General features: G+C 36.6%; 1 protein-coding gene across 2 annotated transcripts; it reads left to right on the forward strand.

Annotated features, from left to right (window-relative positions):
• Positions 1 to 43,096: 43,096 nt before the first annotated feature.
• Positions 43,097 to 117,241, forward strand: ZPLD1 (zona pellucida like domain containing 1). Of its 2 annotated transcripts, none has more exons than XM_072722292.1 (12): positions 43,097 to 43,164; positions 43,498 to 43,660; positions 73,598 to 73,711; positions 89,056 to 89,276; positions 92,313 to 92,494; positions 93,948 to 94,020; positions 98,019 to 98,116; positions 99,470 to 99,550; positions 108,000 to 108,171; positions 109,534 to 109,642; positions 116,012 to 116,041; positions 116,454 to 117,241. In XM_072722292.1, exons 3-12 carry the CDS (start codon positions 73,606 to 73,608, stop codon positions 116,627 to 116,629), a joined length of 1,248 nt encoding a protein of 415 aa, XP_072578393.1. In that variant the 5' UTR covers positions 43,097 to 43,164; positions 43,498 to 43,660; positions 73,598 to 73,605; the 3' UTR covers positions 116,630 to 117,241. The 2 variants fall into 2 exon arrangements, with proteins under 2 accessions (XP_072578393.1, XP_025845777.1); XM_025989992.2 differs by lacking the exons at positions 43,097 to 43,164; positions 43,498 to 43,660 and adding exons at positions 53,140 to 53,287; positions 73,466 to 73,516.
• Positions 117,242 to 144,179: the final 26,938 nt, after the last annotated feature.

The following is a 144,179-nucleotide window of genomic DNA, read 5'->3' on the forward strand; positions in this document are numbered from 1 at the left end:
ATCCATTTCTTCTACATTATACTGTTAACTGGAGTACAGTTTTTCATAGTAGTCTTTTATGATCCTTTTTATTTTTGTGCCATCAGTTGTAATGTCTCCTCTTTCACTTCTGATTTTATTTTAATCTTCTCCTTTTTTCTTAGGCCAGCTTGTCAATTTTGTATTTATTTTCAAAAGACCAACTCTTCATTTTGTCAAATTTTTCTGTGGTTTTTGATTCTCTATTCCATTTATTTCTGCTCAAATCTTTGTTATTCTTTTCCTTCTGATAATCTTGGGCTTAGTTTGTTCTTTGTTATGGTTCCTTGAGGTAGTTAATCTGTTTATTTGAGATCTTTCTTCTTATTTAATGTAGACATTTGTCACTATAATCTTCCTTTTTAGTATTGCTTTTACTGCCTCACATAAGTTCTGGTAAGTTATGTTTTTGTTTCCATTTGTCTCAATATGTTTCCTAATTTCTATTTTGACTTCCTCTTTTACCTGTGAGTTGTTTAATATCATGTTGTTTAAGTTCCACAAATGTGTAAATTTTCCAGTTTTTCTTCTGCTATTGATTTTTAGTTTCATTCCACTGTGACTGGAAAAGATATTTGGTGTGATTTCAATCTCCTTAAATGTGTTAAAGACTTGTTTTGTGACCTAACATGTGATCTCTCCTGGAGCATGTTCTGTGTGTACTTGAGAAGAATAAGAATTCTTCTGCTGTTTGCTGGAACTTTCTGTATGTCATTCATTCATTTATTCATTCTTTTATGCATTTAGTCAACAAAATGTATCAAGTACTTTCTAACAGTTGCAGACACTGTTCTAGATGTTTGAAAGATGTCAGCAAACAAAACAAAGATCCCTGCCTTCATGGAACTCACTTTCTAGTTGGAGGAGACCTAAAATAAGCAATGAACATGAAAAGTAAGTAAAGCACAGTATTCTGAATGTGATAAATGTGTTGACTCTTGACTCGCTACCAGAAAAATCTGTTGATTAAGGAAAATAAAGTTTACTTGATCTACTGTAGTAAGGGAGAGCACTAGCTTGACACAATTTTGATAGTGTCTCACAAGTGGCATAGCTATAAAGGATGTTTATCATGTCTGGGGCCTGGAATCAAGCCATTTAGGATGTGTCTTTCAAGGTGGAAAATCCACTGGGATTGGACACAGTTTGTAATACAACAGGATCAGTGGAAGGATCCTTGAAAAGTAAACTCTTTTCTGGTAAGTGTGAACAGTCTATTGTCTGATAGGAGAGATAATTGCTCAGATGAGTACTGTCTGGTTTAGTTAGTTTGCACTTCCTGAAGCAAAGAGTGAAACTATTTATTGGATGAGAGCCTTATCTTCTGGGGCAAAAATGTCCTGTGTCATGTTCATATTGGGGCTTCAGGTCTTAGTTCTGATGGGTAAGCTCTGGGAATACAGATGGTGTTAATTCCCAAATACTGTGGAAGAAAGAAAATAGAGAACATCAGATAAGGTGATTGAGTTGCCAGGGAGGGGGCAAATTATAGCACTAAACTGAGTGGTCACCATTGGCCTTGCAGTGAAGGTGAGATATGCATAAGGACTTGTAGATGGTGAGAGAGTTAGCGAAGTTGGATGTCTGGTTTATTTGTCTACTTTCTTGTATTTCTCTAGATTTAGCCTGGGCTGAGGTTTAATATGAGTTCTATATTTTATAGTGGTCAAAAGATTCTACTTTGTCTTTGCTTTATGCCAAATATTTCTAATGGAAAATATGTTTTGGGTTTGAGTTTTCTGTAAACTCTCTCAGTATGTGGCTTTATTCCAGTTGAAGGCAGCCGGTTTAAATGTAGGTAAATAAGAAGCTCAAGGAAGGATGAGGTATTACATTTAAACATTTTTTTGAAATTATTTTCTCCTTTCATTTGTCTTTTAATTAACTGAGGTGTGCTTTAAATCTGCAAAGGAGACATCTTTTCTCTTTCTAACCTGTCTTAATTTCTGTCCGCTGACAATGTTCATTAAAATAACCAAAGGATAATTTCTGCTTTTGTTTAACAAAACACCATTTTTTTCTTTGTTTTCATAACTTTCTTAGAAACTAGTTTCAACTTTTGCTTTTTAAAAGATATTATTTCATGCTGTAGATAATTTTTCTTCTTTTTCAATCTTAAAATCTTGGTGACCACTTAGCAGGAAGATTTGCATTGTCCCTCAACCAGTATCGTGGGAAAATCTACCTTGAAATGGATCTACTTAATTTTATAATAGCTAATGTAAGCCAGGTGGATACTTTTTTGTTCTTTCCATAAGCCATGATATTCAATAAGGAAATAATTGAGAATGAATTATTCTCATTTATAATCCAGCAAAAGAGTTTTTTTTTTGAGTTTTTCTTTCCTTTTTACAATGAAAAGTAGTTGTCAAAGCAAAGCTAAAAACCAACACGCTGCAGTCCAGTGTTAGATTTATCTTTGAGCCATAAATGGACTTTTCTCTATTGAATAGATTACTGAAACATAGATGCACTCTTTCTATTAACCATATGTTATTAAGGCACACTGTGTAACACTGGGATTCCAAATGAAAGAGACAACACATATGTTAAATCATATCAGATGTGGGCTGAAGAAGAGAACTTATGATTTTATTCTTCCCGTGGGTATAACTATATAAATTCATTCAAATTCAACAGAATCTTATTTGTCTCCCAATAGAATATGAGTTAAAATTAGAGAAGGTACTGATCTACTAATTTGCACTGCTGAGCACACAGTGGGTAGTCATTAAATATTTGTCGAGTGATTAATTGACCTCTATTCTTGCAGTTGGAGAAACTGCAAGATGAGTGATACATCATTCTGATTTTGTCCTTGGCTCTGTTACATGAGTTTATGCCCCTTAGTTTTCCATCACCATGTAGCTTCCACCCTAATGTATCCTTGTGAGCCTGGGCTCGAGATCAGAAGTGAAGAAAATTTCATTCTAACATGGAAACATGCATTTCAGATCTTTTTCAATTCTCCTTAACTACTAGCTCTATGTTTTATTGATATTATTAAGTCTTTAGGTTTGTACTTTATATTACCTAGTAAAATTTTACCTAAATCTTTTTTTCCTTTTGCCACCATCTGTGTTATATTTGTGTTAGTTCTAAGTAACCACCATTGATTGGAATCTTTATAAGCTTTACAATAGCTCTATCATTACTTGCATTTTCTGTATAAGGAAGCTGGGGATTAAAGATGGAAAGGAGATTGTCTAGTTTCATAAACATAGATATTATTTTTTTCAAACACAAAAACTTGACCTGAGTTGACACTGCTAAGTTCATCCACTTACTAACCATATTGACTGCAAGCTCCTCAGGGACAGTGAGACTTTTCATCTGACTGGGGGACTAAGATATCATTGGAGGACCGCTCTTTATTTCATTCCTCTTTGGAGGCTTAACCTAATTTCTCCTTTTTTAATCAGAAGACATATCTTCCATTAGAAAAACAGTATCAATTAGCTTGAATAATGAGGGTCTCTGAATATCCTCAAGATCTATACAACCCACAGCTAGCAAAGAACCAGAATCCTTAGTGCCTCCTAAGAGATTGTGTGCTGGGGTTGAGTACCTACACAGCTAAGCTATACTACTAAGCTTGTGGCCAAAAATCAGAATAATCTAAATCTCTCACATGCTTCTCATGGTGATGAGATCTTACTAATCCTCAGAGACTTTCTCTAAAGGAAAAAGCAACCCGGACATTATCTCAGTCAACACCCATTGGCAAAATGATTGAGTAGAATCCATGACCTATTGCTAGCTGATTCTATGTAAGCCTTTTGCAGCAGAGGCTGAAGGGAAAAAATTCATCAAGGTTATCTTAAGAAATAAAGGCCTATAATTTTGATGCTTGTGTATGCTACCAAAAAGGGAGCTATTACAAAATTCCATATAATTCAAACTATTTATTAGTTTTAAATAAAATCTATCATCTTACAAATTCCTTGGCCAATTATTTCAACAAGTAAAATGGTTGCCATGCATCATGGAAAATAAGATTAATGCTTTTACAAGTCACATTTCCCATATTCACTTGTGTTCTATGTTTCCACGGATTTCCTTGTTCAACCTAATTTACCCTTGTGCCCATGGGGCAATTCTAATGTACATTGCTTTGAGAAGCCATCATAAACTTCTCTTGACATTAAAATCACTTATAAAAATATGATTGTTATATATTCAAGTTCAGTAAGGCTGTTAAGTTTGAGCCCAGTAATTACTTCTGCTAGACTTCCTACTGGGAATTTTATAGTGAGAGGTGTTTACTAAAAAATAAACAAAAAAATATTTTTATGTCAGAAACAGATTTTTTGCTTGTCATCTTTAAGTGACAATAAATAATAGCTATGTGGGCAGAAATAACATTACTCATTTGCCTTTAAGAAATCCAATAATTGGGGGATCCCTGGGTGGCTCAGCGGTTAAGCGTCTGCCTTCGGCCCTGGTAGTGATTCTGGAGTCCTGGGATTGAATCCCACATTGGGCTCCCCACAGGAGCCTGCTTCTCCCTCTGCCTGTGTCTCTGCCTCTCTTTCTCTCTCTCTCTCTCTCTCTCTGTGTCTCTCATGAATAAATAAATAAAATCTTAAAAAAAAAAAGAAATCCAATCATTGCCAATTGTGTCCACCCTTATTGCAAATTGGTCCTCGAGGTCCGTGAATTTCAGGTCATCTTGGCCACCCAGGGAAAAATGATAAAGTAAGGGAATTTGCCTTGGCAAAGATTTTTTTCTCTCTCTAGCTTGCAGCAGGGCTTCTGCTTTCATTACTCCTTTAAGCTCCTTTATTCGATTATTGTCTTTACACTTTAGTGTGAATTAAGTTCTTATATATCTTTCCTGGTATATTTTCATTTTGATTCTCTTCTCTGAATGTGTTATTAGATACTTTACCTACAGTTACAGGAAATATAGGATTCTGATCTAGTTTCTGTTATGTAGACTGAATATATTTTAGTATGCATTTCTAAATTTCTCTAATTTCTTTAGAAGGAATGTATAGTATTAGCTGCAGTTTCTTTCCTAATATCCTTTTCTCATTCCAGATTACACTATGACTAAATGCATATTTATTTGCTTTAAAGTAAAAGAATATAGCACTTTCCTATAGATCATCACTGCAATAATTGTTTTCCTTCTCTCTCTTCACATTTCACCTTAAAATAAATAAGCTTTGCTTTTTCTAAACTTTACTTGGTCTCCTTTGGATACATTTTCACAAATCTATTATTTTAAACAATTTTTGGGTGACACATCATATATTCGAAAGAAAAAATAGCCTCTGTTAGCAGGTGAACTTGAATAATCTCTTGATGGTCAATAGCACATTAGTAGTAATGATAAAACCCATAATATTTTTAATGAAAGGATATAATATATCAAAGATAAATATCAGTATAGACAAAAATAAAGACACCATCGGACAAAGACAAATTTAACTTGGAAAAAAAGCACTGAATTTTAAATGTTTTTCCTTCTTCTCAAATGATGATTAACATGGCATTATTGGTTATGAAGGCTCAGCAATTTGGAAAAAAACTGTTCTTCTTTCTCAGTGCTTTAATTAGAAGAGGCAAATAAGATAAGCACTCCATTGAAATACAATGCAGTTCTCTTCCTTCCGAAATAGCTTCTGTGGTGGTGCCCACTTTGATTTCATCACAGTCTTTCAGGCTCCACCCTCAAGCATGGTTTTGTTGCTCTGATCATTAATATTGACATAAAACTGTCAATACACAAAATAACTTCTATAAATAGGATTAATGTATTGTCAAAAATTATAGAAGATAAAATGCTACATATAATGGGAGTCTTCAATTTACCCAGCCTTTCTCTGCTTTTCTCTCCAGTTTCTCTCTCTCTCTCTCTCTCTCTCTCTCTCACACACACACACACACACACACACACAGTGTCATATCAAGGACACCCTGAGACTATAGTAAAGCTCTAAGTTCAATTTAAGTTGGAAGGTGATAGCCAGAGTTTACCAAGAAGAGGCTTTGGAGACTTAGTAAATGCTCCTGAAAGGGAAGGGACAATACTTAACATGCCATAGCTCTACAGCAAACTTTTGAGAATGTATTCATGCCTTATCCATACTATATGGATGCCTTTTATTGAGAATCACTGAAGCCCTGAAGCTCTGTTTATTTTCAAGGGCTGCCTTTGGGTTTTTTCCTCCCAACTTGCTTGAACACACAGTTCCAGTATTCTCAGTTTATGTAGTATATTCCTCACTGTATCTGCACACACTTTCTCTATGTAGTCGTCACACCCTTCATGTTTACTTACATCTCAATCCTTTGGTCTCTGCTTGCCTAGATTCTCCACTGGTGAACTCACTGGAACTTACCATTTATGGGGTTCAGATCTATTATTTACCCCATTTCCTCAGGTTGCTCAAACCCTAGATATCATGCCTACCTTCCCAGAGAGGCCATATCCTGGTTCCTTGATAAACATGTAATTAGGAAAGAATTTAAGAAGCTCCATTCTATCTATTCGAGTTTGGCTGGGACTTTGCTATGACTCACCCTCCTTATCTTTCGACTGGGGATACAGTCAGCAAACCATCCTTTCTAGGAGACTCATCTGGAACATTTGTCCCTTTTCTGATTACTGGAACTTTCACATTGCTCTTACATCACAGTTCGCTCTGACAGAGAATAGGTCTGTTACACCTGATTTCCTGAATCCAGGATCACTTTTGGTGTTTCCATTTATAATACTGGGCTTCTGTATGATTGCCATTTTATGTTTTACACTAAAATCTTGCATCTTCCCCAAATATCCTATTAAGACTGGGACTTTACTTCCTTCCTAGAGATGGAGGCCAGCTTTTAACATCCAGCAACCGATCCTGATGCCTATTGTTAATGTGGGTTTTAGAGTATCACTACCACCTGGATTCTCTCATTGCTGTTTTTCACCCACCTCTTGGCACATTTCATACTCCTTAGAAATCGAAGGCTTATTAATTACCCAACTGTGCTTGAGATTGCATGATCCCTCGGCCACTGTCTCTTGCCTTCCCAGATTCTGCCATTGTCAAAGCTTGTTCCCATGCCTGCTTAGTTCTGTGGGTTATGTGTCAATGTCCATTACCACCATTTCTCACTTGACTGTTTTATTGTGAGTAAACAACTGTACCATGTCAATTAGGCCTTAGATATGAGAACATACATCTTACTTCATATGTTGAAACACTGATCATATTTCATAGCAATTTGAATTACTACTGATATAGAGACAATCTTTTTTTTTGAAATTTATCAGAGAATAAAATCATCGAGAAAGCTCACTTTGCTCTTCTTTACTGATGCTGTTTTGTCGTCTTCTTAGTCCATACATCAGTGCTTTTGCCAAGTCACCCATCTCTGATAATGCCTACTGTCTGAGAATCAATGGCTACCATTCTTCATTAAAGTCAGAGATGTCCAGTTATTTGGTAGACAAGGTCCTGTACTCTTCCTGGAATGAAATTTGATTCATAAGGATCCTTAGCCTTCATTCAAAACAGTAGAACTAGATACTTGGTTTGTTTCTGTATCTTGGCAGTTGTAGATGAATGGATAAAGATGTGGTGTGTGTGTGTGCATATATATGATGGAGTATTGTTCAGCCACAAAAAAGATTTTGGCATTTGTGACAACATGGACAGACCTAAACAGTATTATGGGTTCTTTTTAAAAGATTTTATGTATTTATTCATGAGATACACACAGAGAGAGAGGCAGAGACATAGGCAGAGGGAGAAGCAGGCTCTTCGCAGGAGCCCAGTGTGGGACTAGATGCGGCACTTGATCCAGGATCCCGGGATCACGACCTGAGCTGAAGGCAGCCGCCCAACCCCTGAGCTACCCAGGTGTCCCGAGAGTATTATGTAAATGAAATAAGCCAGATATAAAAAGACATACTATGTGATTTCACTTATATGTGGAATCTAAAAAACAAAACAAACAAAAAACCAGACTCAGTCCTATAAATACAGAGAATAAACTGATGTTTATCAAATGAGAAGGAGTTAGGAGATGAGCAAAATTGGTGAAGGGGAATAAGAGATACAGGTTCCCAGGTATAGAATGAATAGGTCATGAGAATAAAAGGTATAGCACTGGGAATACAGTCAATGGCACTGTAGTAGCATGTGGTGACAGAAAGTAGCTATACTGGTGATGAGCACAGCATAACATGGAGACTCACCAAATCACTATGGTGTACACCTGGAGCTAATATTACATTGTGTGTCAACTGTACTCAAAATAAACAAAACAAAACAGATAAATAAAACAGGAGAATTGTCCATCTTCCTGAACATCATCTCAGACTCTCTTATTACTAAATTGTCATTAAGACACCTTAAATCCAGGCCTGTAGTCTTACATTTTTAGCTGTGTTGCCACATAAGTTGGTGGAAAGATATCCCAAAAAAGAAAACTTTCTAGAGGAATACAGCAATCTCCTATTCCAGAAGCCCTGAGAATATGCTGGAAGAAGGGATTGGGATATCAACCTACTGAGTGCTTCATTCTTTTGTACAAAAAATATTATTTTTTACAATTTCAAGAAATTTATGAAAATTACTTCCAGTACATGTATTAGATTGACAAAGTCTGCAATATGTTTCAATTAGCCCAAATTATCATATCATATATGTTATATATACATATATAATAATTATATTTATTTGCATTATTTATTTACAATATCACATGTAAATCTCAATATTACAGAAGGATAAAAATAGGAAAATTTGTAAAACCTGATATTATTGAAATCTGGTACCTGAAAATATAAAAATATATCTTAAGATGAGATAGAAGCAAACTCATATTAGAATTAATATGGAATTAGAAGCTTGGTCCTCTGCTTACAGTAGCTATGCATATACTGCCTCCATAATGGGTTCTAAGTTCTGGTTGGATTTTATAAAACTGAGCATTTTGGGGACTCATGTGTTGATAAACCCTAGATATATCTGGAAATTATGTTCTATTATGAACTATTTCTACTCTCTGCTACATTATACCTACTACTGGTTATCTTCTAAAAGCACATTCAGGAAAATGTGATCTTAGTTAATTTTTGTCTAAATTAGGTGACTGTTGAGGAAATATGTAATGAATTCATCTATCATATACTTAGCATAATGAACTAAAGTTACAGAGTTTACAAATTTATCAATATATTAGGAGTAATGAAATTAATTGTATAGAATTTGTCAATATTGATATATTAGGAGTTGTGAAATTAAAAATATTTAATGATGGCTGCCATTTGTCAAGTGTTTAGCCTGTATTAGCTGTTTTATCTGTATAAACTCAGTTCATCCCTGAACCATACTTTGAGGCAGATAATCATTTTACAGTTGATGAAACCAAGATTTAGAGAGATTAAACGTCATGACCAGAACACAGAGATGAGGAGGAAAGGACCTGGGACTTTGCCAGACTTGTATTTTAACATCATTTTCCACAGTATTTGCATCATTACCTCCAACACCCCAGACAGAGAACCAAGGAATAAGGCTCATGACCACTTACTAACATTGAGGACACACACATCAACATTTCAGTGTGGAAATATGCAAACAAAGTCCAATCAGCGAAAGTGACTTGTGATTCCATGCCAATATCAAGTGGGTGAAATGAGAGTGTTTGAAGCTACATAAAGGTCCGAGGCCAATGACACTCTACACTAGATCTCATAAGAGTTCAACTCCAGACCAACACGTCAGCTGAGAAGAGCACAGTTCACATGGAACTGCTCAGTTAGAAGCCATACGGACTATATCCTTACCAGTCATTGGGAGAGAACAGAGTGGGAAGCACAGGAGTGGATCCATTTGTCGGATCACCACACCCCCCACCCCAGGGGAGTCTAAGATAAAGACCAGTAAATGGAGGAAACACAATAACTTCTAATGTCTTCACCATTATCAAGGCCATTAAAGAGATGTAAAAAGCACAACAACTAACCACATTCATAAATAGTGAACTAGCCTTGAAGAAGGCAGTAAGAACTCAGTCTCATAAGTAACTAGATGTACGTTAATTTAATTTTATTGGAAGGAGAAGTAGAGAAATATAAAACATTAATCACCATCTCAGGAGTGATTTATTTTGCATATATGCCTGCAGAGAGAAGGAGAGCTGCTTGCTTTTGGTAGCCTTCCAGCTCCTGCTTCCTTCTTGATCATCAGGGGGCTGCATTCATACATCTTCCATATGTCAATAGTAGATTAGCCCTGATGTGGCCATCCTCTGCTTTCGTGTGTGCAGCCAGGACCCACGGACTTTCCTGGGCAGATGGTGGTTAATTTTGGTATTTGTGATAAAACTTTATCACAGACAGTATGATACAAGGACTGTGCCAGATGATCAAGTTATTATTTCTCCCCTATTGTATATGAATGTTCCCCTTTCTTATTTTCTTTCCTCCTCCAGCTTTCATGAGATATAAGTGACATATAACATTGCATCAACTTAAGGTGTGCAATCTGGTGACTTGCTTACATATATATTGGGAGATGTTTACCACAATAAGGTTAGTTAACATATCCATCGCTCCACATAGTTACCTTTTTTTTGTTTGTTTGTTTGTATGGTAAGAACTTTCCAGTTCCAGTTCCATTTAAGATCTGTTTTAAGATCTATTAGCAACTTTTGAGTATATCATACAGTACTGTTAACTATAGTCACTATAGTCACGTCATATCCCCAGAACTTATTCATCTTGTAACTGGAAGTTTGTACCCTTTGACTACCTTTTTTCTCCCACCCTCAACCCCCTCAACCACCAAATCTAACTTTTGTTTCTATGAATTTGATTTTATAAGTGTGTGTGTGTTTTAGGTTTCACATATAAGTGAAATCATCCAGTAGTTGTTTTTATCTTTATATAATACTAAGTTCACCCATTCTTTTGCAAATAGCAAGAGTTTCCTCTTTTTTATTGTTGAATAATATTATATATGATTGTATATGAAATACATATGAATTATATATATCTCACATATATATGAATTATATATATCATATATATGAATCATATATAATATATGAATATATATATAATTCATCCACTGATGTACATTTAGATTGATTTCATATCATGAATATTATGACTAATGCTGCAATGAACATGAGGGTGCACATATCTTTTTGAAATAATAATTTAGGGACACCTGCGTGGCTCAGCAGTTGATGATCTGTCTTTGGCCCAGGGCGTGATCTCGGAGTTGCGGGTCCTACATCGGGCTCCCCCTGCATGGAGCCTGCTTCTCCCTCCGGCTGTCTCTGCCTCGCTCTGTGTCTCTCATAAATAAATAAATAAATCTTTTAAAAAATAATTTAATTTCTTTTGCATATATACCTAGAAATGGGATTGCTGGGTCATATGATACTTTTTTTTTTTAAATCTATACATACTCTTTCCCATAGTGGCTACAGAGGGGTTCCCCTTTCTTTACAGCCTTGCCAGCACTTGTTATCTCTTGTCTTTTTGGTAACTGTCATTTTAACAGATGTGAGGTGATATCTCATTGTGGTTTGATTTGCATTTCTTTCTTTGATGATTAGTGATATTGAGCAGCTTTTTCATGTATCTGTTGGCCATTTGTGTATCTTCTTCAGAATAATGTTTTTTCAAGTCCTTTGTGAATGGGCCTTTTTTAAAGAAAATGTGGCTTTCATCAGAAATGTGACTTTCTGAATTTGCTGACTGATACAAATCAGTATGTACCTTGTATCCCAGTTGAGGCAATCACATTCCCATTAAGATTGGTTGAGAAGTTCATCTAATATATTGATAAGATATAACTTTCATAGCTGGATTTTTAGTCTATGTGAGCTTATCTGTGTCAAGATTTTTAGAAAAATAAGAAAACCTTAAAACTAACTCAAGCTACCCAGGAAATAAGTTTTACCTATGCAAAGAGCACCATGTCTTGAGAACCCACTAACAAAATCCAACATACCAAACCTGAGACCAAGAGGGCTGTGGAGAGAACAATACAGCTGATAGAAGGCTACTGGTTTGACTTTTTCTTTTATCAGAAAATATCCAACTGTAAAACTTAATTTATAGGAAAAAGATTTTATAAAGGGCTAGTATAAGGTAATTGGCTATTTGTAGAATTGTTTGGCCATAATTTTCAAAATGACCAACTCTAAAATACAATTTCTTGTTGTAGCCTCGCTGAAACTCATGTTTCTGACAGAAAATCGTAAATTACATGTATTCCGTAATGCATATTTTTAAGATTGTACAAATGAGAACCTGGTCTCTTAAAATTTATCAGGAGATTATAACATTTATAACTATTTTATTACTGCTCACGACCTTGTTGCAACTTTCATTAGGTACATCCTCGAGGGAATTTCCTCCTGAAAAACTTCAGAGAAGGTTATTCTTCGGTGGGTTCTGTGCTTTAGAAGAGGTCAAAAGCGATTCTGAACTAAACAATTATTAGCTTGAGGATCAGAAAGGAACCATATAACCTATACTGATGGGTCTGGTGTTTTTTGTATAGTTTATAAAATAGTTCTGAAAAAAATTTCCAAAATTAATTCTAATCAAGGCTTAAGTGAAAACCTTCATTAGAATAAGTAGTTAGTTCTCAAATATATGAGCTGTTTTGAAGGACAGTGCTCACTGAGAACCGTGTTTCAGCGTGTTTCTTAAAAATTCACTTGCTTAAAAGTCATTCAGCTTAGCAGAAGACCAGAAGCAAGGCACTGAACTGAGAGTATCTAATTTTAACTTTCAAACTTTCCTAGCCTAGAATTAGCCATCTCTTGCTCAAGGATGGAGTCTATCTCCTGGATTAATTTATATCACCCAGGAGGCAAGTATTAGAAAGCAACATCTTTCATGCTTATGGTTGCTAAACCACAACCCAAATTAAAAGTAGTATTATCAGTGTGCCAAAAATGATGCAGGATGGGTAATCACTATGTGACGGTAAACCTTATCTTCTATAAAACACTTTTTACTTACCAGGAAAGGATGTAAGGTTTATTCTTTATTGAAAATAAGCGAGAAAAATATTGCTATTTCCAAACTAAAGGTAGAGATTGAAACACTTTAATAATACTTTAAAAAATGTTTACCCATTAAAAAATTCTAAAGTGCTTTTTAAATAGCAATAGAGTTAGAATACCCTAAACCACATGAATTGAAGGGTAACAATAGCATCAAATAACAGATAAAAAGCAGTATGTGTGTGGATAAGCTAATGCCTGCTTTGTAGAAAATCTAGAAATGCTCAGATTCTTCACTCAAATGTGTTGGGTTTCTTAAAGACGATGTTTCATACGGCCTCTGGGAACCAATGCTCTTGGTCACACTGTGGTACTTGCTGTGGGTGCCCTGTTCAGCTCTGGTTTATCACGGAGGAGCTTCCCTGTGTCCCAATACATAGCATCAGGACTAGTGTATTGTCTGTGGTGCCCATCATGTCTTAGAGAGATTTGCTGATGCTGATGGTGCTCACACCTCAAACTTGTTCACGGACATTCAATTTGGGAGAAGATTCACTTTTTATTCCTCCTTTTAGAATACCCCATTATAAGACTGGAGTAAGAGCCCAAGGATAAAACCGAGAAGCAATTTGAGAAGATAATTGCAGTTTGCAGCATCACCTCACTATTCTCTTCCTAGCCCAGTTAGCCTTGCACCAGATTTGTGGGCCCTGCTCTCACTTTTCCAATGATCAGTCACTTTTCACCCCCAAAAGTACTTCTCTGTCCCCTAGGCAAATAACTCTTGACTGTTAAGTGCCACCAGTTTTCCAGAGCAGACTTGCCTGGTCCTATAGTGGGTAAAACTTACTCCGTACATGATAAGAGCCCCGATTTAGGGTTTCTGTTAATGAGCTTGCTGTTTACTTACCAGGGCTTTATAACATTGAAGTTGTTGCTATCTCTTATGAATTTTGCTCTAACCACTTAAGGATACAAGTCAGAAAAATTATAATAAAAACCATACTAACTCTGATAATACCAAACTGCTAACGTTTATTAAGTCCTACTATATGCCATACATTGTTCTACTCTGTGTTTTACATTGATTAACTCATAATTGATTAACTTGATTAACTCAGTTAATCTTATAATAACCCTTTAGGATAGGTGTAATTATTTCTCTCATTTTACTGCGAGCACCCTGGGCATATAGAAGTTAAGTAACTTGCCAGAGGTCATGCTGACTGGATTCAGAGCCTCAGCATCTGATGACTCACAAGTGAAATGTTGCCTTTGTAACATATTGTTGTCTATTCCTGATTTCAAAAACAATTAAATGGAATTAAGGAATATTTCTTTGACTTCCAATGGTAAGCCCCACCAAAGGAAGACCAACCTGTTTTTTTTCTCCATGGTATCTCTGGCACCTAGTCTGTGCCTACTACAAAATAGGTGAATTGACAATCTAAAAAAACTCATAATTGCTTTTTTCTTATGTGACCTTTATTTTTTTTCTTGTCTTTCCAAATTCTATGCTTATTTTAACTGCATTAAAGAATTAATGAACAGCATCTGGATTAGAGTAATTCAGAACTCCTCATCAATAATTGACACAACTCTGTTGCCTTTAATTGCCTTTAAGAAGAATTGGGACTGGTTTGGTTTAAGAGAGTGACTTACAGGATATCATCAATAAAACTTCTCAGAGATGTTTAATGAAGACTGTATTGAAATAGGGAGTCCATATATAGGTGGATGAGTGACGCTCCTGTGAGGTCCTTTACTGTATACATTTTTATTAATTATTCCTGGCAACAAAAATAATTAAAAAATAATCCCTGGTTCTATGTGTTTTAGCTGATATTCTCGGTAGACCAATACAAGTTATATGTGTTCTGTGCGCTGACTTACAAAACTAGCAAATGAGTAAATACATATATGGAAGCCATGTGAGTATGTGGCTTCTAAATCAAACCATGGCCATGTGGTAGGGACTGCATTTTAGTTTAGTTTTGGTCTTTGTAGTTGTTGAAAGTTGATTTGATTGTTAACCCTATAATTTTTCACATTTTCATATATTTGACCATCTTCAGCTTCTTGGTTCTGAGACATCATGCTAAGCATATTCATTAAAGGAATAATCAAATAGCTTTGTTTTACACCTTGCTTTCTTTTAAACTCTTTGATAGCATCCAGGAATTTAAGAACATCCATTCATAAATTATTCTTATGATTGGACCTTGATCAATTCATTTAAACTTCGTATGCCCTCTTCTCCACCTGCAAATGAAAGGATAGTCTTGACCTGCTTTTCAGAGGAGCCAATAAAAAATGATAGAGCCTTACTTACAGAGTACTTTAAAAATGTGCAATTGCTCTAGATATAGAAAAAAATCACACAAATTAAAAAAAAATGTTTGAAAACAGCTACATGACAAATCTCGAATGCAAACAGGGACTTACTAATGCTGAATAAGGCAGAAGAACATATCTTTGCCCATCAGTTTTACTAGTTTAAGTAGAGCCTATTTAATTATAAAAATCTATTTAATCAGTGACAGAGTCATTTCATTTTAGTGAGTGTCTAATTGTAGGGGAGCTCTGCAGCACAATGATGACCTCCTTCTGTTGTGCTCGGCTCAAGACCACCTTTAATGAAATGTGACAGTGGAGCAGCTCCCTAGACTAAAACACTTTAATAAATAAAGAGGTAGTTAGATGAATTTACCAGCTGGGGCAGGGGGGAAGGAACAAATAGAGCTGTAAATCCTATAAGAATAGTTTTATCGTTTTAAAAACTTTTATGGATTATTTAAAATGTGCTTCTCTACAGTAGTTTATAACATTTCATTTTGTTTAATAGCATTTGCTTTGATGGTATCATTATCATAGTTAGCAAGTTGCTCAAGTATCTACCTTACGGTATCTTCCTCGTAATGTGAAGGATAATTGTACCTATGTGAATGTGTTTTCCTCTTCTGTCCCTAGAAAGAGTCCATAATAGTCAGAACCTGAAGTTTCATTTGTAGTAAAATTTATATTTCATAGTCCCTTATTAACTTACATTTTGGGCTTATTTACTAATAGTTTTATTTTGCACATTTCGCCCATTTTAACTGTTCTCTCACAAAATTTAATAATCATGTTCAGTTTTGGCAGGAGAGCAAGAGGAAGGTAAATTTTCCGATTTTTGCTTTTTTTTGGGGGGGGGTAGATCCATAAGCATTGTGAGAGAAAATTAAAAAAGATTTCAGTCTTTACATACACCACAATATTGGGGAAACCTCTGTTATTACCTCATACCCTTGTCCTCCTTCTCTGATTCAGAGGGCATAAATTGGGGGACCCTCCTCCTCTCTCTTGCTTTGCATGGTCCCCTGGGCCTAATGTGCATTTATCCTTTCCTAGGTTGATTTGAGAGTGAACAAAACTGTCATTACAGCACATGTCAAGCAGGAGCTCAGAACCAGTTGTGTAATGTTTTGTTTTTCCTGTAGTTTGTTTTTGCTCATGTATGTTTTGGTGTGTGCATATGACAGTGTGGGAGGATGTGCGTGGGGGCGGGGAGGGGACGAGAGAGAGATAGAGAGATGAGAGAGAGAATGTTTGTCTACTGTCGTAATACCATAATCACAAATGGGTAAAATATCCTTCATCAATTCTCTGATAGTAACCACAGGAAAATGGTATTGTGTCCGTGGAAAGAATATGGACTTTGCAGTAAGAAACACCAAGGTTTAAGCTCTGGATTTACAGATAATTAGCTTTTATTTGTTTTTCAAGTCATTAAGCCCATCTGAATCTGTTTTCTCATCCATAAAATGGGAATAATAATATAAACCTCATAGGGTTATTGTAAGTATTAAGTAAAGTATGGAATATTTTGTTTTCAACAAGTGTGTGTTCTCATCTACTCCTTAATACTCCACTGAGGTGCCTTAGCATGAAGCACAGAACTGTGATAAACACTTGAGGCACAACTATCAAAATATGAATAATAAAAGAGGAGTAAATCAATTACACTGAACAAATGCCTAACATTGTTTACTGTGACTAATTGCAGTACTCAGCCTTCAGATTCTTGATGGACAAGGTGACAAGATAAACACAGTAGGTTATAGGATTGCCAGTATTTGAGAAAAGGAAATAAGACTCACCAACTTTTTTCTGTATTAGTGTTTTTAATATGAAATATTAATGACCTCTACTCTTATTCTCTATCTCAGATTTCATTAAAATTTTAATTAAAAGTTAATTACAAACTCGATAGAGAGGAGGGAGCATCATTGAAGGAGTGGATATTTCTTTACAACAGGTATGGTCACCTCTTTCTTAGCAGATAAAGAGATTATTTTATTGTAGAAATGATGGGAAAAGAAAAGCTGACTAAATGAAGCACCAGGAGGTAAGGTATTTTCTTTCAGTTCTGTGAATTCAGGAGGACAGACTGGTGTTTTCCTGACTCAGTTTCTTCATTAGGGACTGCACCTAATGAAGGTGACAGTTTTCCTGACAGTTTGTAGAGCTGTTTCAATGCCAAGGCTGTGTCAAGGCAACCCCCACCATCCACAGCACACACACACACACACACACACACACACACACACCCCTCTTCCCAAAACCCATTGTCCTCATCTGTCAACAAGTCCTTCTCACTTGAAAGAAGTGTGAAGGGAGCCCTGGGTGGCGCAGCAGATTGGCGCCTGCCTTTGGCCCAGGGCGTGATCCTGGAGACCATGGATTGAATCTCACGTTGGGCTCCCGGTGCATGGAGCCTGCTTCTCCCTCTGCCTATGTATCTGCCTCTCTCTCTCTGTGTGACTACCATAAAAAAAAAAAAATAAAATAGTTAAAAAAAAAAAGTGTGAAGACTTGATATTTTGAAGCACTCACTCACCTGCAGTTGGTACTATAATGACTTTTAGTATAAAGGAAAGGTGTGATATTTCTAAATTCCTGACAGATACTAATCTTTTGGATTTGCCAATGAGAAATTTGAATTCTTGGAAATTCTACAAATCATGAAGTGATCCTTAAAGTATTTTCAACATTCTTCACAGTCTTTATATAATCAAATTATTACAAATGCAAATAAAATAAATTTAGTAGCATTTTTAAAGAAAATTTTTATTTATTCATTTGAGACAGAGAGAGAGCATGAGTAAGGGCTGGTGGCAGGGGATGGGCAGAAGGAGAGGGAGAAGAAGATTCCCTGCTGAGCCAGGAGCTCAATGTGAGACCTGATGTGGGACTGGATCCCAGCACCTGGAGACCATGACCTGAGCTAAAGGCAGATGCTTAACCACCTAAGCCACCCAGGGACCCTGAATTTAGTAGCATTTATAAAGCGCTGTAGCCATCGTACATATTCAAAGATGGGTAAACACCAGTGAAGAATATTGCTTGTATTCAAATAAGGTAACATTCTGAATCCGAGCAAAATGAACATCACTCACTACATAGCATCATCTGCCAAAATTGGCAACATAAGGATTTAGTTTGCTTCTCTATTTCTTAGATTATTCATAAGATTTGTTTAAATTATACTATGCACATAAATTGATTAGTATTTACTTAACCTGCAGGCATGACTCACTGTTAGTAGCTCCCAGGGGGCTATGAAAGCACACTTATACCATGGTGATGGCCATGAACAATACTGTGGAGTAGGTCAGGAACTTCTCTCCTGTTGCTGTGTGGGTCTCAAAAGGTCAACTTCAACTTTGGAGTCTCCTGTCACTGTTTCCTGCTCCTGCTTTCCACTTGATTAGTAGATTCTTTTGAACCAGTTGTGTTTCTACACAGATTGTAACATTTTGATTCTTACAAGACAATTACCATAATTTTTCCAGTTTTCCCCATTTCTCAATGGATTTTTTTCCTGATTTCAAAGAAACATGTAAATTATCCCAGACATGCTGGGAAGCAATTCCTTATGGAAACACTGAAAGATAGCTCTTCTTTTTAGGACAGTGGTTCTCAATCTTGGTGACACTGCAAATTATTTAGATGTCATTTTTTAAAACCTGCACATGGGACCCCAGGAAGTTCATAGGGTATATATTTTTAGATACAGGCTATTCCGTTTTGTAGCTAGGTTTAAAAACTTCTCCCTTAGGAACTACTCAAAGGGTTACTCTCCATTCTATAATTCTATGAATACCCTTCTAAGTATTTCTCATTATTTCATTGTAGGGGAATTTATTTTTGTATTCTCTGAAATCATTTGTCAAATTCCTGAGAGAGGATATATTTACTGTTGGAAACTTATTTTTGATCAGCAATTTCAGAACCTAAGAGGTTGTGTCTTCCTAGATATTTTAAAAATGTGCTGGATAAAATTTTGTCTAAAAAATAGTGTGTAAGCCTCAAATCCAGAAGCTGGACTTCAGAGGTAAATAGGCACAAAACAGATAAATTGAAACCATTGCATTTAAGAGCTTAGTATGTTGTTAGGACCTTTATTATTACATCTTGGCACTTACAAGTATTGAATTAGTCATATTATTTTTAGTTGTCAAAGAAATACAACTGTTTAAAAATAAAGTTATATAACAAACTGAGGGTTGCTGGGGAATGGGGGGATGGGGTAACTGGGTGATGGACATTAAGGAGGGCACGTGATGTAATGAGTACTGGGTGTTATACACAACCGATGAACCACTCAACTCTACCTCTGAAACTAATAATACACTATATGTTAATTAAATTGGTTTAAATAAAATAGAATTAAATAGAAAAAAGAATTGTTTATAATGAAAACAAAACCTACCTACTATCCCAGTCTCCTTCTCCAGAAGTATCCATTTTTAATTCTTTCAGCTGCTTGTCCCAGTTGTCATCTTAGCATTTGTAACTAATATGATTATGCTGTTATTTCTTGATGAATGATTTTTTGACATCTTCTATTTATTTTCTGCCATGAGAGCAAGGATTTAGCCATCCACTCCACCCCATAATTTCCTCCATCCTTTCATTAAATTACATTATTATTTTTCAGTCCTCTACTGGCTACTTTTCTAATTTTAATTTATGTATTTGCATCATTTCTCTTGTACATTAACTGTAAGCCGTATCTCCACACTTTATAAGACAAGGGTATTAGCACCCATGCCCTTCTCTCCTGCTCTCCCTCATCTTACAACTGCTGTCATTTTTACTTTTACATAATCAAGGTTGATGGAAACATATTCCATTTTATAATATACATATTTTCTGTATTTTGCCTGTAGATTAGTTTTAAATTTTGATAGCTACTATACATTTTCACATTATTCTGACCATATGAAAATAGTAAATTGAAAAATCCATTAGGCTTTTGTACATTGAAATGCCCTGCTCCTATTTCTTCACTGTTTTCTTTTGTATCCTGTCATTGTCTAAGAAATATTATTTATATTACATATTCTTTCTTGACCTCCTTTCTCAGAGACCATGATCTTTAGCCACTAGCTGGTGTTCTTGCTCTAACAATCTAGACTGGCTCTTGACTCACAGCTATAATCTGGGACTTCCTTCTAGGTTAAGAGTCATTTTCTCAAATTTGAAAGCATTGATGTACCACTTTCTAGCATCTAATACTGATGATAAGTCCACTTGTTATTTTCCTTCATTTAGAGGTAAATTTTAATCCCCCTGGGAAGCTCTTTGAATTTCCTGTCTTTGGCACTCCAGAATTTCACAATGAAGTGTCTAGAATATTGGTGTTTTTCCATTCATTATGTTGAGTCCTTAGTCTACTGTTTGAATCCTGAGATCTTTCCTTTGATTCTGAGAAATTCTCACTTATTTTCCCTTGATGATTTTCTTATCTCTGTCTACTCTGGTCTGATCATCTGAACTCTAGTTGGTTAGAGATTGGACCTTTTGAAGGACACACTGATTCACTCTATATCTTTTATATATTCTCTCATTTTCCATCTTCTTTTTTTTTTTAGTTTTCTGGTAATGTTTTGAGATTTTTATTTCTCAATGATTTTTATTAACTTTTAAGAAGATGTTATCTTTTCGAATTTCAAGAGATATTGCTGGATTTCCTCCTGCTACAGCATGTCTTTTACCTATCATCCTTATTTAATGTATATTGATTTATTTCAGAGGACATTTTTTCCATTATTTTAATGTTCTCTTCTATCCTCTAAATTATGTCCAATTTCTTTGGAATAGTATTTTTCTGTTTAACATTAGTTTCATGTGGCACACTTGCCTCAAAGATCTTTTTATACTTTCCTGTCAATTTATATTTTAAACTAAAACCATAAAAAGCACATCAGAGTTCAGTTGGAGCTTTTAGTAAGTTTACTTTAGAGCAACTGGGCAGGTATGCAATTATTACAACTGTTAAAAAAAAAAAAGTCAGAATTTGAGACCTTATTTTCTGGTGCTTGGGAAATTCTTTAGAGAAGAGACCTAATTTTTTGGTCCAAGCCACAGATATCTTGGTGCCAGATGATAATAGAAAGAGGTGAGAGCCTGACTCTTAAGTAACATTCCTATTTTTACCCCCATGTCTTATCTTCGTCTTGGCATTTAGAAACCCCAACCTCCACCTTAGCCATATCTCTTCCCAAGCTTACTTTTCTGAGCAGTTGCTTCTTTTCTCTGCACCATCATTTTGTTGCACTACCTCCCCTTTGTGATTCCTTCCTTATTGTGGACAGTCCATACCCAGAAGTGCCCATATGGCTCAGGCAGGTAGTTAAGTAAATGAAGAAGCCTGGTCCTTCAGAAATAACAATGCAGCTGGTATCCCCTGGGATTGCCACTATTCAGTTTCAGTTATTATATTTTATTCCCTTATAACTAATTTAGTAAATGTTTCAGGGGTAAAAATGATCAACACATATGGTTGGCCTGTCATTTTGATTCAGAAGTTCTCCTACGTACTGAATTCTAAAAGAAATTCTTATTTTTGGTGAGGGGATTTAGATCATATTACCTTCCATCAGACTTCTCCGAGCTACCTTAAATGAACATGGTTCTGGGTTAAACCATGTCCTTGCCATGCCCAGGTGACCTCAAGCCATATCAAAAAGGAAATATTGTATTTCTTATTCTAAAAATTTCAACATGAGAAGCCCTGAATGATCTAAAAGGCAATAATTCTACCTTGATTTTTATAGTACCATGGCAGCATGCTTCACTTTTTTTTTTTTTCTCATTTGGACCCTAGGTATAAATTTAGGGCTCAATATTGAGGCATAACTCAGGGAAAATGATTGTGCATGGGTATAGGTTAATGTGGTTCATTTCTATAGCTTTCTGGTTCTATATCTTGATCCAAAGATAGGATTGAGTTTAATGTATAACCTATGAATCAGATGGATGACATATTCTCAGATGGTCACTTTTAATATCATTTCTCTTGCCAGGCCTTTAGGTAATGCAACAAAATTTAATGATTATATTCTGAGATGAGATCTTGAGTGTCATAGTTTTCTGATGCTGATTGAAGGAAGAATTATTGAGGATTATTTGCATTATGTGATGAGATGGGGTAGATAGCATACTGGATATTGAAAAAATGTAAATGTGTTTTAGACTTGAAGGCTTCTAAAGGGATGTTTGTAAAAAAGGCCAAAGGGTCATTTAATTTGTCACACCCTCCTTGTTATATAGGCGAGTTTATCGGTTTCCAGAGTTAATTCTGAAGGATGGCAGAGTATGTCAACCCACAATATGATTCTAGCAGTTCAGGACACACCACTTCCAAAATATTTTTGCTTTGGTATGTTAATTATTTTTAGCTGCAGAGTTTTGGAAATCAGCACATGCAGAAAGAGGCTGTCTCTCAACCCCATTTATCTGTGTAAAGACAGATCCACTAAAGGAAACTCAGTTGTTACTAATCCCCCCCATGGAGTTATATCATTCAGTTATATAATGATATATCTTTATATCATCCAGTTATATATCATCATTGACTCATCACAGGATAGGAGACTGGAAGTCATGTCACCCAGACAAACTTTGTCACAAACTCACCCAGACAAACTTTGTCACAAACTCAGAACTATTCTTCTAAGGGCTCATTTATTTTTCTTAAAAATTATTTGTTCCTCCAGAGGTCTTTATCCCCTGGCCCCTTTCGCTATTAGGATGGTGCATAAGCCTGAATTCTAAGCTCCTTCAAAGAGTTACCCATTTTTTCCCTAGAGATCTCCTATTGATACATAAGGTATACATGCTAATAAACCTCTGGTTGTTTCTCTCTTGTTAATCTGTCTTTTGTTATAAGGGACCCAGTGAGAACTTCAAAGGGTAGTAGGAAAGTTACTTTTCCTCCCCTACAATACCAAGTCATAACCTGATGGAAGGGGAAGTTGGGTCTCCAAAGACTTCCCTACTCCTTCCCAAATAAACATGCAATCTATATTAAAGTCATGTGCTTTTCTCAGAAAGATAATTTTAAAACTTAGCAATAAACATGCAAAATGAAAACAATGGGATTTCTATATTAAGTAGCTTCAAAGCAGGCCCCCAACTTCTTTCCCCAATCTGATTTTTTACTCTTGAGTTCCTCCTATTTAGAAAATACAATAGTAATTAAAAATTAAAATTCTTAAGTCAGTGAAGTCTGGCTTGCTCAGATATTTAGAGCAAACAAGTTTTTAAGGTGTTTGCAATACCCTAATAATTCAACATGATACAGTTGTGTCCATTAAGCCTGTCAGCTTCCCCCCTTGAGAAGGAAAACATCAAATCAAAGCTCAACAAACATAAAATGCATGGTTTGCTGCACAGCAGATATAGATCTCTAAACGATTGAAAAAGTTGTTATCTTCTAAATTATTGCTGAAATGGGCAGTGGTGCACACCACAACCTGTCTTTTCCTTGCCACACACTGCTTAACTGGTCACTCATAGACATGTGTCCAGATCAATATCCCAACATGTAAGAAAGTATTAGAATGTTGCAAAGTGAAGCAATTTAGAGGTACATTTAAGCTGCTGAAATTGAAAAACACCTCACATAATATACCTGTAACCCCAGTAATATCTTAGATTCCCAAATAAAAATGTGAGAAAGAGAACCCATGTCCTTTATAAGTTACAGACTAACTCAATTTTTAGTCTCTTTGAGAAACTATCCAGGAGGGGAAGAATCCATCTAACATATACTTCTCTTTTGGTTTACTGATGTATCTTGACTTCCTTAACTCCTGTTACACAAGTGGAAGACTGACCTTCCGCTGGTTCTTTGGTGAAAGAAGCTTATGGAGTCTATTTTCTGAACTTAAATCCTGCAACTAAATACATTAGACTTGCAGAAAGTTTTATGGAGTACTTCAAAGGCTTCTGGAGGACTAGACTGTAAAGGTATATTCTATTGACTTAACTTGGCCCCAAATTGCCCTTTCTGAGAAGTAAGGAGAAGAAAGTTAATACGCAGGTACCAAGGGATGTGTACCTTTTCTCTCTCTCTCTCTCTCTCTTTTTTTTTTTTTTTGAAGATTTTATTTATTTGTTTGAGAGAGAGAGGGAGAGGGAGAGAGCACCAGTGGGGGCAGGGAGAGGGAGCAGCAGACTCCCCCACTGAGCAGAGAGCCCTACTTGGGGTTGATCGCAAGCCCTTGAGATCATGACCTGAGCCAAAGGCAGACACTTAGCTGACTGAACCACCCAGGTGCCCTGAGAAGCATAGCTTTCAAAATCTGTTTGGGTCCTGTGAGATTACACATTCCCCAATGGCCACAACACCGCCTTCTATCTGGCACTCCTTTCTTGGTGCGCCTCCTTTGGACAGGTGGAAGTGTGTGTTTGCTCCATTGACTCTGGGTGGACTTGTGCCTACAGCAGAGAAGATGTAGGGCAGCGGGTTGTACAAAGCAAAACAGCTTCTCCTTAGCTCTCTTTTGGAACATACCCTCTTAGAACACAGTCCTCATGCTAGAGTAAGCCTCAGCAACTCCACAGAGAAGCCCTCTGGAAAGGAACTGATAGTCTGAACCTTCTGTCCAGATGTGAGTGGGCCCTTGCAGAAGCTGCTGCTTCAGTCCCAGCAGCAATGGCTGTCCCCACTGAGTCCAGGACACACTGCAAATATGTGAACAAAGTAAATCATGCTATTGTCCTTTTGAAGTTTGGAGTGCTTTCTTAGGCAGTGAGGGATCACTGTATTGAGAGAGGACCCAGCTATCCCCTTAACTGCCTCCATTTGACCCCAGTCCTTACTTTCTAACTGATTAAGTTCTTTTTTCTCCCAGTTTATGTCTTAAACTCAGGCAAAAGACCCAATGGGCAAAGCATCCATGATGGGGTGATGGGGACTGAAACTAATCACCCCCAAGCAGTAACAACCAGTAAGACCCCGCATTACTCATCACTCATGACAGTGATCAGCCTGACCTTTACTGCCCAGCTGCATGGACCCACTGACCTCTGTCCCACATTTTCCTTATATAAACCTAGTATTTAAAACAAACAAACAAACAAACGAAAACCCTGGTATTTCCAGCAGTTTGGAGACAGTTTTTGGAACACTTACTCTGTCTTCCCAGCGTTGACCTCACTGAATTATAAATTCCTTTCTGTTTTCACCACCACTCATCTCTCTTCATCTGAATTTATCAGCATTGAGTGCCCCACCTGGTCTGTTTGGGATCTTTGGGGCCTGGGTGCTCTTGAGCCTTTGCGCCCTACTTACAGTATTAGGGAATCATGCTTAACCTTGTGCTGATTTAAATTCAGTAGTGTGTTCCTTTCCCCCATGACAGCAGTTGGCAAACTATAGTCTGTAGGCTAAATTATGGCCCATAGCTAAGAATGGTTTCTACTTTTAAAGTGTTATGGAAAAGAAAAACTCCAAGCAAACAAAAACACAAAGAATATGTGACAGAGACTATATGTGGCCTGCAAAGACTGAGATATTTATTATCTGACCCTTTATGGGAAAGGTTTGGGGTTCTTTACTCTAAGATAGCCCATCTTCTCTCAGGTAGTAGTGTAAATTAGGGCTCCTGGTTTTGTGCTGGAGGAAAAATTGGGCAACAAGAAGAAATCCCAGAAATCTTTCCTTAAAGATTCTATCATAACTGTCTTCCCACAACTAACTTAAACTTCAAAAGCAGTTGCACATTTTATTGAATACCCTCATGCCAACACGTTGATTTCCCTATTAAGATACAAGAGACTATAGTTCAAGAAAATACATTTAAGGTGTTATATACATTAAACTCACAAACTGTTGAGCAGGAAATTTTTGGAAAACATTTGCTTGAGATCTGGAGATAGACATACTACCCCCTTTTCCTCTGCCTTCCAACACACACATCTATAATGTCTTATCTGAGGCTGAAATAGGAATTTTAGGGGAGGGATATTTGTATACGTTTGTTTAATGTACTATAATTACATAGTGGATTAAAGATTTTCAAGATCAAAATTTAAGTAAGAAATGTGAACATTTAACACCAAAAATCTTAGCATTTTTTTCTTCATTGACTGATTGATACATTAAGAGACCTTGTCCGAGTCAACTACCGGCCCAGAATCATGTTAAGCAGCTGTCTCTTCCTTGAGCTTGCTGTGCCAGTAAAATCACAGGATCTGGCCAGAAGGTCATTTTTCATTGCTGCTCTTATGTCGAACAGATATTTTCATCATATCTCTAATTTCAGATTCAACAACTGCTAATAATAAAATTTCTATCCATGAACTATGAGGAATAAGGATACTTAAGTATAATAGAGTTTGGATTTAGACTGGATAAATAATAATGGAAGTTGGGAATTTTGAATCCTGCTTACTCTTCTCCATCGATTTAGGGACTGGGAGGCAAGAAGCTACCTGAGGACAAGTTGATGTGTCAGAGATCTTTCTTACCTGACGTGAGGAGTTGGAGTCATACACATTGCCTCTGTTTTGTGGAATTTATTTTTTTTATATTTGATAAACTGACTCATTATGTTTGAAAACTAGAGTCTTGAGTTGGTAAAATCTTTAAGTAGAAATATCTTTGGCATTTTAACTATTATCACTTTGCCATTTGCAAATGAAATGTTTCAATGAAAAATCATGAATATCAAAGGAATGATTTTTGTAATGATCATATCGTTAAGTATTGACTCACTGTCCTTTACCACGGGTCTTGGTGATTTTTAGAGAAAAGAGCATAATGCAGGTCTTTTTTTTTTTTTTTTTTTTTTTTTTTTTCATAATGCAGGTCTTACAAGGCTGCCTTTAAGCCCTTGATAGGTTGGAAATTGCTGTGTAGCTTTAATTTTTGAAATATGTTTTCAGCACAAGGTAAAATTGATGCGATGGCATAAAGAAGCAAAACAAGTAACAACCTTTCAAAGAGATTCAACATAATTGTTACAAAGTAAAAAACCTTTTAGAACCCCCATACATTTCAGCAAGAATTGTGTTGTTTTCCATTATGGTTTTTATAGAGCTTCTGTAATATTGGTTCATAAAATGTGTGTCTGCAGAAATTATCTACGGAAGTTGGAGGGAGAAAAGACCTGCTAGGGCATCTATTTCATTTACAAGCCATCAATAACTAATGCAAGACATGACAATAATGCAACATTAAGGTTATTCATTTAAGCACAGGAGTCAGGAAATGCAAAAAACAAGGATCTCGTAATAACATCAAACACCCACAGTGCACAGATAAAATATTTTTGATTGCTAATTATACTGTTAAGTGTTATACCTTAAAATGAAGCACATGAAATATGAACAAGCTAATGTTCCCTTGAGATACTTAACTTGCATTTCCTGGCTTTTATGTTTAAATTGGAAACTTTAAAAGTTTCATTGACATAAATTTTTGTTTTTCATTTCCTTTCATTTACTTCTTATTTTTGAAGAAAATGAAAAAAAAAAGTTGTTCATTGATTACTGATGTTGTTAACAGTATTAAGAGTTACCCTCAGTCTCCATAGAGCTTTCTGAAGTGATTTTAAAATTGGACTTGTAAAATTAACCAGAGTGATGCCCGCAGTCCTCAGGATGTGGTTTCCATGTCTCTGAGCCTGGACCCAGTATTGTGGTTTCACCCTTTAATTTTAAACATGGAGCCGCCTTCTCTAAACAAATCTCTGTGCCACATTTGTAGATTTCTAGATTTTATGAAGTACGGTTTGAAAAGGAATAGGGAGTAGTGATAAGTTTTGACTTGATGAAGTCTTTTTCAGAAGATAGAGCCTCCCTTTCAAAAGATAACTCTTAAAAGAACAATGAAAAGGAAGAGGAGGGGTAAAGACTTACAGAGGACAGCAATAGAAAAAATACCTGGGTTGTGAGATTAGACACTGAAAGTAAGTTTAAATTGGTGATAACAGAATTGATGATAGCAAAAACATCAATAGGATAGGGAAAGGAAGAACTCAGGAAGTAGATGACAACTTTTGTTGAGACTCCACGGCTTAGGGTCAAAAGTCCAAATGCCTGACATGGCAAACAAAATCCTTCTCAATTCACTTCTAGCTTCCTTCTGGAATTACAGACCCCCAAACACGTCCATGTCCTGGCCTCAGACCATTTTGCTTTACATAGCAAAAGTATTTGTAGTGTGATTAAATTAAGGATCTCGAGATGGGCATATTATCCTGGAATATCCTAGTGGGTCCTTACAAGTAACAGAGGGAGACAGGATGGTCAGAGAAGACACCACAGTGGAAGCAAAGGAGCAAAGGTCTGAGTTATGCGATTGTTGTCTTTGAAGATGGAAAGTGGCCCCAGGCCAAGGAATGAAAGTGGCCTCTATAGGCCTCCTCTATAGGCCAGGAGAGCAAGGAATGGATTCTCCCCAAAGATTCCAGAAGGAAGGCAACCCCTACCAGCATCTTGATTTTAGCCCTATAAGACCCATTTTGGACTTCTGGTCTCTAGGACTGTTTGATACTATCTTTGTGTTGTTTTAAACCACTAAATTTGTGGTAATTTGTTACAATAGCAATAAAACTAATATACCTCTACACATTCATAATGATAGCATTATATTACTTTGTCTCATAGATGACATCTATTATAAGACCTAAAACTAATTTCATGAGACTTGGAGGTGGGTACAAAGACAAATATTTGTTTTATCAGTTAACAACAGATTATGTTAATGCAATTACATATTTTTATCTTTTTGAATGTGACAACTGAACTTGGACCTCGAGTTTTCCTTATACTCAGAATCAAATCATTCTTTTGATTTTCTTTAGGCTGCTGGAAGTTGTATAGTTTGATCTTGGCACATTGCTTTTCATAACTCATGTTCACAATTTCTTTAGAGATAGACATTGCCGTTTCAAGGTGTTTTGTTTGCATTTGCTTCTTGTTAATTCATAGTTCCATTTTTTTTTTCTTAATTGAATTACATGTTGTTGGAAGTTTAATAGCTTCTCTTAAAAACCTAGTAGAAGCATTTGTCAGGCAGATGTTGGCGCTCCAGTGATAGTCCTTCACGATGCATGAATCAGCCCTGCTATGCTTCGCTACCTTTAAAAGTCTTATGATTTATTCTGAAACACTGGCAATGTCTTCTGTCTCTAATTGCATTACCTGGATGCGACAGACAGTCTTCTGCATATTCAAGCTGCCTTATAGCCCCTTTTTGAAGACATTTAAGTGACAATTAGAGATCCATATTTCAGTGAAAATTAAACTGCATGCAATGCTACCAATGCAAAGAACTCAAACAAGTTAATGAACAAACACATTTTAGGCAGATAGATTCCCCTATGCAGGATGAAAACAACTGGGCTGCAACTTACTCCTCTGCCTTATAGCTGAAAAGATTATTATTATTATTTTTAATTTTTTTATTATTATTATTATTTATTTATGATAGTTACAGAGAGAGAGAGAGAGAGAGGCAGAGACACAGGCAGAGGGAGAAGCAGGCTCCATGCACCAGGAGCCCGATGTGGGATTCGATCCCGGGTCTCCAGGATGGCGCCCTGGGCCAAAGGCAGGCGCCGAACCGCTGCACCACCCAGGGATCCCTGAAAAGATTATTTTATATTGATGATATGACATATCTTGATTTTTAGAGACATCAAAATAGAAAAAGTTGACCTTTGGGGGTCCAGGAAATAAGATAATAATATGAATAATAGCTAATACAACACAGGCCAGATGGGGAAACTGAGGCTGGCAGATGATAAATAACTTCCTCCAAGATCAGCAGGCGAGCAGAAGCAGTGTTCTGAGGGAGCGGTCCTGGCTATCTCCCTAAAGTCTGGGTATTTAAACACTGTACCCTGTTACCCACCCCTTCTCCTGTTCCCACACCTGTACTAAACTCCTTGGTGATCCAAGGATGCGCTGTTCTCATTCCAGCCTCTGTGTGGTTGGGCATATATGCTCTTCTTTCTCCATCCGACGAACTCCCTAAGCAGGATGGTAAAGGAAAGTGTTCTAGACTCAAGTGACTGGAGTCCTGCCCCCCCCCCCTTACAAAGTAAGCCTCTGTGGCCTCATTTCTAAAATGTATATTACTTAGTTCATATCTCATAGGTTTGTATTAAAGATTAAGTACAGCGATACAGGTAAAGTGTTTCCCAGCAGCGACAACCACATTAAGAAATTATACTTAATGAGAAAAAGAAGAGGGAGGAAATAGGAATGATACATATGTTACTTTCTCTCCAACGACTCCTGCCACTTCTCACAGCATATGTCTCATACTCTTCGATTCTCTTGTAGACAGAAAACAATTTTTGACCATCAGCTTTGTGCATGCCTAGTCCTACTTTTACTATCATCAAAGGAATTAATGCTGTTGCAAGAAATGTAAGAATGCTGTTTGACGGGGAGAGCTCCTACATGGTGTTGAAGAGGAACAGAACTAGACACTAGGTAAAGGTGGTGAAAACAGTTGACTCAGTGTTATCATCATAGGGGAAAGATGCTTCAGAATGGAGCTGCATTCAATTTCTAAACTCTAACAAGGACAAGTGAGGATTTTATAGCCAAGGAACCAAGTGAGGGGGTCAGTGGATGGAAAATTTCTAAGAGGAAACATTAGGGATAGATTCTTGCTAAACCAATTTAGTAAGATTCTTGCTGAAGGCAACATGGCCAGACTGATATCAAAGTAGGGCAAGAGAAACTTGGTCAGGTATCAAGTGTGATCAGATATTGAGGGTATGGGGATGACTTAGCAGGATTCTTGCTGAAAATGGGTTTGGCAGGGATGGGCACGGAAAATCAAGACCTGCTTGACAAAAAGGTTCAGAAGGGCTTCATTGCAGTTTGGTCAAGGAGAGAGTCTGTCAGTGGGAATCAATGACAAACTGTGAGGGGAAGTCCTCTTTTCCTTTCCATTATCTCTATCCCATTACTGTGGGTCCCATTAGGTACTGTGAATATTTTTAAAAAGATTTATTTACTTATTTTAGAGAGACAGAGAGGGAGAGAGAGAAAGAAAGAACAGGGGGCAGGGGCAGAGAGGACAGCACAGGGAGAGAATCTGAAGCAGATTCCTGATGCTGAGCATGAGGCCAGACTGTGGGGCTCAAACTCACGACCTTGAGATCATGACCTGAGCTGAAATCAAGAATCAGATGCTTAACTGACTGAGCCACCAGGTGCCCCTAGGTACTGTAATATTTAATGGCAGACCTTCACTGAGTAGACATATAGGTTCATTTTTTGCAAGCAAATGTTGTTTGGAGAAGGAGAGTTGATGGGAGAGAGACTCCAATCAATGTGTCAGTTAGTCTTAACGTGATACTCAAAAATAATCTAGATATTTCTACTGGTTGTCACTTGGAAGTGAGTAGGAGAACTCTGATGAGGTGTTTGAAAGAATAAAGTCTTAATATTTAAAAATAAATTTTATTTATTCACGAGAAATGCAGAGAGACAGGCAGAGACACAGGCAGAGGGAGAAGCAGGCTCCCTGCGGGCTCCCTGTGGGGAGCCTGATTGTGGGACTTGATCCCAGGACCCCGGGGTCACACCCTGAGCTGAAGGCAGATGCTCAACCACTGGCCCACCCATGCACCCCAAAGTCCCAAATTTTTAAAAGCTGAGATATTTGGTCATTGTTATGTATCCTGTCCCAGCTGGTACATCTCTAGGTCTGGGGAAGCACAAATACAGTGAGCCCATGTGATTTGCTACTCCTAACAGTTGAATGAATCTGGAGGATGCCATTATCCATTACCTGTCCTGCATCCTACCTCACTCACATTTCCTTCATCCGAATATGCACTGTATCTCGTTGAAATTGTAGCAATTTCTTACTAAAGTATCTTGGTGCTTTGTTTTCATAGGGTAGGGTGTTCCCTTCATTAATCACCATGGCTTTTAAATTCTCACATTTACTGAATACAATACTTCCTCTGAGGTAATTGTAAAAACCTTTACTTACTCTACAGATATGGTAAACTAAACGATAATTTCTCTTTAGAAGCATTTTCTGCACAGTTAAGTTAATGGTGACGGATTCCTTTCACCCTTGAGATAAATGCGTGTGAATACACGCACACAAACTCCATAGACACTTATACATGTAGATTCAGCAGGAAGAGAGAGGAATAGTTTGATGCCATTTAACTAAAAGCTTTAATTTCGGAAGAAAATTGGAAATTAGAGACAAACTCAAAGAAAGGAAAACAAGTTTAGAAGTTGGGCGAAACCACTGTTTTCTCTATTCTCTGACCTTTGGCATATTATTTATCTAGCGGGTTTCAGCAAGCTTTCATATTTAGAAAAGGTCACATGAATAGCCAGATTCACGTACTGTATTTGAATAATGTAGGCGGGGGGTGGTGGTGGTGGTAGCTAGAGAATGAGTGTACTTAGACTAGGAAGTGTGATTTTCCAGCCTGGTCTCATTTCTGCCCCGGATTTGTTGTTTGACCTGAGGTGAGTCATTCTCGTCTTTGTCTGTCAATGGTGATAATGGGATCTCTTCTTTCCTTTTCTAAAATAGATGTTGTGAAGAATGCAATAATCTCCCACCTGGCCTTTCCCCTATATGTATCAGCTCCTGAAACTAACTGGATACCACCTTCCTAAAATGCGGCTTTGTATTCCAGCCCCATGTTCAGATTTCCCTACATCTTCCTTGTGGTACGTCTTCCATTTTACTATCCAATGTCTTCCCCATTTTAATCCCAAGCAATTGCTGACCTTCTTCAAAGTGCTAGACATTGTACTGGGCACTCAATATTAACTCTTAAACCACCGGGAGCATAGCTATTTATGCTCATACCATCTTAAATATAAAGAACATAAAATCTTTAAAAGTTTGAGTATGAGAGCAGGTCTTTTGCATACTTGGCTTTTGCTCCTTCCACGTGCATAGTCAAGCTGTTGCTACTTAGCACGTACCTTTATGTGCATGAGCATACAGGCACATGCTCTTTTATTTAGAACTTTATGTTTATGCCCCACGTGCCTTCAAAAAAGATGTAAGGTGGGGCAATGAGTTTGAAGTTGACCACAGCGCCACTACATTAAAAATAAACAAAACCATGAATATGAAAAGGAAGAGGAAACAGGCATCTTATTTCTGGAATGTTTCTCCAAACCGTTTACTGCTTGTACTGTCACCTCTCAAAGTCTCTTGCATGGACCGTTGCAATGGCCACCTATCCTGCACCCCCTTCTGCTGTTACCCTTCTACAGAATTCCTCTTCCATACAGAGGGTAGAGTGACCATTTTACAATACGAACCTGGGCATCTGCTTAAAATAGTCTACTTGTTCCCACTCAATTTAAGGCATGACCTTCAGGCTGTAAGTGACCTGCTTCATGCTCAGATCTCAATCCTTCTCCCCTTCCTCATCCACCTCATTAGTGGCTTTCTTAGAACAGTGTATCTGGCCCAAGGTGTTTTGCTTCGGTTGTCACCCCAACCTGGCACGTTCTAACACTGGATCTCTGTGTGAGTAGCGTCTCCTCATTAAGGTATCAGCTCCTAGTTTGCTAGATCCAGGTCAGTATATGTAGCCATTCTCATACTGAGCTTTTAGAAGGGCTTCAGAGTATTTATCACATGGGTGCACTTTAATTTAGTTAACTCGTGCCTGCCAATATGCATGATATTGCTTCCCAGTCTTTCACAATTTCAAAAAAACAACACAAAAAAAACCTCCCTGTAATACGAATGATCACATATGCATATCAACACACTGAAAGGAGATTATTTATAGAAATAACTGTCTGAATTGGAATTACTAGATCAAAAGATATGGGATTATTTTTTGATAGATTTTTGCCAAGCCAGAGCATTTAATTTTATTTTTTTCAGCTTTATTGAGGTAAAATTATCAAATAAAAATTTTATATATTTAAGGTGTACAATATGATGTTTTGATGTTTGTATACATTGTGGAATAATCACCTCAATCTAATTAAATAACACATCCATAACCTCAAATACCTCAGATAGTTACCTTTTCTTTTTCTTCTTCTTTTTTTTTTTTTGCTATGTTAAAAACACTTAAGATTTATTCTCATAGCAAATTTCAAGGATACAATACAGAATTATTAACTATACTCACCATGCTGCATATTAGCTCCCCAGAACTTATTCCTCGTATAACTGAAAGTCTGTACCCTTTGACCAACATCTCCCCATTTTTCTCACCCTTCAGTCCCTTGGTAACCCCTGTTCTACTCAGAGAGTTTAATTTTAAAGCATAACTCAGTGAAGGTAGTCATGACATGCAGCTTTATAAAGCTCTAACTTGATCCAAGGATACATCTTAAGAAGCCTTCAGGAGTGGATGTCTTAAATGCTTTTCCCTGATGTGCACTTTTCTCAGCAGGTCTTTAGATATGAAATGTTTTCCTGAATACAGCCTCCTGCATTCCCTGTTGCTAACTAAAGGATGAGCCACAGGCTTGCAGTACTGGAATAAGTATAGGAATTGACCTCCTGCTATGCACACTGAAAAGCCTGAGCTGTATTTTTTTTTCCCAGAAGGAGGGTATCAAGATTCTCTATGAGGATGAATCAAGAGGTCTCCTTTACTGAATACCCATCTCCTGCTTTTTCTCCATGCTCAGAAAGGCTGGCACCAAGGTCACCTCCTCTAGAAATTTCCCCTGACTATGTGCCAAAATGCAATCTTTCTCTTTTCTTTGCTCCATCCACACTTACTGGCTGCACTATTTACTTGGTGCTCAAAAATGCTATACTTTATTACTTATCTCTTTTATTTGTCTTTCTTCCCTCACTTGGGGTGTGTAGAACTCAAAGGGCAGAGATGTTGCAACACCCCTTTTCTTATTTCTAAACCTAATTTAGCAACTCATACCTACTAATACAAACACACGAAGGATCATGAGACTGGCTATCCTCTATGGCTGGCAGGGTGTGGACCCTCCCCACTCTCCAAACCAGTCCCCCTTTGGCCTGTGATATTCCAGTGGGAGACTACTGATCCTGAGCAGGAGCTGATCTCGGATGTGGAATATTTTCTTTCCACATGATTTTCCTACCAGTAAGAGCCTATGACCTTGGCTTCATTAGCTGTTTTCTTTTTTTTTAAACTCAACACCAAAGAAACAAACAATCCAATCATGAAATGGGCAAAAGACATGAAGAGAAATCTCACAGAGGAAGACATGGACATGGCCAACATGCACATGAGAAAATGCTCTGCATCACTTGCCATCAGGGAAATACAAATCAAAACCACAATGAGATACCACCTCACACCAGTGAGAATGGGGAAAATTAACAAGGCAGGAAACAACAAATGTTGGAGAGGATGCGGAGAAAAGGGAACCCTCTTACATTAGCTGTTTTCTAACCAACTGAACCCATGACTAAACATTTTTAGGGCAAAATTTCCATTACAACTCATTGTTAAGCTGCCTCAAGAAGAAAACAAACTATAGCCCTGGAGGGGAAAAAAAAAAGCATCAGAAAGTTGCCAGTGAGAGAAAATTGGGGTTATATGGTCAGTCTACATGCCACGTCAGCTACGGTACGCTTGCTCTGTAATGAGCTATGCAGTGATCCATATATATATGATCTATATATATAGATCTCAAAAGACTGCTGAAATCAAATTTCTAGATGCAGTTATTATTGATGTTTTCACGTCCCGGCATAGTAACATTTGACAGGCCTGCACAACTTTGCAATTTTGCTGGGGCAAAGCTAAGTGTCTCAGCTATGTGAGGAAGCTTTTGTTCTGATTTTTTTTCTGAATGCTTTGCATATTATGGGTACTCAGTCCATTTGATTGACAGGGTATCTTCACAAGATAACTTAAAAGACTACAGGTACTTTTGTCCTGTTTCTAGGAAGACAGCACTGACTGTGTCTACTGCACTTTGAAATAAAGGCTTGGGCAGCTAGGTGCCATGAGTCATGAGAGGACCAAAACCATCTGTTTTTGCCTAAATTTTTACTTATTAAGTTTGGCCTTTGATGCTAATACCTACTGACCTACTACTGCTCTTTGCTATGGAAAAAAAAAAAGACATTGTGTACATGCTTAGTACGGATTTGATGGAGCCTCTTGTTTATGAGCAGTTGGGATTATTTTAGTTCTCATCCTGTTGCTATTCAATATTTGACACACAAGCTTTAGTAAAGGGGAGATAAAAAGTGAATGGGAGATAAAAAGTGAAGGTAGAAATAAGAAGAAGTAATTATTCAGGTAATTTAGGCTCCATAAATCTTTTTGTCTCATTTTAGCTTTTGAAGTTTAGATCTTTTGAAACCAATTTCAACCAAAGTCAAACTTAACACACTAAAGTTCGCCTTGTAATAAATGTGTTGTAGACAAAGGCAATTTTTTCCTAGAGATTTGACTGCTTCTCTTAGCAACTCTTAAACCAATTGTGCTTTTAAGATGTAAAAAGTATTATATATAATTTTTTAAAGCCTCAATATATTGTGGCATTTCTTGGCCTGCAATAACTCCAAAAATGCTTTCCAGTGACCTTAATTTTAAAATCTTTACAAATGCTCTTTTCTGTTAAGTATTTGGCGTTTTTCTTTAGTTCTGTCTTTGAAGCCCGTTATAAAATTTTTTCACTCATTTCAATATCTCTCCTCTACCATTCATTCATTCATTCATTCAATATACATTTATTGAATCATAATCCTTTCTTGTGCAATATGAAAACATGCCTCCATTAAAGCAGTTTTTTCTTTGGTGGCGATGATAACCAATGCTTGAGCATCAAGTAAACATTTTTAGAAAGACTTCATTATCTATATATTGGTACTTTAAATGGGATGCTGTGTGATTGTACAAAGACTGAATATTCTCAATCTAGAAATTTTGGAAACAGTAGAGTGAATGAAGGCTAAGTCAGTAGTGAAGGGACTTTGATAAATCTCAGGATGCTCAGTCCGCTGAAGCTGTTGTAAGGAGGTACATACAACACTGCAGACCCCTAACCGGGTAGAGTTGTTTAATTGGTATCCCTGACTCCCTCAGGCGGTATAATAATGCTTAATGATTATGGGAAAGCTTCTTTAATTCCTCATCTTTATGTAAGCAGAGACCCAGAAGCGAAAAAATGTCAAGCTCATTCCTTCAGTTTGGGTTGTCGGAAGGTGATTTGATGTCTTCCATCTGCATTGTTAAATGTCACATATGTCAGTGGATTTTGACCATGGTTCTCACAGTGATAAAAATGGCTGTGGATTGGTGATAAGACAGAAACAATTAGCATTTTTAGCTTTTATTATGAGAAACTTTAAAACATATACAAAATAAATAGAATAGTATAATGAGCCCATCTTCCACCTTAAAAAATTATCAGTATTCAGTCTTCTTGTTTTATCTTTGCTTCCACTCACTCCCCAACCTTATTCAATAATAATTATTATAATTTACAAGTGGGTTGTGTTGTGTGTGTGAGATACAAGTTAAAGACATTGAAATGCACAAATCTTAGCTGTACAGTTTTCAAAAATAAGTACACCTTTGTTACTCCACCTATACCATCAGCAGCAGTGGGATTTATACTTATTTTTGTGGATGCTGTAAAGTCTGTAGGTACTCATGTGGAAGAGAAGGAAACTCTCCCTCTCTCTACTCCCTGATGCTCAGGCCTGGTAGTTGACTCTTATCCATGGGCTAAAGGACTTTAGTTGGATGAGCTTTTGCTTCCAAGCTAATAGGTCTTTAACATTATTCTCAATTATAGGCTCTGAAATATCCTCCCCTTGTGCTTCTTCAAGGTACAAGGAAGAGGAGATAGCTATCATGAATCAGAGGAGAAGGAAGAAGAATCTCCAAGTCCCATGTTAAACCTCAGTGTCTTTGCTTGGTTAGAAAACTGGAGGGAATTAAAGTCAAAGTCTCTATCTCAGGCTTTTACTTCAGTGAGGTAATATTTGTTTTTTTCTTTATCACTAGTTATTCATTTTTGAGCTCTAACTTAGTACCTTCATTATACCCTTCGAATTCTGTTACCTCATAATGAGTCAGGATATTGATAAAATTTTAGTGTATCCAGGTATGTCTTAGCTGTGACTATTGAAGTTGCATAGTGTGGTTGAGTGGAGGCTGGGACATAGGAAAATATCTGGGGTGTTCTGGGCGCTGTAAGCAGCAGAGGGTGTGGCTTCAAAAGGTTCTCTTTGGCCTACATTTCCTCTTTCTAGCTTTGCGCAGTCCAACCAGTTCAAAATACACATCACTACTGCTAAATAAGCCTTTAATTCTATGTTTCAGAGATACACACAATATTTATCTCACTGAGAATCACAAACGAACACAGAGATATTTTTTAAATGAAGTCAGATTTTTTCACTTCTTGCCAAGATATTGTTGCTTATTCAGTGTGTGGCTATTTGCAAGGCTGATCATAATTCTGCAGAAAACTGCCTGTATTCCCATGTCACTCTTGAATAATCAAAATCCAGAGCTTCAATAAGGGTGCTCCTCATTTACAAGGTTAATTCTTCCAATAATGATGTCTACACTCTTGCACGCATTTCAGAACTGAGAATTTATTGCATCGGGCACAAACTCATTGGGTATGCAGTACAAATAACCTTATTAAGAATGCAGGGAGAGGATATACATTACTGTTCTGTTGGGTCAGAAGGGTAAACACAACAAGAAAATGAGGCATTTACCACTAAGTAGTCCAACTGATTTATTTTTACTGTGCCTTTTTCATTTTTAGCCTTTTGATGCACAGGCTGCCTGGGTACTCTACCCTCACCGAGGCATTCATAGAGATTCTAAATTCTAGAGGGCATGGGAACTGTCCCAGAGAACAACACCAGGGACTACGCGTTAACTGAAGTTAGAATTGATAACAACGTTTCAGGTCAGTGTGAATTGGTAGTAAATCTGGTTTTGCTTTTGCGCTCCAGGTGTTTCTGTTAGGATTTGATAAAACATATGATGGAGAATTTCCCTGCTGGTATAAACAAAACTCGACTGATCTAGATCTAAGCAGTGACACAGCTCTAAGTAGAGACCAGAACCAAGACAGAAGAGAATATATTAACCGTTCAGCTATCTCCTATATATTGTCTGTATTTCTAGTTCAACTCAGTGCTTTGATGGAAGAAAGTTGCTGTCTGCTTCTTTTCTGCCCAGAGATAGCACCCAGTATAGCAGCATGCCAATGGGAAGAACTCTGTCAACCAAGTGGTCTTCTGTGACGTGAGGTCACATTTTATATAACAGAAAACACCATATCAAAAGCTATAATATCCTCAGGGCCCTTCTTCCAAGAGCCACTTGGCTTAGTAGTATATACTTTTTCTAGTCCTTGGAGTAACAAAATATTTTTAGGAAGACATCACTATCTTTCAAACTAGTACCAGTTGCTGTAGCATTTCTTTACCTGACAATGATAAGGATCATAGATTACTACTTATTACTATAGATTTTACTGTATTATAAACATTGTAAACTTGAGTGAACTCACGAGAAAAGCATTTGGCCTTATGATGATCCCCAAATAAGAATCGTACCGAGTACATTTTATAATCTGTACATTTCTCTAAACAAATAGCTTATTGAGACTTATTCAGCATTCCATTTTCTGGTTTGCAGGGAGAGGATGGAGTATCTTCTTTTCCTTCATTCATCTCTCTGAAGTTCATTTTTAGCTTATGTTGTTCTGTTCATGCTTATCTAGGAGAAAGATGGTTCCTCAGTTTTCATTGTTCCAAATCCCTGCCTCATGGAAGCAGAAATTTTAGTTACTTAAAATCTTAAATTAAATCAGATAGCAATGTTGACTCTCAATTGCAGAAAACAAAGAAAGATAGCTAATAGAAGACTTAGGGTTGTGTGGTGAAAGGAGCAACAACCTAAAATTTCAGACGACCAGGGGTACATCTTCCAGGGTTTTATAGATTAAAATCAGTAAAGGTAAAATATGTTAAATAAAATCTGAAATTTTCATCAGTATGTCACCTCCTAATTCATTGGAGGCCAAATAATATGATCCACTCCATGTGGCATTATGGTGCTGAATAATGTTCTAAGCTTTTACTAACATGCCTCGTTAGAGTCAGCTTCAACTAGACCCCTGAACATATTTCTTAAAAATCTAAACTGCTGGTGAAATAAAATTTCTCTTTCTTTGTCTCACTCAACCCTTCTAAAGGAGGTCTGGGTTGGGAGTGAGAAAGGGTGGGCTCCATTCCTTGCCCTGCTGCTGACCAGCTGGTGGTGACATTGAGTATTTAGCCCCTTGAGGCCTTGGTTTTCTGTTTGTCAGATGAAAGAGTTGGGCTACATAAGATTCTTTCCATCTTTAAAATTCTTCTCTCAACATCTTTAAAAAAACTATTTTAATCCTTATTGATTATATAATACTCATCAATGATATTTTCTCACCTTGAAAATACTAGAACTGGGTCCAAGAAATGTAAGACTCTCTAGCTGAGAACAAACATGGTAACCAGAGGGGAGGTGGGGTGGGAGGATGAGTTACATAGGTGATGGGGATCAAGGAGGGCACTTGTGATGAGCACATGGTGCTATATGGAAATGTACACCAGAAACTAATATTAAACTCACTGGAATTTAAATAAAAACTAAAAAAAAAAAAAAAAAAAAAAGAGAGAGAGAAATAGCTACAGCTAATTAAGTCAGAGCCAGACTGAGAACAGGGAGGCTCTTTATTGGCTTAGGAAGGGTCAGGTTCATGGATATGTGAACAAGGCAATCATATAGGGTCCCATGTTTAGGATTTGATACAATGTGGGTATCTTGAAATCATTAATAATTTTATCTTTAAATTTGTCTTCTATAATCAAAAATCATCCTGATGGGATGATGGAGCATGCATTGAACTCATCTTCTCACATAAGATCCTGCCTCCTGTCATCTCCTTATTTCCCCTGGTGGTGGGGTGCCAAGTCATCCACTCCCTTGACTGCACCCAGTGACTTCTGCTGCCTTCTGTTCCCAGCATGAGTTTCAGCATGGGTGCAGAGAGGACACTTGCCCAGCAGGTATTCTCATTCCCAAGGGAGCAGAACATTAAATGAAAATAAAAGTCACTATGAGAGACAATTTGAGAGACAATTGGACAGAAAAAGCTTTTCCCCTGCTTTTGAAAAGGGGCTCATATTCTCATTTTGCACTGAGCTCTGCAAATTGTAGTTAGTCTTCACCTTAGGCCTTTGTAGACATTTTCTTTACATGGATCAGAAATTAGCAAGAATAATAACAAAAGTATATAATGTATGTATAATATATAATGTAGTGATACTTATGGTGTCCCTGTTGTTTCCGATCTTATTCTCATTTTTGTAGGTTCAGGAACTTGATTTCTTTCTTTCTCTTTAAGTCTTAGCTTCTGGAGAGCTGCTCATGTCTACCAAACTATAAGAGCCTCATGGATTAATAAATAATTGGAAATACTGATAATGGGGTATCAACATTTTCTTCTCAAGAGAGATGCCTATTTGGGAAATCAGATGATTTTAAGAAAACCCAGATAGAAAGTATATAGATGATCTTTAGAAATACTATTAATAGAGTATTATGCACCCTTTTTTACTATACGAATATACCTGCCGAGATGGCTAAAGTCTCTTACCTGCCAATCAGGACACCCCGTTCTATGGATTATGCTGGAGGCACAACTCTACAATATTAAATTCTCAACTCTTATTTACTCAGACTTTACCCTTCGGAAGGCATTGGGTGTTACAGCGTCCAATTCCACTGAGTGGATCTTTAAGAACTATATTTACACAATATTTATAATGTCAGTATGTTTATTTCTACAATTAAATGATCAGCTTGAACAAATAGTGCAAATATTATCAGAAGTAAGAGCTCATTATCAAGTCTACCAAAATGAAAATGATCATTTTTGGAAGACATTTTTCAATATCCGTGTGGATATGATGCTTAACAGGTCTAATCTGCAGGTTCCGTACAGTGTATTTTGAGAGTAACTCATCTTGAAATGCCATTAAGGTGTAGTCTTCCTCAAATTATTGTTAGTATTCACATGATGGAGATTGAGAATTATTAAAGTACAGTCTTAAAGTTTTCCAGTTAATGTATTTGCAGAACTCTGAGAATTTAATTGTGTTCTTGTTCAGACCTCTGGCAAGAACTGAAACTGCTTTCTGAGAGAAGTCTTGGTCCTGCTCGATTCAATTGCTCTGCAGCTGGGCAGGAATACAGATAAATTATTCAATGTTTATACCAAAATAAACATCTCGTCAACTACACAGCTAGTAGCTAAGTCATTAAGAAATCAGTCCGTTAAAAAAACAAAATGTGTCCATTCCAGGCATTTATAAAAACCTCAGTTTTCAAATATATGTTACATATGCTATTCTTTAAGAGGCCACCTGAAATAAGCAATCATTTTTCTAAAATTTATAATCTCCCTTCTGTTTTATTTTTTTCACTAGAAAGCTCCACAATCCAGTTCTTCAAAAAATTGTCATTTTAGTGATTGATTCATTTATTCATCCAACTAGTGTTTATCGATCTCCTACTAGGAGCTCTTTCAGGCTCTAGTTGTAAACACAGCAAAGACTGAACCTGCGGACCACCATAGAGTGATGTGGATACCCAATATCAGATAATGACAAAAACTATAACAAATCTAGGAGATGTTAGATTTATGATAATGTATTTATCAGTGCTATCCTGAATGCCAGCATGAGGTTTCTGGAGCAGACAGATTTATCATTATTTATTTATAGCAAATAATAATGCCCCGTTTCCTTGTGCTGTAGTGTCTTCCTTCGGGGGCCATGCAGTGAGAGCCAGCTGTCACTCCACATATACAGAGTCTGTATGGTAGGTGAGTACCCCCAACCTCCTCCCCTAAATGAAGCTGGACATTTATACAGGACAGAAAGGCAGCTGACTTTCCTCTTTTTTTGAGAGCGTTTCCTTGGAAAAATAATAGGAAGGATCCTGCGTCCTCCTTTGGAATGGGTCCATGGCCCTGGGTCTCATCTCCCCTTGAAATGTAAACACATACCTCTGAAGAGATAAAACTCTCTGGAGTTCTTGTTATTTAGTCAGTCCTAAATTACCTTGTAAGGATTGTGTTTTAGCCTAGATTCCAAATTTCAGTAAAGTGTTCCCAGAAGGCCCTAACTTTGCAGAAACAAGAATATTTTCTCCACAGCTGCACAAGAGGGTTATGGGACAGAGAGCTTGATGAGTTCCTCTACATTGACTTGTCAGCTGTGACCTCTCTGAGGATGTGATCTCAGCTGCCATCTGAAAGGCAAGAAGGAGCCAACATGTGAAAATTTGTGGAAAGGGAACATCTGGTACAAGATCTTAAGGTTAGAATGATCTTGAAATGTTTTAAAAACGGAAGGAAAGCCAGTGTGGCTAGAATGTAATGAGGAAAAGAAAAGACATACAATCAGAGCAGTGCCAGGTTTCCCAGAAGGTGGGAGGGATTTGAATTTTACTCTAAGGGTAATGGGAAACTATGGAAGGGTTTTTAAGCAAGGAGGAAGCGACTTCAACAGTCTAGGTTTAAAAAAAAAAAAACCCCTAGCTGTAGTAATAGATGTAGCAGTTAGTAGTAGTAGTAGATGTAGAGAGAAGTGGGTATTGTCCTTTTTTTCACTAATTTCTTTATTATTCCCCCATTTAATAGATGCACTTGGTGCTTCCTATGTGCTATGTAGACATGAGCTAGGTTCTGGGGACCTGCACTTGAAAGTTTGACATGGTCTCTCTCTTCCTGAAATTTAGGCAATGAGGGAGAGAAAAGGTTGTGTTTGGGATTGTAGGAGATGCTGTGGAAAGAAGGGGGGGGCAGCTAAACCAGAGTGAGGCTGAGAAACACAAAGGAAGTCTAAGATTTAGGGTTGTATTCAACTGCATGTCATGGAAATTCAGTTAAAGTGTCTTATTTTGTTTATTTTCCATTTCATGTGACTAGAGTCTGGAGGCAGATAGTACTCCAGAGCTGTTGACAGGAGGACAGTGAGGTGCAGACTTTCCCTGCTTTTTAGAATTGTCATCCTTAATGCACAGTCATTCTCCTTGTATTTGAAAAAAAAAAAAAAAAAGGAGAGCGAGGGTGAGAGGGAGAGAGATTACCCTTCTAGACATCACTTTTCAATTCTAAGAAGGAAGAAAGGGTGAAGGTAAAGAGCAAAAGATATGTCGAGGAGGTTTGCCCATGTTTTTAGGAAGACATAACACTCTGGGACTGTGGAAAGCTAAGTATTTTTAAACGGAAACATTACCCACTAAATTAATTTGTGTTCTATTAGAAGGGGAGATGGAATGAATAGATATCAGGAAGGCAATTAAAAACAACTGGCACGAGGATGATTTCTGTAGAAAATGAGAGCTAAGACTTGGAAGAAAATGGAAATTCTCAGAAGGCCACTGAGAGACTTACAGGAAAGAAAAAATTCCTGTCACTTAACCTTTCCTTCTTAATTCTTTAAGAGCAGTGATAAGAACAGTATAAAAAAGAATGTGTTCTTCATTTTCTACAAAGTTGCTATAGAAAATACTGTTCAGGTTTTAGTCAGTGCTCCTTTGTAGATTCTTAAACTATATTCCTCCTTCCTGTTTGATTCTTGTCCTTTGAAGTTTTCATAATAGCTTTATTATATCTATTCCTCTTACTTATAATATTCCTTAAATCAGTTTAGAAGTAGGTGGGACCACCCACTGTAGCCATGGCTGAAAATAAACAAATGTAATCATATAGTGAGTTTCAGGAAAAAATTTGTTTGATCTTTAGAAGATTTTCTAAACCAAATATCTAGTATAGTGGACCTTGGGGTCAGTCCTCGTTAAGCAGAGTATGTGGCTGTTGACAAAAACAGACCTACATGTGTCACCGGCCAGAGTATTACCCTTGTAATAAAAATATTATATAAAATAAAATCAACTTCAAGCAATGCTAAACTATCAAATATATTAACTTCATTCCTTAGTTTCAGATTACACGGACTATTTGTTTCCTAATCCTTCTTAATCTCTCTGGCGTGTATTTCTTAAAACTTGAAGAGGGCACACTCCTTTGGAAAGAAGGAAAATTGCTTAGGACAGATATTATTAGTAAACAACTCTTTCCTATGGACCTTTGATGTCTTGTGAAAGTAGCAATGATAAATGGACTCTAGTGAAGCTGTTTATTCCAGCAATGCACCTTCTTGATTTTTAAGGTAAGAGTTCAAGTGTGGGGCCAAGTCAAATAAATTTTTCACAAATAACCTTGCATGATCATGTGGTTCAACTACATATTTTTAGCAGGCCCATGGTGAGCACATGGAGAGCACAGAAGATGCTGGATGATACTTAGAACCAGAAACCATTACTAAGATGGTTTGCACAAAACTGAAAGCACTGGTTGGACTTGGTACAAATTATTCTTGGGAACTTATTTTATCTGTATAGAACTCATTTTCCAGATGACTGATTATATTTAGAAAAGCAATAGTTTTAATGTTTTCTCTCCTGTTTAATTTCAAGTTTGATAATTTGGAGAGTCCTCCACCCAGTGTGAGCTCTGTTTCCTTTTTCCTCTTGATTATATATCGATCTAGTTGAACATGAGCATGTGGAACTGTTGCTGCAATATGGTTTTTGGCATTTATAGACTGGACATTTATAGGTGCATTGCCACCCTAAGGACGTTTGACTTTTTATATTAGGATAATGAGTAAATATTTGCTTAGAGTGGAGTTGAGTATCAGTATTGGGCAAATACATGCGCTCATTTAATTTTGTCTCTCTTTTACTATATGGACTATTATTCCAATTACAATAATTTTTATCTCACATTTTGCATTTTATTTGAAATTTAGAGCATTACAGAAGAGTTGCTTTCAAAAAATGACGAGACGCTCAAAAATGTCTATGTGCTTTTTAATGAAACAGGTTGCTAGTTACTCCAGTGTTTCCTGTGTACGTGCACGCACACATACACACACACACACACACACACAAATCATTACATCACTCACTCAGTTTCTAAAGCCTGTTAGACTCCTGATGGTACAAATGAAGTAACCTTTCAGCAACCTAACACTGGACTACAGAAATGGTGAAATCAGGAAGCCACTTAGAGTTTAATCCCCTCTCTATTAAGAATTCTTTTGGAGAAACACAGGAGTTGCTGTTTGGCACCTACAAGTGCATAGGAATCCTGTTGAGTGGAAATTGGCACAAGTACCTAAGTCCTGAATGGATGCCTTGTTTGTGAAAGGCTTACTACACATGCCTGTGTTCAGAAAGAGGAGAGGGTAAGGGGAATGGGAAGGGGGATCAGATAAGAATACCAATATATTTCTGTCATATAAAAATGTAATAATATTCACATTCCAAAATATTTCTTAGGCAAAATGGAAAAAAATTGACCTAATAATTTATATAAAGATTACTAAATGTTTCAAAAAGTAATTTTTAATAGACACCAGATCCTGAGAAAGAATTGCATCTGTTCTCAAAATACTTTTTGCGTGTGTGTCCTTAATATACCCATCTATGTTCATTGTGGGGGAAGAGATATATTGGCATTTAAATAACACAAAGTGGTTGCAAAAGTTTATTGTACACAAATATTTAACTATGGGATGAAAAGATAGGAGCTGGAGGCAAATCAGATTCTACTCCTCCAAATCCCAGCATATGTAAAAGAAATCCTTTACCCAGCAGAATTAGCAGATAGTCTAAATCCCATTGGAGTTCATCGGCTCAATTCAGTACTGATTCGGGATTATTTATTCAGAGTTTGGTGTCTTCTGAGACATTAATAAGGTAGGTAAGAATAAAACCATGTCGTTAAATTCAAGCATTGTAATTTGTCTAGTATGATTCAGAAGAGTTATTAAGTTAGCTTTTATATTTGAAAAAACCAGTAACAACATTCCAAAATGGACATTGACTATGGCAGGTGTAGACCATTTCCAACTACTTTATACATTGATCTGACTTCACAAAGTAACTTTAATGAAACAAATATGATTCTATCTTCCATGTTTGAGATAAAGCTGGGCAGACAGTGAATATGTGGGACATCAGAATCAGATCTCCAAAAGAATCATTTAGCCATTAATAATTATGAGTTGATTCTAAGAAGATCAAGTTTGTTGTGAATAAATAAAAGGGTTTTTTTTTTCATTTTGAATTCAGACAAATAAAAACTGAAAAGGAAAAAGTCTGTAAAGTTGCTAGGTAGGGGAGATGGAATTTAGCAGAAAAGGTATAACATTAACTTGCTGTTATGAGTCAGAATTCTACAAAGAAAGAGAACCAATAGTGTACAACTCTTTCCCTCTCCTTCTATCTTTATCACCTTTACCATCTGATCTCTCTTTCTCTGTCATCTCTATTTCTATATGTACTCTTATGACCATATTTAATGTTGACCACATGGAGAGGAATTAGATGCATTTTTTAAAATGATAATGATCAAGAAGCAAGTTGACTAATATTGTGCCATTCACGAAGAAATTTCAAAGAGAATATTTTTACATGTGCATTGTATTTTCATCCATGACGTATGTTTCTATAGGTCAAAGCCATAGGTTTGAAAAGCTAGATAGTATTTTGTTCTTCATCTCTATTCTCTGTTTCATTAGGGTAATGGTACTTAACACCTTCCTGAATGTGTCAAAAGGTAAAGGTGATGTTATAACCTGTCTGCTTTGATGTGACTGTAGTAAAACTAATATCAAGGTGGTACATTTGGACTTACTATTTTCTCCCTTCAAGATGTGGTACTTTATTATATGATAAAAATATATCAATTAAACTGTGATGTTGGGCCTCTTGGTTAGTTAGTATAATGAATGTGTAAACGGGTGCATGAAATTCACTCTCTGACTCAAGAAAATGTCACTAACAGCTAATTGGCCAGTACTATCTAAAAAGAAAAAGATCTAAGCAGGAAACTCATTTTTTCCATTTTTCTAATAAGAAATACCATTGACTTTTCAGACTTCTAGGCACGATAGCAAATTGGTAGCTCAAAGTTGTAATCCAGTCCAAATATGTGAAAATGATTTAAAAACATGAGGTAGTACATAAAAGTTGAGTAATTGCAAATAAAATCCTCGATCTGGTCTTGAAAAATAAGAATTTCCCACCTTGCTGTGCAATGTACTTCTGAATGGGAACAATTCCTGAAAAAAGTGTTAACCATTGTCTTTAGGCAAGCTTTGTGCTACCCAATTGGTTCCTTCCTGCTATTAACTCAGCCTGCTCTAGGCCCATTCACCTGGAAGCTCACATCCCTTCTTTAAATTATCTTTCAGCCTTTGTAGTCCTCGTTTGTTTCCTGTTCTATGAAAGAGGCGGTACCCAATTTAACCAAAAAAGTTCAGGACAAACCCTTACCATTCTTGAATATATATTGAAACTACTATAGTATCCTATGTTTCTGGCTTAGAAATTTCTTAGAAATTTTGGTTTTAAAAGCAATGGGTTTGCCTTATTATGACAATAGAGATACGATTAGAACAATTTTTCCTACCATTATCCAGTTTGTGGCTTTCAACCAAGATTTGCTGGAAATACAAACCACAATTTCAGTGCTTTTATTGGCAAATAGGGCTGTATTGGTGAACTGATACAGTAATTGCACTTTTATAGCCCTCAGCACTCCAATTTACAATTATTTTAAATTTAATGCTTTTGATTAGGTGTTTCCAGAAATAAGAGTGCTTAAGTAATCCAAGAAACAAGGAAATGCCATATAAATGTGGGGATGATTTATAAGCTTTCTTAAAGGTATTCAATATCAGATACCTAGAAAAGCTAGTTCCTGGAATTGATCATCTGTAAATAAATAACTAGCAAGAAATTATACTACTATAAATACTGTAATTACCATGAATTCTTCACTGAAAGCACCTAGGATATATCAGTAAATCTTTCATGTAAGGGAAGTCTCTAGAAATACCTGAAAAAACAGAGGTTTTAAGAATCATGTGATATAAGAGCAACAATCTATCAGAATTTCTACTGAGCATCTTAAAGTAATAAATTCAACATTCCTTTAATAACATTTTCCCCTTTTGTGGTGCAAGAATGAGTGTGATACAATAAAATCTTAGTCTGGCTGTATTGCTGCTTGCTAGCTTATCAACTAACAACTTATGCTGATCAAGTAGTAAGACTAATTTATTCAGGTTTTAAACTCCTGAGATTAGAAATATTTGGTTAAATTACTTGTTGAGCTGGGAAATCGATTGCACTTATGTAGAAAGCTTGCTTGGGCCCTCTTTCAAGTGTGGCTAAGCCTGCTTTTATAATTTGTCTACAATACTGTGTGGACTGAAATCTCGTTAGGACATAGAGCCAATTTATTTGTGTATAGAGTACATGGGCTACAACTGATTTTATAAGTACCTGAAAAACCTATGGCTCTCCTACAACTCAGCTCTGCAGTAAGAAGCCCATTGGGGTGCATCTATGTGATGCCCATGTGACAGCAGGAAATGAAAAGTAAATTGCTTGAGGAGAATCCATGATACCAAAAAACTATTTTCTGGTTGCTGGATTAATTGATATATATATATATATATATATATTTTATGAGTTCCTTTATAGCACTGAGTTTGGGTCCATTTTAAAACAAACAGGAATTTTGCAAGTGAGGCTAAACATTCACATGGTACAAACTTCATCAAGCATAGAGTTAAGAGGTACAAAGCTCTTATGCTTATTTTATAATATAGTTCTTTAGTGTGAAGCTAAAACTGCTTTAATAGAAAACTACGGTAGGAGGTATTTCTATAGGGTGAAGAAGACCTTTTCCTTTAATCTTGAAAGAAATAGATTTCACCACTTACAAGTAACAAGAAAGAGTCATAGACGTTTTCTGTAATGCTGTACTGTCTTTCTTTAATTCCTTCCTTCATTCAGAATATATTATTGATGCCACCGACATACTAGGCATTCCCCTGGGGGCTAGGCAAGCATTAGGGAACAGGAGAACCCACAGGAGGGATTACATTCAGGTATGTGTCAGGAGGGAGAAGACCTAGAAGTAAGTAAATTATGTAGGACACAAGAAAGTGGGTAAGTGCTTTACAACTGAATGAGACTGAATCATCTGGAAAGCAAACGTACATACTGAGGTAAAGAGGGCAAGGCAGTTCCATCCCTGAGAGAGAACTGTGAGAAGACAGTGGAAGTCAACCTTTGTCTTTTACCCCTTACACAGGCTGCTGCTGAATGTCCATTTTACCTTTCTAGGTTTGACCTTAATAACAAAAAGACAAAAATCTCACCGTTATGTTTCATCATGGATAGATATTTATATTGAATGATAGAAAAGATGCGCCTGTCCTGTAAGCCAGATCCTAATGTATTGACTTACTAAAAACTATGTTTTATTATAGCTCCATGTGACAAGGAGAGCTTTTTACTTTCATTTTCTAGCTGGAGCAATTCAGTTACTGAGGGTTTAGTTATATGATTTTTATTTTTATTACTTCATTTTTAGATTTTATCTATTTATTCATGAGAGACAAACAGAGAGAGGCAGAGACATAGGCAGAGGGAGAAGCAGGCTCCCTGCGGGGAACCCGATGTGGGACTCGATCCCAGGGATTTCCCCAGGATCACGACCTGAGCCAAAGGCAGATGCTCAACCACTGAGCCATCCAGGTGCCCCATTATATGATTTTTTAAAGGAAGTCAGGAGCCCAGGCAGTTTGAAGAAACGGTTACTGGTCAGGGAGTCTTTGAGGTCTAAATACAGCCCCCTTTAGGAACTCAAGGGCATTCATTGGTCGCCTTACTATGAAACATTAAGTAAATCCTTTTTGTGGGTGGGATAACTGCACAGATTTCCAATTCTGGTGCTATCAAATACTGATGAATATTTTATATAGCTAAAATTATTCCCAGATACAAGCATATGCTGCAGGTACAACTAATCAAATATTCAGCTAAGTCGCACAGCTTGTAAGACAAGAAATCCCCTAATAAAGGGCTCAGAGTTTTCAGAAAACTGTTAAAATTTTCTCTTAGAAGTTAGTGGAATGTATGACGTTACTGTTCACTACCTTTTAATGGCAAAATAGTAACAAATAATTTCAGTTACTTTATCTCAACTATTTTATTTTTTCCTTGTTGAAAGCCTCTAATGGAATTACTGTCTTTTTAGCTAACCAACTTATAGAGAATGCGGGTAGTGGTTTCAATATTTATGAAATGCTCATTTTCTCATAGGGTGGAGGCCACTGATTTTTTTTCTGGAAATGGCAGGATTTATTAATTGATGCTTAAACCCATTGCATTTTTATTTTAACTTTCAAAATGGTAAAGAACTTGGCAGACATATATTCAAAGTGAAACCTGAAAGATCGCTTGAAAACACATAGCTCAAAAGCTTCATTATAGAATAAAACAGCCTCTGGAGAATGAAGAAAAGCTAACGTTCCTGTCAACATAATTAGGAAGACCTAAGAGAGATTTCTTAGAATCATTTTTGTGTTTTTAATCAGAGTTCCTAACCAAAAAAAAAAAAAAAAGGAATTTATATTAATGGTACTTAAAAAATTGGTATATTCATGTATGTCCTATTTGCTCACGAGTAGAATGGTGTTTTAAGTTTATGGAGCTGACACTTCTCTGAAAAATGTGAACCTGGACTTGTCTGGTCTAGGAAGCACCAACTCTCTCTCAACACTAAACAGGACATAGAAGGCAATGTGAATAGCCTCCAGCTATTATTTTTTTTAGTAGTTATATTAGCTTTAAGTTCACTTACCACTTAGAGAGAGAATTTGGTTCAGGGAATGGATTAGAGATTCTAAAAGGCTGAACTCTTAGATTTGAATCTCAGTTCACAGTAGCCATGGGCAACTTGCTTCAGTATGGAGGAAATTGAGAACGTAAATGTTGTTAAAGTATCTTGAGCCAATTGAATAAAATAAAATTTTATAAAGATATATGCCAGGGTATTACTGATAAAGCAATGTGCTTTTTCAGGACAGCCATTATTAAACAGCTGGCAGAGTAATATAAAACCACACAATGGGCTTCAGTCTGTTGCTTGGTCATCCCTAAGCACAGTAGCGCATAAAGTAAAGCTTTATTTTGGTCAAAATATCCTGAAAAGTTTTCCATGGTGCCTGAATCCCAGCTTCTCACTTCCCTTCCCAGTGAGAAATCATAATAGTTCCTGGGGTGGAAGGTTTAGATGACATACAGCTGAGTCCAAAGCCTCCAAAGGCTGATGGGGTGTGTTGTTTGGAGGCCCCTAAACAAAAGCAGAGATTATGAAGCAGGTTCAGTGTCTAACTCCTTTACAATTCGGTCCTGTTGGTTTTTTTGCATTGACAGCCTCTTAGTCATTATGATCCCAACCAAACCATTTTTCACGATGATATTCCATATCCCATTTTCATCACTACATGAAATGTAGCACTGAAAGGGCCAGGCATCTTCACAAAGCATAACAGAACACTGATAACCGTGCAGATTGACTCCCAATCCAATCTCAGGCCTTGTTTCTTACTTTATGATCTTTTTTCTCCTGGACCAGCAGGCTTTCCCTCATCAGGCTGACGGTGGCTCACTTCACACATACCACTCAAGACCTCTGTGCAGTATAAAATAGAAGATCAAAAGCAGGTAGGAGAAAAAGAATAAGGGAATGAAATGAAAATTGAAAGAGATATAGTTGGAAGGAAACAAAGGTCTATAAAGGACGAGCTCAAGTTTCATGTTGGTGATGATTAGTCTTGCAAAACCTTCTGAGACTGTGGAAGAATTTGCTTGTCAAAAATCCAGTTTTTTTTTTCTTCTCTCTTTCTCTCTCTTTTTAAAGGCTTTTCATAATGAGCGACTCTTCTCTCATTTGAAGGGTTGAATCTTTTCTGAAAAAGTTTGGTAAGGCCAGGCATTTGAACACTCAGTCACATGCAGCAGAACCAGGCACATGGAGGACAGCTGACTCCACAGAACCAGGGCCTTGGGTAAGTGCCCAGCACTGAAGCCACCTGAAGTGACCTCAAATGCTACCTTTTTAGTAAGCATGGAAAATTCACTTTAATAATTTTTTTATGTCATAAGGCAATCTCCATATAATTCTTTTGGTGGTGTGGTTCCAGTGATAAGTAAGGATTGGGCTGAGGAGTATCTTGAATATTGCAAAAGCAAAACGAAAAGCATCTTCCCATATTTGAGTGAGGAAAAGTATAAAGAAAATTTTATTTTGAGAACTGCAGTCTCATTCCAAACATTTGGGTTGGATTTGGAGAAAGGACTTACTCTTTTGGCAGCTTCTTCAACTTTGAAGTTAGGGCCTGAGGTCAAAAGTTGTACAAGCTTTGCTACACTGTTGTATTTGAGGCTAGAGCTCCATTCACAGTCCACTCCCAGTCGGCTACAGCCCATGGCTGTTCCATTAATGAGATATCTTATCAGGGATCCAGCTTACCGAAAAATCTGGGTAAATATGGGTGGCATCGTCTCTAATTACCAAGATGATATGATAATTGAAAATAATTGTGGTTTGATTTTCTCTTAAATGAAAATAAATTTAATGATGAGTCTCGTATTGTTAGAATCCACATGGAATCTCATGTAACCTGGAAAGAAACATGGTGATTTCTATCCATTTCTTGGATCTCTCTAAGTCTCTTTCCATTCCAAGACTGCCTTTGGTAAGACCAGTTGTTTTTGATGTTAAGGAAGACACGTCACTTCTTAGGCTCATGTATTCGAAATAATCTTTTTAGTTCTCAGGAATATGACATTATTTGTTTTGCTACTGGGAACTGGCTTCTTATGATTCATTATAGGGGTCAAGGAAAAACCATTCTAAACTGTCAGCGTAAACAACTTTGTTAGCAACAGCAAAGGAGTTGAATTTAGTTAAAAATCAAATATTTCTTTTAATATATAATAGAGTATTTATTATTTCATTTGCTAGTCACTAGCTTTATCTTATGAGACACATATCAGAGCTATTAAACATTGCTCCTAGTCATACATTTTTTAATGTACCTAAGTGATTTTTTTATTTTTCCTTACAGACTATTATAATACTTGGCTAAATATAAAAATCTATAAGTATACTGTACGTACTTTCACTTTAGAGATTTTCAGCAATGTCCTCAAAATAAAATATAGTAATTGTTATTTTTTAATAGCCCCACATAATATAATAACAAGATGATGCTAAATATTGCAACAAATTCTACATTCCTTTCAAGACATTTAAAGCTTTTTTCCCCCTTTTAAAAAGCCCTATGATAATGATCCAGAGGATTAAAAAAATCAGATTTTTCTGCTAGGAAATCTTATTTTGAAGGTAACTTTTGAACCATAAGCAGCTGCTCAGATTGTAATCCATTTAGTCATGACATCAAACAGTGAATTACTGAAGATTTATGTTTTTGTAGCTTTTTCAATAGCTTGAATAGCATTAAGATCATTAGTAGAGGATGATAATCTTTTGTATCATTTAAATACCTATTAGTAGTGTTTGCTTGCAAGGAATTCAATTTTTTGGTTAATTTACCAAATTTGTGCTTTTTCCTCCTTCTGTGTTTAAGCTGAAATGTAAACTGGGTCAAGACTATAAATTCAGCTTGATCTGGTTTGCTGTGTTTTGTCTTCATTACAAAATGTTGTAACTAGAAACCGGGCATAACAGCTTTACCAAGACATGATAAAGTAAATATTAGGCTGAGTTTCATAGATCCGGAGTCATTGCTGATTGTTACCAGACATCTACGTTGATTTTGGGGAATTATAGGAATTTCAAACTCTCAAGACTTCAATGATGTGATAAAGTAAAGTAAACCTCAAAAACATAAATGATTGATTTGACCAGTTCAATAATACTTTTTCAAATATTGGATGAATATCATGATAAGTATTTTATTACTAATGACCAATGTTTCAGGTTGGCTGAAAGAAATCTCCTACGAATACATTGTGTCCTGTCCCCCAGATTTGCATATTATTTTATGTAGAGTCACATACTAATTGTTTAAAGCAGGATTGGTGAATTTTTCTGCAAAGACCCACAAAGTAAATATTTTTAATCTTTGTGAGTATTTGTCATGACATCTTAAAGCTGTCATTGTAGCTCAAAAGCAACCATAGAAATATGCACACAAATGAGTGTAGCTGTGTTCTAATAACTTCACTTATAGACACTGAAACATGAATTTCATTAATTTTCCCTCTTCATGAAATGTTATTCTTTTTTTTTTTAATTTACTTTTTTCAACCATTAAAAAATGTGAAAACCGCTTTCGCTCATGGTCCATGCAAAAATAGCTGATGGATAGGATTAAGCCTGCAGGCCATATATAGTTCACTGACCCCTAGTTTAAAGTAGTAATTTTCTAGAACTCACAGTAAGATATACTAATACATGAAGAAATATTTTAAAAAATCCAAAATTACATGCCTGGATATTTATGGATTTTTAAAACATAACAAGAACATTAGGAAATATTATAATGCCAAATTTGAGAAAAAATAAAAAGCTGCTACATCTTAAAAAGAACAGAGTTAAAGTTAGATTATTACGACAGTTTTGTTATTTCTATTGCTATATATGTAAAAGACCCAAATGCTAAATACAAAAGGTATTTTTTTAGTTTTTTTTTTAATATATTTTTTTAGTTTGTTAAAGATACTTGAGGTTAAATGAAAATGTCAATGGCTTTATTTGTTTGTAAAGTTCAGATTCTCTGTAAAATGAAGTTAACTTAAAATTTTCACTAAGGCTATAGGCATTTAATGTGAAACTGCATCATTAGGAAGAGTAAGAAAAAATGAAGACCAGTTAGTGTCATATGTTAGAATTTAAAGTATATTTGCTCAAATATGCTTAACTAATAAATAACCAGAGCTCATATAACTATACTGTCTCTCAGTTAGATATACCATCCTTAAACCACTGAATATAAACCTTCTGTAAATTAAATGAATTGTACTTTCAAATTAAACAATTTTTTAGATAAGATTTAACTTGAAATTGGAAAGAACTTTTGCTTAGCTTTCTATTTCAAATGTAATTTATCATAATTTGGATATAAGAAGTTAAAATAATTGAATAATAAAAAATACTAATCTTTTAGAGACTTAAAATGATTACCATAGAATATATACACTTTAAAAACTTATGTGTATTTGTGTTTAATGTGGATTTGTGCTCATATATTTAAGTTCTGGCATAGCGATTCTATTTAGAAACTTATTTTGAATGAGTACTTCAAATTAAAGTAATATATTTCTGGTTTCTAAAAATTCTGTGCTTTGTCATTTCTATCATAGAAATGTGTGCCATAAGCTATATTAATGGAATGAGAAGGAGACTTAGCAAGGGATTGTATTTTGATGCTTTTTAATTTATAAAAATTGAAAAAAATTACTTATAAGGCATAAAAAGTGCTAAGTGAACTTTTTTTAAAAAGTGAAACAATTACTTAAAGCTATTCAGAGAACATAAAAAATACAAACTTTTTTTTTTAAAAAAACTGAATCAATTAACTAATTCAAGCAATTTTTAATCCAAGAGTTTTATATGCATATAGATGTAATCTTAGATACCAATCTCATTTTCTTTTGTTTTAAAATCATATAAAAATCAACATAAGTTACTTCTAGTGGTTAATTTAAGGATTTTAATTTAATTATTTAATTAATGTTTTGTTGAAATAGAAAATTTAATTTCATTAATGAGATCATCTTTAAAAGGTAAAGCATTATCTTGGTCAGGACTAGAAATTAATATACTAGATTTTCCATATTTTGGTAGTATGATATTGTCCCTTTTATAACAAAATAATTATTCATTTAACAAAAATTTCTTGAGAATCTGTAGTGGACCTGGCATTTTGCTATATCCTAAATGCAAAGGTGAACATAATACTCTTGCTGTTATGAAGATTACAAGTTTATTGGAAAACAAAGATATACATATGAATTAACCGGGGCGATTTTGAACCCTGTCTTCCACCAGACATTTGGCAGTGTCTGGAGATATTCTTGGGTGTCATGACTTGAGTCAGAGTACTCCTGGCAGGTAGTGAGAAGCCAAGGATACTGTTACATCTGCTACAGTGATGTTAAGACATCCTATAATAGTTATCTAGTCTAAAGTGTCAATAGTGCTGACGCTGATAAACCTTGATCTCAACATAGCACATTTTAGAACTGCTATTATAGAACAGTGCAGAGACTCTGGTGGAAATAGAATAGGAAATGGTCAACTCCATGGGCAGGAAGTGTTGTCTTGATAAAGGAATATCTGAAAGAAGAGTATGTGTGAGCTGACTCTGGAAGGATTGAATGGAGAGATGTTCCTGATAAGAGGGTGTGGAGTTGGGAAGAGGAACTTTCCATACTGAGGCAGCAACATGAGCAAAGGAATGAATGTGTGAAATCCCTTTTCATCTTTTGGAACATAAGTGCAGGGTGCGTAGAATGGGTATGGAAGTAGAGAGATCTGAGGTTGGTAGGAATCTAGGTAAGTAGGAATCTTATCTCGGGGATTTTTCTTTCTTTTGTTCTATTTTGCTACATCATAGAGTTGGGTTTTCTTCTGAAAGATGTTGAAGATGATGAAGGACATGACATGATCAGGTGGCCTATTTGTAGGACTCATCAACGGCGATGTCAAATGTCATGGTTATTTAAAGAAACACAAAATCTTACATCATTTGATGACAGAAGAGGCACAGGAAGAAAATGTCCCCCAGTGGGGAAAAAGGATCACTACTTCTTTATCTGTCAATGTTTTGCTTCTGATTCTATACCTTTTAATTTATTGGTCAGAACTGTATCAAAGCAATAAAAACTCAAGCTTAATTTCATTTCTGTAGTTCCATAAATGCATTATGTTTCTGATTGGCTGACTCTCGCAGGACTAAGCTGCCATGTTGTGGCATTAGTTAGCACTGTCCTTTCTTAGAGGTTCTGTTTTCAGATTTCTGTTATGGAAATGCGATGAATTAAAAAAAAAATCTGCTGGGCACCCCGGGCCCAGCGGTTTAGCGCCTGCCTTCAGCCCAGAGCCTGATCCTGGAGAACCGGGATCGAATCCCACATCGGGCTCCCTGCATGGGGCCTGCTTCTCCCTCTGCCTGTGTCTCTGCCTCTTTCTCTCTTTGTGTCTCTCATGAATAAATAAAATTTAAAAACCTTAAAAAAAATTCTGCTTACAAAAAAAAAAAGACAGAAGTGAAATCTCAGCTGTAGTAAAACCTTGTTCTTTTATCTCAGTGGTTCTCAGCCCTGGATGTCCAGTAAGATCATTGAAAATGGGAAGGGAGGTGATTTTAGTGCTTGGGAGGCTTAGTGGCTGACTCTTGGTTGGAGCTCAGGTTGTGATCTCAGACCTGGGATAGAGCATCATGTTGGCCTCTGCCCTGGGCTCTGTATTGGGTTCCAGGTTCAGTGGGGAGTCTGCTTGAGGATTCTCTCCCTTTCCTTCTGCCCTTCCCCCTGTTCCTGCTCTCTCTCTCTCACTCTCATAAATAAATAAATAAATAAATAAAATTTTTTTAAAAAAGAATCACTGAGGGAAGAGATTTGGGTATCTGTATTTCTTAAAACTCCCTATGTTAACTCAGGGAACTGTGTTATGAATACAAAATATTAACCTCACATTTTTTATTTGGTCTTTCAATGATTTATTTTTGGTTTTTCTCCAGTAAATATATCTTCATATTTCTCAAAAATTTTTGAGTATATGCTATTAAAAGCTGGTTTTCTAACAAGGAGGAACTAATCTATGATTTCTTATGTAAAATTCACAGAACAGATGAGTCTCACTAGCTAGAGAGATAACTAGAGATTTGAACATGGAGTTTGGAACAGTGATATTTACATTTTCCAACAGTCTTATTTTGTGCCGCCTGACTCTGATTGGTTGGTTAACATGGCTAATGAGCATGATGTAGTGAAAGTGAGGCAAGGAGTTTGATCTTCATGTAACCTATTCTCTGTTCTTGAGCTATAGATCACACATTTCATCCTAGACAACTGCCTTAAAAAGTGGGGTTTCTTGCTAAAGTGCTATGGGAGATTTAGTGTGTTCCCATGATTGCAACTGACAGAGCTCATCTCTGTAAAAAGTAACTAAAAATGCCAGTCCTAATCCTTTGTTAACTCAACAAAATAGTTATTAATTACCTGCTCTGTGCAAGGGGATGACATTTTTTTTTATCTGTCAGGAAACAAAAAAGAAAACAAGGTTCACTTCTCACCCTATGGATTATTTATAACATCATACCAGTGAGCAAAGAAGAAAACACTATCATTACAAATTGTCTTCTCTCCAGCTTCTTGATTATTTTCTTTTTCATTTCTTTTCTCTGTCATCAAAGCATTCCCTTTGTGGAAAAATTTTCTCTTAATTTCCTTCCTAATTTTCTCCTTCAATTCACAAACTTCCTTAAGTAAGTATCTATTGCCTCTACTTCCTTAATACATACTTTAAAAAATAAACATCCTCCTAAAATATAAACAAACTAATAATCAATCGCACTCTATAATCCTACTTTGAGTTCTTACTTACATCATGGGAAACATTTTTTCTCAGCATTTTTCTGTGGGTAGCTCAGTCTGGGAATGCTATTTTCCTTTCACTTGCTTCTTCTGTGAAGCCAATCAAAACATATTTGTGGGTAGAGATATTCAGCCCATGGGCACCATGTTGCTATCTTGTTCTGAGCCACTGGATTTCAGACTTTCCAGTATGACTCACAGTCAGATATTTTACATTGTAATCTAATATATACTCATCCAAACACATGTACATAGTATATATACATTTTACGAAAATATTCCATTTTACCCTATTCCATTCTATTCCATCCTATACTATCCCATCCTACTCTATCTCATGAAAAATGCTGTTCCTGAACCCACTAAACTAATATCCTAGCACAATATTTATTTTAAAAAGATTCTTCTAATCTAAACCCATGATTTTCTCCAGGGTCTGTGGAGTGTAGCATCCTCCTAAGAGTATCGCTGAAACTCTCAGGAGGTTTAGATAGTTTGAAAACAAAGCATTTTTTTTGTTGTTGTTGTTATTCAGTGAAGATTTGTGTTTAGTGAAGAGGAGTATTTTAGTTAAATTTTCGAATATCACAAAAATGAGACTATTTTATGAGACCTAATTTCTTCTTCTCATTTATATTTTATCCTTTTTTTAGTCATCCAATGAATGGACTGAAACACTCATTGAAATTTATTTGGCAATTAATTATGTATTACTGGGTGACATCTTTTGTGTCAATCTTTGGGTCAGAGACATTTTTGTTATGATGAGCCTCAGTTTTCAAACTGGTCTTGATGGAATATTTACCACAGTAGTGTGAGATAAACTCTCCTGAAGAAGTGGGATCTCCATGTCTTAAGGATTTATGTTTAATTTTACCAAAGACCTTGATTTACTAGCTATGATACAACATTATCTGTAATCCTTCTGCTTACCTTCTTCTTTCTGTTCACCTGCTTCCCACTCACTTGTTGACTAGGATCCACAATAAGGACCTTACCTACTGTGGCCCGCAGGCATCTCTACATCTTGCTTGGTGCTTTGGATCCCAGAACCATTTTGGTTTATGAGACAGAAGCTAAAATGCTATAACTAGAGTTATATCTTATATTCCTAGCACTGGCTATTGCAAGGGCTATGATTTTGTTAGAATTGTGTCCATCTCATTGAAGACACAAAAGCTCATAAGCTCTCTTCTTAAGAAGTGATAACTATCCTCCCCTTCAGAACTCTTCATTCTTCAATGTCTTGACATCATTGACTTTGATCCTATAAATAAATTCTGCTTTTCTGTAATGCTACTAGAAAAAGGGTGAAATATTTTTCAAACCTTCTGTAACCTAATTATAATTATTTAGTCAGTTATATTGTACAAGTCCTTACTTTATAGATGACAGGAGAGTCCATTAGAGGCAAAGTGGGTTATCTAAATTACTTCAGTTAGAATGAATTAGGTGTAGGTCACTTGATTTTGAGTTTTTGTTATGATAAATTTATAATATAAAAGAGATCAAAAGAATAGCATAAGCTTTAACGTTTTGCCATAGTTCTTGCACACACACACACACACACACACACACACACTTTTTTGGTGAGAAATCATTTTAAAACAGAAATACAACTGCTACTTGGAAATCAGGACTAATGTTTAATTCTTTCCTTTTAATTACTGATTTTCAGAGTAAGGATTTAATATAGTGACCACCTCCAGTGATCTATGAGTGGTCTTTTTAATTTATAAAATAGGAGCAATTAATATGGAACTAACTGCAATGTTCCATATGAGGATTTAAATTTTAGATTATCCCCGATTTCAACACTGATTCTTAACTAAAGCTTTTGTGTAACATTCTACTTGATCTGATTGGCTAAAACTTTTGTTGATCTTATTTTATCATGGTCAAAGTATCATATTTTGCATATGTGATTTTGTTATCAAACATCTAACTTAGAAATATTAGAAATTGTTACTTCAGGAGCTGCTTTTAGTTATGTTCTTTTGTGTTATCTATAATAAGCATGCATTACCTGGGAAAATCATTTAGCCACTTGGCATCAATTCCCACATCTAAGAAAACAAAGGCAGCTCTGTTGTTTCAATGTACTCCTCAGAGTGATGTCATGAAGGTTAATATTACATTCTCCCAAATAGCTCAACAAATAATAATAAAAAAATGAACATTAATGAGAACAGGGTTGAAAATGTATTTGAGGCAGAAAGAACAAAGTGCTATTATAAATTATCAGCAGCCTATTTTATTTTGTGATTATTGCTTCCTGAAAGCCTTTGAGACCTTTGAGAAACAAAAATGTAGATGCAAGGAGGAACAAATAAAAGTATAAAACCAATTACAACTTATTTATTTTTTTAATATAATTTTACTTTACCAGAAGAAGGACAGAGAGGTCCAAAAGTAGAAGGGTTAATGCTTTCCCTTAACAACATTGAGATTAATCTGTGAGGCTCCTGCTGATTTTTATTTCTTATAAAATGACAAGAGATAGATACGAGGGTGTTCTGATACCCCATCAGTTGATGTGGAGACAGCAGGAAGGCAGCAGATATCTAACACCTCCTAATTTTGTAAAGCCTAAATTCTGATAAGGGGGGTGATTTTAGAAAGAAGGACCTGATGAATTTATCACAATTTTCTCCTCCAGTTCTTAAAACATGGTTTCTTTGGCTTTTGATACTGGAAGTCCTATTAGTCCTCTTCCCGTCAAATACTTCTCTGTGCACATGAACTAACTGAGAGTAAGACACATTATGTGACTTCTCCAGGACCACACAGACAATTAGTGATAGAACGAGAACCAGAGCCCAAAGATATGGTTGTATTTAATCAGAAGTATGCTAGCATATGCTACATAATGTTGCATTATATGAATTAATAGGCAATGTGGAAACAAAAATATCTCAGTGAGTCTCTAGAAGGAAGTTGTGAGTAGGCCTAGCCTATAATTTCTGATGGTAAAACAATTTTTTTTTCTAAGAAATTTTTCATTATCCCAAGGTCATAAAAAATTCTTCTAAATTCTAGAAGTTTTCATATTGTTGTTGTAATTATTTGAAGCTAAAATGTTTCCCCTCTGATTAAAAACTTTTTGAGGACTGAAACATATATTCAGAAATGCATATTCTGAGCATTTAGTGAAGTCACATCAAACTGGAATTTATCATCAACAAATTCCACTATATAATCTTGGGGAAAAAAGAGAGAAAAATGAATTAATTTCAATAATATTTTTAATCTTCTGTTATTCCAGTCAATGAATTGATTTATGACTGTGTAAATGTGAGACAGACTACATCAAACTGATATCCTTCAGTTGATCTCCGTTCCCCTGTAATTATCTGGTTGTAAGCATCTCAATATGTGGTATATAAACTTAGTGTTTAAAGATTTGAATTCTATGTCTAACATGGCCTCTGAAGCAAAACAACTGCTTATTTTGGGTTTAGTGTGAGCTTTTTTTTTCTGTTGCTGTATATTGAATAATTGAAAAATATATTCTGAGGTGTTTAAAGATTAACACTCAATTAGAGTTACAAATGGTCAAACCTAGGTTATTCTTAAAGATTTTAAGCTCAAATTATGAGGTTTTATCTGTAAGTTCTAGCAGACCTTATAATCTTTAATGTCTTTGAGTAATATAATATTTGATTTTATATGCAAAAGTAGTTAATTGACATACTGAAAAGGAAATAAGATATATCAGATTTTTATCAGAGGAAGTTTAGTATGTTCATAGGAGTTATCTGTTATAAAAAATCCTAAGTATTCAACTAATGCTCAAAGATAAAAAATAGATTTTTAAATGCATTCAATTTTATGTTTTAAGTATCTCAATAATATATATAATCTTGGAAGCATGTCAATTTTGCATAAAACGTCTAAATTATTTACTCAATTACACATCTTAAGTCAGAATAAAAGAACTAACATTAGTTAAATAGGTCAAATTCCCTAACATATTAATTACAAAGAATACCAACATGCATTAGTTCCTTTAACACAAAGAAATGATCTGTAATTTTTGATTATCTTAAATATTTCTATGCCTACATATTCCTAGATTTAGGATATACTAACCCACTCAGAAAGCATTATCTTATAAGCTAACAGCAATTGCTTATTAGAGGTTTTGACTGGGACAATGGATAGATTCTTACTTGCAACCATCATGCAACATACCTTTATTTATTTTCTTTACAAGGACATGATAAATTAGGGAAGAGTTTGGTCCCATTGTTGTTATAGCCCACATAAGTCATCCAGCCCATATAACCCACATTTCTAACATTCTCTAGATTCCTGTTACCCATTACCCAATTTTTTTTCTCTGCAACTCCAATGATAGTTTTAACATTTGATTACATTTGGTCTTTATTGACTCTAAGATATATGAATGAATTTTTCCAGCTTTAAATATTTCTGATTTTTACAGAATCTTGTACTTTCTCCTATTATTTTGGTCTGGTATGACAACAGAATTCTTATGGACATGAAAGGATATCAGAGCAGTGAGGTCTCTGTATTACAAGAGTCTAAAGGGATATAACAACCCAAATACAATACATAAACCTTTGCATTTAGTTATATTATCTCTTTAGTCTCTTTTTTTCTGGATCTTGGATTGGAGAAAAACAGCTGTAAAATATATTTCCAGTGAATTGGGGAAATCCGAATATAGAATTCATATTAGATATTCTTATGAATTAACTATAGTTTTATTCAGTTTAGTAATGGTATTGTGGTTATGTGAAAAAGGTCTTTTTCATATATGTGTTGAAATATTAAGAATAAAAATGTCTAAAATTTAATATCAAACGATACAGTAATCACCATCACCACAACAATAAATGGATAGACTGATAAAAAAAATAAACCAAAAATATGAGAGAAATAATATCTGATTGGAATCAAGATTTGATTAGAATCTCAAGGCTGTGTTAGATTTGGTGGTGTCCTCAGTTTCTGAGATTATGAGCCTGATTACACAGATTTCATTTCCAAAGATAGTAATCTATTCAGTTTTGAGAAGCAAAACTAGCCATGAAGAGCTTAAGGATAACGTGTTTCTCTACACAGGGTTTTGTATGCAGAATTAGTTTGCATCTTAGATACCTCCAAATGAATTTTTTGTCACTTCTCTTTAAGTGAACTTAAATTACAGAAGAGACCATTATTGCCTATGGCACGAAACATTGAATCTTGCCATTTCGAGATAACTGGTTTAAAATTTAGTCACTGCTGGTTTAAGACTTAGTTACTTTGGGGTTAACTATTCATAGTAAAAATTCTTCTGTCTGTACATATGATATTTAGATAAGACCTATGATAACCAATAGAGGCTTGCTTTTGCAACTTAAAACAAGATTGAAATACTGCCTTTTACTAGTGCTCCATCTTTCATGATACGTAAGATTTGGTTGCATTGCATTTGGACTAATCCCCTGATACCTTGGTCCCTTCTCCACCCTGCTGCCATGACAATAAATACTTCTTCCAAATTTTTATCATCTCAATATACGAAGCCACCATTTAGTTGGTTGACCAAGACACACACTTGAGAGTCCTCGATTTCTCTCACTCACTCTGCACCTAGAATTCAACATTGAGTCCTATTATTTCCTGTTCAAAATAATATCTTAAATTTATTTACTTTACTCCTGGCATTACAATCCTTGCCCTCAACTCAAAGGCCTTCAATGGCTTCCCATTCCATCTAGGTAAGATGGTTTACCATGGTCTGTCTCCTGGCCTTACCTTTATACTTACCTCCTGGCCCTTTCCTCCTTGCTCAGCATCATGGAACTTCTTTCAAATTCCACCAAATAGGGGTGCCTGGGTGGTTCAGTCACTTAAGCATATCCCTTCAGCTCAAGTCATGATCTCAGGGTCCTGAGATTTAGCCCTACCTTAGGCTTCCTGCTCAGTGGGGAGTCTGCTTCTCCCTCACCCCCTGCCTTGATCCCCCAGTTTGTGCTCTCTTGTTCACTCTCACTCTCTCTCTTAAGTAAATAAATGAAATCTTTTTAAAAACCCTCAGATTCCCAAAATATTAACTGTTTTAACATTTTAGAACCTGTGGTTACGCAATGAGCTCTACCTGGAGTGCTGCTCTTTACAGACTTCACTTAAGTCCTTCAATTCTTATCAACTATGGCACATTGCAGGAAGTCTTTACTTGGCACCCCCTATCTATATTAGGTTCTATGTTTTGCTTTCTTGAGGCATCCTTTTCTTTCATAGCACTTACCAAATATATTTTTTGTGTATGCAATTATTACATTACTGACTATTTCCTTCTCTAGTCCAGTCTATAAACTGAGGGTAAGGGCCATGCTTGTTTTGGTCACCACTGGATTCCCAATATCCTGAGTCTGAAACGTAGAAACTACTCAATAAAAATTTGTGAAATGAGGGACACCTGGGTGACTCACTGGTTGAGCATCTGCCCTCAGCACAAGGCATGATCCAGGGGTCCTGGGATCCAGTCTCGCATTGGGCTCCCTGCTTGGAGCCTGCTTCTCCCTCTGCCTATGTTTCTGCCTCTCTCTGTGTATCTCTCATGAATAAATAAATAAAATCTTTAAAAAATAAAAATGTGTGAAATGAATAAATAAAATAAATGAATTAATTAAGAGGAATTTGAAATAGTGGGGGTTCTCTTATTCTTATTCTCTTATTCTTGGCAAGAGTTGACCAGCATATGTAGTTATCTTGCCATTATCATTATTGGTACCCATGCAAATACTTTTGATTTTTTAGAAGTGTGTTGATATTCAGCCAAAATATGTCAGTTTGGTGTCTCTTCTGATTGGCTGGTTCTTGTGTTGTGTCCTTTCATAAATATTTTGTATATTATCTCCATTAAGAAAGAAACATTTTCATTTGGAAATAATCATACTCATTGCCAATTATTTAGTTAATTACAGGGAAATGGGCATTTAAAATAAATAAATTGTCATTTTACTATTAATTTGTTATCACTGTACTTCATGAAAAGTGAGAGGAAGTTTATATACTAACATGTCTTCAAAGCTGCTTCAGGAGAATAAAATGTACACATATCTTGAAAGTGAAACTGGTGCATTATTTAAAAAAGGCTTTTAGAGTGACTTAGTTCAATCTGTCAGCACCCCCAAAACTAAGATGTTAGAATAAATGTTTAAGCTAAACACTGTAGATCATTTAAATTCTATGGATTACTCAAGAAAACCCTCAACAGAAAGACAAATGAGAAAGGCGGGCAAAGGGAAATGAATGAATACTCTGTGTCAGAGAAAATTGGAGTGGGTTTTTCTCTTAGGAACAGCCTTGAGCATTCATATTTTCTCATGGTATGTATCAGCATCTTTAGTCATAAAATTTCTGGGTATCTTCTTGATGGCTAAACATATATCCTTCTTGGAGGCATTATTCTGAAACTACATGGTACATTTTATTCTTTGTTTAGCAAGACAAGGAAGGACACTCTTTGTTAAAGAATGTATATGTACATCATAATGGATATTTCTGATGGAAGTTTTATTTTTTTTACCTTTCCTTTTATTATCTATGTTGCCTTTAATGTCCAAGTGGAACATACAGAATTTCAATCTAGACATCCCATCAGAAAATCTGTTTCTTCATTAGACAGTCATGGTTTCCAGCACTTTAAAACTGGTGGCTGTGGAAGGTGAACTAATATGTCCTTTGGCTAGAAGCATGACTGTGTAATGCTTTTTAGACTTCACTGAGCAGGACAGTTGCCTACCTGGGCAAATTCAGTGCCTTTTTGCTGCAGCTCTTACCTGGGTCTCGTTGGTTGCTTCAAAGGGCTTTATTCCTTTAACTTAAACACTGATCTCTGCTAAAACACACATATTTCTTCTCCTCCACTTTCCTGGGAACTCTTTAGACTATTTCCAGTCATTTAAAGTATAATGACCTGTTTCTGATCTTTTCTGAGGGGCAGGTGATACAGAAACACCAGGAATGAGGTTATGCCCCCTGTAGAAGCCAGGAAGCCTGTGCAAAGCAGGTGGCCAATAAATTTGGAGGAGGGCTGACAATGAGAGAATTCGGGCAATCACTCATGCCAAAGACCCATTTCGTCTTTTTTAAATCTGTAGGATGAGGATCAGCCTTACTTCAGCGAAAAAATGCCTAAGTCTTAGCATGACAAACATTTGAAAAGATGATTTTTGAATTTTCCATTTTTCTTCTCAACTAGAACAGTATCATACAGATGGTCTATATGAATGCAATAAAATTAAGGAAATACAAAACTGACAAATGGTTGAACCCATTTGTTTCTGTAAAAGTTACTTCTTGAGAGTAGATAAAAGCACTTTGAATACGTTCACTTTTTCTCAGGTCACAGGGGTGCTATTTAATAAATTACTTTTCTCAGGCACTAAGGGCCACTTTTATTCATTTGAAAAGGTTAATGTGCTTGTTCTAAATGTCCATGTTTTTCCCAGAGAATAATTTATGCACTAAAAGTCTGTTTTGCTTGGGAAATGCCTAAACAGTGTACAAAAAAGTGAAGTACAAGTTAAAAAGAGTTAGACCTGGCAGTTCATAACTAAAGTAGTTTTTTCATTTATACATGTTGTTGATATATCCGGGACCACCCCATTTAAAATTTCAATACTCCCATCCTTCTACCCCAGGACTTCCTATCATTCTTTTTGCTCTATTTTTCTCCATAGTCCTTATCACAAATACACTCTGTATTTTACTTATGCATATTGTTTTCTTCTGACTTCCCTTACTAGAATGTAAGTTCTAGGCAGACAAGAAATTTTCAGCAGTCTTCCTCTCTGGATAGTACCAGGCATATGTAAACACCGAGTAATATTTAATAAATGAATGCAGAAATAGATCTATCTTGATCAAATTTACTAAGTAATTGCCGTTTTTCCTTCGGAGTAGCATAGGATTGCTTTCTAGAAGGAAATACCATGTGATTGTTATCTGTTTAACCTTGGGCAAGTTACTTAGCATTTCTGTGCCATAGTTTTTTATCCCCAGAATAAGACAAAAAAATTACCTGTCTCAGGATTAGATAATATATATAAAGTGCTTGAAAAAAACATTGTGGCATATAATCAGTCCTTAAAACTCACTATATTATCATTAAGTCAATCTGTGAAAAGAATAATATCCTTTATGGCATTCATTGCCTAGGTGAAATAGTCATGACAATTATGTAGATATTAAAGGTATTTTTTTTGCCTCAATCATTAGAACTGTTTAGTTCAAGGCATTATGTTATGCATGTTATTAATATAATTTGCTTTCTGAAAATTATCAGAGCATTAATTTTATTTATTTGACAAACTTCAGTAAAATCAAACAGAACAGTGTAATAATTCCAAGGGTCAAGCTTGGTTTTGAATTCTACTCTGTCATTTACTAGATCTGTGACCCTGAGCAAGTCAATGAAAAACCTTAGGCTCCAGTTTCTACATTTGTAACATGGGTTAAAAAAAAATCTGTGTTAGTAGTTTAATATTAAATACAGCACAGTTCCTGGCACATAGCAGATCTCAATAAAAAGAAGGTCAAAAAATGATAATTGAATATGCAAAATTATAGAACAGTATTTATGACAGAGCTTATAAACACTGTTATATACATTAGAAAATTGAATGAGAACTTAAAATGAAATTACATTTTTCTGACTCATGGTCAATCTTAAGCAAATAAATCAGAATTTCTGTTTTGGAAGAAGATACCATTCTAAAAAGAAAAATAAATATGAGAAATATGGATATATTTGACAGCAAATCACTTAGCCCATGATTTCCTTTGTATTGCTATGTATAAAACACAGAGCCTATTAATATCAGCTTAAGAGATGCGAGTGTCTCTTTTTTAAAATTAACACCTCTAAGTTTCTTAAAATTCAGTGTTGTTCGTATAATTCTCCTCTCCCTCCTTTATTCCCACAATTTAAATTTATGAAGATACCTTAGTATCTAAGTAGTATCTTAGTATCTAAGAAGCATGTACAAAAACCTTGTGCACACTTGTCTTCAAGGTTTTTGTTATCTAAGAATTTAGTATTAATGTTTTGGATTATTGGCTGTGTTAGGCAGTCCTGCACACCGTTGTCATCACCAATGTTGGGGCATTGGTTGCTGCATTTAGTTATGGTGGAGAAGATGGGAAATGCCTTTGCTCAAGCAGTTTGTTGGAGCCATGATGGGACAGCAAGCACCATATGTCACATCAGAGTGGATGATAGGAATCAGGTGCTACTTTGTGATGTGAGGCTCAACTAAGCTTTTTTAGGCAGAGGACTGGAGTACAGAATTATACTTGCCTAGAATTATACTTGTCTAGGAGCCAGGGAGCCTGAGCAAACAGGACCTTATGCTTTAATGAATGTAAAGATACTATTTGAGTACTCAAAGATACTATTTGAATGTATCTCAAAATAGTCCCAAATATCAGGTAATACCATTTCAGGAAAGAACTTTAGGAACTGTGGCAAGACAGCATTACTAAGCTTGCTTCTGTGAGTTGGTGATGTCCAGGGTTACTGTGTGCAGAGGAAATGATGAGATGGGATTGAGGGTGGGAAGGTTACAAGTTAATAGTACATCATTTTGTTTTAATGTGCAGTTGGACTATAAAGAGTCTCTCAATGTCTTAATAAGTCTTTTAGGGATCAAAATGTGGATACCTAAACAGGAGATGTAGACGTCCTTTAAAAATCTCCTGCTTAATGTACCTTAATATTAACACACAGATCAGTACAAATGCCATTATAAATAGAATAATGTCATTCAACTAATCAGAGCTTCCAGTAGCTCATGGAACATCTTTATGTTGAGCAATCTAGCTCTGGAGCATGTGGCTTAGCCAAAGCACAAGCCCTGTCACTGTCTTTATTGGATCTACTTGTTAAAGTACAACTTTCACATCAATATGTGGTGACCCTGAAACTGATATTTCAGTGTCTTCTGTATGTCCAGACTATGCTATGGTTTTTATGCACCTATAGTTTATAGTATTGTGACCATCATCTTGATTTTCAAATAACAAATCTAGAGAATTATTAGGGAAAGGTTGAGTCCATATATGCCAATATGATCAAAAATTATTTCATCAAAAATATTTATTAGGAGTTTTAATCTTCACAACAGTACTGTGAGTCTTATTTAAAGTATAGGGGAGAGAGGAGAACCTCAAATCTGATCTAAAAGTTGTAAAGCTTAAAATTTAAAAAATAGATAATAAAATTTTAAAAAGTTGTAAAGCTAAGACTTTGCCACCTCTATTGGTAGGCTGTTTCAAATAGCATGAATTTGTCATCCATTTTTGGTAAACGTGGATGTGTCCCATTTAGTCTATAGTAATAATTCTCAGTTTTCCCAATTAGGGCCTTTTCTCTATTTTTAAAAAATAATTTTCTCCCTCATAATGCCCATATTATAAAATACATCTTTTAATCAGATTGCATCAACTATATAAGAATTTGTTTATCCATTTCAGATGAAAAGATCTATTAAAGATCTATTAATTCATAGGGTACCTGGGTGGCTCGGTTGGTTAAGGGCTGGACTCTTCTTTTCAGCTCAGGTCATGATCTCAGGGTGATAAAATAAACCCTGTGTTGGGCTCCATGTTGGGGTGAAGCTTGCTTAAGATTCTTTCTCCCTCTCCTTTTGCCCCTCTCCCTGCTCATGCTTTCTCTCTCTCTCAAAAAATCTAGTAATTAATAAATTTAAAGAAAAGCAACTGATGGTAAATAGCAACCAAAATAATTTATTTAATAATAGATGATAGGTAGTGTGTGCAGTAAACATTACCAGAAAGACCTGGAGTTGAATTCTGGTTTCTCCACTTATTTTCTATGCTACTTAAACTTCCTGAGACATATTTGTCCCTCTCTGTGCATGGAGTAATAATTCCAGTCTCATCTAATTATTTTAAGACATATAATGAGAAATAATAGCAAATGATCTGGCTCACAGTGCCTTCTTTGTAAATAGTGTCCACTCGGTAAGTGCTATTTTTCTTCTGTGAAAGAAGATAAAAGCTAGAAAGTGTTTCAGAATAAAAATCATTCATTGATGAAAATTCCTGACTCCCTGAATCCCAAGAGATGGAAGATTTTTCTAGATTAGAAGACAACAATGTGAGTCTAGAGTCTCCAATGCCTTGTGGGAATCATGGGGACCCATCATGAGAAGGGCATGGCAGGGCATATCTAAGTTTGTGCGGGATAGGATGTACAGCTCAGAAACAAGTTGCTCTCTTTCCTACCAATATTTCCAAGACTCCAAAAGAGCAAAGCTTTCTTAACACTTAACACTTCTTTGAAATGTCTTGAGGAGCTAGACAATGATGGTATTTATAGATGGGGCCAAGAGAGCCCAGGGTCTGGGTCAGCCATTTGTGTGAACTTTTAGTTGACCCAATGTCTTAGGGAATTAGAAGTAACCAGACATATGGCTGTTCTCCTTAAAGTCATGAGGTTGGTGCCTGAGTAGTATGTTATAATGCTGAAGGAAGGAAGCTCCTGTTGAATTAATATTTTTCAATCTATTTTTAAGAGTAAACTCATGCCTTCCTTTCCCACATCCTTACCAAAGTGACTTTGTTCACCATAAACTTGTTATACTAAAATGATGGTTCAAAAAAGCAAGATGTATTTCCTTCCTTTTGCTAAAGACTTGATTAATCATCTAAGGGCAGATCTTTAAGGGCAGCTAAAATACCACCCCCCAAACCCCAAGCTTTTAAAATGCACTAAATTATTTGAGCAAACCATTTACAATTTTATTTTCTTTTTGCTTTTTACACACAGACCAAAACCACCAACCCAAAAGATTTTTTTTTTCAGTGCACAAACTGCCCTGAGCCTCAGTTGGGTGCTCTGGGAGATCTGGCCAAAAATGGGGCATCCAGGAATAAAAATATTAAGCACCAGACTGACTGGTGTTTAATTATCAAAGTCAGTTCATATTTATTTGTTCAACACATGATGACAACATAAAAAATCGTTTTCCATTACTTTTGCCTAAGAATGCACGGTGTTCATTTATCTGTATCAGTCCTATTTTACCCACCAATGAAGAGTCATTGGTGGAATCATGATGTCAGTCCACAAATAGTATTTTCCTATTTTTCCTTTTGCTTTATCCCTGTGTTTCCTGAAAAAAACAACAACAATAAAAAGATATACAAACTACTGATTTTGAGAAGTAGCACTAGTCTGGAATTTATTTGATAAAAAAATTTTTATTTTTTTAGGGAAAATTTTTCCTGACATTATTAAGCCATGTAGACTATGGAAAATTCTTTGAGAATCAAGTATCAAGTGTTAAATCCCTCTTAATTTACAGATATTGGTATTTTAAAGTATAGAGCTGTCTCTACATTGGTCAGTTTGTCTAGCTATGCTGTTCTAATATGGTAAATATTTGGTTTGAGTTCTTCTTATTTATAATACACTTTCTTTGCAAATTTTATGACTTTCATTTAGTTCTTCCCCTACAAAAGTCTGGATTTGTCACCCTTACCAAACTGATGCCAAAGAATGGAAATAATTTTCAAATATCATAACTGAAACTTCTGTCTTGTTGCTGATAATTATTTCTCATAATCCTTAGGCTTTAAATGAGCTTTGCCTGCATGGATACAGCCTGCCAGCCCACCCAACAGTGAGTTCAGATCAGCCTCAGTCTTTCCAGCAAGAAAGAGTGAAGGCTGGTGATGTACACATGATAAGAACTCTTTTCTAGGTTTTGCAATGGAACGAATATGGTTGCTGTTGCTTCTAACAATTGGAGTGCTTCTGGGGTCTGCTCAGTTTAATGGCTACAACTGTGATGCCAACCTCCACAGTAGATTTCCTGGTAAGTCTGAACCTAGTCTTTTCTCTAATTGTATCTGGAAAGAGTGATTGTGTTTGAATAGTAAGGCACTTGAATACATATGGAAAATGGAGGGAGGGGATATCCATCTACATTAAGTGGATATTAACAAATGGCAAATGACAAAAGACATTTTTCTGGAGTTGTAATTTATATCCACATTAGCATACAAAGTGTTCATCATAGTTAATATTATTATAATGGCTGCTCACAAATGTGAAAAATATTGGCTATTGGGTGATAGAATTGGGAGAGGCTAATTTCATCAAAATTTGCCTAATTGATGCCCTTTTCTTCCTCATAAGTTAATTCGGACTTTCAAAACTGCCCTATATGCTAATAGATTTACTTAGGAATAATACTTAAGAAAAGAATTGTGAAATATTGTGTATACTCAAAAATATTATTTCAATGGCATGCTGGTCATTACAAAAGTACACAGGTCAACTTGAGAATGTATGGCATGGCAACCATCAATATTGTGACAGGAGATTTTCACCACATTGATGGGCATGTCCTACAGGTTCCTAAAATATGCACTCAATGAGAAGTAATTCAATGTTTCATTTAAGTATTCATCATTTTATATCAGCCAAAGTTATAGAATCACAGTTAAACATTTACAAAATAAATATTAGACAATCTGAAATCACTTTTCCAAGTTTGTCATGCAAATTGATATACTTTGTCATGTTTTACATTTTCAAACCTGCCCGGTACTCCTTTGTTCAGGGCATACCGGAGCAACAACACACTTGTACAGAGTATTCCGTAGGTAATTATGGTGTTGATGTGGGATTTCTAATTCACCTGAAGAGAGGTAATCTGGATTGCTCCAGAATAAAGATCCAAGTATTTAGGAATGTATTCAGGAGCCCAACCTAGCACACAAGTGCCTGGCAGGTTAAGTATGAGCCGGAGGTCAGGATGGGGAAGTGTCTAAAGGTAAGTCTAGCCAGGTGTTCTAAGGCAGGGTTGTTAATGATTTTGATACCACAAAGGAAGGTTAAGAATTTTTTTTTTGTTATGGAAAATTCAAATATATCCAAAAGTAGAGACTAGTAAAACAAGCATTTGTACTGATATCCAGCTTCATCAGTTTTCAACACATACATTTTGCTTCATCTCTCTCTTCTTATCATCACCCCCCTCTCTGGAATAATTTAAAGTAAATTCATTATTCATGCTTCAGAATGTGTATCTGATGGAAAAGTACTTAAAATATTTACACTTCATGTATATATCTAATAAACTTAATGGTAATTCCTTAATACATCATCTAATACTCAGCCAAGTTGCCTCTAAAACATCCACATGATGCATTTGTTAGACTGACATGTGTCAGTCTATTTTAATTTATAACAGTTTATCTCTGTCCCTTGCTTTTCTAAAATACTCCTCATATTTTTAAGTAATATGGTCATTTGTTTTGTGGAATTCTACCTTTGAATCTGGCTGATGCAGCTCTGATGTGTCCTTTAACATGTTCCTCTTTTCCTATATACTCTGTAAACTAATTAGGGTGAGAGGCTTGAGTAAATTCAGGTTCAGTTGTTTTGCCAGGAAGATTTTGTGGGTTATTTGTGTGAAGTATTTTGTCTTTATTTTGTAGGCAACAAAGAGCCATTGTGTCCTATTAAACATATTCTTTTAAGGATCTGACCTGGTCATGTTTTATTTTAGAAAGCCAACATTGGGGAAAGTGAAAGATAGATTCGAGTTAGAAGAAACCAGAGGCAGAGAGAAATGTCATGAAGCCAGTGTCAGTGGGAGCAGCAAAAGGAGACAGTTCTTAAGAGATATTTTTTGTGGTGGACCCAACAGAGCTTGAGAATTTGTTCAGCCGGGGAGGTGAAAGAGTAGATGATGACCATGTCTTAGATGATTTTTTGAACTCGGATAACTGGATAGCGATACTGCCAACTGACACCAAAAGTATAGTGCACTTGCATGTTTTAGAAAGAAACTTTGGGTTTGGAAAAAATGAATTTGAGGAGCTTCTAGAATTTATAATGGCAGTCTCTATCCAGTATGGATCTTGGTCTGAGGAGAGAGGTTGAAACAGAAGATAGTTGTGTAGGGGCTAAATCCCTGAACGCTGAGTAAGTAATGAGGGAAGGGGACAGGAAAATAGAAAGTGGGAAAACAGACTACTACTTTAGATATGGTTGGTAGTGAAGGAAAGAGGAGCAACCTGTGCCAGCAATTTAAATGAGAAGAGAGAATTTGGGTATTAAAGAATTAGAGACAATTTAGTATACATGAATAAAGGGAAATTATTCAGAGTTTGGGAATACCAATAAAGAAAAACTTGATGTGATGAGGAAAGAAAAGATGGAGGAGAGCAAAGGCAGAGGTGGAGGTGCTAACCTCTAAAAACTGATAGCTCTTTCTTTGATTTCAGAGAGAAGGAGAAATAAGACATAGGCAGAGAAGTTGAGGGACCCTCATTATGACAAGGGAGGCAGAGGCCCTCAGGAGAATGAGGGCCCAGGGGACTGGTCAGGTCCTGGGGAGGGTAGTCAAGCCTTCCTGTTATGTGTGGAAAAGGAGGTCAAATGTAGAAAGATTGCTCAGCAGAGAGGATCTACCTCATGTTGTACTTATATATTTGTAAAGGTAAATAAAATGTGTAAATAAACCAGGAAGTGACTAGGACAGGATAGAGAAGTATTTTTCATATGGGAAATTTAAAAATTATGTTAAAACATTTATTTGTAATGGTGCCCACCGACCACCTGCATCAAAATCATCTGGGAGAGTTGTTAAAACTCCCCAAAACTGTTAACTCTCCTGTTTTACCCCAAATATGTAGTGTCCAAATCTCTAATAGTGGTGCTAGGAGTCGGTATTTTAAGCCCTGCAGATAAGGCTAATTCACATTTATGGTTAGGAACAACTGACATGGTATATACTATTATTTTCTTTAGTCCATTATTCTAATTAAAAGCATAGTCATGCGTTAGGGGAATAAAATTAAACACAAACCCATCTCCCAATTTGGAAATGCTCTCCACCAGGATAGTAGAGATGAAAGCACTTATCATTGAGTGAGCATTGAAGCAGAATGTGAGGCTTATCATAATCAATCCATCAAGAGATTATAAAGACAGAAAGAAATCTTACTCTTTTACATAGCTAAGCAGATGCAACCCATTACATATGTTTTCAAGATAAACAATAACTAGTCCTCAAATAAGGGGACTTGACAGCACCATTTGTCACATATAGTTCATTCTAAATATACCTGGTAATTGGGATGACCATCTGTGTTAGCATATTGACTTTATCTAGAGGAAAAATAAACTTGTATGTTTACAAAAGGAAATACTTTTGTAATTTGGAGCCACGCTCCCTCAGAAGTTAGGCTCCTACCCTCCCAAGGAACCTGTGACAGAGGGGTGCTACTTTCCTGGAGGTTTACCTTTCCAAGAGATGGTTCCCAGATCCTCGAAAAAAAAATTGTTGGGTTATAAAGCTGACAGAAGGCCTATCTAGTTTTTAAAGGATTTATACATGTCTTAAGGAGACGAGAAAGTACTTAGAATTACAAGTTTTCTGATGTAAATGATTTAAGAAAAAGGAAGGAGAAGTTTCCTCCCTTATTTTAAACATGGAGAATTAGACCTTCTATTTTTAATTTGTATTTGTCCTTATACATGTTAGCACTTTTTGTACTGTCTGGATTAGATAACAAATATCCAGACTTTCCAAATGTACATGCACATGCACGCACACACATGTTGTTGCAATGTAAAATCTGTTTTAAAAAAATCGAAGATCTAGATATAACTCAGAAGTCCCAAGAGAGGCTTTAATGGGTATTATTTTCAAGTAAGCCCATTTTTGTAGGTCATTTGCAGAAGACCAGAGTGAGCAAATAAAGCATGAAGGTTAATTGCTCACTCCCCTCTTGACTTGTGGCTTCTCTTCCACATCAGGATTACCTTTGATGTCATCAGGAGCTCCACAAGCTGCTCAGATACTAAGCAATGGGATAGAATGAGAATGAGTCTGGCAAAGGAGAGGGTCTATCTAAATGCAAAGTAATGTTAATAATGATGAAAGTAATCATCTCACCCTATCTGACCTTTGCTGTTTCATGACATTAGAACTATTTTCTTTAATTTCCATGGCATTTATCCTTGGGCCAAGGGAACTGCCATGGTCTAATTCGTTTTAAATTTAAAGGGACACAATTTAATTTTAAAGGTAGTTAACTCTTGGCTATCTAAGCTAATAGCAAGGAACAGACTTATACCCCACTGACATTATGGTGGTGCTCTTCCCAGAATAAAATTCAAACCATAGTTGACGTTTAGAGTATCACAGAATTATTTGGCCTAAATTAAATATCTGGATAAATGCCTTTGGCCTTTGTGACTGACAAATACCTTTGGAACTACCTCCCTTTTTTGGAAGATGGTAGCATATAAGGTTTAGCCTCTGAGAAGTCTTTAATGATAAAGGCACAATCAAGGAAAGATTAGGTTTATGGCACCAGAAACTCCGTGACTTGACACTGTCTTATAGTGAACTAAGCACTCATGGGAAACTGAATATAAGTCAGTGTTACACAACTTGTCACTTGCATCCTATTTAAAATAACACTTATAAGGGAAGAAAACAATGGGTTCCGTGTATTGAGTGATACCCACATTACTAATTCTTGTATTTCTTACGACAAAAGTGTAAAATCTTATAACATCATTTTACAACAGGGAAATTGAGGATTAGCGTCTGTTTAATGTTGCAAAGCTAGACATTGACAGAGATATAAAACTCAGGCTCCTTCCATCAAGCCATGATGCCTTAAAGTGAATTTAGAATACTAAGTTTAAAATAATCAAAATGGGAATTGCCACATTAAAACATCTGAAAAATCACATAGTAGAAAAACATGTTTAGCCTTTTGGATACCTGCTTGACTAAGGAAGTGTTTTTTCCAGTAATACTTATTAATATTTCAGTAAACAACAGTGTTCCACAGGAAATAAAATTAAGAATCACCAATTTAATTGAATTTATGGGTGGGTCAAGCCAAATGAACTCTCTAATCTTGTGTTAGGCTTTGCTTAACCATTGCATCATGCTGTGCTCAAAGTAAGAGTGGATAATGGAATAATTATTCAAGGAAATATGTTTTGGCCTTTCTGTGATAAGAAGGGCCAACTCTCCTGCCTTCCTACATAGCAGTAGTATTTTGATGTCCAAATTGTCCAGAGGATGCCTGCCTTCTGCTTTGAGCTTGTGATCGCCATTACTAGACCAGATGAGGCAGCGATTGCTGATCACTTCTGGTTAATCTTGGTGATAAAATGCAATGGCAGGAAGAGCAATTAGTCAGCAGGTACCACGACTTAATAATTCAGAGTCCATACCCTTCTTTTTTTTTTTTTTTTCATACCCTTCTTTATTTCAGTAAAGTTCTTTATTGCACAAATTTTTCACTTCCTCTGCTTGTATAAGTGAAATCCATAGGCCTTTTCCTGCCTGAAAAAAGATGACCAATCTCTTCTGGTTCCAAAGACTGTAGAACAGCTAGTGTGAATAGAAGTCTGCAAAATTTGCCTCAGACCACATATGAATTTCCTGCAGCACTGGAAACAACAGCTTGTATTTGCTAACGAGAAACAGATGTGGAAAACCAAGGTGGCAAGGAAACCTGTTCCACGTAGAAAGGAAACTTAAATTCCTAATCCACCTTAAATTCTCCATCAGCTGCTGGTTCTTTGTGTGGATGTAATATCAATACCCCTTTAGGATTTCTTGCTCTTTTAGCACCAAAATCTCAACATGGTATAAAATCTTGTTGAGAGGAAAAGTAACTTAAAAAAATGAGTTAAAACAGTGAACATAGCTTCTGTTCTCTAAGCAATTTTAAGTTTATATAGCATTATATATATATATTTAAATTATTATATGGCATATATATATGACATATGCCAAGTATTTCTACTCTCATTTTACAGAGATAGAAATGGAAATGATGTATAAATTACTCATAATCTGCTAAAAATGGTATAAATTAGTTTTGGAATGTTTATTGGGGGTGAGAAAGTAAATTCTTTCCAGGTGAGATTGCTATATCACTACAAAGCAGTGTACTCTTCAGCATATAGAGGAAGCTCCTCCTGGGACGCAGGGCTGACTCAGTGGTTGAGTGTCTGCCTTTAGCTCAGGTTGCGATCCTGGGGACCTGGGATCTAGTCCCACATCGGGCTCCCTGCAGGGAGCCTGCTTCTCCCTCTGCCTGTGTCTCTGCCTCTCTCGGTGTCTCAAGAATAAATAAAATCTTTTAAAAAAGACTCTTCCTATTATATTTAATAGGTTTTGGTTCATACTCTCAGTTTCAACCCAATGCTACTTTGAAGGACTTGTAATCCAGCCCATGAATCTAGGTGCAGTCATAGTCACAGGATTACCTACATCTTCATCTGACCTGCACAGAGCCTCCCTCTACTCACAACAGATACCCACCCCATCCCATGTCTCCTTTGGTTTTGGGAGAGTGTCCAGAGTATACTTGCCATTTGAGGTGCTACTCCAGTCATTAAACTGCTTCGTTTATGCAATGGGGGAGAGATGGGGGTAGGAAAAGACCAAACCTATTCCCAACTTTGTTTCACCCACGGTCACCTTAGTACTAAAATAGATTTATTTGGACTCAAGCTCAAAAAGTTTTTATGAGCCCTCTTTTATGAGATTCGAAACCAGTTAGTTCCTCAGAGAAGGAAAGGAGTTAGGCATACATTCATCTCCTTCATGATTCTTTCTCCTCCTCCTCCTCCTCTCTCTCTCCTTTTCTTTCATCCCTTTCATTCCAACTTCTCATTCTTGTTAACATGTAAATCATACAAATAGCTATTTGGTGGGAATGCTTAATCCTACCAGATAGAGTCTACCCTAAGGGTTAGCTTCTGCCAGAAGTAGATAGGTGTGACTAAGCAGTTCAGCTAAGACTTGCAACATTGACATCACCTGGGGGCTTGTGAGAAATACACAAATCAGCCCACCTCCCACCAAGATCTACTGAATCAGAATCTGCACCTTAATAAGATTATCTGGTAGTACATATGCACCATAAAGCATAAGAAGTGGTGTATCGAGCATGGTACTCATGATGTCTTGCTAGCTTTGTGTCAACCCCAGCTGGCTGTCATGCACTTGCTTGCTATTAATGACAATAGGTTTCAAAAAATCTATCACTGTAAAGGGAAAATAATTTAAAAAAATCATTATTAGTAATGAGGCAAAATAATTAGTTACCAAGACTAATGTATTTTGAAAGGTTAAGCAACTAAAAAAAAGAAAAAATCTATTCATTTGCTATTATTTAATGGGTTGAATTTTGTCAATTGGAAGTCAGAAAATATGTGGCATTAAAGATATTGATGTCTGTCTAAAACTCTAAAAACAGGAATCATCTTGAGCACTTGGCAGAGTACAGATAGGAAATATGAGTTCCGGATGAACAGTCAAGATGAAACCATATTAATTGCACATATATTTTCTTTGTGAATCTTGGAACTTATTGTTATAAATTAGAAACCATGTATGCTGTTTGTGAAGGAGTTGAATTAAGTATGCTGTAATAGGGATCCCTGGGTGGCGCAGCGGTTTGGCGCCTGCCTTTGGCCCAGGGTGTGATCCTGGAGACCCCAGATCGAATCCCACATCAGGTTCCCGGTGCATGGAGCCTGCTTCTCCCTCTGCCTGTGTCTCTGCTTCTCTTTCTCTCTCTCTCTCTCTCTCTCTCTGTGACTATCATAAATAAATAAAAATTAAAAAAAATATGCTGTAATAGACATTCGCTGTATTCACTAGGCACCTGGGAATATCCAGAGCTTCCAATGACTTCATAATCTACTGGGAGAACAAATATCCATTCCCAGATATAATGTAAGCAGTATGGTAGCCTCACAGTCAAAGAGATACAACAGAGAGCACAAATGATTACTTTCCATTGGGAAATGAGGGAAAATCTCATTAATGGACAACTTAGATATTATTTTTCTATTCTCAGCTTATTTCTCTTCTTACCTGAATACTGTCATGGGTATTTCATCCATTATTACCATTTATTTGTGATACATTGAATATTTGGTGATTCTCACATTTATACTTTTTGCTCTTTTGTATTCCCCAAATATTAGACTCGTATTTATGACCATCTTTTCTACACTTCTGCTTGAAATGTCCCATATATATCTCAGCCTCTCAAAAACTGAGCTCATCCTCTTTATTCATTCCTTTATTCCTTATCTCAGGGAATGATCAAGTCACCCATTAAAGCTGGAAATCTGAGTTATCAGTTTGACTCTCTTTCTTCCTGCTATCATCTAATCAATTTCTTATCAATTTTGTCCATTAGAATGATTTCGTTTCCATGTATATATGTATGTAATCCTTTACACAACATGGGGCTCAAACTCATGACCCTAAGATCAAGAGCCACAAGCTCCTCTGACAGCAGCCTACTGCCCTGGAATGATTTCATTTCTTCTCCACAATCCCTTCCAAACACCTCTCCCTTACAGAGGCATGGTTGTATACAATATGGTATATACACCTCTATCACGTTTTTATCAGGCTGTATTATAATTGTCTAGTTTTTCTGCTTCCTCTAATTGAACAAGAGCATCTTGAAGTAAAGGAATGTTACTAATGCCTTTATCTTTGGAGTCTAGCAAAGACTGACATGTAACATATATAAGTAGTTTTTTTATAATAAATTTATTTTTTATTGGTGTTCAATTTGCCAACATACAGAATAACACCCAGTGCTCATCCCGTCAAGTGCCCCCCTCAGTGCCCGTCACCCATTCACCCCCACCCCCCCGCCCTCCTCCCCTTCCACCACCCCTAGTTCGTTTCCCAGAGTTAGGAGTCTTTATGTTCTGTCTCCCTTCCTGATATTTCCCACACATTTCTTCTCCCTTCCCTTATATTCCCTTTCACTATTATTTATATTCCCCAAATGAATGAGAACATATGTTTGTCTTTCTCTGATTGACTCATTTCACTCAGCATAATACCCTCCAGTTCCATCCACGTTGAAGCAAATGGTGGGTATTTGCCATTTCTAATGGCTGAGGAATATTCCATTGGATACATAAACCACATCTTCTTTATCCATTCATCTTTCGATGGACACCAGGCTCCTTCCACAGTTTGGCTTGTGGACATTGCTGCTATAAATATCGGGGTGCAGGTGTCCCGGCATTTCATTGCATCTGTATCTTTGGGGTGAATCCCCAACAGTGCAATTGCTGGGTCGTAGGGCAGGTCTATTTTTAACTCTTTGAGGAACCTCCACACAGTTTTCCAGAGTGGCTGCACCAGGTCACATTCCCACCAACAGTGTAAGAGGGTTCCCTTTTCTCCGCATCCTCTCCAACATTTGTGGTTTCCTGCCTTGTTAATTTTCCCCATTCTCACTGGTGTGAGGTGTAACATATATATAAGTAGTTTTAAAAAATACTTTGTTGACATGAAGCAGCATATAGTCTAGATCTTGAAAATAAATAGGAACAGTAGCCTCTGGGTTGTATAAAACTGATGGCACTGATTTTGTTTTATTTATTTTACTTTTTTAAAAAATATTTATTTATTTATTCATGATAGATATAGAGAAAGAAAGAGAGAGGCAGAGACACAGGAGGAAGGAGAAGCAGGCTCCATGCAGGGAGCCTGACATGGGACTCGATCCCGGGACTCCAGGATCGCGCCCTTGGCCAAAGGCAGGGGCCAAACCGCTGAGCCATCCAAGGATCCCCCAGTGATTTTGTTTTAAACTCATGTGTGCATCACATTTTTCCTCTTTTTTTGATATTATGCTTTGACCCCAGAATTCCTGATATTCATGTGGAGATTTTTACATTTTCAGATCAGTGGTAAAAGAATATTTTGAGCCACTGCTCTGTGGGGCTGAACCCAATTTTTTGGGGGTGTTGCCGTTTGTATCATAGAATATGTGTATGCAAATTATTTGAATAATGTATTGCTCTGTGCTCTTATTATTCCAGGTAATAATTAGAAAATGTTAAAATAAATATTCTGATGTTAAGGAAAGTAAATGTAGGTCTCAAATTTAACAGTATTGAGATGAAATGGAGATCGTTCAGTCTATCAAAAGCGCAGGATCTTTAGTGTAATCTGGATGCCGCTGGATTTAAGCTAGTTGAGTGTGGAATAGTTGAAAAAAAGAATAAAGTTAGATATACTTGTAGATATATGAATGATATGCAACAAATATATTGTCAGTAATTGCGTCTAAAGAGAAAAGTATAGTTAAGATGTTCTAGGAATGGGACTTATTGAGAATGAAGAAGTAGAATGAGGTTTTTATTCATATATATAGAATTGGATTCATCTCTTCTTCACTCCCACTTATAAGGTAACAATACTCTATAAACTCCTAATCTGGACACATTTTTAAATATGTGGTGAGATAGATGGCTGGTAGTGTGGCAGGATATTTAAAATTTGCATGGTTTAAGGAAAGGTGAGACAAACTCATGGCCTGATTGGTAGGTGAGAGAAGTGCAGAGCATTTCTTTATTTTTACCTGAAATTGATTTAATACTATGTATTTTTAATTCTTATGAAAAGCAAAGATTGGTTAAAATATCAGAGGAGGGGCACCTGGGTGGTACAGTTGGTTAGGCATCTGACTCATGCTTTTGGCTGCTGTTGTGATCTTGGGGTCATGGGATTGAGCCCCACATTGGGCTCCGTCCTCAGTGTGGAGTCTGTTTGGGACTCTCTCCCCCCTCCCAGTGCCCTTCTCCATTCCATGCCACTCTCACTCTCAAATAAATAAATCTTTAAAATGTCAGGGGGAAAAATAGCTATTTTGGCAGTATAACTGCACATAAACTCTGTAAGCTGGCCTGTCATTATAAACATGCTTAGTATATTTAAACGAAACACTAAAAGCCAAAAATCTAAAGGTATTTATTTCTTGATCTTGTTTTTAACTTGTTCTCATTGAGTTGTTTAATACTCAAGTGTTGTTCAAAAGGATAGAGCAATTCAGACCAGAGATTGGACACTAAAAAGGCTCAACAAAATTTAGTTGTTGAGAGCGACCGTTATTTACTAGCTCTGAAAAAAAAAATCTCTTCTTTTGGCAGAAATTGCCCTTTGGCAACTTAAAAGTATCTTTTCTCCCTCCTCAAAGCCTGACAAATGGAAAAGTTGTGCTGAATGGATGTCTTTAGTATCTACAACCAGGAAAAAAACTGTGTTTCTCAGAAGGGATAGTGAAAAGTCTTAAGAAAACTGGGTTATGGGTGGATTTGAACAGATTTCTTTTCTTCCACTGCAAAAAGCCTTTAGCTTGTTATCATATCTCCTAGCGGGATCAGCTTGTAGCAAATTCAGTTCCATTTCAGGAGTTACAAGTCTTCGGTTAGAGGCAGAAAACTAGAGAGAGCTCTACATCTGAACAAAGTAATCTTTGCCATTTATGAAGCTATTTTAAGTATCCATTAATTCCTCTCAAACAAAGGTAAAGAAGCTGAAGGCTTTAGTTGGCTTAAATTAAGGAGAATGATAATTCTCCTTTGTAACATATTTAATGGTACGTATTCACTTCTATACGTTTGTGATGGTCCAAGTAATGCAGTGATACCAAGTCTCGATTCCACGGGACAGAGAGAGAGTAAACTCATGGGTAGCTAAGAATTTGATCTGAGGCTGAGGTAGGTATTTTGTTACCTCACAGAGACCGAAAAGGCTTCCTGTCTGAAAGGGCTTCCTGTGATTTTGCCACGGTGTTTGCCACTTGGCCTCATTTTCTCCCATTTTCTTCTTTGTATCCTACATTCTCGTGAAAACAGAACCGTCCAGCTCTCAGCCAAGCCTGAGCTTATTTCACACTTGTGTCTTTATTCATCCTCCCCTCTGTGTTATAAAATTTCCACTCCTTTAAATTGCTAACTCTACTGATGCTTCAAAACTCACGTCAATGGCATCTTCTCCAGGAGACTGTTCCTAACCAGCTGGTCTGGGTGGGGTGCACTTTCTGTACCACCCCATAGCTCTCTGCCCAGTCTTTCTGTCACACTGGGCCACACCTATCTCCTCTTATGGACTATGATGTACTCGAGAACAAATACCACTGCTTTGTAAATCTTCAGTGCAGTCTACTGTTCCAACACGTCATATGGTAAAATAATTACTTAGTTAATAATTAAATATATCAATGACTGCTACAGCTTCCTGCCTTCTGGGACTTCCAGGTTATAGAGAAGACAAATAGAAGAATACACAAATATATACATGATTCTAAGGCAATATGACAGCATAATGGGGTGGCATGATTTAGATTTGGGATCAGGAAAGTCTTTGGGGAGAGGACAATGAAATTTGAGGCCTGAAGAATGAATAGGAGTTAACCAGACCAAGAGTTAGGGGTAGGAAGAGCAGCCTCAACAGAGCAAAGAGCACGGATTAAAGGCCCTTTGCAAATCTATGTTAGGCTTTTTAAAACATTCACAGCATTTTGTTGAGGAATCGTTTATATAAAATAATTGTATATATTTACACTGATTTTAAGGAGAGAGCTTTGCAATTTTGACACGTATATGCAGTCATGAAACTACTACCCAGATCAAATACCATTTTTATCACCCCATATATTTCCTTGTTTCCTCTATTTTAAACCATTTCACCCCAGGGGGTAGCAACTATTCTGGCTTTCATCGCTCAGTATGATGCCTTCAAAGAACTTGAAAAAAATTTAGTGAAACAAAGGTAGTGAGTAAGGGGTTGGTAGAGAGATGTGAATACAGTGGTTAAGGGGAATGGCAGGTCATGGAGAGTCTTGAGGACCTGGTTCAAGATTTGGAATTTTGGCATAAGTGAAATGAATAGCTGTTGAAGACCTGAGTGGAGGTGACATGATTGGATTCATGTATTAATAGCTATACTGATTAGAGAGGGTTAAAAGTATAAATAAAGGAGCCAGTTAGGAAAAGCTAACCTAATATTCTAGGGTTAGAGAGGACAGTGGCACGAGCCAAGGAATAGCATGTAAATGCAGAACAATCAATAAATATAAGATCTAATTTGGAGTTTGTGGACAAACATTTATTAAAATAAACTCTATTATTTTAGCAAAGAACATCATTAAAAGTTATGGTTGCTAATTTAAACAGCTAATGTTGCTAAAAGCTAATAGAGATATTCTCCCAATTTTAAGTAGGATTTATTATTTCCTATGTACTTAATAATGAATTCTACCTATGAAGGGAATATTGCTTGAGTTTTCTATAATAACTATCCTAGTATTTGCCTTTTGGCTTTAAAAAAGATTTTCCATCTTTCTCTCCATCTTTAACCATGAGAAAGTCTTTCTTTCTTTTTGTAATGAGTTTAAGGTCATACCCAAACCGAAATTTTCATTTTTACCTATTCACATTCTCAAAATATGACTCACTTTGCCAGCAAAAATCAGTATGCAGAGTGAATACTCCAAAGAAACATGCTGTTGAACACTGTTACCCTTAGATTAGATTTGAAGTACTTAAGCAAATAAAATGACATTTATTACTTAGGTGAACATCATCTCCTTTACTAAACATTTATTTTAGTTTGCTTGTTTTTCCTGTTTTGAAGAAAAGAGTTTATTTCTCCAAATAGTTTAGTCAGTTTTTGTTTTGTTTGTGTCCACGTTTTGACAACCTGATGCTTGTTTTTGATTCTTTATCTAAGCGGTAAAATGGGATGATAAAAGTGGTTAGGTTACTGTATTAATTTCCTAATGCTGCCACAACAAAATGCCACAAGAAGGGTGACTTAAAACAGCAGAAATTTATTGCCTCCGAGTTCTAGAGGCTAGAAGTTCAAAATCAAGGTGTCAGCAGGGCCATGTTCCCTTGACACTCTGGGTAGAAGAATCCTTCCTTGCCTCTTTCAAGCTTCTGGTGCTTTACAGGCCATCTCTGGCATTCTTTGGCTTGTAGATGCATGGCTCCAGCTGTGTCTTCACATGGCATTCCTTTATAAGGACACGAGTCATGTGGAATTAGAAACCCACCGTATTCCAGCGTGACCTCAGCCAAACTAATTACATCTACAATGACCATATTTCCAAATAAGGTCACATTCTGAGAGACTGGGGGTTAGGATTTCAGTGTATTTTTTTTTTTTATGAGGGGAGCAGGACATGATTCAACTTATAACAGTTACCAAAAACAGTAAAAGTAAAAGCTTCTGCCACTGGGACACTGCCTCCCAACCAACCTCTCCATTTGCTACAAATATTTTTATCATTACATATAGAAAATAACTAAATAAAGATATGAAAAGCTTGTGTGTATACACACACTCACCTTTTTAAAAATTTTTTTTATGATAGTCACACAGAGAGAGAGAGAGAGAGAGAGGGGCAGAGACACAGGCAGAGGGAGAAGCAGGCTGCATGCACCGGGAGCCCGACGTGGGATTCGATCCCGGGTCTCCAGGATCACGCCCTGGGCCAAAGGCAGGCGCCAAACCACTGCGCCACCCAGGGATCCCCCACACACTCACCTTTATAGACCTAGAATGAATCCCATCACTGATAACTCATGGAATAGTTAAAGAAGCTGTGAAAATGTTATTTTAAATTTCCACGTCGAGTTTATTCCTTTTATTTTGGCATAGTCATTAGCAAAATTTTCTTAGAGCAGGCTATGCCTCTGTTTTTGTAGTATCAGCACATTTGTTTTCATTCCTTTCTCTGTAGAGTAAATTTAATATAGGCAAAATAAAATGGAATTCTGATGGACAGCTTCTGTTTCTCCATCCTGGATGAGATGGCTTACAAAATACCAAAATGCTCAGCAATACGGCTTACAGTGGATTTTTAACTGCTTCTTCCTTACACTTGGGAAGATGCATCATTCGTAGTGAGTCTCACTACTCTGGACAGGTTATCTAAATAATTCAGTTACTCTAGCTCTGAATTTTCTCTGTAACCTGATTTTTTCCCCACTAGATTCTCTAATCATTCTGTAATACTCAACTGACATTTAATGCACGTCCACAGTATACCAGCCACAAAGAAACAGAGATATTTTCTAACTCCTTAACAACTAAATCTAGGACTGTTTTTCCTGGCTACTTTTCTTAACAATTTTAGCGATGGATTATAGTACCTTTAACTATAGGAATCAGTTAAACAGACTAGAAGGATGAGTAAATATATTAGAGGATGTTATAGTTATTCTTGTACCCTGTGTTGTGCTTTTGTGACTAGTGTTTTTATATATATATATATATATATATATATATATATATATATATATATATTTTTTTTTTTTTTTTTGTTTCAGCTGAAAGAGACATCAGTGTCTACTGTGGGGTGCAGGCCATTACAATGAAGATTAATTTTTGCACCGTACTGTTCTCGGGTTATTCTGAAACCGATCTGGCACTGAATGGAAGGCATGGGGACTCCCACTGCAGGGGGTTCATCAATAACAACACCTTCCCCGCAGTGGTCATTTTCATCATCAATCTCAGCACCTTGGAGGGCTGTGGAAACAACTTAGTGGTAAGACAAGTGTGAAATTATGTGCTGGGTTTGGGGTCACGACAAAAAGTCGCCCCATTTCATGAAGTAATCAGAAACCCAGTCTATCTTTCAAGAAAAAACTCCAATAAAACTGAACAGGTCACTTCCTTTGCCTGTTGGAGGCTTCCGACATACAATTTTATTTCCCAGTAATGGTTCTGCTTACTGTAGCTGAGCAGTTGAGGGGCATGAGTTCAGCTGTGCTCTTCTAAACAGCATTAGTTGTGTGAGTGACATTGATGAGTAGGCCCCTACGGCTTATCATTAGCTATGCTTCTCATGCTTTTTATGGAACTATCTTATCATACAAAATTTGTTTGTTCTGGTGAGTTTGGCAATGATCCCTTGGCCCGTTGCTTCTTAGTGACCTCATTCAGAAAGAAAGATGAAATATAGAATGGGAAACTCAGAATCTTCCAGGTTCCAAGTTTTACCATGGAATGACCCACAGCAATGTTTTGTGGAAGAGGGCTGTTAGCATTTCCAGAGTGATATTCTTCACCACGTGGGTCTGTCCTTTGAACTTCCAAATGTTTTTCATACCCAAACTTACTCATGAAATCCCAATATATTGTTCAAAAAAGGAAACCTCTCTAGTCATTGTGAAAATCAAAATTTTTATAATACTATATTATCAAAATTTTTATAATACTATATTATAATACTATAATATAATATATTATAATACTATAATACTATAATACTTCTATAATACTAAACAATAATATAATGTTTGAAGCAGTATAATAAAATACTGCTTCAAACATTTCCACCCTGAATGAGAACCACTAATCTATGCTATTCATTTATTTATGCTTTCATTGAACACCAAAAAAAAAAGAAGAAAAAAAAAGGAAAAGAGAAGAAAAGGAATTGAATAAGAAATTGATTCTCCCAGGAATTAAAATTAATTCAAGTATAAATATTGTTATTTGAGGGGTGTTACACTGAAATTCATTGAGTTCTGTTTTTCATTTTGCTTGTTTAGATATAATCTTATTGGTAAATCCTAACACAGACAAAAAGGAGACACAATGAGCATTACCACTTAGCCCAGTGAATGAGGAGAAACTGGCTCTTCCTCTTCATAAATTATTGTTTGAGATTAAAAGAGAAGGCTTAATTTCTCTAAGGGAAGGATTTCTAAGACTGGATGGGAGATGGCAGACAGGAAAAAGATTTCTTTGATCTCCTTCTTTATCTTTTCCCAGAGGGCATTTAGAATATTGTGCCCCTGACCATTTCCAAGCCTGTAGCATAAGTATTGTTGACTCTTTTTATTAAAAACATTTATTCATCTCTCTGAGTTGTGCGCAGAGGTTATGAGGTGGGCCTGAGGGAGAGTGACGCAGGCTGCTTATTACATGTCTGGGTTTCCTCGTGGAAGGAGGAGCCTAAATGGAGAGCCAAGTTTTCCCTCCTCCCACCATACCCTGGGATCGATCTCTCCTTCATGGCACTTTCTTCTTTGGATTTAAGTCTTGCCCTGCTGCCAAGAAAACAATTCAGGAGTGATGCCAGGCAAAGCATCTGTGTGTGTGTTTGTGTGTGTGTGTGTGTGTGTGTGTGTGTACATGCATTTGCATGTGCACATGCTATTTATTTTTTAAAAATCTAAAAAAAATCTGAATAATTTGGATATAAAAATGACTATATACATGTGTGTGTGTGTTGTTTGTTTTGTTTTCACAGACTTAGTATATTTAGTTAGCCAGTCAGGGAAGTGTGGGAGGAAGGGAAGATGTGCTTATTTTTTTCATTTTTGGCATGGACGTCACCAGCTTTGGAGTCTGCTCCAAGGACAATCCTACATAGGAAAAGTTAAGTAGACTATTACATCATTGGATTAGAATAAAAACATGTTTTCGTTTGTAATGATTCTAGCTCTGCTCAAAAATTAGTTAGAGATTGCCTCAGCTTTGCCCATGTGCTTATAAGTTTATGCATAAAGCTTATTCTATTATTGAAAGTATTACAGGTTTCCATAATATCTGCTAAAAGTATTTATTGAGAGTCATACTGCCTTTGACATAATGGGGAGGCTCTATGGTGTTATGAAACTCGAGAACATTATTGACTATTCCCAAAATGATGGTTCTCAAATTTTAGTGGGATTGAAGAGTCCAATGAAACCTAATCAGTCTCGGGAAAATACACATATGGACAATATTTTGATATAACTTCTGGGAGTTCATGATCCCTCTGAAACCCATCTATGAACTATTGCCCTGGAAAGAAAGAAGAGTCTCCATATAGGTACCACAGAGTAAGGCCCTCAGATTGACTCTTAGAAAATTTATGACCTTGATTCATTTGTTCAGAATTTATCTCAGGGTTCCCAAGATGCTGGTGTCACTGTGTGGTGACAACCGTGCCAAAGCAAACAAGGCTAAGTGGAGTCACTACCCACAAAGAGCTCTGATTACATGGAAAGGGACTGCTGGTTCAGCAGACTGCTCATGCACTGTGACTCCTATGATGCAAATGAGCACTACCTACGTCAGGAGTTTTCCTAGGGAACATGAGATCCAGGGGAGAAGCAGGGCATGTCATGGTGAAGTGGGGGAGAAAGAGGCAGAGGGAGCATATGCAAAGTCGCAAGAAGGGTCCTACAGCTGGGACATTATTAACCAAGAGTATGAGTCCAAAGATACGAAGCCGAAGTCAAAAACAAGATCAGATTAACAGGAATCTTTTAAGCCAAGCCACAGAATTTGGACCTTACTCATGAACATTTTTGAATTACTTGTTGTAGCACTCTGAACATGTAATCTCTCTCCTTTCTTATTTGTGAAATGTGAATAAAGAGTTTTTGGTGAATATGAAGTTTCATTTATTTAAAAGACATATATAATCACTTATACATAGCATTATTTTGTATATAATCTCAAAGCTATGGCATGCTGCAGTTGAAACAGACCCTAGAACTAATGTGGTGTAATGTTTTATTTTGCATACGAAATGCCTAGATTTATAGATAGCTATTAAATCTCTGAACTTGATCTATTCTAACAGGTATCCACAATTCCTGGAGTCAGTGCTTATGGAAATACAACTTCAGTACAAATAGGAAATATTTCGGGATACATTGATACTCCAGACCCACCAACAATCATCAGCTATCTACCTGGGCTTCTTTACAAATTTAGTTGTAGTTACCCACTGGAATACCTGGTTAATAATACCCAGCTTGCCTCGTAAGTTCACATTCTATCCTTGCTTTCACATTCTGTGTTTATGTTTGGGTCATGTTTTTTTTTTTTTTTTTTTTTTAATCTTCAAGAGACTTATAAAGATAGCAGGGTTTGTTGAGAATAGCCAAACTCAAAGTAATGGAAACCATATTAAGTCTTGTATTTATCATCTATCTATCTATCTATCTATCTATCTATCTATCTATCATCTATCTATCCAACATTGTTATGACCCATATCAACAGATCAGATATATATATATATATATATAATTTCCCCCCAAATTAAAGCTGGCTCAAACTGGTTGGATGTCTACCTGGGATTCTTCTCACGCCCTTCAGAATTGCCCAAGAAGCTCAGAACTGTGTACTTATGCAGTCCAGAAGAGCTGTCCTGTTTCCAGTGCATAAAACAGCTACTGCATTGTTATGTCCTGTTTGGCTTCAGTCTCTGCCATCTGCTTTCAGTGTTGGACTCTGCTGCCTCAGAATCTGAGGACTGCATGCCTTTTGCTGCAGACACAGCACAGGTGCCGATGGTTCCCAAAGAGCGGTGGCAACACTCAGAGCCAAAGAGCTTCAGATATGCGCTGAGGCCACAGCCTTTTGTTTATAGTCATGCATTCATTCATTTTTCCCAAAGTACCTACTCCAAGACAGGGCTCTATTCACATTACAACACAGTCATCTGGATTTGTCAAATAGTTTTGACAAGATGGGGTAGCTGAGTAAAAACTTTCTCTCCTCGGTGCTAGAATTTGCTTTCACAAAAGTGTAGTTATTGTTTAATCTCAGTCATGAGTGAATGTAGAGGCCACATTCTGTTTCAGTTAAAAAAAATGATCACAGCTGGTTGTGATGGCACAATGATGATAAATACCTGGGTGAAAAGCAAGGCTGGGAAAGCAAGAAAGGCTTGGAGTCAAAACAATGCAGGTGTAGAGGGAAGTGAGTCATTAGGGTGTCATGGATTAGTCTGCTCCCTCTCTTCCTCAGTAAACACATTCCTGAGATGCCGTGTACATGGAAATCCATTCATTTATTCAATAAATAGTTATCATACTTCTACTATGTGCCATGCAGTGTTCTACCAATGAACAAAGTAAAACAAAATCCCTGATCTCATGAAACGTCTAATGGGATTGATGAAAGCGTGTCTGTTTCAGATTCCAAAGCTGACGTTCTTCTTTAAAAAGTCTCATATATGTAATGCAAAATGGAAAGATGCCTTTGTAAAGAAAAAGACCGTAAAGAACAGTCTGTCTTTATTTGGTCTCTCTTGCTTTTTGATTATTTATCTGTTCAGTGATTTAAATAGTGTGCGTATTCCGGGCCTGGTTAAAAAGTATGTCAAGCTTACTCAAGAGTTTTAGTGCCTTAAACCCAACATTAATGTATAACTGAAACTTTTAATTTAGAATCTCATCAGTGCTTTCCTTTCTCTAAATCTGTTTTAGGTCCTCAGCGGCTATTTCTGTGAGAGAGAACAATGGTACATTTGTCAGCACTTTGAATCTGCTCCTTTATAATGTGAGTTGATAGGTGAAGGATGTCACGTTCTCTTGTACCGTTCTGAGGAGCCATTTATGCGGATGGATTTTATATGAAAAGCTACCAAGAGCCACATTAACCCTGTTATACTTTGGTAGCATTTATGCATCTTACTAGCAGTTTTTTATATCTTAGTGATAAATATACTAAAAACTATTACTTTCTAAAAGTTGATAAATGACTTAGATTTTATTTGTAAATGTGATTCTACATAGCTACTCCAAATGTCTATCTACATTTTTATGTATATATTTATTTGCACACATGTGTATGTAGCCATAGTCAGGGTTAAGAATTTGGAAGTAATATTTTTGTGATAAAAAGATAGGAAGAGTCCAAATGATACTTTCCTTGGTGACGAATGTGTTAATGCTTTCCATATGGGCTTTGGCTGATGATAATTCTATCACATTTGAAATAATTTGGGTCGACTACATGGTATTGTCTAAACTCTTGTCATGTAAATATCGACAGTGGCAGCAAAACGTGAAAAATACATGGATTTCTATTTATAACTCTAACATTAATCCCCCAAATGATATTTTCATGTTGATTAAAAATTTTTATTCATACATTTTAAATGCCTGATTTAAATATCAATTTTTCAATCTATCAACCAACATTTTTGTAAATTATGAATCTGATTTTTACATTATTATTCATGTCATCATGGCACTGAGTTATAATTCATGCAACTGATTTAAAAGTCAGTGCTTTATACTTTGAATATAATGAGCTATAAATATTGTAGTAGGACATTTTCCAAAGGCATTTAAAAAAATCATGTTTATAAGTGTGTAGTCTGACACCACTGAGTTCTAAACAACAAATTAAAATGTGTTGGAATGAAGATTGCCTTTCTGTCATTTCTAAACTTTCTCCTGCAAGGAGAAACTGCCAAGTTACTTGGTTCCACAATACTCAGCAAATACTTGACAATATTCATTCCCAATATGGCCAGATAGTTATTGTTTTGAGCAATATTTTTAAATTGGAAAATTCCTATCTGTTGATTTATATGTGTAAGGTCCCTGGGGTAGAATTGAGGTGACTGGTTTGGATTCAGTATTTGTTGTATTTGAGTGAAACAAAGATGATACTTCCTCATTCTAAAAAAGAAAAAAAATATATGCCCACATGGCATTGATTGACGCCTTTTTGTGTGTGTGTGTGTGAAATTAAACTATTCTACTGGAAAAGCAGAAAATAAAAATTTAGAAGTGCGGATTTGGGGAGAGCTTTGCTCTGAGGGTCTTTCCTTTATAATTAGAAATAGTATTCTCCTGTTATGAGCTAGGCATAATCCTTCAAAAACTTTCTAGAATCTTAACGCTAAATAAAAGCCTATGATTTGGTGATAACCTTAAGATTTTAATTCTATGGTAAAAAGGTAACCAATTGTTTGATATAAGACAGTAAATGAAATAGGTAGTGTCAAAACATGTCTTTTTTTTTTTTGATGTCTTGTGCTTTATATTTGATAAGATTCAACATCTTAAGAGCCCTGATGAGAATAGATTGTAAGACTATAATTCAGAAAACAGAATAAACACATCTAATTTTTACCCAGTTTGCAATAAAGGTGTCATTGATGATTGAATTAAAATTAATTGAATTTTAAAAGTTATTTACTGAACAATTATGTAATGAAATTTGACAATTTCTCCACAAAATACGTTTTAAATGAACAGACGACTTTTTAGAGCAGTTTTAGGTTTACAGAAAAACTGACCTGGATTTCCTCTATTATATACAACTTGATTTTGGTGTATATTTGTTACAATTGATGAACCTGCATTGGTATATTAACTGAAATCGATAGTTTATATTTGGTTTCACTCTTCATATACATTTTGTGGATTTTGACAAATGTCGATGACATACATCCATCATTAATGTACAAAATAGAAGATTCTCACTGCCCCCCAACTATTTTTTTAACATGATTGTAATATGGTGCCATGTTACAGGATATTACCAAACCAGTAATTTATGTAAGCCTCCAGTTTTAAAATAAATAAGTCACAAAGTGAAAAGTACAGCCTAGGGAATATAGTCAATTGTGTGGTAGTAACAAGGAAAAAAATCCTAGTAATTTACACTAGAAAAAAATGGATTTCCTTTCTTTCACTTATTGATCCAAAATCATACTTATTATAATTGTTTGGAACACTTAACATTTAGCTGTCCATATGTAATTTTATTGCAGCATTTCAGACTAAGTATTGTTTTATAACCATTAATGGTTATATCTTCCTATTTCATATGCAGAGTTTTTAATTTTTAATCCATAAGAATGATGAAAAGTTACATTATATAGCCACTATTCTCATTCTTTGGAAAGGAAAAGTTGTGCCTAATTTGGATTCATCCAATTGTTTATTTCTATGTGTTCTGGAAGCTAGTAAATATACTTAAGAAAATTTTATTTATAAAAAATGATGACTTTAATTGGCTATGTGATTTCCATGTATGTATATTATTTCAAGTTGAACTGTGGTCTTATTTTTGTGTAATATAAATGTATCAGTTTTCTTCTCTGTGGAAATGGAAAGTGAAGATGACTTTGTGAATTTGAATTATACCTAAATATTAGTGTCTTCTGAGCAAATACAGAAAGAGTAAGTCTGAAATAGTATCATAGTAATAATGTTTCTTAAAAGTTGAAGAAAAAGTCTAAAATAAATATAGTTGACTTTAGGTACAATGTTGCACTAACAAGCATAAAAAAGAAACTATACAAACCAAAGGAAAAAAAATACTTTTTAGAAGCAATTTTAGGAGGAAAAATGTGATGATTCATGACTAAACCACAGCTGAGTCACATCATTTGCAAATGACTTAGCAGTATAAAACTTGTAAAAAATTAAAAAACTCTTCTGGACACTGCTGATGCAAATATAAGATTAAAGATCTGTATATTTAATGAAGTGTGGAATATTTGGAGAAGTTTGCAAAGGGAGCTGAAAAAGATAAATAAAAATACTACCTATTAGAAATGGTTGGGGGAGCTATTACCATTTATCACAGAAATATAGAAAAAAAGTACAGCATATAATCCCTCATTTATCTGTCTTTATTTGGGAATAAAATAAAGTGCTACTTTTTCAAAAATAAAGTGTGCAAGCCATAATTTAAAAAATTCAAAATCTGTTACTTTCTTTCCAGCTTCTTAAATAGCTTACATTTTTAGAAGTTCTTTTCTTTTCCGTTTTTTTGCATTCTACATTTTTTTTCTGTTTTTTTTAAACTATTAAAGTTGCCACTTCTCAATTTCTAAACTATTGCTTTAATACTGTAAACTGGGAAGTGATATAAATAAGCTCTCTAGGACTGTTATAAAATAAGGGTAAAGAGATAGAAGTGAAGTCCCGAGACACTGTTCTATAAGTAATTGGCAAGGAATCAGGTGAAGGAACTCCATGGCATACATTTTGGCAACTTTCAGGACCCGTTGGTCTTTTTGGGGTTTTCAAATACATTTTGGTAATTTCAGATTGTCAGATAAGTGATTTGGGGCAAATGAGAGATTATCAAGAGTGTAAAGACCTACGACTCCAATGGCAAAGGGTTTAAACTAAAATAGACATAACTCAAAGAAACTATTAGCCACTAATGTAATTTAAATAAATGAGGTATTAATTTAAATAAACTCTATATCCACAATTGATTATTAAATTAAAAACTAACCACTGACTATTAACTGTTGAATGCAATTTAAATACACCGAACATTAACCATTATATATGATAAGCTATAGAAACAAAAATATTTATTCACAGAAATGAATTTGTTACTTGGGTATCGTTTAAGAACAGTTCTGCTGAGAAACTAGAGGTTTACTAGATCCTTTTTGCTGTTGATTCTGTTTATTTATGTTGATTTGCCCCCTCTTTATATGATATTATTGTTTTAAGTGGTAAATGTATTGTTTGGAAAACAATGACAGATTAATTGCTCATTTTTTTCACCATTAGGATTCAACCTACAGTCAGCAGTTAATTATCCCAAGTATAGGATTACCTTTGAAAACCAAAGTATTTGCAGCTGTACAAGCCACTAATCTGGATGGCAGGTATTTTCAAACGTCTTTTTTTGTTGTTGTTGGCTAAAACATTTTGACCACGTAAAGCCTCATGAATCATTAAGTTTGCTCATTTCATTTTTAATTTAAAAAATACTGTCATTGCCACATCATTTAGGAATGCTAGTAAATAGAAATAACAAATTGCAAAGATTAAGGGATGACAGTTATTTTGTGTCATTAATTGGAAAATAACAAGTCTTCCCATAAAGAAGGAGGGAGAATTACTGGAAGAGGGAATGGGCTGATCTTCTGGAATACCACAATGTTCTATTCTTTCATCTGAAAGATGATGAATCACATGCAATCATTTTGTGACCACTGAAGATTTGTGCACTTTACTATGTGTATGTTACTATTCAATAAAAATTTATTAAAAACAAAAGAACTCTCCCCATAATGATCTGGGCCAAAATTATTTAAAATGATCCTCAGAAACATCTCCATAAAAAAACCCTAAATCAATGAAGTTTCATATGATCAAGTTTCATATGATCACGTTTTAGATAATCCAGAATGATCAACATTGAAAGGGAATTCTAAAGCTGAGGATCCCATCCTACCCTATAATAACATTATAATGTGTACATGGTTTACTTTGGGTTTCTCACCTATTATTACATAAACTTTGTATCCTGAAGAATATTCTCCAGTATACTCTGGAAATTTAGTTCCTCCCTTTTTTTCTTCTTAGTATTGCTGTTCTTGGATCTTTAAAACTATCTTATCAAATGCAGGATTTTAAACAAAATGTTGGCATTTACTTCCCATAGACTAGTAATTTTTATAACAGCAGAGTTGGAAGGAAATAATGCATAAACCTAGGCACAGTATGTCTTGTGGAGGAAGGCTGTGTATTTGCCTCATGGTTTTCTTTTATCTAAAACAGTGTCTATCATAGACCTCCCACTTGCGCCACCACTGATCCTGGCATAATTTTCAGTGTATGATTTATGCACCAAACTCCTTGTTGTATATAGTATAATATCTTCCATCATTTGTTGGATATAGTAATTTCTGGAAACAAAAGGCTGTTGTTCATAGTGAACATAGAAGCATCTCTGTAGCTTACTTTTGGCTTTTGTTTCTTCTTATACACAATTTTTGTGTTTGTGTGATATTAACCTTAGCCCCACTTGATATAGGATGGCAGTTTGCTGCAGATTTTTAAACACCTTGAGCTTAGGAGAACATTTTAATAATCAAGAAGCCTCTGAAATAACTAATAAAAATATGATCCTATTCTATGGGGTAAGATATCTGTCAATATTTACTTCCCTTGGATTAGTAACTAATATCCAAAAGGAGGTTCTGACTCTCGGCTATGCTTGCCTCTTTCTGCAGATGGAATGTCTTAATGGATTATTGCTACACAACCCCATCAGGGAACCCAAATGATGATATTCGATATGATCTCTTCCTTAGGTAAGTCTTGTATTGATAGCAAAATCCTAGTTGTATATAGTTGAAATGAAAACTCCAGGATTGTAGGGCACTTCTATAGCTTTAAGTTTAAAGTTACATTTTGAGCTTTTAGTTCTTAAAAAGCTGGAAGAATAAAACTTGAGAAGAGTTTTCAACACAAAAATGCTGATAAAGCTATTGTTGAATGAAACTGCAAGTAAGTTAGGTCCATCAAAGATGTTTTATTCATGTTTAGGACATATGGGAATATTTCACTGTCTTAGAAAAAGCACAGTTTGGGTATTATTGGTAATCAGAGAAAGGCAGGGGGAGGTACTATTTATTCACAGCTAGACAGTCTCATCGTATGTCATGGGGAGTAAAATTAAAGTAATGGTATAGATAATTTAGACCCCAAAATGCTTTTCTTCATTTATCAGTATTTAATAAGAAAGTATGATATAAGCCTACTACTTCTTTATCAGAGCCAATAATTTCAACTTCATTCCCCAATAGACAATGATAGAGTGAATGTAATCTACATTTGGGGAAAGGGGACATTGATCATAAAAACATTCAATCATCCCAGTTTCCTTTCAGCATTTTTATCTGACAGCAGAGCAGACTTGAGAGTCAAGCAATGGCTTCTAATCATGCTTATAAAATGCAGTTGGCTCAGATCACTGCTGCTTATTGACACATGATGGGAGCAATATGATGGGAAACCAAAAGAATATGTTTTATTGCTTAATCAAGGTTAAGAGGATGGTCAGAGGCTAGGTCAAACTGACACTCTTACATCCTATTGCTGGAAGTGTTAATTTGGGCAATGTTTTGGGGAAAAAAAAGTCTGTATCAAAAGCCTTAAAATATTCCATATTCTTTGATTGAATATCCACAAGTTTGGAAGCATATTATAAAATATTTATGATTTTCTGATCTATCACTGATATTTAAAATAGTAAAACTTGAGGGCAAACTGGGTGTTCAGCAATGAGGAAATGGCTAGGTGAGTTATAGAGAACTAATGATTTGAGATCTCACACAGGCACTAGATTATATAAAGTTACTTCTAAAACAGGGAAAAATAAGACTGGTTCTGTTTTATTTCCTACCTTCTGGCTTCTTAGTATTTTTATCCTTGGTAATATGTGGTTCTTTAAATTTTAAATTAATCAAATATGAGGTGAGAGAATCAGCATATATAATTATATGTACAATGAACCTCATTTGTATAATATATGATAGAAAAGGCCTTAAGGAAATACATCAGCAGGCTCACAGTGGTATTTATGCATGGTAGGATTGTGAATCATTTTGTTTTGATGTTTTTCTTATTTTCCAAAATTGCTATAATGACCACATACTGATAATCTGGAATATGATTGTCAGACTTCTAGTATGACTGTGGCTTAGGGTTGAATTTCTTTAGTGTTCTTGTCAGAACTATAGAGAGTGAAGTGAGTAGCTAAATGAGTTTCTCAAATGTCAGTTGCAATGAAAGTAGGGGAAAAAGAAAACTGAGAAATCCCCAAATATGTGTTTGTGTTGATAAAAATAATTAAGATCAAGACCAAATGGTGCAGAGGGAGGTCTGTAGGAAGCAGTGTGGGGAGAGGTGGCAGGAGAAGCAGGGAAGAAAAGTCAATGTTGAGGGGTTGGGGTAGTAGCAGATTTCATAAACAGCCAAGAGAAATGCACACCCAGAAGGAGAGGGTACCACTCTGAGTGGGAGTTGTTAGGAACAGAGCTGAAACCCAACAAGCCAACAGCCCTGGAGAATGTGGAGAATGAAGGGATAGAGAATGACCAGAGCCTCAGAAGTGGTAGATCTCAGAAAGTGCCAGGAAAAGTGTACCTTCTAAAAAGTGAAGGATTCACCTAGGAAGATAAGAGCCATGGTTGAATAGGCTTGTGAATGAAGCTGAGGAACATGGAGCTGATAGTAGAACTCTTGATATCTTAGGTTCAGAGAGGCAGGGAAAACTCAACTACACAATTATGGTGCATTCAATGGAAACTTGTCCTTGTAAAACAAAGGCGGGAGAACGTCGAGTTGAGGAAATCCTTGAGGAAAGTCCTTACTGCTCCACATTGCCCAAAGAGTCCCCAGAAAAATGACATGTCTAGGGAAATCCAACCTTTCAAATGTGAATGGTAAGCAATGAAGATACTGCTTGCTATATTCCAATGTACTACACAAAAAATGTAAAAAAAAAAAAAAAAGCTGAGAAAAAAGAATTTTAAGGATAAACTCACTAGAAAAGGTTGCGTGAAAAACATAAGATTTGCAATTAGACATTACAACATTAATTTTTTTATTACAAAGTAACCATAAAGCAACAAAAGCAAATTTAAACAAGTGGGATTATATCAAACTGAAATCTTCTGCACAGCGAAGAAAATCATCAACAAAATGAAAAGGCAATCTACTGAATAGGAAAACCAAGAAAGAGTCTGGAATTCTAGTCCTATTTGGCAGTAATGACACAGCATCTCTCCTTCCATGATGAAGTGTTGGCAAAGGAAGTCAGCTAAAATATAAGGTTTATGTAAGATTCTGAGTCTCATAAGATAATTGTCCAAAACATCCTATCTTATGAGAGGCCAATATCTAAAAAATATAAAGGGAAGTCTGGATGACTCATTTGGCTAAATGTCTTATTCTTGATTTCAGCTCAGGTCATGATCTCAGGATCATGAGATTGAACCCCATGTTGGACTCCATGCTCAGTGGGGAGTCTGCTTGAGATTCTCTCTGTCTCCTTCTCCCTCACCTCTCAAATAAATAAATACATTTTCAAAAAAATATAAAGAACTCCTATAACTCAACAGAAAAAAAAAACCCTCATTCAAGAATGGGCAGAAGACATGAATAGGTATTTTCCAAAGAAGACATAGAGATGGCCAACTGGTACCTGAAAAGATGTTCAACACCATCAATTACCAAGGAAATGCAAATTAATACTATAATAGAGATAGCACCTCACACCTCTTAGAATGGGTACATCAAAAAGATAAGAAGTAGCAAGGGTTGGTGAGGATGTAGAGTAAAGGAAATACTTAGGCACTGTTGGTGGGATTGGAAATTGTATAGCCACCATGGAAAACACTATGGGGTTTCCTCAAAAAATTAAAAATAGGCAGGACACCTGGGTGGCTCAGCCACCTAAGTGTCTGCCTTCAGCTCAGGTCACAATCCCAGGGTTCTGGAATCAAGCCCCTCTTTGTGCTCCCTGCTTCCTGTTTCTCCCTCTCCCTTTGCCCCTCCCTCCCACTCATTCTTGCTCTTGCTCTCTCTCTTGAATAAATGAATAAAATCTTAAAAAAAAAATAGAATCACCATTTGATCCAGCAGTTCCACTACTGGGTACTTATGCAAGAAAATGAAAACCCTAACTCAAAAAGATATATGGACCTCCATGTTCATTGCAGCATTATTTACAATAGCCAAAGCATGGAAACAACCTAGTGTCTACTGATGGATGAATGGATAAAGAAATTGTGAACGGATATCACATGGGGGAAAAACCTCTCATAGATATCGTAGATACAGAGAACAGATTAGTGGTTGCCAGATATGGGACTTGGGGGTGAGAGATATGGATGAAGGTCAAAAGGTGGGGAAAAAAATTAAAACAGGGAAAACAGAGAAGGACAAGAAGAGAAGGAGAAAAAGAGCAAGGAGGCAAGGAAAAAATTGTCGAGATGACAATTTGTGGTGAGTTCCTTGGGTGTTCTTTTTGTTTCATATATCCTAGACTTAGAACTGAAGAAGTCAGTAACTCAGAAATATTAGTGGGCACAGATATAAATGAATGAATAGGTGATAAACCTGTCCAAATGAATGAATGAGTGAATGATGATAAAGCCTGTCCTCTCAAGCCAAAAGACTAGGAAAGGAACAGCCTAGTAAGCAGAAAACTTGCACAATAATTGTACTACTCTTAGTCTAACACCACAAAATGGACTGTGGTTTCATCTCCAACCCGGCCAGCAAAGGCTGAGTGGAGAGCCAAATTTCCACAGTTGTCTGGCCTTAACAAGGCATCCCAATCTCCCCTATAGGATAATTTCAGAGAAGCTGAGTAGGGATTCTGTACTTCTATTCTCACAAGGCAATAATGAAATACCCTTACTTTAGTCTCATGTCAAAGAAGTCCCAGTGGAGAGTCAGGACTATTCTTACTGCCCCACAGAAACAAGGCCATAGTCCTTGGGGCGTTGCTGAAGGCCACTCCTACCTTGGCTAATCAGCCAGATATTAGTAGATGCCTAATGGGGAGTAGAAACTCTCACCCTACCATCAACAAGATTCCCAATCCTTGGGTCCAGAAACGCCAAGAAAGATTCTGGTATTCTAGTCCTATTTGGCAGTAATGACATAGCATCTCTCCTTCCATGATGAAGTATTGGCAAAGGAAGTCAGCTAAAATATAAGGTTTATGTAAGATTCTGAGTCTCATAAGATAATTGTCCAGATGTCCTAGGTTCAGTAAAAATCACCTGTCATAACAACAATCAGGAAGATCTCAAGATGATTAGGAAAAGGACAAAAATAAGTGTGACAGAGTTTAGAATTATCTAAAAAAAAAAAGATTTTAAAGCAGTCATTATTGAAAGTTTTAACAGGCAATAGCAAACGTGCTTTTAATAAATGGAAAAATAGGAAGCCTTGACAATGAAATGGGAAGTCTCTGAATGGAAAAGGAAGACATAGGAAGAAAAAAATGAGAAATTTAGTACTTAAAAATACAATAATCAAGAAAACTAAATATGCAATTACCCTACAGTCTAGCAATTGCATTCCTGGACATTTTTCTCAGTGATAAGGAGGCTTATATAAGGGACTCACACAAAAAATGTATACATAAATATTAATGACAACTTTATTTGCAATAGCCAACTTTTAGCTATTTGCAATAGCCAAAAACTGGAAAAAAATGGATATTCTTTAATAGATAAGTAATTAAACTAACTGCAGTATATCTATAGCATGAAATACTACTCCTAAATAAAAATTAATGGATTATTGATTTCTATAACATAGATGCATCTCCAGATAATTACACTGAGTAGAAAAAAATCAAATCCCCAAAGGTTACATATTGCATGATTCCATTTATATAACACTTTGAAAAGATGAAATTTTATTAGAAAATTCTAATGTATAAATGAAGTTTTCTTAAAAAAACATAGTGATGGTGGGTGGTGCCTGGGTGGTTCAGTCAATTAAGTGTCCAACTCTTGATTTGGGCTCAGGTCATGATCTCAGGGTTGTGGGATGGAGCCCCGCATCTGTCCCCACACCCAGTGGGGAGTCTGCTTGAGATTTTCTACCTCTCCCTCTGTCCCTTCCCCTACTTGTGCACTCTCTCTCTCTCTCTCTCTCAAAAAAAAAAAAAAAGTAAACAAACAAACAAACTTTAAAAAAAATCATAGTGATGGTGATAGAATTATAAGAATTCAGGTAAGAAAGGATAGGACAATAAAAGAGAAGGCTATAAAAATGAGTAAAGGGAAATGGATGGAACTAGAAAACAATGTGCTACAGAAAAATTTCTATAAGACAGAAGGAAGACATAATTAGGTGTTCCAGGGGGAATAGACACAGCAGAAAGCACAGTATGGGACAGAGCAAATAAAACTAGGCAATGCAAATAAAAAGAAACAAATATAAAGGAAAAGATAAAAAGGATTAGAGTAGGAAAAATAGAAAAAGAAGGTAGGCCAAGGGAATCCAATACAGACATAAAGGATGCCCTGGATGAAATCAAAGGTTTTGTCAAATGGAAATGAGGAGAACTATAAAAAAAGACATAATCAGAAATATAATAAAAATGAGAGACTTTAATTCCCTTCTCTCAGGAAACTCAGCTCTGGTGGCCAACAATTAAGTAAGGGTATAAAAGATCTGAATGACATAGTCAATGAGCTATATATTAATAGTTGACAATACTTAACAATATGGAAACAGAAAGTCACTATGACTTGGCAGTTTTAAACACTTAAATAACACTTGGATCTGAATTGGAAATATAAACCAAAATTTTGCAGTAAGTAAAGAAAAAAGTAAGTTCTTTGAAAAAACAAAAAATCCCAAGCTAACCTAATCAGGAAAAGGGATGAACAAATCCACAAAATACCCCCAAACGTGGAAATGGCCCTACCCAATATTATACCTAATAATAGTTCTAAAATTATTAAAGGAATGTGACATCATGCGAGATTAGCCACATAGACAAAATTAGATTAGTGAGATAAGAAATAGTTCCAAAACACATGGTAAGAATTTACAATGTGATAGACTGTGACATCACAAATCAGTAGGATAAACAGAGATTTTAAAAATAGTGCTGGACAGTAGATATCCATGTATGGATATGTATGACCAACCTCTGCGAGTTTCAAACTTTTCTTCTGCAGCTTCCTCACCATCCTCAGCCTTCCTAGAGTTGAAGAGACTTAGGGCCTTGTTCTGGATTAGTTTTTGGCTTAAGGGACTGTTGTGGCTGGTTTGATCTTCTCTCCAGACCCCTGGAACTTTCTTCATATCAGTACTAAGTGTGTTCCACTTTCTTATCATTCCTGCGTTCGCTGGAATAGCACTTGTCATTTCCTTCAAGAACTTTTCCTTTGTTTTCACAACCCGGCTCACTGTTTAGTCCAGGAGACCTAGCTTTCAGCCCATCTCAGCTTTCAACATGCCTTCCTCACTAAGCTTAATCATTTCTAACTTTTGATTTAAAATGAGAAATGCGTGACCTTTCTTTTCACTTGAACAATTAGAGGCCATTGTAGGGCTATTAAGCAGCCTAATTTCAATATTATTGCATCTCAGGGAATAGGGAGGCCTGAGGAGAGGGAGAGAGATGGGGAAACATCTGGTCCGTGCAACAGTCAGAACACATTTGCTGGTTAAATTCACTGTCTTTTAGGGGCAGAGTTTGGTGGGGGTGGGGGGAGCCCAAATTACAATAGTAACATGAAAGATCACTGACCTTAGATCACCATAACAAATATAATAACAATGAAAAAGTTTGAAATATTGTGAGAATTACCAAAATGTGACACAGAGATAGGAAGTAAGCAAATGCTGTTTTGCTGCAAAAATGGCACCAGTAGACTTGCTCAAGGCAGAGTTGCCACCAACCTTCAATCTGTAAAAACCACAATCTCTGCAAGCACAATAAAGTAAAGCACAATGAAACAAGACATGACTTGCTAAAAGCCATACAATAAAATATTGAAAATTTAACATAAAAATAAAGCTCTTGTGTATGTATGAACACAGACACACACACACACCCGCACTCAAGAAATGTCCAAAGCTAAGCAACAAAGTCAAACAATTTGCAGCTTATGTAACAAACAAGAACTAGTGTTCCTAACACATAAAGAACTTGCAGAAATCAGAAAGAAAAAGCAACAACAAAATAGAAATTTGGGCAAAGGACAAAAACAATTTTCCGATAAAGAAATACAGATGGCTCTAATGTATACGAAAAGATGCACATAGTCATTTCCACAGACTTAAATGCAAATTTAAAATTATATGGTGACAGTTTATTTTTCCTACCCGATAGTAAACAATTCAGAAAAACTTCCATACACTTTGTTAATGTAGCTCTGGAGGAAATGAGGGTTTTTTTTTTTTTTCATACTTTACTGGGGGAGTACAAACTGCAATGTGATTTACAGAGGGCAATGTAGCAAAGTCTGTTAAACAATCCTACAGATGTATTGTACAGATAATTTTGCGTATATTCAAAATAATGTATAAGGCTATTCACTATTACTTTGTAAGAAAGCAAAAGATTCAAAATAATGCAAAGGCACATAAATAGGGACCTGATAATGTAAACACTGACACATGTGCGTGATGGAATACTATACAGTGTGCAAAAAGAATGAGGTGTCTTGATAAATATTCATAGGGAAAGATCCCCAAAATCCCTTGCTAAATTTTTAAAAAAGGTATGGTACAAAATAATGTAGATAGTGTCTTTTTTTTTAAGAAGGAATAAACAATAGGAATTCATTGCTTCAGCTTCTATACGTATGTATATACCCTGGGAGGATGCAACAGCAAGTGAGGTCACCTCTGGCAGATTTGAATGTGGATGCAGAATGATGTGGACAAGGGCAACGATGGGGGGGAGATTTTTCACTACATATATTTTATACTGTTTGGATTTTTGAACCTTATGAAAATATAATCCCTCTAAAATTTGATGGTGCTATTATAATCAGGATTATAATATATATTATAATATATATAAGGATTATAATCCTTAAATTTTATGATCTAGGTCACTCGTCATATTTGTTGAGTTAGCTTATGCTCTTATTAAATATCTGTAACACGGCATGATTTTGTTAGCTCTTAATGCTGCAGAAATTAGTTTACCATTTCCATTGGGCTGGTAATTTCCAGTAACGTCCTGTTTTCACATTCCCTAAAATGTAGCTGTGACAAAGATCCTCAGACCACCGTCATTGAAAATGGCAGAAGCCAGCAGGGCCGGTTTTCCTTTGAAGTGTTCCGATTTGTGAAACACAAGAATCAGAAAATGTCCACCGTCTTCCTGCACTGTGTTACCAAGCTCTGCAGAGCTGATGACTGCCCCTTCCTTATGCCTGTATGTTTTTAGCAACTTTATTCTAAATTGTCAAATTGATCTAAGGTGAAAGGTTGTCAAGTGTTAGGAACTAATTTCTGTACCAAAAGTGCATGTGTGTCAGGTCAGATGATTTTAAGTAGAGTTTATTTATTCATCCAGTAAAGATCTACTGAATGCCTACTTTGTGCCAAGCATAATACTGGGAATACAGACACGTGTGCATAAATTCTGAACTCATTTAGCTTGTGTTTGAGGACCATGACATAGTCATGGAAGAAAATAAGACAAAAATGTTATGGGGCAAAGGCAGAAATATATGGGTTGTGGTAAGAGGCAGTATTCACCATTGTGAGAGAGCCAGAGATTGGGAGGTTTGATGGAAGAGGAAGACGTGAAACCCGGGGTGTGATTTCGAAGGTGGAGAAACCCTGAAGCGATAAAATCAAGAGTGTGAGAGACACTCCATGTCATAGGTTGACCAAATTCACAGACACATAAGACAGAGTAACCAGGGAACTGCTAAGCTTTCAGTAAGGTGATGGATTAGAGTTAGAGGATGAGTGGAAAACCTATGGAGGGGGAAGGGCTGGCACTAGAAAGGTAGATTTGGGACTGATGGCTCAGGAATCCCTTGGATTACAGGTTAGAAAAGGTGTGGATCTGAACTGCATACAGCCATCATTAAAATGTTGATCCATTTAATGGTAAAAAAATATATATAATATATACTTACCATATATAAAATATTATATTATATTATATAAAATATATAATATATAAAATATATAATATATATTTATTATTTATTATTATTTATATAAATATATATATATAATATATATATATATATTTCCGACAGGCCTCTAAGGTCACATCCATATTAGCCTGAGGAAAAAAATGAAGCCACATTTTTTATTTAAAATAGTTTTAATAAGTTTTTATTTATGTGCAAATTCATGCATTTCTTCTCAACAAGTGATGGCTTGGTCCTAACCAGCTATGTCTGATGGGGTTAAATGGTGAGTCCACATTACCTTGACTCTGTGCTGACCGACACTTCTGGAAAAAATTTATTAAAGGCTTGAGAGAAATAAAAGTAGGAAAGTTTGATAAACACAGCTCTTTTTCAGGAGAACCACTGAGCTATGTAAATTAATGAGGCAAAGCACAATTATAACGGGAAGAAAGAAGAAATGTGGCCCAAGCCAGGATAAGAAACGCTGTAGCAGTTATATGCAAAGTAATTAAATAAATGCACAGAAGTAAATGGATAAAATTAAACATGTGGTATCTCTTCCAAAAGAATCTGCTTTCCAAATGGCCATAAAGAACCAATTTTGTGCCGGTGTGGAATCTCATTTGTTTTCATTAACACCTCAGATTTGCGGCCACAGAGAAAGGAGGGATGCGGGGAGGAGGACCACTTGGAGCCCCCCGAGCACGTCTGGAAACGCCGTCCTCTCTGCTGGTCCCATCATTACTCGGAGTGGTAGGAACATTCCTCCTTTTGTGTGTAGTAATAGATTCTTCCAAAATGGCTTATTACTTGGCTTCTAAGGAGGACTCAAAGTGGTTTCTAAACAGCACTAATTAACTGTGAAACAAGATAAACTGCTAAGCAACTTTAATTTCACAGTAGTTTCCTGTTTACTCAACTTTCACACAAAGGGCAATATTGTCTTTACAATATTTCCCTTTTCACGCATGCACGCGCTACGCATGCACACACACAGATATACCTGCTGGACGTGTGTCACTCTCCCCTTGCCCGAGCTGCTCTCAGCCCCAGAAGATGGGCCCATGTGAACTGCACCCGTCCACTGCTTTGCATCCAGTGTTTGCTTGGGTATGGCCAGTAGGGTGGCTCCATCAGGGGATGGACGTGAAGTCTACACAACTTCTCCCAGACAACTTCCCCCACAGAACTGGAAACTCCCCCCTTGGCCCATAGCCCAGGGAACTTGACTTTTTCGTGTGAATTCCCTATATCTTTATAAATAGTCCTATTAAGCTTTTCTAAAAAAGTTTAAGTACCCATGTGAGTAATTTGTTTCTTCCCAGGATCCTGAATATTACACACCCCTTCCAACGCACTCAATCACAGTCTGAATCTAATAGACACAGTTGATACACATATATTCTCAGGTACACAAATATGAAATAATAAAAGTGTGCGTATGCATTTATGCACACACTCTCCAAAGGAAAATTGCTTTGTATCAGTGTGAACCCAGAGACATTCAGAATCAATTGGATAAAACAGATGTGCAATGTAAATAACACAAACTTAAGTCAGAAAAACTGGTTCTAGCTCCAGCTTTTATCTAAACAAACTATGTGACTTAGGATTTTATGTCACTTCTCTGGGCAAATATTTCTTTATTTCTAACATGAGGGGTCTGAAGAAGTTGGCTTTAAGATTCTAACTTTATAGCTCTAAATTTTGTCTTAAAAAAGGCAGAATTATGATCTGGATTATATTGTAACAGTTTTTTTTCCTCAATTTTATATGAGCCATAAGGCTATTATGTTTTGAATAAGTTATCGTCATTTTCCTCCCATAACTCCTGTTCCACGGTGAAAAGAAAGTTTTGCCTGAAATAGATAATTAAGCAAAATGTGGTTTGGGCCTAAAAAGTTAAGACAATTGCTTGAATTATTCACTCCTCTGTGTTTGTGTAGACAGCATTATTTAAAAACAAGCCAGTGTGTTTTTAAAAATAATGCAGAAATTTATTAAATATGAAATCTCAGACTTAGTCTGCACTCCCTGAGGTTTGGTATGTGTTTTGAGTGGTTTGAAAATGACTGGTTTGTGGTTTGTGAAAGGCCCAATTCTTATCTCTGTCCGGCTGTCAGAAATAGCTCATAGAATTACACTGTATGGAAACTCTTGTTACCAATAATTAGGAATGCTTTTGGGTAGGCACAATAAAAAATATTTTTATTTCTGTAGAACATATCTAGAATCAGTTTTGTATAAGAAAAAAAAAAAAAAAAAACCTTGAAAGTGACATCTCTCTGCCCTTGTTGAGTAGATGGCTTTTCCTCATTAGCCTCCTTGCTTCTTTCTTACCTGGGTCAAATCAAATTTAAATATTATACATTTTGATTAATTTGTTAGTGTAAGATAAATTTTTTATAAAGACCAACATTTCTAAGACCCTCAAATCCCAGTAAAGATTACCAACTAGAAGTTTCTAATACTACCATAGCTAACCAGCCATGCAGGTTTGTAGGGTTCACCTACACCATATTCAGTTGCCCAAAATATCTGTGCTAAAACCTTAAGGAGCTAATGCCCTGATCATAGTGCCCCTGATGTCATGCCTGAATTTCTTCCTTTCCATTTTCAACCTATTTTCACCTCAAGGATAACATTCATTTTCCTTTTATTTTTATTTATTTATTTATTTACTTATTTACTTACTTACTTATTTATTTATTTATTTATTTATTTATTTGAAAGAGAGAGAGAGAGGGATCATGAGCAGGGGGGAGGGCAGAGGGAGAAGTAGGCTCACTACTGAGCAGGGAGCCTGATGTAGGACTTGATATCAGGACTCTGGGATCATGACCTGAGCCAAAGGCAGATGCTTAATTGGCTGAGCCACCCAGGCACCCTAACATTCATTTTCCAACACAGTAGTATTGTCTTGGTTACCTCCGTCTCCTCATCATCAAAGCCCCCAAAGAATCATGTTCAAACCTTCCAGATGCTCTTGATTCCTCTCTTTCTCTCTGCAGACTTATTTTTTATAATTTTGATAAATAGCCATAGGAAGGTGCTCATTTTGGGGCAATCATGGTGACCCCACTGTGTGGAAGGCCATATATAACAGTGTTTACATTATGATACTACAGTATCATAATTTAAAAATTATTCAATTCTACATAAATACAGAACTCAGAAATCAAGCTATATCCATCCACAGGAAAATTCTATGTAAACGTATTGTCTGGCTTAATGATCAGGGCTACCTTTTTTTTCTAAGTTTCACTTTATTTTTATCTTAAGTCAGCTAGAATTTATCTCTTCAGATCCTATGGCCGATTTTATATAGACAAGTCCAATTTCAGGCTTGATTTGCTCTCTCCAAAGCTCTCTGGTACTTGGGAGTTTTGCTCTGTTTACTCATTGAACCACTCCTTTCCCCTGGACATCTGACTTAGGTCAAGTTTAACAAGTTGTTAAAGCTCAGTACTTTTGTTTTAATGAAATCAAGGACATTCTGGTTATTTTTACCCAACATTGTAAATCCTTTTGTTGGTTGATTTAACAAAATATTCATATCTTCAAAGTTTAAAATCCTCAAAATTCCTGAAGTATTCTTTTTTGTAAGCTTTTATTTATTTGTCAGAGAAAGAAAGAGGGAGAGAGCATGGGGGAGTAACAGGCAAAGAGAGAACAGTCTCTGCTGAGCAGGACTTAAACTCAGGACCCTGGGATCATGACCTGAGCCAAAGGCAGGTGCTTAACTGAGCCACCCAAGCATCCCTCCTGAAGTGTTCTTATTTTATGCCCCACATGCTGTTAACTATTCACTAAGGGAATGCTTATCATGGGGTAGAGTTCTGAAAATTCACAATTGCAAATACTGGGAAACAATAGTACCTAATTGTTTTATTATGTAAATTCCAATGGAGAAGTCCAAGCCAAGCTAGTCAACCCATGTCATTGAGTTTTATGGGGAGTTAATAAATTCATTGGAATCTCCACATGGGACAGACACTCTGCTAGGAACTGCAAACACACTAAAGAATGGTCTCTGCTCTCAAGGATCTTAACATTCAAAAGTAGAGAGACTCGACAAATGTAACACACAGTGGAAGGGATAAAGTTTGGAACTTCTCAGGGTGGCTGGGTGGCTCAGTCTGTTGTGCTTCCGACTCTTGATTTCAGCTCTGGTCATGATCTCAGGGTTGTGAGATTGAGCCCCCGGTCAGCTCTCTGCTGGGTGTGGCACCTGCTTAACTCTCTCTCTCTCTCTCTCTCTCTCTCTCTCTCTCTCTCTCTCGGGCGCCTGGGTGGCTCAGTTGGCTGAGCTTCTGACACTTGACTTTGGCTCAGGTCATGATCTTAGGGTCCTAGGATCAAGCCCTATGTTGGCCCATAGGGGAGATGGGCCTTGATGATTCGCTTGATGATTCGCTTGATGATTCGCTCCATCTCCTTCTGCCCCTCCCACCCTGCTTTCTCTCTCTCAAATAAAATAAATACATCTTTTTAAAAAACCTCTCTCTCCCTCAGCCCTCCCTCTCTAAAAAAAAGTTCAGGAGTTCTGAATTTGACATATATAGTCCATTTTACCATATATGTAGGTAGCTAAAGATTAAAAAGAGTTTGTGCTAAGAAAGGAAAAATATTTATTCTGTATATATCTTTGTGCTAATGTTTACTTTTTCCATTTCTACTACGTATATGAGAGAAAAGCAGAGAAAAAGAATTTATCTGCTGCTTCTGGCTTTCAAACAGCTATGGTATTGCTACCATTATTTTCTTCCTATGGGTCCTCAGCGAGCTGCATGTTTTTTGAACAGCCCATCAAGTTTAGTATTCCAATCTGTTCCAATTCCAGAAGGTTTCTTTTAATATATATGTATATGGTAAGACCAAGTAGGTATAAGAGAAAAAAACCAGAGTGTGTGGTGGAAAAGATCTGGAAAGTGTCTACCTCTCCTTTGGGACTAGACCAAATTGCAAGATACTGGAAATTGAAGGACACCAGAAACAGCTACTACATAAAGTGATTCTCTCTACCTTTATCCACTATCAAATATAATTCCAAATAATATTCAAATATTACCTGCTTTGATTTTAGCCATCTGCCAGGGTAGGATGCTTTCATTTTTTTATAGTCCCAGAACCTATAGCTGATATAGCTCATTTGACAGTTTGTCTCACGTGAAGATTTATCCCACAGCCCAGGCCTGGAGAGGGATACCTGAGATATTGTTCCTACAGAAGTATTTGTGGTAATGTGGGAGAGAAGGGAATATTCTGACCTCTTTAATTAACTTCAGGATGCAGAAAATAGTGTGGGCATCCAGTCCTAGCACTTCCTTTTTAAAAGATTTATTTATTTATTTGAGACAGAGAGAGAGAGAGAGAGAGCGCACAAGCGCACAAGCATGAGACAGGGAGAAGGAGAATCAGGCTCCCTGCTGAGCAGGGAGTCAGATGTGGGGCTCCATCCCAGGACCCTAAGATCATGACCTGAGCCAAAAGCAGATGCTTAACCAACGGAGCTACCCAAATGCCCCAAGTCCTAGCACTTTCACCTAATTTGGGACACATAGGAGGGAGGAGTTTCTATTCTTTAAACCCCCCCCCCAAAAAAAACAAATAAGTGTGACTTGTAAACAAAGAATAACTTTGAAAAAGGAACTTTAGAGCATTAGATATTCTCCATGTTCCAGTGAGGCAACTTATCTTGGAAATCTTTTGGAAGAATTGATCACAATTCATTCATTCCATCCATTTCCATGAGAAACAAATGTCTTTACAAAATAGTGTTGGTTGGAGGTTAGGGTTTTCCTAAGGGTGTCCTATAATGAAAATGTGTGGCTTTTTTTGTTCTTTTTGTCTTATAGTGGTGCACTGCACCATTCTAAAGAATACTATAAATAAGTACTCTATTAATTTGGGGCATTGTAATTCAGGCTCAAACAGCAGAATCATCATTTCTACCAAGACTCATGTGTCTTAAAAGACATGGCATCAGATGGCCTATAAATATCACATCAGGTTCTCCCAATCAATTGTTTCAAATACTAATCCTGGGGTTTCATAGCTTAAGATATTCATCTTTATAACTAAAAATATTTTCCATACTTGGCTAGTTTATATTATTTTAGAAAAAGAATTCTGAAGCTGAGCTTTTATTTAAACCTGTTTACTTTATCATGGAGGCTATGACAGATGGAAGTGTCTTCATCTGTAAAATGGGGGTAGCGATAATATTAAAACCATATGGCTGTTATGAGGACAAAATGTGATAACATGAAGGAGCACTTTGTAAACTGTATGGCATTACACACATGATAATTGTAATGATATTTAGACTCCAAAATCGAACAGTCAACTGCACACATTTTATGGTTCAAATAACGGACCTTCACAGACACATATATACTTTGTATTTAAGAACAAAAAGGAAATCCACTCATTGTGCATGATCGGGGTTAATGGCTATATGACTACCAAATGAGGAACACAGGTTGGGAAACCAGGTGAATCCATTCATTGCATCTATTATTATGTTTGCCAGGAACAAGTAAAAAACTGATGTCTTTAATCTTTTACTTAACAGATGCAAAAAACCCTACAATTCAAGATTAGGAGCCATGTTTTCCTTTCATTTAGTTATTAAGTGTGAATTTATCTTTTTGGAACTTAAAATGATGTTTTTGCAGATTATGATGGGCAAATTGGCAACACTTAAAATAGAGCGGCACTAAATAATGAATATTTCTCTAAAACAAAATAACAAATGGCAGGTTATAGGGCTATAAAAATGTAATAGCTGTTAACAATTACTGCCCCCACTAACGTGACTAAAGAGATAATGACAAAGCAAAGTTGGCAGGATAGAATATAATATAGTATATTTTGCAATTATATTTGTATGCCCGGGGCAGTGGCAGGGTTAGGCTTATGGAATAGAAAGATAATAAAACCTCAGACACGTGGAACAGAAAGAGAATGATTTAGGATGATTTTCATTATTGCCTTCCCCATGGAGCTTGTGGATGAAGATGAGGGCACATGTAGGTAAAAAGTAATCACAGAATTATAATAAGCATAAGTAAATATTTAGAGATACAATATCACTTTTCTTTTTCTTTTCTCTCCCAGACGAGACTCCAACCAACAATTCACAGCTTGGTAAGATAATGAACATATATTGAAAATAAAAGTATGATTTTCAAAAATTTTAAGTATTTTTTGACGATCAGTTGCAAAATTCTAAACAACTAAATATAATGAGTTCTGATTTTATGCATGTGTTATATTTTACGTAACAGTTCACTGAGGATTTCTGAATTGATATGTGACCTGTTGGTCAATTTTTATAGCATTTTATAGATGATTTTTTTTTTGCCTGCCTATGGGATACAAGATATCTAAATCACATAATCCTTTGGTTATTGAATTATAGTCAAATAGATTATAGAATGAATCAACTTCATGCTCTTACTTTACAAGATACTAATGACAGATGTTTTGCAGGTATAAATGGGGATAAGGCGAGATAAATCTGATATTGGATTTTTCTACTGTGTTTTATTGCTTGCAGGTTCTCCAAATGAACCTCCTTTCCAGCTGAATGCTGTCACCAGTGCACTGATATCGGGAATGGTCATTCTGGGAGTCATGAGCTTTTCTCTTCTCCTGTGCTCACTGGCCCTTCTACAAAGGAAGACACCCACCAATTTGGTGTTGAATGGCATAAGAAACCCAGTCTTTGATTGACTGTAATGGTCCCTCCTCTTGAAAGAAGGATTCACTGACCATAGCATGGGTGACTGGTCAGTGTTTCATCCAAATTGAATGCCAGCCAGCATTTGATATTTGTAGGTTTGATAGGTTTCACAGTGTAGCTTGTTAGCCTAATGATAGCGAAAGAATTGTGGTGATATTGTTCTTGTCACTATGTATGTGGCCAGCCCTTTTTGTTTGGCACCAGTGGGTATAATGAGAAGAAGCGAACAATATTCGGGACTTAGATCACACAGGATCAGTCATATTTCATTTTATTTTAATTTTCTTTTGATTAATGGTTGTTATAGAGATAAAAGGTAGGCATAGAAAAAGGTACATTTGTTGCATTTTCACCCTAAGCATTAAAACCCAATGTGATGGCATTTAGATTTGTATATGTGGTCCTAAAATGAAAGTTCCTTTTTTGTTTTATTCCAGATAATTCCAGCTTGGGGATATGTTTTAATTGGACTGGCCAATTCGGACACCTGAGATTTAATTACTCATTCTATAACCTGTGTTTTTGGCTGATTTCCATGTCTGATGACATTCATTAAAAAAAACCAAAACACCAACAATAAAACAACAAACTCTTGGGAAATGTATCTTAACCTAGAGCATCTACTTGTGTAGCAAACCGTGAAAATAGTCATTAATCTCTAAAGGATACTAAGTGACCCTAGAACATTATTCATTTGGTTAGAAATGAATGTGATCAGTTTTCTCCTGGTTCAAGTGAGAACATCAGCACATGTTGACTCTCCTCCCAGGTAAACAACTCAGCTGCCTTTGCAGCTGTGTTTCCAGCAGTGAGGCAAAGGCAAAGATCATTCTTCATTCAGGAGCCATTACAGGAGAAAACAAACCATAGTTGTGGGAGAAGACACTGTCCCCACACATAAGTATAGTGTTCCCATGGGGGAATTTAAGAACCTAGTTTCCTTTTTTTCCCCCCGTGACAACGAGGAAACTGGGTAAGTACGTTTTGCAGAACATTGTTGGAGTCTCTGAAAAAATGTCCTTTTCCCACAAATTTCTGATGCTGGCTAAACAAAGAATCTGGAGGAGCCCTACTTTCTAAGGTGTCTTCTTGAAAATGTCATGATTGCCATGGAATAAACAGTATTTTCCTATAATAGTAAACTGCAAGAAGTATGTGATCCTTTATCAGTTTTGTAAAAAAAAAAAATGTTTCAAAGCCAAGGTTTAAGCAGCCTATGTTCTTATAAAAAAAAAAAATCAACCTTCTGTTTGTTCACTCTACACAACTGAATAGAAGAATTCGGTGACAAACATCAAAACCTAGCATGTGTGGCTACCAGAAGTGCTATGCTAACTATAACAACTACTGTAGAGACTAATTTCTATTCAATATTTGTGACCCATTATTCAGAACTTAATTTACTATACTATATGCAAATCATTATGCAATTTTAAATTTGTTTCAAATGAAGTAGTTATGCTCTGAAGTTAATAATTAAATCAATCACCAAATCAAAAAACACCTTTTCTCCAATTTGCCTGAACAGATCAGAAGAAAATGTTTCTATTATGATAATTAGCCATATGATTGCCTCACCTCTCTTTTTCAAGGTGTAGATACAGTCAAAGTGAAATGGGATCTGGAAAGTCTTTGGATAATTTATTTGATATTAAAAAGTCTAACACTTAAAAAGCCAACCTCTTCTTCCCTGTGTTACTTCAAAATCACTTTGAAGTGACCATTCTGAACTTTTATCTGTATTAAAATTTTGTTTTCTACTTTAAGGGGAAAAATCCTACAGAAAAAAAAAAAAAAAAAAGGAAAGACCATGCATGCTACCATGTGACCTTTCATGTGCATGGATAGTGTTAGTCTGGTAGATCTGTTTCAGGTACTTTAAGTGAATCGCCATTAATCTGAGGATTAAATCCTGTGAATAGAACATTATCATTAAAACCAGTTGGTCAGTTTGATTTTGTGCTTTGGGGATGCCTGCTGTTCCAGTGCTGACCTTTTATATTCTATATACCACTTTTGAAAACTGAGTAATGGACACATCATTTTGCAAGCCACTTACATCTCACATTATTTCTTTGCCACCCTTTCATCATAAATGGGAGAATCAGAGCTATAATGAGACAGACCAGGTTTGTTTTATATAGCTTTGTTCTCGTCAACCTGCAGTTATATGTAGTACTTAGTTGCACTGAATATTTGGGTTACTTTAGTGTGAAAGCCTTACAAAATATGTGCAAACGTTCCTTCAGTTTTAATACCTCAAACTGTTTTTTTTTTTTTTTTTTTTTTTTGCACTTCAGGGGTAAGGTCTGATGATGTGTAAAAGATAATTGTTAATAAAATAATTATAAATGAATATCTTTAAAATAGTCATCTGGTTTTTTTAAAAAAACGATATTTCTCCTTCCTAGTCTCAACATACTCTTCCCGCTTTCACAAGCATTAAGAAGTATTGAACTTAATAGAAGCTACCTAATGGGACAGGAAAGGGCAGCGATCTCTGAAGTTAGATGAAGCTTGTTCTCTCCATTTTGAGCTTCCTGGTTAGGGCTCTGCGTCAGAAGACCTGTTCAGGAGAAGCTGATGGTAAAGAAGTGTACTTTACCTTGAATTTGAGCACTGATTAAAATTGAGCCTATAATGTTTAAAACTTTGAGGGGAAAGTCAGAACTGGAAAGACAAGGAGACAACACCCACTTCTGTCTAGAGTTTCACGGGCTCTCGTGACAGTTCCACCAAACTCTGGCTGTCATTCCTTGTTTTGGGAAGTGACATAGAGTTGAGGAAAAAAACTTTTCTTGATTCAAGGAGAATCTAATCTTATAGAAGTGAGTACTTCTCTGGGTCTTCAAATGCTGGCACTTAGCTTTGGGAGCATCGCAGAAATGATATCCTTTCATGACATTGTCAGCGTGGAAAGTGTAAGGTAGTAAACTTCTACAAGTGAGAAAAGAGCAGGAGAAGTCCTGGGAGATACTTATTTGTGAACACATATGAGACATAATTTGAAGGATTTCCAGAGCACTTGGCAGGAGAGAATTTTAATAGGATGGAGAGCCTTCTATTATGACTGTGGAGGCTATTAGGCTAGCACACGTTGGCTTTCATTCTATATTTATAAGGGAAAAAGCAAGTCGATCACAGATCAATTGCCTTTGAGAATGAAGTTCCTCAATTATTTACAAGTGAGGAGACATTTAATATAAAACAATCCAAATTTGTAATTTAGAGAAAAATGTAGTTGGGTAGTAAAGAAAACAAATGCCAGGGGGCTACCTGTTGTATTAACCAGGGTTCTCCAGAGGAAAAAGAACTAATGGGACATATATACTATATATAAAGAGGTTTATTTTAAGGATTTAGTTTACATGATTATGGAGTCTGGCAAGTCTCAAGATCTACAGTTAGCAAGGCCCAGAGAACTGGTGGTGGAGTTCTAGCCTGGGTCCAAAGGCCTGAGAACCAAGACAGCCGATGGTGTGTTTCCAGTCTGCAAGCTAGCAAGCAGGCTTAAGAAGCCCAAAAGAGCTGCTATTTCCATTCAATTCCAAAGACAGGAATAAACCCGTGTCCCAGGTTGAAAGTCCAGTGGAAATATTTCTCTCCCAGTCACAGGACGTTCAGCCTTTCTGTTCTATCCAGATTTTCAAATGACTAAATGGAGTCCACCCACATGAGGGAGGGCAATCTGTTGACTCATTTACTCAAATGTTATTGTCGTCCAGAAACACCTCACAGACACGCCCAGAGTAATATTTGACCAAATGTCTAATGACCTGTGACCTAGTCAAGTTGAAACAAAATGAACATCACAGATGGTAAACTTGCAAACACACCATTAATATATCACACTTCTGAAAACCAAAAGTCCTAATCAATCCAATAATGGTAAGGGAATAAAAAAAGAAAAATGTCACACAATTTGGCAGTCTATGATTGCAATGATTTTGAAACAATGTCCAAAGGTAGGGAATTAGGAGCAGAGGATTCTCTTTTATGTTAGCTAGCAATATGGGTCACATAGAGAAAGGATAGGGCCTTGAGTAGGTGGGCAGTCATGAGCTCCAAAGCTGTGCCAAATTATCCTTTTGAGCATCAGGAGAAAGAGGGCAGAGGAAAGCTTGGCATCAAAGTACTGATGCACCCACATCCCGCAGGGCTGGCCCTGGAGCAGAGTGAGGGATGACATCAGCCATGACAACCGGCCAGAAGCAGGAGAGAACATAACACAGCAAAGCAGAGATATTGGGGGCAAATGCAGCAGGGGAAGTGCCAGATGCTGGAAGGAGAGACACCTTCTAAATGGGAATGAGTTCACTAATGGGAAACAAAAGGAGAATCTCTGGTAGCTGTTACCCATATTTCTCCTGATGGTGGCCCATCTGCTCCAGAGGCTCCAAGGAAGTGGAAACTGGATAAACATGTCACCTCTCTCTCTTTCTTTTAATTTATTCTTTTTGTATATTTTTTATTGGAGTTCAGTTTGCCAACATATAGCATGACACCCAGTGTTCATTCCGTCAGGTGCCCCCTTCGGTGCCCCCTTCAGTGCCCGTCACCCAGTCACCCCAACCCCCTGCCCACCTCCCCTTCTACTACCCCTTGTTCATTTCCCAGACTTAGGAGTCTCTCATGGTCTGTCTCCCTCACTGATATTTCCCACTCATTTTCTCTCCTTTCCCTTTTATTCCCTTTCACTAATGTTTATATTCCCCAAATCAATGAGACCATATGATGCTTGTCCTTCTCCGATTGACTTACTTCACTCAGCATAATACCTTCCAGGTCCATCCACGTTGAAGCAAATGGTGGGTGTTTGTCATTTCTAATGGCTGAGGAATATTCCATTGTATACATAGACCACAGCTTCTTTATCCATCATCTGTCGATGGACACCGAGGCTCCTTCCACAGTTTGGCTATTGTGGCCATTGCTGCTAGAAACATCGGGGTGCAGGAGTCCCGGCGTTTCATTGCATCTGTATCTTTGGGGTAAATCCCCAACAGTGCAATTGCTGGGTCGTAGGGCAGATGTATTTTTAACTCTTTGAGGAACCTCCACACAGTTTTCCAGAGTGGCTGCACCAGTTCACACTCCCACCAACAGCGTAAGAGGGTTCCTCTTTCTCCACATCCTCTCCAACGTTTGTTGTTTCCCGTCTTGCTAATTTTTCCCATTCTCACCAGTGTGAGGTATGGTGGTTTTGATTTGTATTTCCCTGTTGTCACCTTTCCATGTTTGTGAGAATATCTTGTCTGATTGCTTGTTGGTACACAGCATCAGTTTCTGCAAATGTGAGTGACACAGGACAAGTGAAAAACAGACGTGGTTAAGGTCACTTTTCTGCTGAGATAGCAGAGAGAGAACCGGTTTGGGGCCTTCTACTCACAGGTCCTTAACATAAGATTTAGAAATCTCTGCTCAGTAAACTTCATTTGCAAAATGCTTTATATTCTTCAAAAAGTGAAATCAAGAGCTCAGATTGTTATCTGCATAGTGCAGCTCTCCAGTTCTCTTTGCCTCAAGTATCTGGATATTTTCTGTTTTACTTAAATTGCCAACATAATTACCTCAATTTTCTCTTTCATTTTCTATGTTGAAAAGTGAAGTGCCATCATTATATAGAGCTTTAATGGCCCAATGTGGCCCAAATTTTGAGGTTAGTTTTCATCAAGAGTAGAGCTCCATTAGCATTGCCCAAGTTGGAATCCGGTACTGAATAGCTGGTTTGGCTAATCAACGAACACTGGAAGATCCTGGGAGAGTTGTAGTTTGACAAGTTCACACAATTTTGCCTCAAAGTTCTAAAGGCCCTTAAGCTATTTCTCCTCTTGTATGTAGTTTGTCGCCTTTTTTTTTTTTTTCCAGTAGTGAACAATTGACTAAAATGAAAAATTACTTGAGAGGAAATATAGTACATTTTAGGAATTATTTACCACCTGGGATTGGAAATTATTTGCTTTTTAAAAGATATCGTTTTGCTAACACATATTTTGCTGTTGCTAAAATGAGGTGACAGAGAATAATGCACCATGCCCACTGGGGGAGAAAGGGGACTCGAATCTCCCTTCAATCCTACAGAGATAAATCACGATTTTTTTTGGGGGGGGGGCATCACCCTCACTCTTGAACAACAGGGAACAAAGGTGATTCACTAGCTCTCATCAAAAGATTTATCAAAACCCTAATGCTTTTTTTCCAGTTTGTCAAAGGATATGTAATGAGAATTTCTCTTACACATCACCATCCTTGATCTGCGGTCCTTATACCATGATCCCAAAGAGAGAAAGGTCCAAAAGTAGAGGCAAAGGGCTATACCATCAGTCGTGTAAGGAAGTTTCCTGGGAGCTGTCACAGGACACTTTCATATTCTAGTGGCCAGAACATGGTTACATGGTCATACTACCAGCAAGGGTGTCTGGGAAATGTACTGTGGGAGTCCACGTGCCCAGAATTATCAGGAGGTCTGACTTAAGCCTGTGCCACTCAAATAATGTCATCATTTACTCACAACCTTAGAATGTTAGATACGTTGATTTATGTACAAGATGTTTATCACTATTTTGCACAAAAAAGCATTAGGTGCCACTTAGATGTTCTCAAATACAGAATTCTTAGATGTACTGCATGACTGTTCTGTGATATAAGAATATGTAGACACTGAAAATCTGTTATTAAAAAACCCTTTACCAAATAATATGCTGGAATATGAAAAGGAAAAGGAATACTGGACCGTGTCTATAAGGTAAGCTCACACAGAAAAAAAAAAAGATAAGAAGGAAATTGGCAGAAATGTCAACTATGGTCAGTAAGGAAAAATTATTGATCTTAATTTTAATCTTATGACTCTCTGGCATGTTTTTTTCTTTTCGTTTTCTAATGATTTAGAAGTTGAAAAAAATGTTTTGTATATATTCCTGAGATAATCGCATCAATTTAAAAAACTGTGTTTTATTTCAGCTACCGAGAAAAATATTTGCATCTATTTTAATAAACATACACATGAAGGGAACAAACCCAAAACTTTCTGAGAGACAGTGAGAATGTAAATGCTTTGCTTATTCCTAACATTTTATTCAATTGTTAATTTTAACATTTTACTCAATATGCAAATGATCTACAATGCACTTCAGATTATACAATGGCAGATACTAAGCGGATTTGGGGGGGACTCTGGCTTCTATTGACAGCAATGAATTGCTATCCGACTCATTGTTTTTCATTTGTGCATTTGTTTTTCCCACATCACCAGCATTCGTTATGGTTAGCCGGGCTCGCACTGAAGAAGGGTTTATGCTCTGGGAAATGGTTGAAAAGCATCATCATCTTCATTATGTCAACAATGAAAATTATGTTTGTCCACGCTCACTGGAGTTGATGGCTGGACTGTTTGAAAACAACATCCAGGCATTTTCCCTCTCACCCTGAGGGGGGCGGGAGGGAAAGACATCCATGCCAGCATTATGTTTTTATTTTACAAATAATCTGTTTCCCCCTGCCCTTTAGATCTGAGAAAAGCTGCCTGTAATGAATGCTATTTGAACATAGAGGCAATTTCCAGAATGAGTATAATGCCACTGCCTGCCGAATCTTGAGAGAGATGGCCTATGAAAAAGACACAGAAATTCTCCAGATTACCCCCTTCAGTTGAACACTACCTGGATTTTGAAGTGAACAAATAACTATTTTCTCTGCGTTTTTGCCTCACCCCATCTCCCCTTCAGAACAGTGTTAATTACTTTGCTGACACCTCACATTTCTTCCATTACCTGTTAAGAATTCCTGGGAATGGGTGGACGGAAATTCATTATAAATATAAGGCCCGAATTCCTACAGGTCCGAGGGAAAAGACTGGGGCAGCTTTCCTCCACTAATTTATTAACTCTTTGGGTTAAATTTTTTTTCTCAACAGTGGATATTGCCTCAAATGGCAGCCAGCAAGAGTAACTTTACACATACCCAGCAGGTTTGAAATAATGCCTTAAAGACTGTGTGGTTTTTCCTAAATTGTCACCTGTACCGTTCCAAAGATATCATGTTTTGCTTCAGCTTAAAAATCAACATTTTTCTCTCTTCAGATGGGATTAAGGGAATAACAGAGCCGAGGATAGCACATGAATGTATATCTTTTGCTCTTCAGTCTAAATTACTTCCCCCAGTATCTAAACTCTGTGCTAACTCTAAATGGAAGGCAAGAAGTAAAGAATAATGTGCTGTCTTAAATGTAGATGGAAGATAAGATGTTGAGACTAAATTTTAAAAACCACACCAAGATATATTCATTCCACTCTCACATTTAAATAATGCTCACATTAAATAATTGTTCCAAAGGAACTGTCAAAATGAAACAGTCATAGCTTTCCCTAACTGAGCCCTGACAACTATAAAAGTCTAATGCTCACAGTGAAGCTATGAAGATTATTTTTTTGAAAATCATCTGCAAAACATGAGCAAAACCTTATTTCAGACTGAATATTGGCAGAAAAAATAAGTTCAAAAATATTGATAAGGTGAAACTTTCCAGATTATATTGATTACCAGGGCTAACCCAAGGAGTCTAAACCAGTAGGATGAAAATTGAGTTTTGAGGACTTTTGCATAAATTGTAAAGGTATAATAAGCACTAATTGTTTTTAACTTTTATCTTAGTTGTCATCTCTTATATGTGCTTTCTGTGCTCAGGAAAATGTAGAACTTACTATGAAATGCATAAGCTCCGTAAATCAGTACTTGGAGCTTCTGAGAGGGTCTTAGAGTCAAGGAATTGAAAACTTTACTTTTAGAATAGATTGCTCCTTCCTGATATCTGATATCACATTATGACCAACATTGGTCTGTATTAAAAAGAAATAAATTGGAAACTAATCGTCCTTAACATATGGTCCCCAACTAGCACTGTCAGCCTTATCACAGCTTCTCAGGACCCAGGGCAGACCTACTCAGTTAGAAACTCTGGGGATGGAGCCCCACATTTTCTATTTAGCAAGCTCTTTGGTTGATCCTGCTGCATGCTAGAGTGTGAGAACCATGTTTCTAGAATAAGATCGAAGGCAATTCCAAAAAGTTGAAAGGAGACCACCAGAGATATATGGCACCATCTGCATATTCCCTAATAGGAAGAAGGAGTCTACAACTGGAAATGTGATTGATAAGACTTTCACTTACTGATCACCAGGGCTGATTGGGCTGACCTCACAGGGCAGGTGTGTGCTTTCTCCCTCAAGCCTCCTTGTTTAGTCTCTGGTGGCAGTAATTTGTGTGCTTAGATAAAGGGGATGAACTCTCCAGTTAGAGAAAGACTGTTCTTTGATCAAAGACATGCACATATGGAATTCCTTTGCTGTCTGTACCACGTTCCTTAGAGACAGACTGCTCCTGCACGTGGAACAACTCTATCGTCTAGACTGTATGCATTTGGTCTCTGGAAATCCTATATAATAGAAAAAAAAATATGGGTTTTGGAATCAGACCTGATTTGAATCATAGCTCTGTCATTTGTTAGGTGCGTGAACTTGGGGATGGTATTTGACTTCTTTGAACCTCAGCTTCCTTATCCACGAAGAGAAGACTCTCACACCAACTTTTGGGCTGTTAAATGACAAAGGGAGGCATATAAAAAAAACTTTAAGAGTTTATTTTCGTGAATCATTTGAACTGGGCAGTGCCAGACTAGAAGTGTTTGGAACAGTTCACTGAAAGGAACCAGTGGAAGAGACTTATGAAAAAAAAAAAAAAGGCAGAAGCAAAGAAAAGAAAGTATCTATTGATTGTGGCTGAAAGCCTCAGCTGAAAGCTGGCTGTTCATGATTGGTCGTCCTCAGCATTTTGATTTCATTATCTTGAAGTGTTCAGAGGCTTGGATTTGAGTTTGCTCACATTGGCCACCTCAGTCAAATGACATCATTCTTTAATTAATTTAATGGGGTTAATTTGAGGACCGGGGACAATCTGATTAGAGGTCTAGCACTTGGAAGATACTAGATGGTCCACTTTGCCTGGTTTCTCCCTACTGTTGCACTTGATCTTTGCTGTTATTGTGACTTCTGACTTCTTCATTTGTTCCTGTATAGCGGTAAGAGGTGAAGAGCATGGGCTGTGAGTCAGCCTACCTGGGTTCGGATGTCTTTCCTGAAATGTATCCTATAGTTTCCTCACATGTACAATGTGGAAGAAAATGCTACTTACCTTCACAAGCAGTTCTAAAGAATATATTTTTAAAGATTTTATGTGTTTATTTGATAGAGAAAGAGAGCATGAGTGGGGAGGAGGGCAGAGGGAGAACCAGGCTCCTTGCTGAGCAGGGAGCCTGATGACACAGGATTTGACCCCAGGACCCTGAGATCATGACCTGAGCTGAAGGCAGATGCTTAACCTCCTGAGCCACCCAGGTGCCCCCCACAAGCGGTTCTAAAGAATAAATGAGTATAAGTCCCTTACTCAGTGACTGACACATAGCAGGCGTGCAATCCATGTTAGCTGCTACCATTATCCTCGCTCCTCAGCCCTGTTGTGCCTTCACTTTTCTTCTTTATCCTGCTTGTACCCTAAAACACAGTACTTTGGTGGAAAAATCAGCTGTCAGTTAATTCATCAGCAAATATTTCTAAGAATCTACCATGTGAAAGGACTTGAGCAAAGACGCCATATAAGATCCCTGCCTCAATTTTTAAAACATGGATTTGCATTTACCACTTACTGCTTCTCCAAGTTAGTTTTCTCATCTGTAAAGTGGGGATAATAAGAATCCCCCCTGTATCTGTGTTAAGATGTTGCAAATGAAGTGAGGTAATGAATGCGATTCCAAAACTGAAATGAAAAGCTTCAAACCCATACGCATATTATCAAACCATAAACACCTCCCTAGATGGCATAGCATCAGGGCAGAGGAGTACAGATATTGTTCCTCCTTTCCAAACATATCCCCCAGCTTCCTATTTGTATTTTCTTTGGCAGCTTTAGTGCTCTTGTTAGAATGAGACGGGAGAGAAGAGCAAATTACTTAACCAGTAAGAAACAAATGAACAAAAGGACCAAATTCGCAAGGTTTTGGCTCTTCTTCAAAAACTTAGACTAAAGCTATAGATATTACTTTAAATATACTGTATAATATGAAGGTAATTTGTTAGAATGTTTATCTACCACTGAGACTGTGGAAACAAGAACTCCATTTATGAGCATCAGGTCAGGGGCACCGAATGACAGTTGAGTGCCCATGTGTTGGGTGAAGTGCAGGTCCCTGCTTGCTCCAGGTTGGGGCAAGAAATGCAGGTTACTGTAGACCCAGATGAGAGCCAAGGAGGACAAACATGGCAGTATTAGGGGCTTTTTCATCACCATGGGTGGTGATAGGGCCACGAGTTTGTCTTGCTTCTTCTCAGACCCATTGCCACTGGATCTCTTGGAATTCTCTGGTAATCTGTCCAACAGGAAGATCTCTTTCCTGATATTTGTCACCTCTTGTGACTGGATGTCAGTTCTAATCCCCGACTGTGATCCCTGAAAGTTCTCTACTTTTCTGAAAACCTGCACAGCACTTTCCTCTGCCTCTATTCCTATCAGCTGCTCCCTGGGTCCTATCCTCCTGGAATCATGAGCTGCAGAGCTCCTTAACCAAAGCCCCAGTATTGGAAGCTTCTTCTCTATCACTTCTCTGCCTTGGAATTTTACACCAGCTGAAATGATGTCTAAGACTCTTTAGGTTTGATTTTGAATTTTAGATGGTTGGCTAACCCCAGGGCACCTTGTTCATGTGGACTCTTATTTATGCTCATTCTCAGCTTACTTCTCTTATGCTGTCATCTGCTGAGCAGTCTCAGAATCTCTTACAGCCTGGATCATGTGGGTCAAGAAAGGGAATCTTTCAAAGAGGAAAAAGTCATTTCAAACTTCCCTAGGCAGCAATTTCAGAGACCCAAGCCATTCAAATCATAGCATTTCTAAGAAGGCAAGCAAAAATATTGTTAATTAAATGTTTAATTTTTATTATAGCTAGCATATTAATTTTAAGTAGCTTTAATTTATAGTATAGCACAATTTTATTTATGGGCAGCATGTATACTTTATAGCACACAGTGCCCTCTTGTATAATCAATGTGTATAGGATATTTATGCTCATTTTATTGGACTCTGAGCATAATTTTACTATTAAATATATGGAAGAATTTTATGCTTGTTTTTATGACATCGTTGGCCTGAGCTAGGCTTACTTTTATGCCAAGTCTCTTGTCAAGAACACAGCTCTCAATTTCAACATTGTTTCTATGGGAAAATACATAAATACATTGCCTTTCATGAACATCTGCTTGTCTATAATTTTAATAAAGCTAATGGAGCGAGACACAGGTTTTCTTATTTCGATTGAAACATTTTTCCTCCCTGTTTTTCCCTTTCCCTCTTGGGCTAATGATCTCCCTTGAGGTTATGCTGTTACGTTATATGGTGGTCAAGTCTCTTACTATGAATGAAGCACTCATTTCCTTGAGGTACAACATTCTCAGGAATCTAATGTTTTTAAAAAATGCACACATGTGTGTATCTACATGGGGAGGTGTATGCGTAAGTGTATCACAAACAACAATATCCTTAATTTGAAAACAATTTCAATTAAGTGTTTTTACTGTTAGTGCTCTCACTATTCTTCTATCAGCGTATTTCACTTCATAGCCTTGTTTAGAGGTCTAGATTTTATTGGCCAATGAGGCCTGAAAAACCCTTTCCCTGGCTATTTGGAACAAGATGAAGTCTGATGGATGTAATGTGGTGGTATTACAAGTAATTTGTGGTGGTCAGTAATAAAAGAAACTTGTACCCAGGGTTTGAGGTAGCATGCAAAGTGGGAGGAATTAGTGATATGTCGGAAAGAAAGAATGCTGAGTAAAAAGTTGGGATGCCTACATTTACTTTGGCATATCAGAATCTCTCTAAATTTCCATTAGATTCCTTATTATTATGCTTTATTAATTTCCTGTAAGAAATGCAAAGCTACATTTCTTCTACTTCATATGTCAAACTACTTCAGTATATTAACAAATTAACAAAAAAGTAGTATAATTACATGTGGAAACATATGCATTGTAACTTTAAGTTTTCCACACTTGGAGTGAGAATATCTGTTAAGCCTAACCATGTGGCCTTAGGTTAAATCAGCCATAAATGTAATTTGATAATTTGCAATTCCCATCTTCAGACTTTATATAATAAAGTATACATACTAAAATAATAAGATCTCATAAGCAGCAAATACCTAATCATCTTTTGTTTGTTATTTGAAAGCCTTTAATTTTATGCCAGTTGTTCTTTGTCATTATATGTTGTAAGATGCAAATCCTCACAACCAGCTTTTTATACTAATGAAAAGTCATATAAATTTAGAAAGTATTTCATTTCATCCATGCAATGTGCATTTCAATCCAGAGTAAGCAAATATTTCGCATGCACACAGTGAATCTCTTATAGTTCCATTTTAAGCTTGTCAAGTATTCTGATTTCAATCCTATTTGACCAATTTAAATTGCAATTTAAATGGTTAGTTCTACCATTAGATTTTAATTACCTCCAATTCTATCAGAGCGGGTTCCAACCTTTTGTAGCAAATTCATTTCCTGCTTAACCAAAGACACAATACTCTTTAAATAGACTATCTCCCCCTGCCAGTGCTTTCTCTGAAAGAGTTTTCACGCAGACCGTTGTTTATTTCCTCTCTTACTACAGGAAAAAATTATGAATAAAATAAGTGACACACCTATACAAGGGAAAGACAAGATGAGAAACGTTATTTACTTTATGGAAGGAGGTGCTCATCATTTCTTTAATATTTTGTGACCGGGAGGCTTTATCTTTTTAACTAGAGCCACTAAATTCTCATCATAGTATGACTCTGCACCTTTAGCCTTTCTTTGCTTAGGTCTTTTCAAATGCGACCTCTCTCTAGAGAACATAATTGGCTAATTAAATATATAGAGAAAGAGAAACACTCGCTAGGCAGCCTGAGATTTTAAGCAGAGCACTGATAAAAATCATGGGAATCCATCTGACGTGTACACGTTTACACTCTTATAAAAATACATTGTAGAAGATGCAGCAAGACAAAGCCTCATTCTTATTCTTGATTTAAGCTATAACCAAGCATTTCTGGACAAGCCGTTAATTGTTTCATGCCGCCAAGGGCCCACTGAGTGCACTGAAGCAGTAACTTCTAAGTGGTCCCACTGGCCGCGAAGATTTAAGTTAGGCTCCAGAAGAAACCCAGGATAGTTTATACAAGAGTGCTCAAAGTCAGGCATGTTGGAAACGACTTTGTGACTGCACATGGTGATGTTGGGAATGCAAATATTGTCATATGTGATGAGGTGGTGAAAGGAAAATTATTTTCTTCACTTGGGGCTTGAGGATTTTTGATCTCCCCGGTGGCTGAGAGTAAAGGTGACTCTATCATGATGCTACAGCATCTTGGCAGAAAAAGCTTCCCCTTATTGGCACACCATTTGAATCAAAATCTAGTGTGGCGAAAGATTGCCAAGTTTCTTTAAATGGGATCTGTTGCCATTGTAATAAAAATCTGACAGGCTCCTGGCTCCTACTTGAAAAGAAAGTACTGTTTATCCTTGAATCAAATAATGAATAACCTGGGGAAAAAAAAGTGAAACTAAACTTTTTATAAGATCTGCATGTCCTACATAAAACATGCTGGTAATAAACAGAGTTTGCTTTTAGGCTTGTCACTGACCGGTATTACGACCTCTTCAGATTCAGACAAGTCTTGGCTTTGCCACTTGTTAGCTACTTGATCTTGGACAAATTTTTTAATATCCCTTAGGCCTTGGTCTTCTCATCTGTGACACAGGGTGAGCACATAGACTTATTGTGAAGATTAAATGAGATCATCTAATATAAAGTCTTAGCACAGGGCCTAATACCTAGTTTGTCCTCCACATGTTATTGCTGCTGCTGCTGCTGCTGCTGCTGCTGGGGATGTCTCACCTCATACTCAGGTTCTTGACCAGTTTTCTCACTGTCCATTCAATCAGTGGTCAGAGTCTTCAATTAAGCCTCCACAATATCTCACATCCGTGCTTTATATACAGTCTTGTCCTTTTACCTTATATCAGGCTGTATTCAAATGAGAAAATGTCTGTGAGAGAACTTTGTAAATTTTAACACAAAAAAAAATTATTAGTTACTCTAAACATTTTATTGAAATTTGCCAACACGCTAGTCATTAATTAAGTGGTATCTTTGCCACTCGGCCTTCTAATCCATTCTTAACAGAGATACGTTTTAAAGCATATCTTTTTAGATTATTCTCTTTCCATGGCCCCTCGGGATGATGGACAACACTCCATCAAAGTGGGTCTTTACACATTTATTAATTAATATTTCCCTTCACATCCCACCAATACCCTGCTCTCCAGCACTTCGGAAAAGATGCTCTCCTCTAAATTTGTTCTAACTTTGCCTCATTTAGGTAGCAATTCTTTAATTGGATAAATATGTTCGCAAATTTTTTCATATGTTTTCTCTTTGTACCAAATTGCCTATTTCTCTTTCCACTGTTCAAATTTCTTCTTCAGTTTCCTACTTAAAAAAAATTTTTTTTCTGTTTTGCTTTTTTGGATCCCCCTGGTAAAAAATCAATTTCTTCTTACCTCTTCTCCATTTTCTAGACTATATCCATATTCACTCTTCTTTCCTAGTTTGTCATTTACAACATAGGCTCACTCTGGGAGATAAGGACTAGATGACCATTTTCCCTCTGATTCTATAGTGCCCAGTGCAACATCTTTCACAAGGAAGGTCCTAAATCAGAAGAAGAGACAGTAAATATTTTTATTTACAGGTGTCTTTGTTAGCACTGAGCTATAGTTAAAAGAAGAAAATAAAACTAAAGATAGAGCAGTGGCTGGATTTAAAAAAAGTCCCCAAACTCAGAGGGGAGAGAGGTTGACTTTGCTGTTCTCTTCTTCTTCTTCTTCTTTTTTTTTTTTAATGAACTACTCTTAGGCTGTACCTTCTTCTGATATTTATTTTAACCAGAATTCACGAGGATAAAAATGTTAGGTGAAGGTCATAGATAAAAGTCAGAGGGAGAAACTACCAAAAGTGTCACTGTGGACTCCAGTCTTTGTTCTGAAGTGTTTTACTAAGACCTATGAAAAATACCCCCTGTCATACAGCAACAACAAAAAGGCACATCCATAACTCCTTGAATCTTGTTTGCCATTTGATGACAACTTGTATTAGCCTGACCTGGTCCTCTTGGTATTCAGAGTAAGGTGAAAATTCATCACAGAAAAAAAAAAATGGCATTTTATCAATGGCCATTCTCTTCATTTTCTGCATTCCACCTCTACCCCAGTGTTTTATGGTTCTCTTTAGCCCTAAATTGCTTTTCTGGGTGAGATGTTTAAGATTGAAAGGCCAAGTTAGAAAATACTTTCTTGGCCTTCACCACCACCAAGGTTCAGGATTATCAGTGTTTACCACATCTATTAATCAGGTAACATTGTGAGGATCCCTTCAGGCTTCTCCAATCTTCTTTCATTCTTCATGTAAATCACAGGACACTACTGTGAACTGTGTGTAAAACGTAATGGGATGGGTTATTTGGGGACCACAGTATTGATGGCTGTGGGCAAGATACTGTTATAAGATTTTGCCATAACTTGGATGGGGTAATTAACTAGATAAATAGCATTGCCCCTTTACGGATTTTCAAATCCAGCCAGAGCCATCCATCTTTCTAAATAAATGAGTGAAATTGGTCAGCAGCTACAGTTGCATCTTACCCAGCCCTATGGTCAATAAAAACTAGTCATCTTCTACTGTGAGGAATGCATGATCTTAATCCCAACTGTTTTGAATACCAATTTAAGCATAAGAATAGAGAGACTAGGACTCCTGGGTGTCTCAGTTGGTTGAGTGGCTTCCTTGGGCTCAGTGCATGATCCCAAAGTCCTGGGATCCAGCACCACATGGGGCTCCCTGTGGGGAGCCTGCTTCTCCCTCTGCTTGTGTCTCTGCCTCTCTCTCTCTCTGTGTCTTCCATGAATAATAAATAAAATCTTAAGAGAAATAATAGAGAGACTAAAGGAAAAAGAAAATATACTCATCCTCAAATTAACAATTATGTTGGGCAAAACAAATAAGTTCTCTGTTGACTCATTGCATGACTGACAAACTAAATCAGAGTGGAGACAGCATTGCCTCTTTTCCCCATGTGTCAAAATGTTGTTCTGGGCTCCTTGGTTCCTGAAATGGCCCTACAATAATGGTTTCATTCTCATGGCGTCCCATGAGTTTTACTTTGAGTCAGATCAGGGTGAAGGCTGTATTGAGTGCTTTTGTTTCTGTGATCAACCCCTCTCCTTTCATTTAAAGGTGCATTAAACACGGTTTACAAGGATATTCAAATCACACAGGTTTTCCTTTTAAAGTTTTCCACTTCATAGAACAGAGCAACCATATCATAGCTACATTGCTATTTGTACTGAATCCACTGTTTCAGAAAGATATTTCCCTCTAAACTGCTGCTAGCTATAAAATGAATAAAATATCAATGCCGAGCTACAAGGTACACACCAGATGTAACCATGCTTTTCTGGAAACCATGCCCACCAACAGGAGCTACGTGAGAAATTGGCCCTGAGCATTTTCAGCCTCATAAACAGGACTCTAATTAGCACGCTGATAAATACTTCAACAACTAGCAGACAGAGTAAGCATTCTGTGGTCTAATTTATACAATTCTTTTGACATTCTCTGGTAAAGAATGATAAGCCATACCGCTGATACCAGGGATTCATGAAAGCAATAATAACATTAACTCAACTCTATTTACAAAATAATTTCATTACACCTCAATCTTGAATATCTCTGCTAATGATGAATGGGGATAGCAGGGATAAATGCAACTTATGAAATACTTACGTCATAAAAACTTTTAGCTTTTACTTTTAGATTCCTTTACCTCTTATTCTCTTATTAAAATTCTTTACTGAAGATGTAAATACAGACCAATGCTGACTGTCATTCCCTTCTGTCTACCCTTGCTGAGATATGCTAGGCTCTTGCATATTTAGGAACAAGCCCATTTTGGACCAGATACAACAAGCTTACCTATGTTAGACTCAGGCTGCAAAGAGAAAGTTTGCAGGTTGTAAGAAACCAAAAAGTATGCACCTTTTGGTCAGAATTCACACAGAGAAGTCAGGAACAAAGTCTTGTCAGCAGCTACATAATCAGGCCTCCTGGAGAACTAGAACTCAGGAAAAACTCAAGCTGCCCTAGTGGTCCGAAACAATTCTAGTAATGATTTAATCTTCAATTTCTTTCTCCAATTCTTTCTCTACTTCTGTATCTGCTTTTGACTGAGGTCAGCCTTACCTCAGGCTTTACTCACAGTTACTCCTGTCTCATGGATCCTGTTTATTGCGAATTCTCTATGTGTCTTCTCCTATGCTACTGTATCTCTATATTTGTATTCAAGTTTCTCAGGAAAATGATCTCACCTAGACAGATGATCATGGTTCTTGCAGGGCACCTACAATGAATAGATATTTAATCCTAGGACATACATCAGAGATTGTATAAGTCCCTGAAGGGTTGAATGCCTTTGCTTAGGGGTTCTTCGATTTTAACAAAGGTGTTAGAGTAAAATGACCCAAAGCATGATGACAGATGCATTGGAATTAAGTATCTTTGATTGTAGAGAAGACACTCATTTCATTTGTGAGCACTGAATTGTGAGCAGACAATTGCAGGAAATTGATGGAGTGACATGAAAGAAATATAATGTCTAAGAGGAGAAGGAGGAGCAAATGGCTTGAGAAAAGTAAATAAAATGAATACTTGACACTATGTTCTATTTGAAACTGATAATAATAAATATAACTTTCTAAGAAGAGCTCTTTTTTAGTTCTTCAAGGAATTTAGATATTAAGGAAATTGTCCACCAAATTGTCCACCAAACATACATCATGTAGTTATCAAAATTAGAGCTTTGTTTGCGTGAGATTGAGAATAAACTTCAGCTCCTTTGGTGGTCCTGCCACTCCAGAGGATGTTAGCTATCTGACCTCAGAATCCCCTAATTTAATAATTGTTAATAGGAAATAAAAGATCATCTTAACCAAACTTCTTATTTTACAGTTGGAGTTTAAGTCTAAATGAATAGTCTAAAATCTCACAGCTAATTATTGTCTAGGTGCTACACTACATTATAAGGGACAAGTCCAGTGGTCTAGGAAAACATCATTTCCCTAGATTCTGTGTTTTATCTAGACTACTGTGAGCAGCCCTTCTACATGCATCTAAGGGAATCCTACCAGTTTCAAGTGATTACTCCATCACTTAAAATTCTCAATCAACAGACCAAAGAAGACCACAGAATTCATTTGAGTTACTGACAAATGGCTGAAATAACTATTTTCCTCCAGATTTAAATATTCAAATTGATTTAATTCCCCATGTTGTTTATATAACACTAAAGAAACTTTAAATTATAATGCCATTTCTCATTTTTCAAAGGTGTGATCTACTATTAATCATGGATAGCATCAATACACTTCATAATCATTCTTTGTTTCTGGTTTATATCACAAGCCATATTTGAAGCTTGGCAAATATATGTGCAAGGCCTCAAGGCCAGGAATCAGCAGCACTGGGTAAGGATTTCACATCTTCTGATTATCCTTTATTACGGACATCGTTATTTATGTACTCCCAATTACAATCTTGTACTTTTACCTTCCATAGGAAAAATGTCACACTAAGCCATTTAGAGCACAAAGAAATTAAATCAAACTGAGAAATCCTGGGGTATAAATTATGTTCATTTAGGCACTTTCCAGTGCCCAGCATAAGTGATAGATGTCTTACTCCCTCAGGTTCATCCTTTCTCATCCCTCTGGCAGCTCACCTTTTTATTAGATTCTTGGTCCTTGAGAAAACAAAGCCAGTCTTTCTGCTTCATTTCTGTGGCACGTTCCTAGAGTGAAGATAAAATCATTTTCCATATCAATTCCTAATGCCCCAAGCTGGGCAGAGGAGAGTAGGGCTTTGAGGGTAGAAAAGCAATAGTAGAATCTTGTTGCCAAGAAAAGAAAAACATATAAACCTGTTGGAAAATAAAACGAAAACCTCTCACCCATCAAATGATCACTCTAGCCAGCAATAAAGTGCTTCATAGAGCCATACTAAGTTGGCAATAGTAAATTACTGGATTCAAATATATTGTTGGTATTCAGAGTCTCAGAACAATCCCCCAGTCTCAGCTTTGCCTCACTTATGCTCATATTTTCAGTAAGTTATGGCCAACAATCACCTAATATGTTTTGACTGTCAAACTTTTATGCAATTGGTAATGATCCTTCCAAAATGGTTTCTGTGACCAATGAAGCCTTCACCCATAAACCATAGACTCAGGAAGGAAACAGGGAATGACCAAGGCATTTTGTGTTTGCATTTGTATTCATTTGTATATAGACCCATAATTCCTAATGGTGCATCCTTTCATTCTCTAAATGTCACTCTTAAATGCTACAGAAATGCATATGGTTCTAAATAACACCAAGCCTTTAAAAATAAAACTCTTGTCCTTGTCATATCTTGGAACATGATTATACCGATTGTAAGCCAGTTGAAAACAAAGACATGGAGTTAGAAAGTCCCAAACCTAGGGTCTACTCCTATTCTTAACCTATAGTAAGAAGACTAATATTCAGCAGGGTTCATCAGTGAGTAGTTCAGTAAAGCAGTTCTTAGCAGAAAAGCTGAAGATGTTGATAATGGTCAGGTGGACCCTAATTATGGGGAATCTGGAAGGCAGGAAGGCAGTGATTCACCAATGAACACTTGGATCTTGGATAAGAAGGGATTGCCTAATAAGCCAGGGTTCATGAATAGGAATCCAACCTCAGGAAGGTGGAGCTTAGCAGGCAGGACTGTTCAAAGTGGTTTGGGGCTGAAGGAGGATTAGGGTGGTGGCTAATATATAACGACACCTGCAACAGTGACAGATGGTATATTTAAAGCTCTTACTACATACCAGGTGCTTTCCTACACCTCTTCCATGAACTAGCTCCTTTAATTATTATTGTAATTCTGTAGCTAATATTATTCCCATTCTAAATATAGGAAACTGAGTCTAGAAAGGGAACTTGACCAAAGTCCCACTGTTTGTTTGCATTTTTACCCTGTAAAATGCATTGTTTCAGATACCCCTTATTCCCTTGCATTCTTCTCCACGTTGCCCTTTAAGGGGCTGACAGGAGGAGATGAAAGGGAGATTAAAGAGAAGAAGGGAGGAAATTTAAGTCAAAGTATTTTTTTTTTTGCCAGGTCCCAACCCATAGGGTCATGTCAGGCTGTCTGTGTCCCTTGTCTCACAGGGTATCTAATACTAGGGCACATGATGGAACATGGTCTCTTAGGCAACCTGAGATGCCCAGTTGTCATACTCTAGTAGGAGTTCAGAGAGAGCTGAACACCAAGCGATGCAGGGCAAGAACTTAAGTCTCCTTTGCCTACAATCACAGACCTCCACATCTACACTGCAGGTGAAGTCAACTGGCTTCATCTGTGGGGTCCGGAGAGTACCAAGGACTCCAGCAAGGCTCAACGACAATTCTCTTGACATTGTAAGAGCCTCTCTCCTCAGTAAATTCTACTGGGAAACATTTTTTTCTGTTAATTGTTCTTTTATCCCATTGCTGTTAGGACTTCATGATACAGTGGGGCTTCTCATTTTGAAATGAGAAAAATCTGATAGGCTTCCTTGCTCTAAGAGTAAAATTTTAACGTCAGCAGAACTGAGAAATGCACAAAACTGCCAGAGTAGCTCCCATGCCTACTTGACTTGACAGTAACCCAGTGAAAATATTATCACAGATATATTAACATATATACGTTAATGTCATATGTATGTGTGTGTGTGTGTGTGTGTGTGTGTGTGTGTGTATTTTAAGAGTGACTTTATCAAAGAGAGCGCTAACAGCCTCTTCCAAGACAAAGAAAACGGAGAGTTAGGGAGGGAAATGGGTAAATGCGGGCATAGTCTGGTGAGTGGACAAAGACCTGTAGCCAATGAATTAGATTCTCCCACCTTTTGTCAAGGTGGTAACTTTATAGGATTTTCCAAGTTTTCAATTGTATTCTCATTTAAGAAACTGGATTATGATTGGGCTTTTCATATATTTTGTCTTTAGGGAGATAATGTGTCAGCCAGAATTGAGAAACAGAATCAAGTAGACTTTATACCAAGATAAATCTGTGGTCACTCTAGTTTTATTTATCAGTTTTGTGAAGTTAACGTGAGTCTGCATCTGAGAGACAGATCATCCTATGGGTGATGACAAAATAAGACCTCACCGTCTTTAAGATTAAGGACCAGGTGCTGTACCATGGAAAGTTATTAAGTTGATCTCATCCTGCAAAGCATTTTGGGAGGAGAACAAGCTGACTCATCATAGAGGACCCCTTCTCCTCTATAGTAATCTGGGCTTTTGGTCGTTTCTTTATTTAAAAGTCCTTAATTATCTCTCAAATGTCAGGTACTTTGTTTTGTACCGGGAAAGTAATGATGATCAAGACACAGGCCTGGCTCTCAAAGATCTAGAGTCTTGTAAGGCCACAAGCAAATAATGCCTTTTCTGTACTTCTACCTCGGTTTGCAAATGCTGAGGGCAATTTAGATGTATTAGATGCTCTGGGACCCTGTGTGGATAAGTTAAAACAGGAGGAACATCTTTTGAGTCAATAAAAAAAAGCTTCATTGAGAAATTTCTGTTAAAACTACAGTATATACAGTTTTGTAGATCCACTATTCACCCCTGACTGCTCCTGTAGACTTGAATTTTCAGAACTTGCTTCCTAGACAACCCTCACCTGGAGGTGGGACTTAGTTCCCACTTTGCTTTTTGCCACAGCTGAACATTAGCCCTCCCATACGCAAGCTGGAGTAGATCCACAGAGACTCCTTTTCCAGGAGGGGAGGCCAGATAATATTTTCAGCATCCTGTCAACAGTCCCATGACTGTTGTTATGTAAAAAAAAATTTTCTTTAAGACTTATTCAGTTTAGAAAGAGCATGAGCAAGGTGGGAAGGGGCAGAAGGGGAGGGAGAAAGAGAGAGAGAGAGAGAGGCAAACTCCCCACTGAGCATGGGTTCCATCCCACAACAAGGTCATGAAATAATCTGAAATCAAGAGGAACGGTCAACTGACTGAGCCACACAGGCATTATGTGAAAAAAAAATTAAAGTAATTATTTCCCTTAGTTAATGTTTCCATTCATTAATTCACCCATTTGTTCAGTCAAAGTTCATTGAACATTGAACAAGTGTTATATGCAGGCATTTCCCTTTACTACTTTGTTCTAGAGAAATAAATAAGCCACATATTATAAATAATATGCAACATATTTGCACATTCCTTATGGGAACATTGGGGCATTAGGAACTTGGCGGAGCAGGTGGTATTGAGACAGATCTTGAAGGACAGAGTAAGCTTTTCCTGGCAGAGACTGCAAGGACTCAGGAAAAGTCAACAGGAATTAGGGTGAAGAAGAAAGAATGCTGTTTTTGAAATCTGAATGCCTTTCTATCCCAATTATTATACATGTGACCTTGGAGAAGTCAATTTATCTTTTTTAAGCTTCCATTTTCCTAATAGGCAAAATAGGATTAAAAATACCCACCTTCTCAGGGTTGTGGGAATTATACGTAATAGTATATGTTAAGGTTTCTTGTAAACTCTTAAGTGTTTTGTAATGATGAGATTTTGTTCACACATAGCTAACAAAAGGAAAACTCAGAGGAGTCATATGGTGAGTTTGAGAAGTTGTAGGTGTTTTGGCCATGAATTTTTTTTAAAAGATTTTATTTATTCATGAGAGATAGAGAGAGAGAGAAACAGAGCAGAGGAGAAGCAGGCTCCATGCAGGGAGCCTGAGGTGGGACTCGATCCCGGGACTCCAGGATCACGCCCTGGACTGAAGGTGGCACTAAGCCGCTGAGCCACCGGGGCTGCCCTTGGGCACAAATTTTGTTTAGATAGGTATGCCCTTTCTGATTTGAATGACCTTAGATGGGTGATTTATCCTTTTGTTTTTTCAATTACTCAGCTGAAAAACAGGAATGTTATTTTCCACTGTGATGACTAAAATTAGAGTATATTATAAAATGCAAGGAGCATTTGGAAATGAAGAGTTTATGTAAATAATTTCAACTGAGTACCTGTTTCAGCAGAGAAATCTCATTCTAAAGAGATATTCTTTAATGTACTATTGTTCTGCTTTTATTGGGAAAGTATGAAATGTCTCACACAGCTCTTGAAATGGCGGAAGACTAAGTAAATTTATTAAAATTTGATCTATATTACGTGACTGTCTCCTTTTAAAGATTATTTGTCAGCTTGGTTTTTTAAAATTACAAATTCTAGTACTTGATTTTGGCTAATTACCACCGGAGTAATTTGGGGGCTTGGGCATTAATTTCATTTTAATAAACAGCATCAGCCTAATGTGGGAATGACTTTTATTTCAAAACTGAATTCCTAATGTAAATGTCTGAAAGAAACCTCTCTAAAACCCAACAGCGTACATGAGAGTTATGTCTTCATAATGTAAACACAGCCTAAAATTGCAATAAAGATACAAACACAAGAATTTTGGAACAGTCATTTATAAATGATTGCATAATTCCTAATGCTCTGTCCCTTTGTTTTCCAAACTCTGCCTTTAAACTGCTTAATCTGTTTCTCTGACAGTTGGGGGTGTCGTGTGACACCTACAGAAGAAGTATTTTCTTCAATATTGCCATTATGAGCAACATTTTAGTATATAAAAAATGCCATGAGCAATGCTAATTTGAATGGCTTCTGAGCCAACATCAACATTGCTGACACCATGGTGTTATGTATACCAAACCTAATCACTCTCCTAATATGATGCCTCAGTAAATCTGTGAACATTAACATACAGTCGCATCAACTTAGCACTGACTCATGCTGCAGTATATTGACACAGAAACACTCTGGTTTAGGAGCAGAGCAGCTCAAGCATAAATACATAGAATGTATTTGTAATGTATTTTTAACTTGTGATGTGGCTATCAGTCACAAGCTCTGCTACTAGAATGGCACTTTTTTGGTCTTACCCTATCCCAGAGACCTTGTAAGTGCTATTTCGAAATCAGATATGTCCATTTTGAAGGTGGTGATTTATCTTCTTTATGACACGATGTGCTTATTTTAGAAAATATTATCAGTCCGATTTCAAATCTGTAAAACAAATGAACTAGGTGGTAATTATTGCCTTTCTAGAATGACTACTTTCATGCAGAAGGAGATACCTATAGGACTCAAGTTTCCTTTGGAGACACATGTGAAGTAAGATGGATGCATGTGTGTTCAGAAACATAAAAACATTTACACCAGCAGTCTTCCAACCAGTGTGGTGTCAGTTAATGGCATGGAGTGTACCCACCTAGAATTCCTACATATCTAAAACAATTTATCTTTCTTTTCTTTTTTTTTTTGTGAACAATTCATCTTTCTTGTTTTGCTCAAGCTGCCACTGGTTAAAAAGACACACGTATACTAGTATAGAAATCGATAGACCTGCCCTACGACCCAGCAATTGCACTGTTGGGGATTTACCCCAAAGATTCAGATGCAATGAAACGTTGGGACACCTGCACCCCGATGTTTCTATCAGCAATGGCCACAATAGCCAAACTGTGGAAGGAGCCTCGGTGTCCATCGAAAGATGAATGGATAAAGAAGATGTGGTTTATGTATCCAATGGAATATTACTCAGCAATTAGAAACGACAAATACCCACCATTTGCTTCAACGTGGATGGAACTGGAGGGTATTATGCTGAGTGAAATAAGTCAATCGGAGAAGGACAAACAGTGTATGTTCTCATTCATTTGGGGAATATGAATAATAGTGAAAGGGAATATAAAGGAAGGGAAAAGAAATGTTGGGAAATATCAGGAAGGGAGACAGAACATAAAGACTCCTAACTCGGGGAAACGAACTAGGGGTGGTGGAAGGGGAGGAGGGCGGGTGTTGGAGGGGAATGGGTGACGGGCACTGAGGTGGACACTTGACGGGATGAGCACTGGGTGTTTTTCTGTATGTTGGTAAATTGAACACCAATAAAAGTTAATTAAAAAAAAAAGAAATCGATGATTGTAATAACACAATAGATGACTAAGTCACAACTACAGTGCTGGCGAAGATTTGCTAAGAGTATTCTGGTCCTTGGATCAAAAGGGCAACCAAATAAAAACCAACTGAGCACATGTTCCTCTAGTCAACCTTCTTAAAGAGTCTAATGGGATAGAGTCCACTAAATGTATGTCAGAGACAAAGTTATCTTAAGGGATTTTTCTTTTGTGTTTTAGGACTGTAGGCTGATAGTAGTCAGTCAGTCTTACTTTGATGGTAAAACATTGGTAGTTCAGGATTTTTCTCCCGGTTTTGGAGATAACTAGAGTGTAACTTTTATCACTGAAGGTTTGGTTATGAGTAACTCTTGGAGCAAAGTCTTGAAATTAACTTAAGCTTTGCTGATTTAGTTCAAAACCACATGATACAATGCTTTATTAAGGACTGTTCTTCCGAACAGGTGTGTGGTACAGCGAGCAGAAAAGAGTCTCCAAAGGTTTGGGTGTGGGTTATGTGGACAATAAGGCAGCAGGGACACCAGGGAGCTTCTTTCCCTTCTTCTGGTGGGAGGGGCTGCGTCCCTTGGGATGAGTGGCTTCTTTACTCTGCCAGCATTCTATAGGCCATGAGGTTTCCAGGTGTTGGACAGCTTTTGTAAACAGCTGACGTACAGATCCTAACTCCTGGAACCAAGCCATTGTATATTCCTGCTCTGACAAGGTTACTTTCTCATTCTTAACTACAAGCAGGGAGATGCCTCTCCAGGAGAGCAATTCCACATTGTAACGCAGGATTGAATAAAGAATATGCCCTAATACAGGGCACAACAATTAGCAGCCGCGAAGGAATTCGACTGGCATGCCGGGATGCATTTGGGTAAGTCCCTAGGTGATGCTATTTACAAAGCACTTGGATAAGGATCCACAGATTCCCAGAACATTCAATTGTGCATGAAAAGATACAACAACCATCATATTATAGTGGTTGCTGATTAAGCAACTTCAGTAATTGAATACTGGGGGAGAAAACACACTTTCCTATAGCAACATACAATCAGGTAACCTTCTGTTCAGGCTAAGAGTAAGGAACTCTCAAATGGAGAAGACGACTAGGGGTGGAGAGGGCTTTCTCATATGCCCAGCAAGCTTCCTGTGGTCACAAACCACATATGATTCCAGTTGTACTAGACAGCAGAACCAGGCGCAGATTAAAGGGGATAAGAAGACATTTATAAAGATTGGCCACTGAAAAGACTGGCTCAATAGTGCACAAGAACCCCTCAGCACTCAGTGTGGTGCTTTTTATCATCATGGCAAAGGACAGATTTCAGATTCTGGTAGTTTGTCATTTTAAAAAGCATGCTCTGGGG

The sequence above is a fragment of the Vulpes vulpes genome, chromosome 1 (genome assembly GCF_048418805.1).
Source record: "Vulpes vulpes isolate BD-2025 chromosome 1, VulVul3, whole genome shotgun sequence".
In the NCBI taxonomy this organism is placed as follows: Eukaryota; Metazoa; Chordata; class Mammalia; order Carnivora; family Canidae; genus Vulpes; species Vulpes vulpes.

Bases quoted from the DNA above. Each gene is read 5' to 3' on its own strand.
- ZPLD1 (XM_072722292.1), top strand. From the start codon at position 73,606: ATGGAACGAATATGGTTGCTGTTGCTTCTAACAATTGGAGTGCTTCTG. The intron at 89,277-92,312 runs GTAAGACAAGTG...CTATTCTAACAG, and splicing joins GCTGTGGAAACAACTTAGTG to GTATCCACAATTCCTGGAGT. The intron at 99,551-107,999 runs GTAAGTCTTGTA...CCTAAAATGTAG, and splicing joins CGATATGATCTCTTCCTTAG to CTGTGACAAAGATCCTCAGA.